Source organism: Chiloscyllium plagiosum, chromosome 2 (assembly GCF_004010195.1).
Source record: "Chiloscyllium plagiosum isolate BGI_BamShark_2017 chromosome 2, ASM401019v2, whole genome shotgun sequence".
Taxonomy (NCBI): Eukaryota; Metazoa; Chordata; class Chondrichthyes; order Orectolobiformes; family Hemiscylliidae; genus Chiloscyllium; species Chiloscyllium plagiosum.
Genome location: NC_057711.1, coordinates 25,912,282 through 26,039,641, shown reverse-complemented (window position 1 = coordinate 26,039,641; position 127,360 = coordinate 25,912,282). Strand labels below are relative to the sequence as shown.

The 127,360-nt window shown below is 40.7% G+C and overlaps 1 protein-coding gene across 1 annotated transcript; it reads left to right on the top strand.

Moving 5' to 3' along the window:
- The first annotated feature begins 25,379 nt into the window (after positions 1-25,379).
- si:ch211-197n1.2 (EF-hand calcium-binding domain-containing protein 6) lies at positions 25,380-114,348 on the top strand. Its single transcript, XM_043705826.1, has 18 exons — positions 25,380-26,273; positions 34,431-34,537; positions 34,908-35,008; positions 35,619-35,696; positions 39,345-39,518; positions 41,122-41,259; positions 48,337-48,479; positions 51,601-51,743; positions 54,231-54,427; positions 58,900-59,007; positions 67,645-67,710; positions 90,844-90,954; positions 97,657-97,771; positions 98,832-98,956; positions 99,168-99,411; positions 101,432-101,604; positions 111,818-111,974; positions 112,852-114,348. The coding sequence occupies exons 1-18, from the start codon at positions 25,934-25,936 to the stop codon at positions 113,107-113,109; spliced, it is 2,778 nt and encodes a 925-aa protein (XP_043561761.1). The 5' UTR covers positions 25,380-25,933; the 3' UTR covers positions 113,110-114,348.
- The last annotated feature ends 13,012 nt before the right edge of the window (positions 114,349-127,360 follow it).

Genomic DNA, 127,360 nt, shown 5'->3' with positions numbered 1-127,360 from the left:
TCAAAAAACTCAATCAAGTTTGTGAGACATGATTTCCCACGCACAAAGCCATGTCGACTATCCCTAATCAGTCCTTGCCTTTCCAAATACATGTACATCCTGTCCCTCAGGATTCCCTCCAACAACTTGCCCACCACCGAGGTCAGGCTCACTGGTCTATAGTTGCCTGGCTTGTCTTTACCACCCTTCTTAAATAGTGGCACCACGTTTGCCAACCTCCAGTTTTATGGCACCTCACCTGTGACTATCGATGATACAAATATCTCAACAAGAGGCCCATCTGTAATCAATGACTAAAATATCTTTGACGATTGTGGGTAGAATTAGTCAAGTTTCACAGGGAATTGTTAGTTGTTGTAATTGTTTAAACTCGGAACTTCATTTGAAGATATAATGATTTGAGGATCTAAAGATTACTAATGAGCATTTCTACCTGTGGCCAAGTGTTTCACATTGCCGTGGTGATTGATTTTGGGAAGGGAGAAATCCATTGTAATATTGGATAAGTAAAAGCAAAATACTACAGATGCTGGAAATCTGAAATAAATGGGGAATGATTAGATTAGATTAGATTCCTTATAGTATGGAAACAGGCCCTTCGGCCCAACAAGTCCACAATGACCCTCTGAAGAGTAACCCACCCAGACCCATTTCCCTCTGACTAATGCACCTAACACTATTAGCAATTTAGCATGGCTAATTCACCTGAACTGCACATCTTTGGACTGTGGGAGGAAACCCAAGAAGATACAGGGAGAATGTGCAAACTTTACACAGACAGGCACCCGAGGCTGGTTCGAACCTGGGACCCTGGTGCTGTGAGGCAGCAGTGCTAACCACTGAGCTACCATGCTGCAAAAATTCCTCTGTGGAGAGAGAAGCAATTAATATTTCAAGTGTGGTATGACTGCTTTTCATTTGTTCACTGTTTGTTTGTAAAATTGGGTTGCAGGTTTCCAACGAGCTTTCTGAATGCCAGAGACATGGTAAATCTATAAGAATCAGAGAGAGAGAGAGATAGGATAGAACCAACCAGTCTCAATTGATTTCCATGTAAAAGACAAGTTTGTGTTCAGGTTGAAGAGACCACATTCATCAGGATTAAATGCAGTTAGAAGATTTGTGTAGTTTTGTCTAGAGGCAGGAATCTCTCGGCTAACTTTCATTGTGAAAGTCAACTCAGGGATTAGAATTTATTTGGCTGTAAAAGTGAAAAAAAGAGGCAGACCATTAAGAGCTTTGGTTTGGTTCTTGGAGAATGAGCATTCACTTAGGGATGCAGAGTAAACTAATGGATGGAGAAAGTGACAAAAGTATAACATTTTCTTTTTCAGGTGCATGAATATTTTTAAATTACACAGCTGGAGGATTAAATGTCACCAAAACAATGATAAGTTCAAGCCCCAAACTTTTAAAAAATTATCAAAGGTTAGTGGTCCGTATGAGTAATTGTTTCTTCCATATTGTTGATAATGTCTATTTCACAATAATATGGAGCTAACGCCAGACTCAAAATCTCCATGAATATTCCTGTTGACATGTGATCAGTATCTTCCTAGAATCACTGACCTGCAATTGGATCCCCATCTTGTTCTCTTATAGTAAAATGGCACCGACAACAATGATGTTAGCATTAACATCCATTTGAATGGCTTCTCATAATTCAGCAGTACTAAAACTGTGCAGTTGTCAGCACAGTTTTCAAGCTGTCAAAGACCCTCTGATATTCTTGTTTCAATTCAAATATTCTGCATTTCTTGAACAAATTTATCAAAGGGAGACTCGCCAGTGCTGAAATTTAGATCAAGCTTCTGATGAAATCCACTCTTGCCAAGATATTGCAAACTTCTGCATGAAAGTATCCAAAATAGCCCTTTTTTCACTTATATAGTTTCTGCTTTGCCTTGCCATACATAGAACATCGAACATTTCAGCGCAGTACAGGCCCTTCGACCCTCGATGTCCAATGCCCATTTAAACACCCTTCATGTTACTGTTGCAGGCAGGCTGTCCAACGCCCCTACTATTGTCTGAGTGAAGAAACTACCCCTGATTCTGTCCTAAATCTATCACCCCTCAATTTAAAGCTATGTCTCCTTGTGTTAGCCTGCACCATCTGAGGAAAAAGGCTCTCACTCCCTACCCTATCTAACCCTCTGATTATCTTATGCATCTCGATTAAGTCACCTCTCAACATTCTTCTCTCCAACAAAAACAGCCTTAGTTCCCTCAGCCTTTTCTCATAAGACCTTCCTTCCATATCAGGCAACATCTCAGTAAATCTCCTCTGAACCCTTTTCAAAGTTTCCACATCTTTCCTCTAATGCAGTGACCTGAACTGTACGCAATACACCTGGTGTGGCCTTACCAATGCCTTTTACAGCTGAAGCATAACCTCGTGGCTCTGCAACTCAATCTCCCTACCAATAAATGCCAACACACCATTTGCCTTCTTAACAACCCTATCAAACAGGCTGGCAACTTTCAGGGATTTATGCACCAGACACCGAGATCTCTCTGTTCATCTACACTGCCAAGAATGTTACTATTATTCTGCATTCCTGTTACTTCTTCTGAACTGAACTACCTCACACTTTTCTGCATTAAACTCCATTTGCCACTTCTCAGCTCAGCTCTGCTTCTTATCTATGTCCCTCTGTAACCCACAGCATTCTTCAGCACTATCCACAAACCTGCCTACCTTAGTGTCATCCACAAATTTATTAACCCATCCTTCCATGCCCACATCCAGATCATTTATAAAATGGCAAACAGCAGTGGCCCCAAAACAAATCTTTGCAGGCACCACTGGTAACTGAGCTCCAGGATGACCATTTCACATCACCACCACCCTCTGTCTTCTTTCATCTAGCCAATTTCTGATCTAAATCCCTAAATCACCTTCAATCCCAAAACTCTGTATCTTGTGCAATAGCCCACTGTGTGGAACCATGTCAATGTAGCTCAAGTAAGTCACCTTTGTTTCGGCAAATTCACCGTTCGCCAGTTTTTTAAATGTTCATGTATCTTTCCTCATCATATGTTATTACATACCTATGGAGAAGATGGGACTTGAATCAGGGCCTCCTGGTCTAGAGGTAGGGATGCTACCATCTCCCTCACCCTTTAGAACCAAACTGACCCTTTGTTGCCAATCAAACTGTTCATTCAAAGAGATGTAAGTGTTCTTTCCAGGTTTCACTGAAAGCAACAAAATATTGATGCAAACCATAGATTTACATAGTTACTTGATGAATTTTCTGGTTGACCATTGGTGCATTTTTCATTCCAAATGCCATGACTTTGCATTGGTAAAGTTAATCTGGTATTATGAAAAACTGACGCTTATTTTGCTCTAACTGCCAATGCAACTTGCTAATATTCTTTTAGAATGTTAATTTTAGTGATGAAGCATACAAGCTAAGTTCTGCCAAGCTGGAAACAGGATACTGATGGAATTCACTGTTTCTGAATTCTTTCAAAATCATAATTTCCTTTACAATTTTAGAACTTTACTCTCATTTTGGCAGTCAAAACTACTGATCCCATAGCAGTTCTTTTTCCCTCGCAAATTCTTCAAATATCTTACTAGATTTCTTTCTTATACTCCTAAATGTTAATTGATAAGCTTCAGGGGCAAGCTCTTATACATAGAATGTTGTCTTTTTGATAGTTTCATAAACGTCAGATTGTTCTGACAAGCTGACATTTGCAGCCCTATAGCTGTACATGTTTCTGCTTTCTCTCCACAGATGTTGCCAGACTTGCTGTGGTTCTCCAAACATTTCTATTCTTGGATCTGTTAAAACACTTTTTAACATTAAGATCCAAGTATCTCTTGGTCACTTCATCTGTCCAGCTACCTTGTCAATGAGGTAATTTTATATCATCATCTACAGTTTCTCCAATGCAACCTCACATTGTCTCATCAGCAAATATATGATATGGATATATAACGTTCGATGCCACCATCCAAGTCATTTATAAATAATGTGAATAATTGAGACCACCTGTGGGACACCTCCAGTCACACTCTGCCAATTTGAGTACTTACTCAATATCCTACTTTCTGTCACCTTGCACACAACCAATTTCCCAGCCAAGTCACTAATGTGCTTTCAATTACATGGGTTTCTACCTTAATTAACAATCTCTTTTAAGGACTTTATCAAATGTCTTCGGGAAGTCCATATGAACAACATCCACAGACTTTCCCCTATCCAATACCTTAGTCACCTCTTCAAAAAAATTCAATGAGATTTGTCAGGCATGACCTACCTATCATGAATCCATGCTAGTTCTCCCTAATTAACTGAAAATTTACAAGGTATTCAGTTACCCCATGTTTAGTTATAGGTTCCAACAATTTCCCCACACAGATGTTAAGCTAACAGGTCTGCAATTTCCTGGTTTTCTTGTTTTGCCCTTCTTAACAAGCAGAATTATATGCGCAATTCTCCAACCCAGACGGACAACTCCTATATCCCGGGAACTCTGTAAGATTAAACACACAGGATAACACGCAAGACACAAAAGCTTAAACGCATGTACCGACAGGTTCAAAAACATCTTCTTCCCCACTGTTATTAGACTTCTGAATGGACCTCTCAAATTTCAAATCTAATGTTGATCTTGCTTTTATGAACCTTCTTTGCAGCTATAACCTCGCTTTGTTCACACCCTATTATCCTTCTATGTTATGATCTGTATGCAAAACAAAACTTTTCACTATACATAGTAGGTGTGATAATAATAAATCAAGTCAAATCAGATTATAGTTAGGGCATCTATAATGTCCTCCCCAACTTCCTTAACATCCTTGGATGGAAACCATCAGGTCCTGGCATTTGCCACATTTGAATTCTATACATTTCCTCATTATTAATGTTTTACTTATATTAATTTTATTCAGCCCCTGTTCCCAATCATTTTTCATTTCCTTGGGACGTCTAACTAGCTATCCTCCATTTCCTGTAGATGTTGAGGTAAAGTAATTATTCAACATATCTGTTATTTTCCCATTATCATTGACAATATTCCCACTTTCAGTCTTCAGTAGGTCACCATTACTCCTGACAATGCACTCCCCCTTTATTTAACAATAAACTTCTGATTGATTTTATGTACCTTGCAAGTTTTCTTTCATAATTTCTTTCAGTAGCTTTGTGGCCCTTTGCTCTTTAGCAATCTTTCTTATTTCACCTTCTTGTGACCTGCATTGTATTTTCTATAGATTTGAGCATTTATATTTACAACACCTGTATCTATTATATTAAAACATGTTAAACACAAGGTTCCTGTCTCCCAAAGCTAGTAAAGTTCAAATATATGTAGAAGGTTCCATTTTGTTATTTGAAGAAGAGATCTTATCATTATTTTCTAAATGCTCTGTTATTATTATAGAATCTAGCATTTCCCTTATTTCTGATGTCAGGTTAGCACATCTGAAGTTCCCAGTTTTCTCTATCTTTTCTTAAATAATAGAGCTGCATTTGCCATCTTCCAATCTGCAGGAATTATTCTAGATTCTATAGAATTTTGAAAGAAAAACATCAATGCATCTGCTATCTCTGCAGCCTCCTTTTTCCAATGAGCTGGGATAATCAGATCTTTTACATCAAGTGTAACTATGTTCCCTAGTAACTTAAAAAGATACAATGTTAATATATTGCAGATCCTCATTTATACTAAGCCTGTAATTTTCCAGTATTTATGGCAGTTTCTTTAGTGTTTTTCTCCTTGAATACAGACATAAAGTACTTGTGTACTTTCTCTGCCATTTCCTCATTCTGTGTTCAAAAATTCTTCCGCGTATACTTGCAATGGGCATGCATATGTTTTTGAGAATATTTTCTTCTTTATATACCTATAGAAGTCTTTGCAGTTAATTTTACATTTTTTCATCAATTTACTCTTACATTTCATTTCCCATTTCATAATCATTTTCATTGTTCTGCTTTGCAGAATCCTAAAATGCTTCCAATCCTCAGAGCTACATTTTCTTCTGGCAACTTTATATGCTTCTTATTTTGATCTTGATAAATCCTTGATTTTGTTCATTAGCCCCAGCTGAAACGCTTCCTTTGCTAGGTTTTTGTTTGTTAAATGAATGTGTTTTTGTTGTTAACTATGTTATAGTTCTTTATATACTGGTTAGACACTGTAAATCTACCTTTTAACCCAACTTTCAAATTTCCATAGCTAGTTTGCTCCAAGATACTCATAGTTTCGTTGGTTAAAACCTAAGACCTTTTTTTTGATTGAGATACGTTCTTTTCAAAATTAATCTAAAGTTCTATCTTATGGTTACTCTTCTTTAGCAATTCCTTTACAACAAGATTATTATCGAGCCTCTGTCTTTTGCACAATACTAGATCTAAAATAGTTCAGTTCTTAGCTGGCTCCTCAATACATTGCTGTGAAAACGTATCTCACACATATTCCAAGAATTAGTCCTCAACAACAATAATGCTGACAGAAACAAAACTATTTATTCAGTTTTTTTTTACTGTTTTTGTGAACTCTGGTCCTATTCAGCCACTGTCAAGCTTAAAACCACTGTCCTTTCTGACATAGTCTGATTATTATTCCCTTTGTTGCTACATAGATGTAATGACTTATCATTTCCTGTTAATTCACTCAATCTTCCCTCCATGATTCCTGGCTTCCTGCTTAGTTTAAAGACCTCTTTACTTCCCTTGTTGTGTGACTCATGGGAAAAGTGACCCCAGCAGGGTCAGGTCAAGTCTGCCCCAATCATACGGCTCTCATTAGTGGCAATACTTGTGCCACCAACCAAGAACTAAAACACACTTCACCCAAACCAGTTTTGAGCCACAAAATAATCTTTCTAATGTTATTTACCCTTTGCTAATTTGAATGTGTCTCTGGTCATTATCCAGAATTCTTCACTTTGAGGCTCTGCTTTCGAATTTATTTCCTAGCCTGTTTATGCAGAAACTCTTACCTGGTTTCAGATATATCTTTAAAAGGAAAGGAAAGATGTTGTTAAACCCGAAAGGGTGCAGAAAAGATTTAAAAGGATATTGCTGGGATTGGAGGAGAGGCTGGAGCATTTGTTTTCCCTGGAGCATCAGAGGCTGACAAATGACCTTACAGAGGATTATAAAATCATGAAAGGCATAGAAAGGGTGAATAGCCATTTTCCCAGAGTAGGGGAATCCAAAACTAGAGGGCACACGTTTAAGGTGAGAGGGAAAAGATTTAAAAGGCACCTGAGGGGCAACTTCTTCACAGAGAGGATGGTACGTAGATGGAATAAGCTGCCAGATGAAGTGGTGGAGGTGGGTACAATTACAACATTTATAAGGAATCTGGATGGATATATGAATAGGAAGAGTTTAGAGGGATATGGTTCAAAAGCTGGCGAATGGGACTAGATCAGATTGGGATATCTGATCAGTGTGGATGAGTTGGACCGAAGGGTATGTTTCCATGCTGTATGACTCTACAAAAGTACAATTAGTTTTACTTCTAGTTGTAGCTTTCTGATGGCATCGCATTTCAGTGCAGTTACTTAGCTACAGTATACTAGGTTCAGAAGCATTCACTCATCATTTGACCCAATCCAAAGTTTACACAAGCTTCAGAAACTGGAAGGACAGATCATAGAAATGATGCAGGGTTTTTGAAATGTAGTCTATTAAGCTAATCTGTGCACCCCATATTTTCTCTTGATGCTTTATATTCCAATTTACCTTTTATGTATTATAATTTAACAACTGAAGCATTTTATGGGAGTCAGGTTTTCCAGAGGACATCAATAAATATTATTTGTTTGCATTATGGACAGAATCACAATGTTACGAGGCTGCTTTGTAGCAGGTAGAAACCATGGTTTCAGCTCTCATGCAGAGGAGAATGTAATGAGGCATTAAAGTGTGGTGAAACTGCTACTGCAGAAGCACAGAGTACTAAAGGTTAGGATAAACCCAATTAATCAAAAGAAAATATTAGCATGAGACTACAGAATATCACTGCGTAAAACAATGTCACTATTTCAATTTAGATCCACTGTGAGCAGTTCGAATGAAAGCATGTGATATGGTTCTAGTCTGAGTAGTCACAGAAACAATGTATTCAAGTTCCTTTCTAAATTGTGTTACTGAGTACTAACATATATGCAACCACGGGATTTTCTGTGACCAAGTACTGACAAAGGGCATCTCTGCATGAGGTGCAGTTCAATAACAGCTCAAATATTATCTATTATCTTCCGTTTTAAGCAATTATTTATTTCATCAAACTTTGTGTCTATTATACTAAATGTAAGATAATTTTTTTATATATAATTGTGCTCATTCAAAGTTGGAGAGACTGACAGCAAAAAGCATTAAATACGTACAGAAGACTTGAATTTATCCACTTGCTTCCCACTATTCGAAACTTCCAACATAGAAAACAGCACCATGATAAAGCAGAGAACAGAGCCTTTGGCTCTCCAGCCAAATGGAGTACAATGATGGCAGTTTTGGAGAGGAGACAAGACTTACTTAGAAGTTGCATCATATGATGTCATTCTTGTGCTCTGGTTATTTTTGATATTGATCTCAAAACCAAAGCCCTCTGAGATGGGAAATATCTTGAATGAGTATAGTGCCCTGCAGATATAGTTTCTAATTGCTAAATTTTCTGCCAGAAGCAGGCTTTTCAAGGTCTCCACTGGAAAGGTGTTTAAGTTAGATAATTAATGAATACACCCGAAACCAGTTCTTTGTAAGTGGGGCGAGCAAGCTCTTGTGTTTCAAAAACATATAAAACCAAGCATCTCTGTGAACTTAGCACCAAATACAGCTTTGAACAGAATGCTGGACATCTGGTAGTCTAGCTCTGTTCTATCCCCAAGATTTAGCATACTTTAGAAATTGGTGACAAGGTCACTAAAATATATTTTAAAAAAGGAAAATAAATCAAGGTTCCTCATGGTAGACTGGTTAGCAAAGTTCGATCACATGGAATAGAGGGAGAACTAGGTATTTGGATACATCATTGACTCGAAGGTAGAAGACAGAGGGTGGTGGTGGACGGTTGCTTTTCAGACTGGAGGCCCGTGACCAGTGGTGTGCCACAGGGATTGGTGCTGGGTCCACTGCTTTTCATCATTTATATAAGTGATATGAATGTGAACATAGGCAATATGGTTAGTCAGTTTGCAGATGACACCAAAATTGGAAGTGTATTGGACAGCGAAGATGGTTACTTCATAGTACAATAGAAACTTGATCAGATGGGCCAATGGGCTCAGGAGTGGCAAATGGAGTTTAGTTTAGATACAGTCATAGAGTCCTACAGTAGGGAGACAAGCCCTTAGGCCTATACTGGGCCATGCCGACCATAAATGTGAGTGCTGCATTTTGGAAAGGCAAATCAGGGCAGGACTTCTACACTTAATGGTAAAGTCCTGGGGATTGTTGCTGAAGAAAGAGATCTTGGAGTGCAGGTTCATTGCTCCTTGAAAGTGGAATCACAGGTAGATAGGATAGTGAAGAAGGTGTTTGGGATGCTTCCCTTTATTGGTCAATACATTGAGTATAGGAGTTCTGAGGTCACGTTATGGCTGTACAGGACATTGGTTCGCCCACTATTGGAATTCTGCATGCAGTTCTGGTCTCCTTCCTATCGGAAGGATGTTGCGAAACATGGAAGGGTCCAGAAAAGATTCACAAGGAAGTTGCCAGGATTGGAAAGTTTGAGCTACAGGGAAAGGCTGAATAGACTGGGGCTATTTTCCCCGGAATGTCCGAGGTTGAGGGGTGACTTTGTAGAGGTTTATAAAATCATGAGGGGCATGGATAGGGTAAATAGACAAGGTCTTTTCCCTGGGGTGGGGGTGTCCAAAACTGGATGGCATAGGTTTAAGGTGAAAGGGGAAAGATTTAAAAGTGATCTAAGGGGCAACCTTTTTATGCAGAGGGTGGTACGTGTATGGAATGAGCTGCCAGAGTAAGTGGTGGAGGCTGATACAATTACAACATTTAAAAGGCATCTGGATGGGTATATGAATAGGAAAGGTTGAGAAGGATATGGGCCAAATGCTGGGAAATGGGACTAGATTTATTTAGGATATCTGGTCAGTATGAACGAGTTGGACTGAAGGGTCTGTTTCTGTGCTGTATATCGCAATGACTCTAAATAATTCAATATAGCAGAAGAAGTGATGTTTCACGGCTGCAGCGTATGGGAGCTCCTGGATATCAGTGTGATCCGTATCACATACATCTGCATTACGTGTCTGAGGATAGATGAGTTTTGTCTTAGAATTTATGAACTGGAGGCCAAACTGCAGACATTAATGCACATCAAGGTGGGGGCAAGTTACCTAGACACTTTATTATAGAAGGCTACATCACTGAAAATAGGGTCTTCTGATTTGGTTTGTGGTCAGGGACATCACAGTAGAGTGGAAGTGAGGCATGTAAGGAAATCCAAAGCGTACAAGTGTAGAAGAACTTAACTCATTGTAAATATCCAACAGATTTGAGGCCCTTTAAGCTTATTTGGATGAATGCGGGGCCTGAAGGATGGATGACCTAACTGACCATGGTACTGTTGTATGGAAAGCAAGTGGTGCTGAGAGCAAAAAGAAATGTCACAAAAGTAGGGTCTGGCACAGTGAAGAGAATTGACGCTGTTTTCACAAGAAAGCAGAGGAATACAGAAGGCTGTGGTGCCTTCCCAATGCCAGAGACTGAGACATCTGCTTCAGGCAGGAAAGGAACTTGATGTGGGACTAAATAAAAAAGCAGAACTTCAAAGATTCAAAGGCATGTGCAAGTTGGCATGAGGTAAGTAAGATCAGAGAAATTAGTGCATGCCTCAAAGGCTGGTGTCGGGGAAGAGGGTCCCAGTTATAAGATACCAATAACAGAGCTGGGAAAAACAACCTCTGTATTGTTGACATGGTCTAGACCTGAACTATGCTGAGACTGGTGGTCTAGTGAATCATATAACTAGGGAAGTATTGAGAATATTAAATTAAATAATGGGCCTTGGGATCAAATTTGGGAAGATGTGATAAATCAACGAATAGAGTCAAGACAAGAAAGAAAGGTAATTAGATTACTTATAGTGTGGAAACAGGCCCTTCAGCCAAACAAGTCCATACTGGCCCTCCAAAGACCAACCCACCCCCCTACATTTACCCCTTCACCTAATGCCATGTGCAATTTAGCATGGCCAATTCACCTAACCTGCAGGTTTTTGGACTGTGGGAGGAAACCAGAGCACCCAGAAGAAACCCACGCAGACACGGGGAGAATGTGTAAACTCCACACAGACAGTTGCCTGAGATGGGAATTGAACCTGGGTCTCTGGCGCTGTGAGGCAGCAGTGCTAACCACTGTGCCACCCAATAATATGGGAAATGAAAAAAAGACCATGAAATGAAGGAATAAAAAATACAAATGTCAATCAACAGATAAGGCAAGAGGATACAAAAATATTAAGAAGAGAAAACTCAGGGAATCTAAGATGGCAGCAGTCTAGGAGGATCGTGTTGCAGAGCTTCGCACCCCAGCTCAAGCGGAATCCAAACCGAACCATTGCAATATCCTAGGACTCTGGAACAGTCGTGGAGTCCCAGAAAATTGTGGAAAATTAACTTACCTGCGTTTTTGCCATCCAGGGATGCCTAAGAAGGGAGGAGGAGCGTCTGAGGCCAGGCCTGCGCCCAGCCTGCCGGATCCTTGGACCCGATTACCTATCAGGTCCTGGTGAAGGAGCTCGCAAAATCTCACGAGATGTTGGGCAAGCAGATAGAGGAGAAGCTGACCCCGATCTCTATCATGCTGCAGAAGTATGAACAGCAGCTGGGAGTGCAGGAAAAAAGGACAGATGAGGTTGAGCACAGAGACACAGGTCCATAATTTGCATGACCAAGTGGATGATCTCGGGAACAGGGGCATGAGAAAAAATATTCGGATCGTCGGTCTGCCGGAGGGTAAGGAAGCTAAGTGGCCAGCAGAATTTATTGAGGATTGGTTGCTGAAATTCCTTAACCTGGAGGCTGGAATGAGAGGCTTGAAGATTGAGAGGGCTCACCGGGTCACGGTGCGGAGGTCAGGTCTGGACCACGTCCTCGTCCTCTCTTGGTGTGGTTTCATCATTATAGAGATAAGGAGAGAACCGTGATCCTTCCAGAATCCAAGGGAAGGATCTAAAAGCCCTAAGATCACATTCTTTCAGGACTTCTCAACGGTGTGATCCAGAAAAGAAACTCCTATGACGGTGTCAAGAGAAGACCGAGGGAGCTCGGGATCCAATACTCTCTGAGGTATCCGGCAGTGCTTCAGATCACCTTAGATGGCTCGGTACATCTCATTGACATGTCGAAGAAGGCAATAGACTTTGTGAACAAATTAACTTAATGTGACCAATTTAGTATGTACAAATAGTAGTGTTGTTTGGGAATGTCTTTGTTTTTTCTTTAAAAAGAACAGGAAGTCCAGTTGGGGCTTTCTTCTCCTACATTTTTATTGGTAATAATTGGGTTTAAACTATGTTTGGTGGCAGTTGAGATGTGTACTTTCAATTTCTAAGTTGTTATACCAAAGGATGGTTGGGGTACTTACCCCCTTTTTAAATTTTCTTTATTCACGTTGCTATTCCATGGTGTATTTTCTTTCTTTTCTGCTTGTGTTTGTACTGCAGCTCTCTCTAGGAGGAGGGAAAATGGTTGGGATGGCTAGATGCCAACTTACGGGAGTTTATACCTGGTTCGGGTATTTAAATGCCCAGGCTGCTGTATTGGTACCGGGACGGGAAGTTGGGTTTTGGGATGGGTAGTTTCCCCTTTGGGCGGGAGGTGAGTTTCCCTGTTCAGCACCATTGGCATTTCATATGTTGGTTTGGTTTTTGGTTTCTGTTGTGCATAATCTTTGGTAGCTTTGTAGGTTTGTTAACTGTAGTGGTTTTAGTTTATGTAGTTTTTGTGTTCAATGGATCTTGTGACACTAAGGCTCAGCAATTTGTGGTTCGAGTTCCTCCTCTCTGGAATTTAAAGGTTACTGCAGAAGGTTATGGCTAATGACTTGATTAAATGGTGTACCTGGAACAGCAAGGGGAGTCACTCACCAATTAAGAGGAAGAAGGTGGATATTGCTTTGTTACAGGAGATACACTTGGATGATAGGGAGCATTTGAAACTACAGCAGAATGGCTTTGATCGGGTTTACTTTTTATCTTTTAATATCAGAAGTAGGGGAGTGGTTAGGAGGAATCTGCCATTTAAGTTACTAGAGTGTGTTAAAAATACTAAGTGGATATCTGATAAGCTTGCTTTTATCCTGAGTGAGTGATTGGGGACCCTCCTGTGGGGACCCTCTTTCAATATGGTTGGATATCGAAACCTCTCAGGCCCCCTTACTAGTTTGCTGTTTTTGGACAAAATGAGGACAGTTCAGGAATATTGCCATAATCCAATAGTTATCAATACTGTTAAAGCATGGAGGGCAATTTGGCAGAGGGAAAGTAATATTGGCAAAACATCTTCTACTACACCTATAGAGGGTATGCCGGATTTTCAATTGGGGATGATAGATTCAGGATTCAAACATTGGGACGTTCAGGATGTGTCTTGCATGGGTGATTTATTTGAGGGAGATGCAATTATGTCCTTTGATCAGTTAGTTCGGAAATACAAGCTATCTAACTGGGACCTCTTTCATATTTTTCAAGTTAGGGATTTTATTAAAAAAGAGATTACACTTTTGACTGACCCTGACAAATGTGACACAGAGAGGAGAGTGCTAAGAGTATACTTTCTGTTAGCACTTTGTATCATCATTTGGGGGGCAGCCCCTCAGATGAGTTCGATCAGCTCTGCAGGGTATGGGAGAGAGAGCTAGGCGTTGAGGTCTCCTCAGAGGCATGGGAAAATATTTGGGAAAATGCAAGAAAGATATCAATTTGCAATAGGACCCATGCTTTACAGTTGAAGATTCTCCACAGGGTCCACTTGGCTTTGGAACGTTTGTCAAAATTTAAACCAGGTGTATCTTCAACATGTCCCAAGTGCAAGGTTGGTACGGGCACTCTTACCCATTGTCTCTGGTCCTGTGGTAGGCTTCAAACATACTGAGGCGCTGTGGCAGGTGCAATGGAGGAGAGTTTGGGTGTAAGGCTGGAGAAGGACCTGACCTCTCTTCTTCTTGGCCTGCCCACTGTATTCCCTGTAGATGTGCATAAGAAAAGTCTTTTCAACGTCCTCACTTTCTGTGCAAGAAAGCATATCTTGTTAGGTCGGGTATCTGAAAATCCCCCAGTCTGTCGGATTGATGGAAGATTGTCATGGACCATATCGCCTTGGATTTTCTCACAAGTATGATACACCACAAAACTGAGAATTTGTAGAAGACATACCAGCCCTTTTTGGACTACTGGACACGAATTTGTATGCCACACTAATAAGGGCTTTTATTGGGCTGTAACAATTGTGCTTTACGAATCCAATATCCAGGGAGGAGGAACTATGAATGTATGAGTGTTTTGTTTGGCTGAGTTGACTGTTTTACTATTTATTAGTTGTTGGTTATTATTTATTTAGTTAAATAGTTAGTTGGGGTTTTTTGTGATATATATATATTTGGGTTGGGTTCTTTTACTCTTTTTTTGTGTTCTTTCTTTGTATTGTTTTGAATTGTATTGTATTTGTTGTAATATTTTTTAAATCTATTTTTCAATAAAAATATATTTTAAAAAAGAAAAGAAAATTCTGTATTTGAATGCAAGTACTCTGCAAAACAAACAGATGAATTGCTAATGCAAGAAAGAAAAAAAGTATGATCTGTTAACCAATGCAGTCATGACTGCAGAATGACTGACTGGGGCCTGAATATAAGAACACAGAAATAAGCATTCAATAGGATCATGCCTGATCCAACATTCCTCATGTCCACTTTTCTGTCTTTTCCACATAACCCTTCGTTCTTCTGATCAAGAATCGATCTCTCTCAGCCTTAAAAAGACAGAAGGACTCTGCCCCCATAGCTCTCTGGGCAAGGAGTTCCAAATATTCACAAAGCTCTGAGAGAAGAAATTCCTTCTTATCTCAAACTTAACTTAGTGCCCCTTTATTCTGAGACAATGGCCTCTGGTCCTAAACTCTCCATGTGGGGAAACATCCTCTCAACATTTAAGAACCCACATGTTGCAATGAGATCACCTCTCGTTCTTCCAATCTCCAAACTCTAACGTGTTTAGCCTCTGCTGATAAGACAATCCATCCATACCAGGAGTCATCCTTGTGAACCTTCTCTGAACAGCCTCCAATGAAACGATGCCTTTCCTTAGGTAAGGGGATCAAAACTGCCCACAATACTCCAGATGTTGTCTTATCAGCATCTTACACAGTTTCAGTAAGACATCCCTACTTTTATACTCCAACCCCCTTGAAATAAGAGCCAACATTCCATTAGCCTTCCTGGTTACCTGCTGTACCTGTCTGCTAGCTTTTTGCCTTTTGTGCACAAGTGCCCCCAAGTCCTTTTGTGTTGCAACTTTCTGTCATTTTTCTCCACTTAAATCATCTTCTGGTTTTTTTGTTCTCTTTTCCAAAATGAGCAATTTCACATTTTCCTCATTTTAGTTCATTTACCAACTTTTTGCCCATTTACTTGACCTATTAATACCTCTCTGAAAGGCAAGAGGACACAAAAATAATAAGAGAAAATTGTGTTTGAATACAAGTACCGCTCAAAACAAACACATGAATTGTTAATGCAAATAGAAATAAATAAATATGATCTGTTAACCAATGCAGTCATCCTTCCTCTGTAAATTGTTTGTTTTCTTCTTGCAATTTGCCTTTTCACATCTTTTTATATTGAAGGATACAGGACATTTATGAAGGAAAGACAGCTAGGAAAAGGCTCTGTAATTAATGATTTTATTAGCACAATAGAGAGGGATAACCTGAGATCGGGAAACTTGGATATATTATTTATAGTAATTGTACAATACAGTGACCAAAGTTGCAGAAACAACGACGTAGGAGTGGTTTTGATATAGATGAGAAATGATAAATGCAAGAAGTCTATTATGGGAGTGGTATGCACACTCTCTAAAAACAACCACATGGCAGGGTAGCATATAAAGGAAAAGATAACAGGAACTTTTCGGTAAGGTACAGGGTTAATCATGGGGTTTCATCTACACAGAGACTGGAAACATCAGACAGGTAAATGTAACCTTGATGATGAATTTACAGAAATGTTTGGAGCAATTTTTAGTTTCTGCATGTGTTAGAGGCAACTGGGGAGCAAGCTATATTGTGCAATGAGGTAGAATTAATTAATGATCTGAGGAAGGGTCACCAAATCCAAATGGTTAACTCTGATTTCTCTTCACAGATGCTGCAACACCTGCTGAGCTTTTCCAGCAACTTCTCTTTTGTTTCTGTTTTATAGCATCTGCAGTTCTTTTGTTTTTTATTTAAGTAATGACCTCAAATTTAAGTAACTCTAGGTATCAAAGATCATAATATAATTGCATTTTATATTTAGTTTGAAGGAGGGAAGAGCGGGTCTAAGACTAGTATTTAAATATAAATCAGGTCCAACAAGGGACAGCACAATCCTGGATCTAGTTCTGGGGAACCAAACTGGACAAATTGTCGAGTTGGCAGTGGGAAAGGCATTTTAGTGACAGCAACTACAACAGTGTACGATTTATGACATACTGTGCAAAAACAGGGTTTCGGACTGGGGAAGGCAGATTTTATTAAAATAGGACAGGATCTGGTCAAGGTAGATTGGGAGCAGCTTTTTGCGGGAAGATCTATGGCAGAACAGTTCAAAAAGGAAATGGGAATTGTCCAGATCCAACATGTACCCTTTCAAATGAAATGTAGAAGCAACCAGTCCAGAGAAACCTGGATGACCATGAATATTCAGGGTTGGATAACAAGGAAAAGAAAGACTTTTGGCAGATGTAAAGGGAACAACTCAGCAGAAGCCCTCATAGAGTTGGAAAGCAATTAGGAGAGCAAAGAGGGGACGTAAAAATCACTGGAGGGTAAATTTAGGAGAATCCCCAAGATATTCCCAATATATCATGGGGAAGAAGATAAGCAGGGAAAGAGCAAGGCCTATTAGGGACAAGTGGGCAATCTGTGTGTGTGTGTAACTGGAGGATATTGGTAGGGTGTTAAACAAACACTTTGGTCTTCACTTTTGAGAAGGAGGATGTAAGTACAGAATTTGTTGAAGAGCACTGTGAGGTGCTTAAGCAGTTTGACATGGAGAGTGAAGAGATATTGGAAGATTTAGCAGGTTTAATAGTAGGCTGCTGTGGGAGGCCTTAGTTATTTATTCTTCTTTGGCTGCAGGGGAGGTGCCTGAGGACTGGTGATAGCTAACCTGGTTTCAAGTTTCAGGAAGAGTGGCAGATGTAAATTAGAGAAGTACAGACCAGTGAGTTTCACATCCATGGTCGGGAAACTATTTGAGAAAATTGTGAACGAGAGGATTAATGTTGATTCAGAGAGTCAAAGTTTGATTGGAGGTAATAACATGGCTTTGCCAAAGGGAGATCATGCCTATCAAATTTGATTGATTTTTTTAAGGACGTCATCAGCTGCATAGATGAGGGTAGTGCAGTTAATATAATTTATATGGATTTTACTGGGTCCCACATGGGAGCCGGATAAAGAAAGCAAAAGTACATGGTAACTTGGCAAGATAGTTCAAAATTTGGCTTAGCGACAGGAGACATAGGAGGTGGTAGAAGGCAGTTTGTGTGACTGGAGGTAATGATCCAGGGGTGGACCACAGGGATCAGTGCTGGGTGCTTTATTGTTCCTAATATATCTAAATAATGCAAGAGAGAATGTAAGAGGTATAATAGCTATGTTTGCAGATGATATGAAGATTGGCCATGTGGTTAATACTGAGGAAGGGTTGTCAGGTGACAGGAATAACGTGGAGGTGCCAGTGTTGGACTGTGGTTGACAAAGTTAAAAAATCACATGACACCAGATTATAGTCCAATAGGTTTATTTGGAAATACAAGCTTTTGGAGTGCTGCTCCTTCATCAGGTAGCTAGTGGAGTAGGATCATAGGACACATAATTTATAGCAAAAGATCATAGTGTCATATACTGGTACAATATAATGAAAAAACTTAGATTGCTGTTAAATCTTTCATCTTTTAGAATGGGTACAGGTTTCGATTCCTTAATATGTAAATCCCAGAACTTCTTTCAAGTCACGAGATAACTTAAGGTTTTATTAAAAAAGGTAACACCTTAGCTTAGACTGGGTTGGTCAGATGGTCAGCTCAGTAGCAAATGGAATTTAACCCTTAAAAGTGTGAACTGATACACTTTGGAAGAAGTAATAAGAGAGTACTTGGTGATTGGCAGGATACTAGGAAGCACAGAGGAACAGAAGGGTTTTGGGGTACTATCGAAGGTGGTACAATGAGGTTATATGATGCTACGAAAGCATATGGGATACTTGCCTTTGTTAGTTGTGGCATAAAAGAGCAGGGAGTTATGTTGAAGCTGTATTGATGTTTGATTAGGTCATGGCTTGAGTACTGTGTGCAGTTCTGGTCACCATGCTATAGGAAGGATGTGATTGCAGTGCAGGGGTTGCAGAGGAGATTCACCAGGATGATGCCTGGGTTGGAATGTTTTAGCTATGATAAGTTCAGGTTATTTTCTTTAGAGCAGACAAAGCTAAGGGAGGAATTGGATTGAGGTGTACAAAATTATGAGGGGCATAGACAGGATGGACAAAAGACAGCTGTTCCTCTTGGTTGAAGGATAAATAATGAGGGGTCCAAGGCAGAAGACCCTCAAACCACATGGGATCAATGTGGATTTCACCTGTTTCCTTATTTCCCCTCCCCACACCTTATCCCAGATCCAACCTTCCAATTTGGCACCGCCCTCTTGACATGTCTTAGCTGTCCATCTTCCTTCCCACCCAACCGCTCCACCCCTCCATCTGACCTATCAGCTTCATCCCCATCTTCATCTCCCTATTGCATTCTCAGCTACCTTACCCCCAGCCCCACCTCCACCCATTTATCTCTCAGCTTCCTTGGGCTACCCCCTCATTCCTGATGAAGAGCTTATGCACAAAACATCCACTCTCCTGCTCCTTGGATGCTGTCTGACCTGCTGTGCTTTTCCAGCACCACACCCTTCGACTCTGATCTCCAGCATCTGCAGTGCTCACTTTCTCCACATTCAAACAATGAGCCAAGTACTGGAAAGTGGGATTAGTGTAGATGATCGATGCAGACTGATAAACTAAAAGGCCTCTTGTGTGCTATATGACACACCAGTTAGATGCTTTCCATTGGGAAATAAAATGTATCCAATTTGCAAGCTCACCCAGAACCCCATGTTCAGTTTTTTATTCATCAAGGATCTGGGTGTCACTGGCTGGGCCAACATTTATACCACTTGATCTGAGTGGCTTTTGGGGCCATTCAGAGGGAAGTTAAGGGTCAACCATATTGCTGGCTGGAGTCACAAATAGGCCAGACTTGTAAAGACATTAGTGAACTAGATGGGCTTTTACAACAATCGACAGAGATTGCATGGTTGTCATTTGACCAGCTGTTAATTCCAGATTTTTTATGAATTAAAATTTACCATCTTGTGGGATTTGAATCCAAGTCCTGAGCATGAGTGTGGGTTTTGATTTGCTAGTGACATTACAGCAATGCTACTGTCTCCCAAAGGTGCATCCAAAATGCCTGTCAGGAGGGAGTTTGAGGATTTTGACCCAGCACCACTGAAGGAATAACAATATGTTTCCAAGTCAGGATGGTGAGTGGCTTGGAGGGGAAATTGCTAGTTGTGGTCATAGAGTCATAGAGTCATAGAGAAATAGAGATGTACAGCATGGAAACAGACCCTTCGGTCCAACCCGTCCATGCCGACCAGATATCCCAACCCAATCTAGTCCCATCTGCCAGCATCCGGCCCATATCCCTCCAAACCCTTCCTATTCATATACCCATCCAACTGCCTCTTAAATGTTGCAATTGTACCAGCCTCCACCATCTTCAGGTGCCACCAAAGTGTGGATCTTTTGCAACAATACTTTGAGAGGAATGGCTGTTAAGAGTGACACCTTCAACAGTCCTGACAGCAACAAACTCAAGATATGTCAGTCTTTCATATTTCCAGCTAATGAAGGAGCGAATGCAATTTAAGAAAAATGTATTTTTGATGGAATTGAAAAGCAAAACCTGTTGATGCTATAAACTTGGAAAAAAAGACAAAAACGGCAGTAACACTGAATAAGTCAGGCAAATCTCTGTAGAGATGAGATGAATTAATGTTTTAGTGTACTTCTAACAAAGAAAGACCAATACTTGAAACATTAATTCATAGATCCATGCCCAAACCTTTAGCAAAGCAAATATTGAAAGTAGAGATATTTTTAAAAATGAGTAAAAGTAGGAGAGAAATTATTGAACAGATTAATGGCCAGCGTAAAAGAGAACAAAAGAGTCTTTCATTAACACATAAACAATGAAAGAGTAGTTAAAGGATGGCTTGAAATAATAGAATCCAAAGTATTTCATTTTGGAGGCCAAGGCATGGTTGAGAAGCTAAAAGTATCTTGCACCTGTTTTCCCGGAGCATGAAGTGGTATCAATAGTAGCAGTAAAGGAAGAGGCAGTAGCAGTATTGGACAGGATAAAAATAAAGAGGCTATACTTAAAACATCAGCAGTTCTCAAACCAGAAAATTCATCCAATCCAATGAAATATAATATAGGGTTGATATGGGAAGGTAAGTTCAGAAGTAGTGTTCCCATGAATCTCCCACTTTTGTCCTCGAGGTGGTATTGGTCATGGGTTTGGAATATGCTATCTCAGGACCCTTGGTGAATTTCTGCATTGGATCTTGTGGATTTTACACACTGCTCCAGAGTATTGGTGGTGGAGTTACTACATGTTTGTAAATGTAACCTCAATCAAACAGCCTACTTTGTCCTGGGTGGTATCAAACTTCTTGAGTGTTGTTAGAGCTGAACTCAACCAGGCAAGTCAGAGTGAAGTCATGGAGTCATTGAATCATACAGCATGGAAACAGACCCTTCGGTCCAACCAGTCCATGCCCACCATAATCCCAAACTAACTAGTCCCACCTTCCTGCTCCTGGCCCATATCCCTCCAAATCTTTCCTATTCATGTATCTATTCAAATATCATTTAAACATTGTAATTGTACCTGCATCTACCACTTTCTCAGGAAATTCATTCCACAAGCAAACCACCCTCTGTGTAAAACATTTGCCTCTTATGTATTTTTGAAATCTCTCTCCTCTCACCTTGAAAATGTGTCCCCTACTCTTGAAATCCCCCATCCTAGGGAAAATACAACTAATTAACTCTATCTATACCCCTTATTATTTTATAAACTTCTGTAAGGGCGTCTCTAAACCTCCTGCACTCCAGCGAAAGATGTCCCAGCTTATCCAGCCTTTCTTCATTACTCAAACATTTCATACCCGGCAACATCCTGGTAAATCGCTTCTGAATCCTCTCCAGCTTAATAATATCCTTCCTCGAGTCATAGAGCTATTCAGCATGGAACTAGATTCTTCGGTCCAACTCATCCATGCCGACCACATATCTTAAATTAATCTAGTCACATTTGGCAGCATTCAGCCTATATCCCTCTAAACCCTTCCTATTTATATACCCATTCAGGTGCCTTTTAAATTTTGTAATTATACCAGCCTGCACCACTTCCTCTGGCAGCTGTTTCTATACAAACACCACGCTCTGTGTGAAAAAGTTGACCCCTAAGTCCCTTTTAAATCTTTCTCCTCTCACCTTAAATTTATGCCATATAGTTTTGGACTCCCCCACCCCAGGGAAAAGAGCTTGCCTATTCACCCTATCCATTCCCCTCATGATTTTATAAACCTCTATAAGGTCACTCTCAGTCCCATCCTGTTCAGTCTCTCCCTATAGCTCAAACTCTCCAACCCTGGCAACATCCTTGTAAATCTTTTCTGAACCCTTTCAAGTTTCACAACATCCTTTCTGTAGCAGGGAGACCAGAAGTGAACACAATATTCGAAAAGTGGCCTAACCCATGTCCTGTACAGCTGCAACATGACCTCTGACCAATAAAAGCAAGCTTACCAACTACATTCCTCCTGCACCTCACTCCAAGGTTCCTTTATTCAACAACGCTCCCTAGCACCTTACAATTATAAGTATAATGTATGTACTTACAATGTATAAGTCCTGACCTGATTTGGGTTTCCAAAATGCAGCAACTCACATTTATTTAAATTAAACTCCATCTGCCACTCCTTGGTCCATTGGCCCATCTGTTCAAGATCCCGTTGTACTCTGAGGTAAAATAGTCCATCAAACCTGTAGCCTATGCCTTGAAGGTGGTAAATAGACTTCAGGGAGTCAAGAAGTGAGTTACTTGCTGTAGGATTCCTCGCCTCTGACACTTTCTTGCAGCCACAGTGCTTGTGTATGGTGAGTCCACTTCAGTTTCTGGCCAATGGGAACTCCCAAAACGTGGATTTATACTTCACTATAGTCAATGTATTTCATCTACTGTAGATAGAATCAGTCTCTTAAGCCTGTAGGCTTTTATTCCCACTTTCTCAGGTCTGTTGGGTTTACCCTGGAGCTTCTCCAGCAATTTCAGATTTCCAGCATCTGCGCTTCTTTGTCTTATTAATTACCTTGCTTTGCCCACCTATGCTCACACTTCCATTTATACAGAAAACAAGGCACAAAACAGCTTGAGAGAGAAGAACAATGGTATACAGCAAGAAGCTACTCATAGTGCACAATTTTAATTGTCAAAACTCCCTGTGTCTGTGTGGGTTTCCCCTGGGTGCTCCGGTTTCCTCCCACAGTCCAAAGATGTGCAGGTCAGGTGAATTGGCCATGCTAAGTTGCCCATAGTGTTAGGTGCATTAGTCAGAAGGAAATGGGTCTGGGTGGGTTACTCTTCGGAGTGTTGGTGTGGACTGATTGGGTCGAAGGGCCTGTTTCTATACTGTAGGGAATCTAATCTAATCTAAAAAAAAATTTCTTCATGACTTAAAGTTATAATCAAATCAAACAGGTTCCTGCCAACACTGCTGCTGAATAGAAAAATGATATTGTTTTGGTGTAAAGTGATACAAGGATTAGGTACAATTAGTGCCCATGTATCTGGCATGTTTACTGATGAATTCAAGGGAAATCTGGAGCCATGGAATCAATATCCAAACAACAAACACAACTGTGTAGGAGCGCTTTAATGACATGTAACCTCTGTTGCATTTTTATCAATCATATCTGAATATGCAAGTTAAGTAAACAATTGTACTTCTAATTTTTGCAGAGTGAGCTGGTATGACATAAGAATATACATATGACTTATTAGCCTCTTTAAGTCTAAACTGCGATACAGTAAGATCATTGCTGGTCTGGTCTCAACTCTACTTTCTCCTCCCCATATAATTCTTGACTCTCTTGTTTGTGAAAAATCTTCACCTTGAATAAATTCCATGCCCCAGCTTTCACTGATTTCTGGGGAAAAATTCTGCAGACTAATGACAATTTGAGAGAGAAAGGATTCTTATTGCTATTTTAAATGAGTGACAGTATTAGACCCTTAACTGTCAATAAATTGTTTTCTCATTTTCATCTGTCTAAATAATTTAAAAATCATCAAGGAAGTGATGAAACCAAAACAGAAATTGCAGGAGAAACTCAGCGAGTCTGGCAACATCTGTGGAGAGAAATTGAGTTTGAGCTGTGAACCACAGTCTCCTCTACCAAAGGAAACATTGTGCTGTTATTCTCCCAATCCAGTCTCTTCCAGATCTTATCATTCTAGTTATACCTCCTCTTTTGGAAGTGACTTAATTCTTTGCAATAACTCATGTCAGAAGGATCTATTTCACTTCTTATTTTTTTGAGACATCATGTTCTGTTGAGAAACACTGTGAGTCAGCCTTCTGATTTTTGGACACTGATTTTCAGAGTCCTGCTTTTAAAATGAATACAGGATGATCACTACATTCACATTGATGTAGAGAATCTGGGACAGATTGCATGGGTCATCCACAGTGCCAATCCGTGAGAAGATGCTATAGAGATACTACATGGAGCAGACCATTAGCTTCAACCAGTCTCTCAGTGTTTACCCTGCACAGAAGCAAATAGCTTGCATTACATTCACCAAACCTGTTCTAATATCCCTTCCACTCCATTTCCTGATCTTCCTAACCAATTCAACCTTGCATATTGATATAGATTCTGTATTACCTGTGTCTCCTGACAATGAAAGTCTCTGTGTGAGGAAGTTTCTCATGCTTTCCATTTCAAAACAGTTACATTTGATTTTGTACCCATGAGTCTTTTTTTCTTGGTCCCTTAATTATAAGGAACAGGGTACTTAAATGGCACAGCACTGAAAGGAACCATTCAACCCATCTTGTCCATGCTGACCTCAAGTGGTTCTATCCAAATGGTTCCATTCTTCCATAGCTAAAATTATTATATTACCACTAACCTGCAATTCTCTAACACGAAGTTCACAATGATAAGCACTATTCTTCTTAGTTCTCTTTCCTCATATCATTCACCATTCTAATGAACCTTTTCCCAGCATTGTGCTAGTTTGAGTACATTATGCCACAGAATTATCAGTCTCATTACAGCCCTCTGTCCAGTCAAAGGTCTTCACCTTAAATAGAAGCAAAATACATTAAATGCTTAAATCTAAATAAAATATATTAAATCAAAATACATTAAATTCTTAAAGCTAAATAAAAATATGAAATGCTTAGAAGCTCAACAGGTCTGGTAACTTCTGCAAAGAGAATGGATGTTTTGAGCCCAATATGACTCTTACTCCGAACTGAAAGGGAATGTCTTTTGCTGTGGGCACTTTCACTGCCTGTTCCATTTGCTCTTTCTCCCCTGCTGTCAACAGCATTAAAAAAACAGCATTTTCCAGCCCCTTTCAGTTCTGAAGTCATATTGGGTTTGAATTATTAACTGTTTCTCTCTCCACAGATGCTGCCAGACCTGCTGAGTTTCTCCAGCATCCTTTGTTTATACTCAAGGCCCTGAGGTCTGTAGGATGCAGCTTGGGGATATCACCTGGAGGTTCACACTGATAAAATCTGGTCTGCCCTCCAACTGTATGGGAGTTCACAGATCCTGTAGCTGTTACAGATCAAATATCTGCCTCATGTGTTCGTTCTGTTGGCTGCTCGTGTTGCCTCTCTTGCATCAGAGTCAACAGTCGTGAGATACCAGCCACCATTATCCCCTGAAAATGCCACAGTGTGTGCAGCTAATCAGTACGAGGGACGGTGGTCTGTCATTTGCGTGAGGATGGGTTTAAGAACAACTTCAATTTCTCCCAAGTTCCCTTCAAATTCCTAGTGTTTATACCTGCGAAACAGTTTCTTCCATCTGCAGATTTTGGAGACAGTATTATTAATATGCCGATAACACTATGGTAGATACTCCTACCCTAGTTGCATCTGTGGTGCTTGCATCAGCCACCTGCTGAGAGATTTTGTTTACAAAACTTTGAACCGAAGATAGATTATTTGTTTGGTTGACATACCAAGCCTGTCAACTCTCCAATGAAAAGGCCCAAACTGTTAAGGGCTGCTGCAAGTTACAATGCTGCCTGTGTTCAAGTGCAGTTGTTGAGAGTTCATTTTCAGCGATTCTGTTTGTGTGGAACTGCCTGAAACCTACTTCCTTCTGCTTTGTGAATGCAAAAGCAATTTAATGAAAAGGATTTGGGCTTACTGTGTTGCCTATAGCAACGTCTGCTTGTTGATTCAGGGACACGCAGTCACCAACTCGTGAGAAGTTGCTCCACGCCGGTTACATTTCTCTGTGTTTTAAAGGGAATATTTTCGATTGGATTTATTTCCCCCCCACTTTTCCTAAGGATGGCAGCTTTAGGCGGAGTGTCCCGGCCTCCCAGCCACCTTACTCCCCGGCTGCAGTATGTCCAGCATCCGCTGTCCCGCCTCGGGGACCCAGAGACCATCAGTGTCCGGGGCTTCTCCCGCTCCGGAGACAAGACATCGGCCGATCCGTTCCCGGGACCGGACAGGCCGGCGCCCAATGACCGTAACCGGCGCAGGGAGCCTGTGGACTCGCCTCACTGCGGCCGCAGCAAGGAACTGGAGCCGGGAGGAGGACCGCGGGTGTCGCTGGCCTGCATTCCCGAGGGAGTGCAGGTGACATTCGGGACTGACCCTGACAAACCCCGGCTCCCCATCTTCGGTGAGTCAATTGACGGGACAGTAATGTCGAGTCGGGAGCACAACTGGTTGAGAGACAGCAACAGTCACAGGGAGATAGAGACTGACACAGAGCGACACAAGGATAGACAGACACAGAGAGACAGAGAAGCACGCAGAAGTACAGTGAAAAACTGCACACAGAAAGACAGGGGGATACTGCACACCGAGAGACACGGGGATAATGTGTACACTGGCTGATATACTGACAGAGGGATACTGCACACGGAGAGACAAGGGGATAATGTATACAATGGCAGATATACTGACACAGACTAACAGCACATACTGCACACCGCGAGACAGGGAGATATTGCACACATAGGCAGACATACTGACAGAGATACAGAGAGATCCTGCGCGCAGAAAGACAGAGAGAAACTGCACACAGAGAGACGGGGGATACTGCATAGACTGGCAGATATGCTGACACATTGAGACTGAGAGACAGGGGGATACTGCACACAGAGAGACAGGGAGATACTGCAGAGTCAGGCAGATATACTGACAGAAAGAGACAGAGATACTGCACACAGAGAGACTGGGAGATACTGCATAGACTGGCAGATATGCTGACACATAGAGACTGAGAGACAGGGGGATACTGCACACACAGAGAGACAGGGGGATACTGCACACACAGAGAGACAGGGGGATACTGCGCGCGCACAGAGACAGGGGGATACTGCGCACACAGAGAGACAGTGGGATACTGCGCACACAGAGAGACAGTGGGATACTGCGCGCACACAGAGACAGGGGGATACTGCACACACAGAGAGACAGGGGGATACTGCACACACAGAGAGAGTGTGAGATACTGCACACACAGAGACAGTGAGATACTGCAGAGTCAGGCAGATATACTGACAGAGAGACTGGGGATACTACACACAGAGAGACAGGGGGATACTGCACACAGAGAGACAGGGGGATAATGCGCACACAGAGAGACAGGGGGATAATGCGCACACAGAGAGACAGTGGGATACTGCGCGCACACAGAGACAGGGGGATACTGCACACTCAGAGAGACAGGGGGGATACTGCACACTCAGAGAGACAGGGGGGATACTGCACACACAGAGAGACAGGGGGATACTGCACACACAGAGAGACAGGGGGATACTGCACACACAGAGAGACAGGGGGATACTGCACACACAGAGAGAGGTGATACTGCACGCAGAGAGACAGGGTGATACTGCACGCAGAGAGACAGGGTGATACTGCACGCAGAGAGACAGGGTGATACTGCACGCAGAGAGACAGGGTGATACTGCACGCAGAGAGACAGGGTGATACTGCACGCAGAGAGACAGGGTGATACTGCACGCAGAGAGACAGGGTGATACTGCACGCAGAGAGACAGGGTGATACTGCACGCAGAGAGACAGGGTGATACTGCACGCAGAGAGACAGGGTGATACTGCACGCAGAGAGACAGGGTGATACTGCACGCAGAGAGACAGGGTGATACTGCACGCAGAGAGACAGGGTGATACTGCACGCAGAGAGACAGGGTGATACTGCACGCAGAGAGACAGGGTGATACTGCACGCAGAGAGACAGGGTGATACTGCACGCAGAGAGACAGGGTGATACTGCACGCAGAGAGACAGGGTGATACTGCACGCAGAGAGACAGGGTGATACTGCACGCAGAGAGACAGGGTGATACTGCACGCAGAGAGACAGGGAGATACTGCACGCAGAGAGACAGGGAGATACTGCACGCAGAGATAGGGGTACGCTCCACACAGAGATAGGGGTACGCTCCACAGAGAGACACTGCACACAGAGAGACAGGGAATTACTCTACACAGAGATACTGTGCATAGAGAGATAGAGAGGTACTGCACAGAGAATCGGCGATACTGCACACACAGGTAGATATACTGACACAGAGAGAAAGGGATACTGCGCACAGAGAGACAGGGAGATATTGTACACAGAGAGACAGAGATCCTGCACACAGAGAGATAGGGGTACGCTCCACACAGAGACACAGAGAGACACTGCACTCAGAGAGACAGGGGTATGCTGCACACAGAGAGCCAGGGAGATACTCTACACAGAGATACTGCGCACAGAGAGACAGGGAGATACTGTACACAGAGATACTGTGCATAGAGAGATAGAGAGGTACTGCACAGAGAATCGGCGATACTGCACACACAGGTAGATATACTGACACAGAGAGACAGTGGGATATTGCACACAGAGACAGTGAGATACTGCACACTGAGACTGGGAGATACTGCACACAGAGAGACGGGGATACCACACACAGAAACAGATAAAGAACACAGAAACACAGAGAGATACTGTACACAGACAGAAGGCAATACTTGCACATAGAGACAGAGAGATACTGCACACTGAGAGACAGTAATACTGCACACATATATACAGAGAGATACTGCACACAGAAAGACAGATTCTGCACGGAGAGACAGGGGGATATTCCAAACAGAATGATACTGCACATGCAGGCAGATATACTGACACAGAGACCGAGAGATCCTGCATTCAGAAAGACAGGGAAACACTAGACATAGAGAGACAGGGAGATATTGCACACAAAGGCAAATATACTGCACACAGAGACAGAGAGATACTGCACACAGAGAGACAGAAAGATACTGCACATAGGGAGACAGGAGGATACTGCACACAGAAAGACAGGGGATACTGCATACAGAGAGACAGGGGGATACTGCATAGAGAGAGACAGGGAGATATTGCACACACATAGGTAGATATACTGACATAGAGAGACAGAGACAGCTGCACAATGAGAGACCAGGAGATACTGTGCACAGAAAGACAGGGAGATACTGCACACAGAAATACTGCGCACAGAGAGACAGTGAGGTACTGCACACGGAGAGACAAGACCAGGAGATACTGCGCACAGTAAGACAGGGAGATACTGCACACAGAAATACTGCGCACAGAGAGACAGGGATACTGCACACAGAGAGACAGGGGGATACTGTACACAGAGTGATAGGGGAATATTGCATACAGAGAGACAGAGAAGTACTGCACAGAGAGAGACAGGGAGATAATGCACGCAGAGACACAGAGATACTGCACACACAAGCAGGTATACTGACACTGACAGACAGAAGAGACTGCACACTGAGAAGAGCAGGGAGATACTTCACACACAGGCAGTTATACTGACAGAGAGAGACAGACAGATGCTGCATACAGAGTGACAGAGAAATAATGCACACTGAAAGACAGGGTGAAACTGCACACAGAGAGACAGAGAGAGGCAGGGAGATACTGCACACACAGGCAGATATACTGACAGGGAGACCGAGAGCGACAGCACACAGAGATACTGCACACGGAGACAGGGAGATACTGTGCACAGAGAGACAGAGAAATAATGCACACCGAGAGACAGGGACATATTACACAAAGAGAAACAGGCAGATATTGCACATCGGGTGGCAGACAAATACTACACACTGAGAGACAGTGAGAAACTGCAGACAGAGAGACAGGGAGATACTGCATACAGAGAGACAGAGAAGTACTGCATTCAGAGAGAGACAGTGAAGTACTGCACACGGAGAGACAGTGAGATACTGCACACGGAGAGACAGTGAGATACTGCACACGGAGAGACAGTGAGATACTGCACACGGCGAGACAGTGAGATACTGCACACGGCGAGACAGTGAGATACTGCACACGGCGAGACAGGGAGATACTGCACACGGCGAGACAGGGAGATACTGCACACGGAGAGACAGGGAGATACTGCACACGGAGAGACAGGGAGATACTGCACACGGAGAGACAGGGAGATACTGCACACGGAGAGACAGGGAGATACTGCACACGGAGACACAGGGAGGCAGTGGGACACTGCACACGGAGAGGCAGTGGGACACTGCACACAGAGAGGCAGTGGGACACTGCACACAGAGAGGCAGTGGGACACTGCACACAGAGAGGCAGTGGGACACTGCACACAGAGAGAGATATACTGACACAGAGAAACAGAGAGAGACAGCACATCGAAATACTGCTCACAGAGAGACAGGGAGATACTGCACACGGGCGTGGAGATACTGCACAGGCAAGCAAATATACTGACACTGAGAGACAGAAGAGACTGCACACTGAGAGACAGGGAGATAATGCACACAGACTGATTGCGAGATACTGCATGCACAGGCATGTATCCTAACACAGAGAGACAGAAATACTGCACGCAGAGAGATGGTGGATTCTGCACAAAGAGGGTGATATACTGAAACAGAAAGGTGGAGACATACTGCATACAGAGAGACAGGGAGATATTGTACACAGAGAGATAGGGAGATACTGCACACAAAAAGAACGGGGGATGCTGCACACAGAGAGAGAGGGAGATACTGCACACAGAGAGACAGGGGTTTGCCGCGCGCGGAGAGACAGGGAGATACTGGACGCAGAGAGATGGAGGATTCTGCACAAAGAGGGTCATACACTGACACAGAAAGATAGAGAGATACTGCATACAGAGAGACAGGGGGTGCTACACAAAGAGCGACTGGGGGTATGCTGCACGCAGAGAGACAGAACCTGCACACAGAAAGACAGGGAGATACTGCACACAGAGATATGTGGAGATACTGCACATAGACAGTTAGAGTGACACAGAGAGATAGGGCGATACTGCCCACAGATGGACAGGGCGATACTGCACACAGAGAGACAGGGAGGTACTGCACACACAGGCAGAGATACTGAAAGAGAGATGGATGGCACAGTGTCTCAAAGGCAGCATGGTGGCTCAGTGGTTAGCACTGCTATTTCACAGCACCAATGACCCAGGTTCAAATCCAGCCTTGGGTGACTGTCTGTGTGGATTTTGCACATTCTCCCCGTGTCTGCATGGGTTTCCTCCGTGTGCTCCGGTTTCGTCCCACAGTGCAGGTTAGGTGAACTGGCCATGCTAAGTTGCGCATAGTGTTCAAGGATGTGTAGGTTAGATGCATTAGTCAGGGACAAATATACGGTAAGGGAATGGGTCTGGGTGGGTGACTCTTCAGTGGGTCGACTGGACCTGATGGGCCAAAGAGCCTATTTCCACACTGTAGGAATTCTAATTAAGACACCAAGAGAGACTGCACATAGAAAGATGAGGGAACACTGAACACGCAGGCAGATAGCCTGACAGAGAGAGACTGCACACAGAGAGACAGGAGGATACTGTACACAGAGAGAGAAGTGGATAATGACGTGGACATGGGGGATACTGCACGCAGAGAGACTGGTGAATAGGCTGTATGCAGAGAGACCAGGGGATACTGCACAGACAGGCAGACATACTGACGCAGAGAGATACTGCTCACAGAAAGATGGGGGATACTGTAGACAGAGAGACAGAAGGATAATGCACACAGAGAGACAGGAGGATACCATACATACAGAGACAGGGAGATACTGCACACAATGAGACAGGGATACAGATGGAGGAATGTTTGTGGTGGAATTCCCCAGGGGTTGACATTGGGATCTTTGCTTATCCTGATGTTCTAAATCCTGCTTGATGATATAAAACTTGGATGCATTGTAAACAGTAAGGAGAATGTCATCGAACCCCAAGAGGACATTGACACGTTGGTGGTGATGTTTCTAAATCTCCTTAAGTAACACTTTTGGACTGTTTTAATTTCAAAGAATTATTATACTTAATTAGTTAGTTTTGAATGCCACATTGGAAAATTTAAAATCCTTTCTTTTTTTATTCATTCACTTATGCAACATGGGTATCACTGGCTAGGCCAAAATTTATTGCCTGTCCCCAGTTACTTTTGAAAAGGTGTTGGTGAACTACCTTCTTGAACTGCTGCAGTCCATGTGCTGTAGATAGACCCACAATGTCCTTAGGGAGAAAATTTCAGATTTTGACCCAGCAACAATGATGGAATGGTAAACTCTTTCCAAGTCAGGATGGTGAATGGCTTGGTGTGGAATTTGCAGGAATTTACATGGTTTTCCCATGTATCTGCTACCCTTAGCCTTCTAGATAGAAGTAGTCATGGCTTTGGAAGGTGCTGCCTGAGGATCTTTGGTGAATTTCTGCAGTGCATTTTGTTATGACACGGGGTAAACCCTTCTGCTAATTTAAACCTGACACACAGAAAAGCTCACCTCGCCTTGTAATCTATTAAAGTATGAGTGACAAAGAACTACCCAAATCCCACTATTTAAAGAAAAAAATTAACAATTTATTCTTTAACTCTAAGAAAAGAGAACATTACACAACAACTATCTACACTGTAAGCTTCCTTTGTCTGATCGAGTTATCTATCTCCTACTCATACAGTAATAGAGATGTACAGCACGGAAACAGACCCTTCAGTCCAACTCATCCATGCCGACCAATCTAGTCCCACCTGTCAACACCCGGCCCATCTCCCTCCAAACTCTTCCAATTCATGTACCCATCCAAATGCATTTTAAATGTTGCAATTGTACCAGCCTCCACTACTTCCTCTGGCAGCCCATTCCACACACACACCACCCTCTGCATGAAAATGTTGTCCCTTAGATCTTTTTTATATCTTTCCCCCTGACCCTAATCCTATGCCCTCTAGTTCTGGACCCCCGATAAAACTCCTGATTAAGATTTACAAAAAAAATCAAGTTTCAAAACCAGCCAGCTGCTGATCTTCCCTTTGTATCTTCCTGGGTCTTCTTTTCTTTGGTCTTCTGCCGCAAAGGTCTTTCATAGATAAAGGTACCATTCAGAAAGCAAGTCTACGGGCAGTCTGTATTGGTGCTCTTTGCCTCTCTGGTTAACTGTTCAAAATGCCTTCTTTTTATACCCCAAAATATAGGATCGTCTCATTAGTTTGATGCTGTCAAAACAGTAAAATTCAAATTGATTGGGTTTTTGTATCTTGGGTATAATTTAAATTGATTGGCTAAATTTGAATTGTGGTGGGGCATAGCAACTCAGCTTAGCTATTTGTTTTGCAGCCAAATGTTACATTTTTAAATTTTTAAACACATGCTGAGCTTGCAGTCAGTCACATCACAGGTTTGCCAGCTTTACAACTCTTTTAAAGGTACAGTACCCGTCTACAGCTTCATAAAAATCTTCTGGATAGTACACACTGCTGTTACTGAGCATTGGAAGTGGAGGGAGTGGGTGTTTATGGATGTGGTGCCAATCAAGTGTTTTGTCCTGGATGGTGTCAAGCTTCTTGAGTGTTGTTGAAGCTGCATCGATTCAGGCAAGTGGGCAGTAGCTGAACTCAAAGGCCTAACTGCATTAAATGGGAAACTTGGCATGTATTTGAGACAAAGGGCAATGGAGGCTAACTATGATAGAACTTAGTTGAGGAAATATGGAATGGAGAATAGGAACCCAGCATTAAACAGTTAGGTCAAATGGCCTGTTTCTGTGTAGCAAGTTGCATGTAGACCTCTATAAAACAAATATCTGGAAGAATAGCAAAACCCATTCTCAGTACCTTCATTGCCTCACCCTTTGTTGTTGTTCTGCCAGACAGTTTGCAGCAGGTTGCTTTCTCTGTAGCTTCAGTAGATTTTCATTTGCAAGTTTATGGACATGCTTTGCTCAGGTTCAATCAAAGCATTGTCTCTCTGTTCAACTCAGTTTTACTGAAACTTAGAAATGAAAATGGATGTGTAATATTGGAAGAATGAAATAAGAGATGTAGTAAAATGTTAATTTTCAGCTGTGAACAACCCTCTATGCTACTACTCATTCCAGAGTCAGGGGTTTTGATATTTTATAAAAGCAGCTGAATGACTCTCCTACTAAATGTCTTAATGGCTGCAAGATGTAATTTAATTTCTTGAATTATTCTTGCATCAATCCTTTTTTACATGTAGTCACTAAGTTCAAATCAGTTTGCAATATACTTGTCAGTTTGCAGCTGAGGAACTCCCAACATATCTAACAAAATGATGTATGCTTGCACTCGACATAACATTTTTACATATTGATGGATTATTAGATAATATCATGTGTATCAAGAGATAGACAAAGCTAAAGGACATATAGAGTCTTTCTCTATTTTAAAAAATGGTGTTCAGTGATTGATGTCATATAATATAAACGGGCCTATATATTTGCTTACATCTTACTATTACAGGTCAGCGAGCAGATCTGGAAAATCGTACAGACAGCAGAATGAGCCAGAGCAGCAGGATAAGCAATAGATCCCGCCCTGGGACCCAGCTCAGGATTGAGATCGATGAGGTATTTGTTAGGATACGGCAGACTTTTCTAATGTCATTTTCACCTCCTATCCCTTCGTACCTGTAGTGATTGGGACCATGACCATCGACTATGAGGGCCTTGCTCGGGGTTGTTAACTAAGGCCAATCGCTGAGCTCTGGCTGGAAGATATAAACAGGAGATTCAGAAGGTCTCCTCAGTCTAGGGACTGACTCTGAGCTGGCTGGTCAAAGCCCATGTACAGTGCACATGTAGATAAGGGGTGAGTTGGTGATGGGATACTGGCCTATGTGCAGTTATTTAAATATCCTTTTCTAATTAAAGGTCATTTGTATTATTCACCAACTACGGAAGCTATTCAAAGCTGTTCTTCAATTCTCCTGTTTTACAGCTGGAGCATCAACTGCGTGAGAAAATAATATCTAGCGGCTACTTTGCAGTAAAACAGCTCTTTAAAGCAAATGATCCTGAAGGAAAAGGACAGCTTAACAGGTAAATTGAAGGAAAGATTTACTGACATTGGAGGCAGTCCAGAGGTAACTCACTTGGTTCATTTCGGCCATGGAGGGATATTCGTACAAGTTGAGGTTGAGTAGGTTGGGCCTGTACTCATTGGAGTTTAGAAGAATGAGCGGAGACCCTATTGAAGCATGTATGATTCTTTGGCAGCTGGACAGGAAACTTGCTTCCTCTTGTGGGAGAGTTTAGCTCATTATTTCAGAATGAGTGGTCATCCATTTAAGACAGGGGTGAGGAAGAATTTTTTCCCTCAGAAGGTAGACAATGTGAAGAATTCTTTACCACAGATGTTAGGTTGTTAAGTTTATTCAAGACTGAGACAGACCGATTTTTAATCAGTAAAGAAATCAAGGATTATGGGGAAAAAGTGGAGAGTGGAGTTGAGAATTTTCAGATCAGCCATAGTCTTATTGAATGGTAGAGCGGACTTAATGGGCTGAATGGTCCACTTCTGAACCAACATCTTATTGTCTTATGGTCTAAATTGATTGTCATGATCACAATGAAAACAAGCTGTGAAGGGTAAAAAGCCATTAACAAGAAGATGTGAAGAGATTGATTAATAAATTATTCATTCTCCTAGGGATGTTCTCCTTATGGTTCTGACAAAATTCTTGGGACGATTTATCACACCAAGACAATACCAGCAACTTCTTTTGAGGTGGGTAATTTGAAGCAGGTTTTATTGCAGAGCAGAAGTAGCAATGTGATATTTGATCTTCAGTTTTAAGCAAAATAATATTTTCAGCCAATCAATTCTTTCCAAAGCTGGGCTGTGTCTGGGGTGCCCGGTTTCAAGTGGAAAGGATTCACTTTGAAAGAAATATAAGACTTGTACACCTTGAGGTGTAATGTGCTTTTCCATAATCATTTGTTTAACTTAAGCTTATAATTGGATCCAGCCAAAGAGTGAATTACAGTTCGGAATAAAGCCAATTGTCTAATTTTGTTAGAGAGGCAGGAGAAACTGTAAATGAAAATGTAAATGATGCTCTGCGAGAGTACCCCACAGAAATTCAACCCACAGATCAATAATCTTAGCTCGGCTATTCACAACCCTCAACAGAATGTACCGTGCATTGATTTTGCTGATGTCTGTAAATAAAAGACTTGGTAAAGATTTCAGATTTCCCTGTTAGTTAAGACACTTAATATACATGAAATCAAGGCAGGCATTAATGTCATGAACAATACTAATATTCTATTATAATAGAAATCAGAATGGAATGGACCATAGTTTTCACTCATTCATGTGATTTGGCTTGACAACAATTGTTGCCCATCCCAAGCCAAAACAGAGGTAGTCAAGAGTCAACCACAATGTTGTGGCTCCGATGTTATAAGTTAAGGATAACAGATTTGGGGTATCACAGTAATTGATGATAGTTGTCATGATAGGTTTCTGAGACTAGGTTTGAATTCCATAATATATAATTGAATTCAAATTCCACCAACTGCCATGATAGGATTTAAATTAACATCTCCACAGCATTACTCTAGGCCTTATTTTAACACAGTCTGCTCCCCCCACCCCTGCATGCACAACTACAAAAGCTGTCTAGGAAATCATATATTAGTGTTCTACAGATATCAAACACCAATATTGCACACCAGTACAGTATGGATTTCATTGATCCAGATATCATATTGTAAATATGTGCAGTGGTACATATAGTACTAATGTGGTACACTGTGGATGTCTTATCTTAGAGGTATTCTATATCAGTACTTTGCAGGTTTCAATTTTGTACAGTGTGGAAGGTATACAGCATAACTACAATATCCAAATACAGAGTAAATCAGTAGAGTGCAGAGATTGTATATTGTTAAATCAAATCTGGAGAGTTGAATAAATTCCTCTCTCTTCATTCCTAAGGATGATCATAACAGTTTGAATTTTTAAAAACAATTTCTTTTCACTTCAATGTGTGCTTGACTATGTGTAAAACTATAAAGAAACAAATCAACCAGATCTCACTTTCTAAAAAAAATCATTCAGTTGAAAGTATAAACATTATTAAACCATAAAAGTTGCACATTGGGAGGAAGTGGAATTGAAAAAGGTTAATGTCCATTAGTAAAATGAATGATATTCTGCAGTTTCTTTGGGAACTCATGAGGTTATGGCCAGTGTAAGCTGATTATCCTCTGCCAGCAGCCTCTGTTAAATTACACTCAATGCTTTTCTAAGATGGGTGTTATGATACTTGAAGTGCATCATGTTTTTAACTTTTCCATCTCTGTGATTTAACAAACTGTAACAGAGTCAGAGCCAATTTTGAAATAATTGTTGAGAGAGATGCTGCAGATTTACTCAAACCTGCAGGTCTTCTTGATGTTACTGCCTTCTGTAGCCACCGAACAAACTTATAATCAAAGCTTTTCACAAGAGGGAATTTCAATCATGTAATTGTTGATCATGGTACGTGATGGGATGAAGGAATTTAGGTCTCCCATTGTCAAAACTATCAAGTTGCTATTGAAACAGACTGGAAGGTCCTCAGCATCTTTTCCTGTTGCCTAATGGGTTTCGGTAAGTTTCCTTTTTTTAAATGTCTGTTACTTGTTGTTGTTTCAATTATCTTAATGCCAATCAGTTGCTTAAAAATGTTGTTTTTGCATTCATTTTTTATTCCCTCTGGAGGTTAGCCAACCTGCAGGTCAAGTAGTCTCTGCAGCAGCTTAAAAACAAAAGGTGCTCACTCATTTAAAGGTGAAATTAAAGTCCTAAATATTGAATCAGTTGATATAATTAAATATTGATAGTCAATATATTGCAATATTCATGATAACATCAGTACAGTGTTGATATAGTATAGATGTGCTGATCTGTAAGGGCTTCATGTGGCCTGTTCTTGAATTCTAATTTTGTTTTAAATCTCAATTTATCCATCATCTCCACCTGAAAATCAAAATAGTCTATTTTTATCAATGGCATGTTAAAATTAAGCAATTTTTAAACATCTCATTGTTGCTAATTTGTATCTCATCTCAGCTAGCTCATTCTTCACCTTTCTAAAATCTGCCTGAGTTCAACCTGATGTGTTACTTTCTGTATCAGTGGTGCTGGAAGAGCACAGCAATTCAGGCAGCATCCGAGGACAGGCAAAATCGACGTTTCGGGCAAAAGCCCTCCTTTATTCCTGATGAAGGGCTTTTGCCCAAAACGTCGATTTTGTCTGTCCTCGGATGCTGCCTGAATTGCTGTGCTCTTCCAGCACCACTGATCCAGAATCTGGTTTCCAGCATCTGCAGTCATTGTTTTTACCGTGTTACTTTCTGTACCAGCCTATATCCTCTCCATTTGGGACTTGATTCTTATTGTATCCTTTAACTGAGATGCTCACCCCATTTAACTCATTTGTGGTATCACTATGCAACAAAATATGCCCATCATGGTAGGACCAGTTCTTTGAAAGATTTCTTCAATCAATCCTACTCCCCTACTCTTTTCCCAGAGTCTAGACAAGTTTGCTCCTCAAGTCTATAGCCAATTCCCCTTTGAAAGATTTTGCTTCTTCCACTCTTTTACGCAGCGCATAACCAGATCACAATTCACAAGGTAAAAATGATATTTCCTCAGGCCATGCACCCTGAACAAGATCAATGAGGTTATGATGGAGCTATGTGTAGTGCTAGTTAGGCCACAGCTGGAGTCATGTGTTGCAGCTCTGGTCATCACACTATAAGAAGGATGAGATTGCACTTGAGAGGGTGTAGAAGAGATTCACCAGGACGTTGCCTGGGTCTGGAGTCATTCAGCTATGACGAGACACTAGGTTGGTTGGGGCTATTTTCCTTAGAGCAGAGAAAGCTGAGGGGGAATCTGATTGAGGTGCACAAAGTTCTGAGGGACATCAGCAGGCTCGATAGGGAGAATATTTTCCCCTTAGTAGAGGGATTATTAACTAGGGGGCACAGTTTTAAGATAGGGTGCAGGAGGCTTCGAAGGAAAGATTTTTTCACACTGAGGATTGGGTATCTGGAACCCACTGCCTGAAAGGTTAGTATAGGCAGGAACACTCTGACATTTAAGAGCTTCTTAGATGACCTCTTGAAACACCATAGCATCCAAAGGCAATGGCTTGGATAGTGGGATGAGAATAGATATAGATTGTTGATGACCAGCATGGTCAGGATGAGCCAACGGACTTCTTTCAGTGCTGTAAACATTTTATGACTCTATCTGAAACCAGCAATATTGTAACAGCATCAGCTGCAATGTAGCAAAAAGCTGAAATGAAACATCATACCAGAGATGCAAATAAATACTAATGTTATGTGTATTTTTAACAATCACTCTATTCAGGTTCAAGCTAAACGAAAAGACACTCATTAAATGTGAAGACTTTTATGCGGCTGCTCGAGACCCTATCTCAATGAGAGCAGCCTCTTGGCTCGATCCTGTGACCCGACACAGTGACAAGATTCTGGCAACTGCCTCCCAGGTGCACTCGCAGCTGAAGGATAAAGTAAAGCAGAGGTAGGAATCATGGCAGAGATCATTCATCTGCCTAAATAAAGCAAAATATTGCAAATGCTTGTCATATGAGATAAAAACAGAAAATGCTGGAGAAACTCAGCAAGTCTGGCAGCATTCAAGAATGGATACAATCTTAACTGCAGAATTGAAGGAGTCATTTTAGTTTCAAAGTGTTAACTCTCTTTCTCTCTCCACAGATGCTGCCAGACCTACTGAATTTCTCTAGCACTTTCCAAATCTATTTTCATCCATATGCTTGTCTGATTCATAAGCAGCGCTCAGAAAATAAGGCATCAAGTATTTAAACTCTGTTTTATTTATTTACAAATCAAAAAGAGGGAAAGTACATTTCTCTAGCACCCTTTGCAAACTTTGTGGGACATCCCAAAAGTGCTTTTGCAACATGATCACTGCTTTATTTCAGGAAATACTGGAGCCAATGTGTTCACAGTAAACTTGCACAAAAAGCAGTGAGATACTGGCCACATCATGTATTTTAGTAATGTTGGCCAGTGATTAAATATTGGCAGAACACTAGGAAAAATCCTTTGTGAATTAAGCAAAAACGCTGCAGTGTTACTCACTTAATAATTATTAAAATTGATTGCCTTAGTATATATAGTCATTGTTATAACATGATTGTACTCAAGGCACTTTCTGATGAATCACTTTTAATTCTTCAGTGTATCTTTTTAAGACCAGATAATGTGTCCAGTTTCTATTTTGAACAAAGAATGTGTTTTAATTGACTACAAAGTGCATTTATTTCCAAATCCATATTTGCTGCACATACAAATATATAGGAGAAAGTGAGGACTACAGATATTGGAGATCAGGGTTGAGAATGTGGTGCTGGAAAAGCACAGCAGGACAGGCAGCATCCGAGGAGCAGGAGAATCGATGTTTCGGACATAAGCCCTTCAATGTTCCTAATTCCAGGTTCCTGATGAAGGGCTTATGTCCGAAACATCGATTCACCTGTTCCTCAGATGCTTCCTGACCTGCTGTGCTTTTCCAGCACCACACTTTCGACCTACAAATCTATAGTCATATTCAGTTATTCACAATGCATATAACCATTTAGCTCTGGGTTTCATCCTTGTAAATGTTTTTCACACCTTTTCCCATGCCGCCTTTACACAAAGTAGAAAACATAACCATGCAGAGAATGTGTGCGTGTGTGAGTACTCCAAAGTTAAGATGGTATAACAAAGAATGAAGAAAACCTAGTGTCTGTCATCATGAATCTTGCAACTTAAAAAGCAGTTATCAGAAAGGTTTATTTTGCAACAAATACAGAGATTGCTGGAGAAACTCAGCAGGTCTGGCAATGAATCCAGTGCCACTGTTTTTCAGAACCACAGATGCTTGAGTTTCTCCAGCATTCTTTGAGTTTGTTTCCAGCATCTGCACTATTGTGCCTTAATTTGAGATTTATTTTCCAGACTGATTAGATTAGATTAGATTACAGTGTGGAAACAGGCCCTTCGGCCCAACAAGTCCACACCGACCGCCCATGTGATGTAGGTATGATATGAAATTCTGTTCTGTTCTGTTGGATATTTTCTCCTGATTCTATCTGTATTTCTCTCTCCAACATTAGGCTTTTGGACCTGACTGAAATTCTGCCTCAGAAGAACATTGAAGGGCCTGTTCGGATCCTGCTTCCTGAGTTCAGGGACATGCTGAAGCAACTGGGGTACCACATGGATGATGACGAGTTTGAAAAATTGTGGAGAAAGTAAGTGTGGATCATTCATCTGATTCTTTTTCCTCATTTAATGTTCATTTAGAAGGTAGAATATATATATATGTTCAATATAGAAGGTACATGTTTGTAAATAAATGCTTAATTAATTGGGCACTATATTAATTTGAATTCCACTAGTACAGTGAAAATATTAAACTATAGATTCTGAGCAAATAATAAGCAAAGACATTTTGCATAAATCAAGTGTTTGTTTGTTCACCAGTATTGCAATATTTAATTTCAAGTATTGAATCAATATTTTGAAAATAGTTTTGTCACCAAAAATGTCTACCGCAAACAATTTTAAAAGAAATTTTCTGTGGTTTTTTGAATTACTTAATGCTGATGTTTGTGTTTTTCTTCTGACTAGTGAAGGCTTTGAAGAGCTGCTAGGTCAAATTGTATAAAATTACTGCCCCCCCACACCATCACCTACCAAACGTTCAGATCTTCAGTCTCCAAAAATTGATAGATAGAAAATGATGTGCAGCAAGCATTAATATTTCTAACATGTGCTCCATTAAGTGACACTCAAAAGTTTGACTTGAATCCATTCAAAATGTGAGCAAGATGAATGACAAGTTCAGTGGAGTTTTGGAAATAATGAATTTAATTCTGAAAACCCATAGATGAGTTGCACTCTGGCAGAAATGCATTGACCTCTGGCACTGACTCTATCAGAGTTCATAGGGTCACAGGGATATGCTTTAGTTTGTATGGTAGTGACAAACACCGGCAGCATCTCAGTTGCCTTTGCAGAATCCATGCCTGAAGGAGAGAAGAAGCCCAGATGTGGGGTGAAGGAATGCTGGATCCTTCATCTCCCAATTGGAAACATTCTCAAACTGCTCCACATGGTGCCCATTTGAAGTGAGAAACTGGCTTCTCTTCATCAGCCAAATCCACACTGTCAGCTTGGGCTCCGAGATAGCACCCTTTCTATTGCTGAAAGGATTGCTATTCTGAATCTTAACATCAACTCTATACCATATCACCGAAGTGTCTAAAAAGCAACAGCTGCCAACCTTGGGAGATTCCCAAACCTTTCCAATGCTGCTTCTTGTGCAGGGTCTTGTGTGCAGTGGGTGGAGGCTCCACCCCCACCGGGCATCCTGTAAATCCCAGTCAATGGTGAGATTCTGTGTATCTAGATCATTTTCAAATTTGCAGTCCTCTCATTGTGTTCCAAAATACTGTATTATACAGTACACCAAAAGGATTTTCAAAGTCTTGAGTCTCCTGTCTCTCGCATTAATATTCTAGAATCATACAACCACTACAGTGCAGAAAGATGCCTTTCAGCCTATTGAGTTAGCACCAACCTTGAGAGCGTCAAACCCAGACCCAGCCTCCTACCCTTTCCCCATAACCCTGCATTTACAAAGCTTAGATTGAGTTGAACCCTTTAGATAAGCTAATGTTCAGTATTTGGAATGAATATTTCAAAAATGAGCTTAGATTTGCACTCTTTCTGAAATATTGATTGCTTCTATGACTATAGGGAACAAAATTCAATTGATGTAAACATTAACTACAAATTGTAGTTTTTGCTTAGAAACCTTATCCTTTCTAACACAAATGCATCTTGCCTATATTTAAAGAATGTGGTAATCCAAAAAGCAAACATTAAAGTGTTATCCCGAAGTGAGGTCTTCCCTCTTGTGTGCAATGTTGGCAAAGCACAAGTTCATAGCCGGAGTATCAGAGGTATAACAGCATTGAAACAGGCCCTTCATCCCAACCCATCCATGCCGAACAGGTTTCCTAAACTGAACTCATCCCATTTCCCTGCATTTGCCATATCCCTCTAAACCTTTCCTATCCATGTACCTGTCCAAATTTCTTTTCAATGCTATAACTGAATTTGCCTCTACCACTTCCTGTGGCAGTTTGTTCTATATGTGCTTCCACCCTATGTGTGAAAAGTTGCTCCTTAGGTCTGTTTTAGTTCTCTCCCCTCTCACCTTAAACCTACGCCCTCTAGATTTGGATTTCCCTACCCGTGGAAAATGACATTAGTTACTCACCCTTCCTATGCCCCTTATGATTTTATAAACCTCGATAAGATTATCCCTCAACCTCTTATGCTCCATTGAAAAAAGGACCCAGCCTATCCACCCTCTCCTTCTAACTCAAACCTTTCAGTCTCAGTAACATCCCTGTAAATCCTTTTTTGCACCTTTCCTTCCTATACCACGATGACCAGAGTTGTATGCTGTACTCCAAATGTGGCCTTCCCAATATCTTAACCACCCCTACCATTAACTGCGTAAATCCTGCCCTGGTGGGTGTTATGCAACACCTCACAATTATCTGTGGCCGGGTGGCGAAGAATGCATTTGGCACACTTGCCTTCATTGGTCAGAGTACTGAGCACAGTAGGTGGGACGTTGTGTTATAGTTGTTAAGATATTGGGAAGGTCACATTTGGAGTACAGCATACAATTCCTCAGTGCACTAGCCCAGTTGTCTTGTATGTTTTGTTTTCATGACTATAATTACTCTGATCTGATTCATGGTTGATTTAAACTTAAATGCAGAGGAGGGTAGGTAAGAGGATCCAAAATGTTGGATGTTGCAAGTATATAATAGATTCAATTTTCTTTTTATTTATTGTTTCTTGGGATGTGGGCATTACTGGCTGGTCAGCATTTATTGCTCGTCCCTAATTGCTGCAATATTCGTAGCCTCTGACCTCCTATTGCAGCCATTGTGTTTATTTGTTGAGTCCATTTGTGTTTCTTGTCATTGGTAATCCAAAGGATATTGATAGTAGGGGATTCCATGATGGTTAACACCATTGAATGGCAAGGGGTGGTCTGTATAGATGAGTACACAGACTGCAAGATAAACGAGTGTACTGATTCTGAAATTGAACTATGGGTATTGAGTTATAGTGTTGCCACTAATCCTTCTTTCTAAGTTGGGCCTTTCTCAGTATCAGTGGCATAGGATAGACCACAGGTGAGTCTTAACAAGAGAGGGCACTTGCTTTACACAGTACAAAGTAGTTTATTGCATGATAACAAAAATACAACTAGTTAAACATGATTACTTAAGACTATCAAGAGCCAGGACTGTCTCTTCTGACCTCATTGGGATCTCTTACAAGGATGTTTGCCTGATTTTAATCCCAAAGCCTGTGTGATGCCAGAAGAATAGATGGAGCCAAATGCAACTTTAACAAGATTAAAATATCTACCGAAGGCATTTTTTCCCATAACATTGCTATCATTCATGCATTAATGAATATAACTACATTTATATTTACCACTACCCATCACACCTAAAACTCTGATTTCACAAATGGAGTGATCTGAAGATTGCACAATTCTTCCAAAATGCAGTCCCTTCTAATTTGGAGGATTGATATGTCTTTGGCTTGAGAAGTGTTGACTTTGATTCGAATATTTTTTGTAATCATTTGTCCACTGGAGGATCTTTAATCACTTGCATGTCCTTCATGGAGAATATTAGTGTTGATAAACTTGGCAGCTCATTCATCATCCATCATCCATGTTAAAGGGCATTTCAACTCCTGGATTTCCTTTATAGAAGACCTTTTACCTGCTAATTGATGTAGTCATCCTATAATCTCATCAAGATGACTTTAATCTGGTGAATGTTCATCATGGAAGATAGCTGCCCAGTAGAAGCTTAGATAGAACATTGCCTCAGACATGTTACTCTCCCAGAGTCACATTGGCACTGACAATTCTGTGTGAGAGAAAGCGTCTTGGTGATCATAGGAATGGAATGCATTTCTTCTGGTTGTGATAAGTACGTGGCTTCCTTTCAGTTGACATTAACTCTCTTCAGTTTGGTTTTAACCCTGGGGCTATGAATATCAATTAAGCCCCTACTGGTTACCCCTTGAATAGTTGGTCAACAAGACTTTGTTTCTGGACCAGTTGTTCTTGTGGAACTAAAGAAACCCCTTCCTAATGAAACAGTGTCCTACTTCTGCATGTCTTCCTGAAATGTCATACAGTTTTACTGATGTAGCATTCTTTTGACATGACTAGATATTGTCTGTACTGTGCTTGTTCCAAATTGACTTTTAATATTAACTATTTGGTTTAATCTCAGTGTTGGCTTGTCAGATACCTCTTTATATAAAGCAGGGCTTATAAAACAAAAAAGCTTCTGTTGCTGTCCTGAGGTAGGATATATTTGTGAGTCTTTCTGCTTCCATCACAGTATTAAGAGATTTTTCCAAAGTTAGCCTGTAAGAAATCCATCAAAGACTCATCAATAATCCCAACAATATTTGTTTCTTTTGGATTCTGATTGCAAAGCTCCATTTGTAAAGGAATCTGTACATTGTTAGTTATCTATGGACTCCACTGGATGCTGAACCCTCATATTAAGTCTTGCCCTGTCAAGAAATGTGGTTGCTCTCACCTTGGTGATTATCAAAGGCTTTTAAAAATTTGTCAAAAGTATCTGCCTTCTATTCTAATTTGATGACTTATCGGACCTACTTATGCTGTCAGACCTATTTCTGAGGCTGCAGCCTTAATAACTCGCCCTGAAATTGTGTTTTGAATTATATGTTCTGATCTTCTGAAAGTCTTATGATTCTTTTAATATTCTTCTTCTGTTGGACTATTTCTTCAAATCTTTCAAATTTTCCATTTTGACCACTTTGAGTTTTCTGACGTTGTAACCTTGATATAAATGAACTTCCTTGCTCTTTCTCTATTTACTGTACCTCATGGAGGTTACTCATGATGATGGTGACACTCAATTTGAAAGCTAAGTACTCTGTTTGCCTTCCATCCATCCTTTTTACTGTTATTGTAAAATTTGCCCTCTGGGATCTCCAGCTTTACTCCCAGACCTCCCATTAACTCCCACAGAGCCTTGTTCTCTCAGGACTCAGTGCTTCCCAGTGTCTTTACTGTCTTTCTAGCCTATGTTCCTTTATGCACCTCTTACCAGCACTGAGGTGAAGGTTTACTTTTCGATTGCAGTTTTCTCCCTGCTGTTGTTCCCACAGCTGCTAATTAGACAGAATTAAAAGCTCTTTATTTGAACATGCACAATATTTATAATGAGCGGGGTCAATTGTTTGGGCTAGCTTTGTTAAGAAGGAGGAAGTTGGTACAGTAGAGAAAATGATCTTAATTTGGAGGATCAAGATGTGGAATCATTTTAAATGGTCCTAAGAAATAGCAAAGGAAAGGCATTAATGACAATAGTTTATAGTGCCCACCCCTGGACAGTAGTTACAGTGTAGGACAAAATATACATCATAAAGTAATGGGACTCTGTAAGAAAGGGACTGCAATAATTATGAGTGATTTTAGTCTTAGAATCGAGAGACGTGCAGCATAGCAATAGATCCTTTACCCCACCCAGGTTTGTGCCAACCTACAAACATCAAACTACACTAATCCTATTTACTTTTGATTGGTCCATAGCCTACTGTGCCCTGAACATTTGAAGTGCTCAATTAGATGCTTCTTAAAAATTGTGAAAGTACCTGCCTCCACCATACTCTCAGGCAGCACATTCCATATTGCTACCGCTGTCTAGGTGAAAATATATTTCCTCAGACCTCCTGTAAATCACTTACTGCTCACCTTAAACATATGCCCTGTGCTCTGAGACACATCTGCCATGGGAAAATGATCTAATCTGTCTGTAACACTTATAATTTTGTATACTTCAATCAGATCCGCCTCCTCAGCCTCCTCTGCTCTAAAGAAAACAAACCCAGCCTATCCAGTCATAACTGAGATTTTTCATCCCCGGCAACATCCTGGTGACTCTCCTCTGTATCTCTTCAGTGTAATGTCCTTTTGATAGTGTGGAGACCAGAACTGCACACAGTATTCCCTCTATGGCCTTATATCTTTATCTTAAACTTGATTGAATGAAGCAAGATGATAAAGGTAGTCTACTGGATGAGTTCATAAAATGTTTTTGGGGCAGTTATTTAGAGCAATTTGTTCTGGAACTAATGAGGGAGCAGGATTTTTTAGATCTAGTAATGTATAATCAGGAGGGGTTACTTAATGATTTCATTGTAAATGATCTTCTTGATAATAGCATGATGGAATTTCACATTCAATCTGATTGTGAGAAATGCAGATCTGAAACTAGAGTCTTAAACAAAAACAATAATAAGAGCATGAAGACAGAGTTGGGTAAAGTGCAGTCAGAAACCAGTTTGGTAGAGAATGATGGCTGATGGTAAAGGCGTTATTCCATAACTGTCAACAAAAATATATTCCTTTGAGAATTAACGATTCTCCAAGGACGCACTATCTGTGGCCAACTAAGGACTTTGAGGACAATATCAATTTGAAAGAGGGAGTGTACAATGTTGTAAAGACTCGTAAGCTTGGGGATTGAGAACACTTAACCAGAAAAAAAGATGATTAAAAGGATAATAAAGAGGGAAAAAGTGAAGAGAGAAAACTAGCAGAAGTATAAAATCTGACAGTCATAGCTTTTGCAAGCATATAAAAAGGAAAAGAGTAGCTAAGGTGAGTATCAGTTGCTTTGGAAGGTGAGATCAGAGATTTGATAATGAGTAATGTGGAAGTGCCAGACACTTTGCATCTGACTTCACAGTAGACTAGAAGCATCCCAAGATTAGTAGAAAATCAAGAGGGAATGAGGGTGGGAGGAAATTTAAACAATCATGAATTCTAGAGAAAACATCCTAGGAAAGGTAATGGGACTAAAGACTGGCAAGTCCTCTGGTTCTGATGGCCTGCACCACTCAGTCTTTTACAACAGGGTCTTATGTTTGAGTTGAAAATGAGGAACAACCTCTTCTCTCAAAGTGTCATTGATCTTTGGAATTCTCTTCCACTAAGAGCAGTGGAGAATATATTCCAGTCCGAATTTAATATGAAAGTCAATGGAGTGGCAGGAAAGTGAAGTTCCAAGCCACAATCAGATCAGCCATAATTTTATTGGATGGAGGAGCAGGAACAATGGGCCAAATGGCCTGCTGTTGCACCTATTTTTAAAAATTCTATGAAATAAGTATATGATTTGATTCCAGACTGTTCTCTAATTCCTTTACCATGTCGCTTGCCATTCCAACAGATATGATCCTGACGGTATTGGTATTATTAAAGGAGATGTACTAATGAGAAAGCTTGGAGCTGAATTCAGGAATGGAACAGCACATAACCATGAAGGTTCTGCTGGAAAGTTATCTGATCAAATGAGTTTGGAAGGCTCAGCAAGTAAGTGCCGGATCTATCATGTGAGGGGTTGGGCCAGAGTGTCGAGTAATTAGCACATTGTAGCTCCAAGGCAGTTATGAAATATTTTCTGCCCATTCGGAAACTGACAGGATTGGATTGGAGTAAATACAGAAATACATCAGGTCTGGCAGCATTTGCAGAGAGAGAAACAGAGATAGCATTTTGAATCTGTTTGACTTCTTCAGAGCTGTCAGGGTTGGATTGCATGCTTGGTTTAAGTCCCACCCAACTTCAAATCATCTGGTTCACCTATGTCCTGTAGGGAACAAAATCTGCTGCCCTATTTTGATCTGACCTACATGTAACTCCAGACCCACGTAATTATGATTGACTCTTAACAACCCCCTGAGATGGTCTAGCAAGCCACTCAGTCATATCAAAAAGCTCAAAAATGTCAAAGGAATGGAACTGGATGGAACATTTGGCTTAACCTGGGCACTGAAACCAAAGCAAACACAGCCTTGTTGACCCTACAAAGTTCTGCTTATTAGTGCCAAAAAGGCCTGACATGATTACACTCATGGACTGATAGCTTGCAATGTTCAAGATGCCACCATCACTTTGCTGGGTCTGTCTTGCAGGCAGCATGCCAAGAGCAACACCCAGAATACCTTAAAAATCAGATCTCAACCTGATAAAGGTATAGCACAGGTGTACAAGCATCTTAGAAAATGGCATAAGCAGAGATGAGCAATCCTACAATGGATGGACAAATCAGATCTAATCTGTGCACCCCTGCCACACCCAGTTGTGAATAGTGGTATTAAACAAACCACTGGAGGAGGAGTCTGCACAAATACCCTAATTTTCAATGATAGGGGAGCCCTGTACATCAGTAAAAATGATAAGGTTTAAGTATTTACAACAATCTTCAGCCAGATGTCCAGTACGTGATCCATCTTGACAATCTCCAAAGATCCCCAGCAACACAGATGCCAGTCTTCAACCAAATCAAGTCACGCCGTGTGATATCAAGAAATGGTTAGAGGCACTGAATACTGCAAAGGCTTTGGGCTCTGATAATATTCTGGCAATAGAACTGAAGACTTGGACTCCAGAACATGCTGTACTCCTCAGCCTAGCTGTTCAAGTACAGCTACAACATCAGCAAATACCCAGCAATGTGGAAAATTCCCAGATGTGTTCTTCATATGAAAGGAGAACAAAGATAACCATGCAAAATACTACATAAAATCATCAGGAAAGTGGGGTAGAGGACCATCAACAAAGTGATCAAACAGGATTTGCTTAGTTACACTCTGCTGACAATACTCAATTTGGACTCGAGCAGGGCTAATCAGCTCCTGACCACATTACAGTTTTGATTCAACTTGGAAAAATGAGCTGAACTCCAGAGGCTCCTTAAAAAGCATCTTCCAAACCCATCACCACTTCTGTCTAGAAGGACAAGGGCAGCAGATGCTTGGGAGCACCATCTACTGTAAGTTCCCCTGCAAGCCACTCACCATTCTGAGTCAGAAATATGTTGTGGCTCCTTCAATACTTGGATCAAAATCCTGGAACTCCATCCCTAACAACATTGTGTATCTACCTATGCCAAATGGACCAGAGTGGTTCAGAAAGATAGTTCACCATGACCTTCTCTTGGGAAACTAGGGATAGGAAATGAATGCTAGCCCAGCCAACAATGAATTAAAAACCTGCTAAAAATAGTGTCCAACCTGAGCCCGTCAGTTTCATTAACATGACCCCCAAAATGTGTCACAATATAGAAGAACAAAGTTTTTTATTCTGCCTTTTTTTTGGATTTGATGGATATAATGCAGATTGAAAGGATCATGTTATTAACATAATATGTTGAATTCAAAACCACAACATGCAATAGTACATTATTGATTATGATATGACTTGTGACTCAGTAATGCTGAATCTGCATAAATCTCTCGCTAGGCTACAACTAGAATATTGCATCCACTTCTGGTCACCACACTTTCATAAGACTGTGAGAATCCTTGGGAGAATGCAAAGGGGATTTACCAGAATAATCCCAGGGATGAAGGATTTTAGCTCCAAGGTTAGGCTGGAGAAGCCGGGGTTGTTGTCGTCCATGGAACAAAGGAGATTGAGGGAAAATTTTATTGAAGTCTCCAAGGTTATGGTGGCATTAGATAATGTAGACAGAAAAATGCTGCCTCCCTTAGTTGATGGTGCACATACTAGGGGACACAGAGTTAACATTTTTGTCATTGCGGGAATGTGAAAACAAATTATTATTATGCAGTAAGCTCACTGCCTTTGAGATAGTGAAACAGAGATGATGAATGCTTTTAAAAGGAAATAGGATGGGTACTGGTGGGAAATAAACTTACTGGCTCTTCGGATACAGCAGGGCCTGGGATGGCTGTTGCAATGCTCGATGAAAAGCTGGCATGGACTTAATGGGCCAAAAGATATCCTTCAATGTCTTTGTCACACAATGACTGCAATGACTGATTCTTAGAGATGGATGATATTTTATTGATTTAGTCTAATTGACGAGACAAAGTGGAAGACTAAACATACGACTCTAGGGTAAAATTGATGATCTGTGTAGAATTGTTTGGAATAGCATAGTCTTCCATTGAACTGTTCTAATGCCTGTATTTTCTCCAGCCAAATAAAGTGATAAGCTGCTTTTGTAAAGTTTGCAAAGGAGAGGTAGTAAGGGATATGTATGAGGTTATGTGTCATCATAAATGTTTGCCATCCAAGATCTAACACATCCATTTTTATGATATGTTAGAGATCCGGTAATCACGAAATAAGAAGGTATCTTAAATTATTTCAATAAATCAATGCAATTGTTGAAAAGGTCTAATGTATATTTCTGGCATTATTTTTGCCAACGATAGATTCACATGAATGGTAAAAAAAAAATTCAAATGGTAACAATCAGAAAGCCCAGAACCTGATTTTTTTTTTTTTTGCTAACATTTCTAAAAGATTCCTCAAGGCCTTTGCTGAAATAAAGCTGTGATTATAAAGTGTGAGTAATACAAAACCCAGAAAATCAATTGAATTTCTTCATGAAGCCTTTTTGGGGAGAAGCCACAATTAGATTATGCCACTATCCCAAAGTGTACATTACTGTTCTTTCCAGGACTGACCAGGACCCTGACTAAAGTAGAGCATGAACGGAACGCTTCTCTTCATATTGAAAAATGGCTAAGAGACAAGTTCAGGGAAGGTTATAACCTTATGAAAGAAGAATTTGAAAAATATGATCCAGAGGGAACCGGCAAGGTAAGACAGGATTTTCAGATATTTCTTCAAGGTTTGCTGGCTGGTAGGATAATGTGTGTATGATACCTCTCCTCAGCCCCCACCCCTCCACCCACACCACCAGACCATGTCCTTTCAGGCAAGTAAATGGTTTCTTCCTACAACAGTGGCCAGTAGCAACAGTACCGCACCAGATGGTGAAACTGCTCACAACACAGCAACACTGCAGACTAGGAGCAATAATAAGATATGTGTCTTTTCAGAGTGGGGGGGGGGGGGGGAGTTCTGGGATGGAGGGTCAAAGGGAGAGAAGGATAAGGATGATCAGAGGCAAGGGTGGAGTAATTGTAATTTAAAGTGAGCTGGATATTGAATTGTGTCGAAATTTAGCATAGAGTCAGGCTTGGACATTACTATTGTGTCATTTGAATCTTCTGGCTACTTTTCACATCTATTTGTAACAGCAACAACTTGTGAGTTTACATTGTACCTTTAATGGAATGGAACACCCCAAAGCACTTTACACCTATCACTGTCAAATTTTGTTTGACAATAACATTAGAAGACATTAAGCCAAAAGTTGGTTTTAAGGGGTGACCCAGAGGAGGAGAGGCGAAAAAAGAAGGATATTGTGTAGCTCAGGGTTTTGACAATTGAAAGCAGAGCTGTCAATGGCGGAATAGTTAAAATCTGGAATTCTCACAAGGATAGAGTTTGTTGAGCACAGAGATCTCAGGGATGGGTGGTGTTGCAGGGTGGAGGTGATCGCATAGAAAGGAAAAGAGTTATAAACAAGGATGAAACTTTTAAAATCAGCGCATTGCTAACCCACAAAAGCTGCGGGCACAGTGGAAACATTGAGTGGAATCAAAAAGTGTGGCGCTGGAAAAGGAAGGGCTTGTGCCCGAAACATCGATTCTCCTATTTCTCGGATGCTGCCTAACCTGCTATGCTTTTTCAGCGCCACACTTTTCAACTCTGATCTCCAGCATCTGCAGTCCTCATTTTCTCCTAGTAGATGTAGAAGCGGACCTTGGTGTAGAGTTAGGGTAGAAGGAATGGTGGTTTGAATGAACTCAGGTTTGCAGGTGGTAGGATGTGAAAGGCTGGCCAAGATTGCATTGTTGTAGTCAAGACATTGAAAAGAGCTTTTCTGGAGCAGATATGTCGAGAGAAGAAGCTGGATATGTATTTGTAGGTCCCAATACCATTGTTGGTATGGAAATATGAATCGGGGAAAAATACAAGCTGATGCCAGAACCCAGAAGGTGATTGTTAAGGGTGCTGCTGATTGGCCAATTCAGGGACCCCTGTCCAACAAATGCAGGGTTGGCTGCCAACTCTAGAGGTCCATGAGGAGACCTTCAGCCCTGAGAGATCAATGACCAACCATCTAAGGTGGAAACTTCCATTGTCGGTAGGAGAAAGAAAAGTCACCAAAAAGTCACTCAAAGTCACATGTGAGTAGTTACTACAAAATTTTGAAACCAAAATTGGCCACGGCTGCCAAGGTCCTCAATGTGAAGGGGAAGCTCTTCCCATGGACAGTCAGTGGCTGAAGATGTGGCTCTATGTGGGAGTGTGGATAGGGGATAGAACACTTTCTCCACCGTGCACCTTTAAATCTTCCCCTGTCACCTCCCTGTACCCCATGCCCCCTAGCCTGGAAAATTCCAGAAGCGCAGAGTGGTCTCAGAAAACTCTTCAGTTGATTTTTTTAGCTACCTGAATTGATCATTCTTCCATGAAAATCACTTGGATGTTGTATCCATGGCAGGTGACCAGCACCCCGGCTGGTGATGGGAAATTGGGTGTCCAACACTTCTGTCCTTATTTTTGTAGACATAGGCATATTTAGCCCAAGGGCAGAATGATGATACTGGGCTGGAACTATGCAGTCTTAGTAATTGTCTGACTATGCGATAGAAATCAGTGTCAGATATTACATGAAGGTTGTGAATCATTTGGTTAAGCAGTTGCTAGGAAGAAAGATAGACTCAAGGGCAAGGGAACAGAGTTTGTCGAAGGGAATGAAGATATTGGTTTCTATCATCCCAATATTTTGTTGCACTCAATTGCAAGGCAGATCTTGTCCTTTGCGCTATCCAACAGTAAAATCATATCTGCTGGATGAAGAGTTACGTTTTTGTATCAGCAAACTTGCACAGAACTTCTTCTATGTAACAGACATGTTGGGTAATTTTCTTGCAGTTGGGATGCATATGTCTGACTGAAGTTATTTGTCTCAAGCTGGCAATTGCGTTATAAATGAACTCTCTGCCAGCACTGCAATTATTACAGGACTACAAACTATAGGTATCCATAGGCAGAACTTTTCTTAAAAGCAGGGTACCATCATATTAAAACTGAGTACTATCACCAACTAGTAAGTACCGTCCAACCAGTTTATATACGTAAAGCACTTTGTACCAAATGTTAACATCTATTTTAAGCCAGGTTTTTTTCTATATAAATTTACAGTATGCTTTTCTCCATCTGCAATACCAGGTATTACACAGAGACTTTCTGGCAGTCCTGGCAATCTTTGGCCTCCACCTGAAAGATGAACATTTTAACCTGTTTTTGGCAAGATGCAATCTTGAAAACAGCAAATCTGGGATCAAGTACATTGACTTCCTCAGAAACTTTCAAGATCGAAGTGAAAAGGGAATTCCACATAAAATCTTGAACAACCCAAAGCACAAGTTAGTGGTTCCTCTCTCCTGACAATGTGCTTTACTCTATTGCACTACCATTCTGATGCACCTCCATATTTCTAAAGCTAGAGAACCAAAGAAAGTCAACTTTGAAAGAAGCTGACTCATCCTCAAAATTACTGTCAACTCGACAACAGAATTGTGAGAACAATCCTGAGACGTAAGCTGTGGCTGTACAAACCATGGCTTTGCCTATTTTGAGACAGATAGTGAACATATATTGCAATGCAATATATGATTAATGCAATGCAATGCAATATCTTGATGAAGGGCTCTGGCCCGAAACGTCGATTTCCCTGCTCCTCGGATGCTGCCTGACTTCCTGAGCTTTTCCAACAACACACTCTCAACTCTGATCTCCAGCATCTGCAGACCTCACTGTCTCCTATATTGCAATGCAGTTTTATCATGTCAGTAAAAATGGAGAGAAGGGTCTGGTCTGTAGATTAGATTCCCTACAGTGTGGAAACAGGCCCTTCGGTCCAACCATCCACACCTACCCTCCAAAGAGTAACCCGCTCAGACCCATTTCCCTCTGACTAATGCAACTAACACTATGGACAATTTAGCCTGGCCAATTCACCTGACCTCCACATCTTTGGACTGTGGGAGGAAACTGAAGCACCCAGAGGAAACCCACGCAGACACAGGGAAAATGTGCAAACTCCACATGGTCGCCCAAGGCTGGAATCAAACCTGTGACCCAGGTTCTGTGTTGAATTTTATCAAAAGATACTAACCTGCTGACTACTGATGGGTACCATAGCATCAATTAGTTACATTTGTATTTATGTAACATCTTTTCAAATACTAAAGACTTCCCAGAACATTTAAAAATGAGTATTAAGAAATGGATTCCATTTGAATTCATCACTGATGTTGTCCAGGAACTGGCAGTTAGCATTTTCCACAAAGCAAGATGTCCCAAACAGAAAAATGAATGACCATATAATCACGTTTTTAAAATTATGTTATTGGTCAGAATATGCGGGGAGTCCCTATTCTTCTTTGAGGCATATACCTGGGTCTTTAATATCTGCACAAACAGGTAGACAAGAACTCAGTCACAGTTAAGAAAAATCATCTCCGACAATGAACCTCTGGGAGGCACCTCTGCATTAACAATGATGCATTCTTGGCTGAGAGTTCAGACATCCATTAGAGTGTTGAAATAGCTGTGCCTCAGAGAAAACATTTCTTGATTGACAACTTTGGATTTCTAATCTATCAATAGTACGATATTTATTTACATAAGATCCCACACGCGCCCTCGTTTGCGATTTACTCGTTCATATAGTGGTTAGTATCCCTGTCTGTCACGCGGGAGACCGGGTTCAATTCCCTGATGAGGAGGATCTTAAGGGGTGGAACAGTGGCTCAGTGGGTAGCACTGCTGCCTCACGGTACTGAGGACCCAGGTTCAATTCTAGCCTCAGGCAACTGTCTGTTTGGAATTTGCACACCCTCCCTGTGTCTGCCTGGGTTTCCTCCGGGTGCTCCGGGTTCCTCTCACAGTCCAGAGATGTGCAGCTTAGTTGAATTGGCCATGTTAAATTGCCCATAGTGTTCAGGGATGTATAGGTTAGGTGCATTAGTCTGGGGAAATGTTGTGTAGTAGGGTAGGGGAATGGGTCTGGGTGGGATACTCTTCGTAGGGTCATTGTGGACTTGTTGGACCAAATGGCCTGTTTCCACACTGTAGGGATTCTATGATAATGGGATTTCAAGTACTTGCAGTTATTGCTATTGACACTTTAAAAGACCTGGCTGATTGACACCATTATTGACCTGAATGGAAGTAGCATTTTTTTTCAAAAAAATTACAAGTTATGAAAGATTGACTTTTTAGCAGTTTTTGACACAATCTACTGTCAACGATAGCATTTATTAATTATATGCAGAATGTATAATGGGTGAATTAGCATGGAAGTGCCATACCTTTTTATGGAGGGCATGAGAGCCCATGGAAATGAGTAGAGCAGCATACATTAGTACAGAGACAATGAGAGGCTTTATGGTTTGGGTGGAGAGTGGGTGAGAGCTAGAGAGCTGGGATGAATTTTCAGAGCACCGAGCTGGACCATTAGGCTGCTTCCCCTCAAGGCTGGCAGCATCTGTGACAGCCTCCAAATTCTTTATGGGGTCAATGTGTTCAATTCCTGTTAACACCTACCCTCCTGGACTGTGGGCAGTTGCATTGAACCAGGACATTTCCTAACTCCTGCTGCAATCTTTGAAGATGGAAATCCAGGCCATTATCTTTAACCTTGCACACCTCTCCCTGTCTAGTTCATTTGTGGCTTGCATTTTTGCTTGAGAGGGGGGATTGCTTAAATAGTGCCACGGGAGCTGTTCAGACAGTTTAGCTGTTAAATTGAGTTTTTGTTTAGTATCTCTGACATCTTTTATTATAATGCCTTTTAGTAATACATTCTTGTCCATTTAGATAATGCCCATTTAGATTCAGACTCAAGTGGGATTTGAACTCACAACATGAAAATAGCCATCTCACAATGGAGGTAACAGCCTCCTTTTCAGTTCCCACTGCAACATATAGATCCTCAGAGCATTGTTTGGCATCCAAATGCATTTCATATTGATTCTTACAGGTAACAGTGAAATTGCCGCAGTGAGGGAGGCTCTGTCATTAGCAAGAGATGGCTGGTACTGAGTTTAACCTGCAGGTCACGTCTCCTCAGGCAAGGGGTGACATTGAGAAGGCAGGACCTTTGTGGTGATTTCAGCCATTACAGGAACTGGATCTGCTGCTGTTAGCATCACTTGCTAGCCACCCAGATAACTGGGTTAACCAACCCCACAGCACATGCAAGTAACTTTCTCTCAGTTATCACACTCTTGCCTTTGAATCAGAAGTTTCAAGTCTCGCTTCAGAAGCTTTAGAACATACTGTAGACTGACACTTCAGGACTGAGGCAGCTGCACATTCTGTGATGCCACCTTTTAATGAGATATAAAATTGATGTTCCGCTTTCAACCTCAAGTACATGTAAAAGATACCATGGCACCCATTTGAGGAAAAATAGAGAGTTCTTCCCAGAGTTTAGTCAATACTTGTTCCCATATCAACTTCACTTAAGAAAACATTTCATAGGATATGGATTGTTAATTGCATTTGAGAAAGAGGGGCTTGCTCAGCCACTTTAGTTACAAGTGAACCACAATGGGTCTGGAGTTACATTTCAGCCAGGGTGGTAAAGACGGAGATCGCCTTCCCTAAAGGGCTTTGCTGAATGGGATTGGGTTTGTGACAATTGATGGCAGCTTTGTATTCATCATTACTGAGGCTAGCACTTAATTTCAGATTTATTCATTACAATTATTACAGGAATTTGCCTCTATATTTACTTGTGGTGTGATTTGAACCCAGAGTATTAACAAGGGCTTCTACTACCCTAGTGAGATTACCACTGTGCCACTATCTGCCCCAGTTGTACCTAATTTGACTGCCCCATTTTGTACATTACAATGGTGCTTACATTTAAACTGCATGTCATTGATTGTAAAGTGCTTTGAGATGTCCTAAGGTTGTTTAAATGCATTTTTTTTTCTTCAGGCAGAAAGGTCATCCCAAAACACTTCACAATCATTCAACATATCTTTTTGAATTAACGACTCTTATATCATTACTTCAATCATAATTTAGTATCAGAACAACAGACCAACTCCAGGATATTATCAATAGTCAGACTGGGTATGGAGTGGATCACTCATTAAGTAAATTGATATCAATGACTAACAACTGTTCTAAACCTAAGAGCAAGCGATGCCTCCCAATATTTTCCTTATTCATTTATGGGATGTCGGGACCACTGACTAGACCAGCATTTATTATCCATCCCTAATTACCCAGTTAAGAGACAACCATATTGCTGTGGGTCTGGAGTCAACAGATTTTTTTTACAACAATGGACAGTGGTTGCACATTCACCATTCGGCTGTTTCACTTTAATTTAGACTTTTATTGAATTCAGATTTCACCATCTGCCAATGTGAAATTCAAGCCTATATCCCCAGAATATTAGTCAGGGTTCTGGATTACTAGCCCAGTGATATTACCTCTACACCATCACATCTTCTGAAATAGTACTGTAGTATTCCAACATTAATTCTGCAGGAATATTTTCAGATAGTGGCCCCAGTGAAAAATTGAAGCATTTCCTACATTTGTCTTTCTTACATTTGTGCAAAAAATCATATTTCTAGAAACTGTGAAAATATCTGTACACTTGATATGTGGATCAGAATTGCAGTTATGATTGGTTGTCAATCCATATGAGGAATTCCATCCAGGAATTCCATCCATACTAGGAATATGGTGAAAGATGAATTTCTACTTTTCAAGAAGCTGCACATCTGCTCAATATTTTAATGGAATAAATGAACAGTTTTACTACTTTACTGATTTTGTTTGATTTATAAAATATATACTTTATTTCTAGGTTCAACTGTGAAGGGAGTGTCAGTCTGTGCTCCACAGTAACTGCAATTGAAGCAAAACTGACAAGGCTCTTTCAGTCAGACTTCCTGGCCCTATTAGCCACCTTTCAGTAAGTGCATAATTTCTCTTCATTGCTTTGAAAACTCATTTAACCCTTTTGCCAGTTCAAGTGTATCTGCACATGTTAAAGAATATGTAGCTCAGTGCATCCACATATTAGGTAAATGCATTAAGTGTTTTATAAAATGAGGCTGAAGGTAATGCATTTTTTATAATTTCCAGGAAGCAATTTCACAAATTCTCAGAATTTTCACAGCACTAGCTTAACGTTATAAGGTATAGGAGCTGAGTTAAGGCTTCGGCCCATTGAGTCTGTTTTGATCTGTTAATTCTCTACTGCACTTTCCTGCCTTGTCCCCATAATCATCGATTCTCGTTATGATTACAAATCTGTCTATCTCAGCCTTGAATATACTTAATGACCCAGCTTCTCCAGCCCTCTGCAGTTAATAATTCCATAGATTCACAACCCTCTGAGAAAATAAATTCTTCTTCATCCCTTAATTCAGATTTCCAGCATCCACTATTTTGCTTTTATCCTCCTCATCATCTTTGTCTTAAGTGGGTGACTCCTTATTTTGAGATTATGCCCTCTGGTCCTAAATTCTCCCACAAGAGAAAACAAGCTCTCGGCATGTATTCTGTTAAGCTGAAGAATCTGATATATTTCAATGAGATTACCTTTCATCTAAAGGTTCATTCTTCTAAATTCCAATGAGGATAGGCCAAACCTCTCCTCATAACAAAATCCCAGGATCAATATAGCGAACCTTCTCTGGACTATCTGCAAAGGCAGTATATCTTTCCTTAAGTAAGGGGGCCAAAATTGTTCTCAGTATTCCAAGTGTGGTCTAACTATGGATTTTGAGCAAGTTCCCTATTTTGGTACTCTATTCCCTTTGAGATTAAGGCCAACAATCCACTATTACCTGCTGAACTTGTTGCAGGCTTTGATTGATGCATGAGAACCTTAAATCCCTCAGTGCGGCAGCTTTTTGCAATTTTTCTCCATTTAAATAATACTCAGCTCCTCTATTCTTCCTGCCAAAGTGTAATATCTCACGTTTCAGTTTTGCCAACTCACTTAACCTGTCTGGATCTCTCTATAAACTGTGTGTCATCCATCATTACTTCCTATCTAATTTTTGTCATCTGCAAATTTGACAGTAGTACAACCACTTGTATCATCTAAGTCATTAAATATTGCAAATAATTGTGGCCCCAGCAGTGAGCCCAAATGGCAATCCAATTGTTACAGGTTGCCATCCTGAAAATGCCTCTCTTGTCCATGGTTAAAGAATTGGTTAAGAAGATGGAGAGTTAAGATGAGGTGGGCATTCTCAGGATGGTAACCTGGGACCAATGGTGTGCCGCAGGAATCGTGCTGGGGCCACAATTATTCATGAAATGTATTATTAACACGGACAAGGAAAGTGAATGTACTGCAAAGAATTTGACAAATGACAAAAACAAGTGGGAAGGCAAATGGTGAGGATGACACAGAGACTGCAGAATGATATAGACAAGGTAAGCAACTAGGAGAAAACTTGGCAGATGGAAAAATATGAGGTCATGCACTTTGGCAGGAACAGTAGAGGAGCTACTAATTTAGATATTATTTAAATTGAGAATGATGGCAGAAAGCAACAGAAGAGGGATTTGAGAGTTGATGTCCACGCATCACAAAAAGAAAACTAGCATCCAAGTTCAATTGGTAATAGGGAAGGCAAATGCAATGTTGGATTTTATTTCAAAAGGAATGGAATATAAAAGTAGGGAAGCTTTCCTGAAACTGTACAGGGCACTAATCAGACCACAGATGGAATGCTGTAAATAGTTTTGGGTCCCCTTAGCTAAGGAAACAGACACTGGCATTAGTGGCATCCAGGAAAGGTTCAGTTGAATATGGTGAAGGAATTAAGTACCATCACCATTACTAGAGAGGTTGTATTAGACAATTAGTATTAAACCAATGGGACGAAAGGCAAATAGCTCCCCTGGCCCTGATGGCTTACATCCTAGGGTTCTCAAAGAAGTAGCTACATGCACTAGATGTAATTTTCCAAAATCCGTGGATTCTGGAAAAGTACCAGAGATTGGAAAACTGCAAATGTGGCAGCCCTATTCAAAAAGGCAGGGAGGCAAAAGGTGCATAACTAGGCGGATTAGCCTGATATCAATTGTTGGAAAAATGTTGGAATCAATTATTGAGAAAGCACACTTGATTGGAATATGATTTTCCAAATGTTCTAATCAAGCAGAGTCAGCATGGCTTCACGAGAGGGAAATTGTGTCTGAGTAATTTATTAGAATTTTTTGAGGAAGTCTCAACCACAGTACTTAGAGGGGAACCAGTAGTTGTGTTGTATTTGAACTTTCAGAAGACATTCAACAAATTATATTACAAATGGTTAAGTCATAAGATGAGAACCCATGGTCTTGGCATGGATAGAGAATTGGCTAATGGCAAGAACAGCAAGTGAATTGAATTGAATGATTTATTGTCACTTGCATTTTAAAATGAATAATACAATAAAATACAATGGAAAAACTTCAACTGTCGCCACAATTTGGCACTATTTTAAACAGTTTAAGAATAAAAAGATATAGCTGAAAGAGACTCTGTCTTTATTCCATACTCTGTCTTTATTCCAGCTCACCAATGACACGTGTGCCTTTACCCCTCCTCCACCACCTTGCTGCTGCAGCGGACTCACCAATGTAGGAGGTGTCACTCTTTAGGCACTATTTCTTCACCACTGGGCCCACCTTGGTATTATAGACAAAATAAAAATAAAAGAAAAAATTTGGCTTAATTATAGCTATCAAATTGCTTAACAAAATGATATAAATACATTAACTAAAACTAATTAACTGTTCCAATATAGTAACACCCCAAAACACATCCTTGGCAAAGGTAAATTCAGCAAAATAGATTGTCTCGCATGCAATTCTAGAGGAAGAGAATCCCAGCTTTTAGCTGTAACAGAGAGAGGAATAAGAGTTTGCACATCCAGCTTCAACATTCCAGCAACTGCAGAAAGCTAAAACCTAAAATTCCTGGTTCCGTGTGGGCGTGACCCTACCCATTCAGGCTGCTTCTATTGTTCCATCTTTACTTTATTGGCTTTGAGTAGATTGCTTGGTGCCTCTGTACCAATCTTGCTTCATAAAACACATCTCATAACTGTCTCAACACATTGTGCTGGAGTACAATTCTGCTGCTGTTGATTGCCCACAGTGCCTTATGGTTGCCCAGTCTTGAGTTGGTAGCTGTATCCCACTTCAATCTACACCATGGAGGTTATTCTCAATGTGAAGGCAGGATTTCATCTCCATGAAGATTCTTACTGATACTGTCATGGACAGATGCATCTGCAGTATATGTTTCCCTCTTATTGGTTCCCTCACCACCTGCCACAGACCCAGTCTAGCAGTTATGTCTTTTTGGACCCGGTCAGCTCAATAAGTAGTGCTGCCACCGAGCATATTCTTGCTGGACATTGAAAGTCCCCACCCAGAGTGTATTTTGCACCCTTGCCACCCTCCGTGCTTCATCCAAGTGTTGTTAAACTTGGAGGAGTACCGATTCATCAGCCATGGGAGGACAGTATATGATAATTAGCAGGAGGTTTCCTTGTCCATGTTTAACCTGAAGCCTTATTTTAAGAAAGATATCTATTAATTGGAAGTAGTTTGGAAAAGCTTCACCAGGATGATCCCTGGTATGGAGAGATTGTCTTATGAGGAAAGGCTAAACAGGTACTTACTTACAATTAAGAGGTGATTTCATTGAAACATATAGGATTCTTAAGATGTTTGACAGGGTAAATGCTGAGAGAATGTTTCCCTCATGGGAGGGTCTGGACCAGGGGGCATAGTCTCAGAATAAAGGGGTTCCAATTTAAGACAGAGATGAGGAGGAAATTGTTCTCTCAAAGAGTTGTGACTCTTTGGAACGCCTTGTCACGGAGAGCTATGGGGGAAGAGTCCTTGTGTCTGTTTAAGGTTGAGACAGACGGATTCTTGATCAATAAGGGAATCAAGGATTACAAGGAAAAGGTGAAATGCAGGAAAATAGACGTGAGGAATGTGGGATCCTATTGAAAGGCAGAGCATGGTTGAGAGGCTGAACAGCTTACTCCTGTTCCTATTTCCTATAGTCGAGGCTGATTTCAGGTATGTGGTACCATCTTATGAGGAGGGTTTGAGTAGGTTTGAGAGACTACTTTGTTGAAAAGTATAAGATTCTCTGGGTGGATTGACAGTGTAGATGGGGGAAGGTTGTTTTTCCTTGTGGGTGAGTCTAGGACCAGAGAGACTAATCTCTGAGTAAGGTGTTCCATATTTATGACAGAAGTGACCAAGAATGTCTTCTTTCAGAGGATAGTGAATCTATGGAATTCTATACCATAAAGGACAGTTGAGGCTGGTTGTTTAGCATTTGAAGGCTGAGATAGACAGATTATTTAACCAGTAAGGGAATCAAAGATAGTGGGGAAAAGGCAGGTAAGTAGAGTTGAGGATTATCAGATCAGCATGGTCTCATTGAATGGCACAGAAGACTAGATGGGTTGAATGGCCTACTTCTGTTCCTACTTGTGGCCTATCCCAATTCTCTATCTGTTATTAGTTTGCCAATCTTCTATCCATGCTAATATACTATCTCTAAAACAATGGGCTCTGTTCTTATTAAGTAGCCTTACATATGGTATCATATCGAATGTCTTTTAGAAATCTAAATATATTGCTTTTACTAGTTGCCATTTTTTTATCCTGCTTGTTACCACCTCAAAAAATGCATATCAACTTTGGCAGTAATGAAGCCCTACTGAGTCCACTTGATTGTATAATATATTATTAAGTGCTGTGCTGTTATATCCTTTATAATTGACTCTAGAAAATTTCCAAATAACATGCTAAGCTAATTGGCCTATAAGTTTCTTACCTTTCTTCCTGTTTCAACAACGGTGTTACTTTAGTACTTTTCCAATTCTCTGGGACTTTACAAATCTAGCGATTCTCAAAAGATTACTACCAGTGTATCCACTATCGCTGTAACTACTTTCCTTTAATATCCTAGGATGCAGCCTATCAGGACCAGAGGCTAATTGGCCTTTAGCCCCATTCATTTTTCTGGTACTTTTTCTCTAGTGATACTTGCTGTATTTGCTTCTTACTCACCTGAACTAATTTTTAAAAAATTTTTGAAATGATATTAGTGTCTTCTACCACAACAACTGATGCAAATATTTATTCAACTCCTTTGCCATTTCCTGGTTCTCCCAGGTTAGGGCTAGCTGGTCAGGTCCCAAAGGACATAATACTAGACTGGGTCTGAAGCAAGTGGTGAGGGAACCAGCAAGAGGGAAAAACATACTTGACCTCATCCTTACTAATCTGTCTGCTGTAGATACATCTATCCATGATAGTATCAGTAACTGTGGCGAAGATTTGTGATCAACTAGAGGAGAAAAAAAACCCACCTTCACATTGAGAATAACCTCCACAGTGTTGCATTATGTTGGACACATCTTGCTACTCAAGACTGGGCATCCATGAGATGCTATGGGAAATCAACAGCAGCAGAATTTTACTTATTATTTCCCCAGCTCATTCTCTAAGGGAGAATATTCATTTAGACCTCTCTTTTTTATATATTTAAGAAGCTCTTAGAGTCTATTTTTACATTACTCGCTAGTTTAACATCAAGTTTACTTTTTTCCATCTTTGTTATTTTTGTCATCTTTTGGTGCTTTTTTAACTTTCTCAATCCTCTTGCTTATCACAAATCTTTGCCACAGTATGTTTTTTGTTTCAACTTCATATTATCATTAACTTCCTTTGTTAACCCTGGTTGGTTTTGAGTATCCTTCTTCCTATATCCTGGAATATGTCATTGTTGTGAGACATTACCCATTTTCATAAAGGTAGGCCATTGTTTATCAATTGTATTTTCTGTCAAACACATTTTCTAGTCTGTTCCAGCTAACTCTGCCCTCAGACCCTTGCAATCACCTTTATTTAAACTTTGCACAATTTTTTAAAACCCAAATTTCTCATTCTCAAAGTGAATGCTAAATTGCACCACACTTTCATCACTGTGTTGTGGGGGATCTTTTATTCTGACGTCATTTATTAAGCTTGCTTCATTACACATTATTGAATGTAAAGTAACCCGATCTCTGATTGGAGGGACAACATCGTATTTGAGGAAACTGTCCTGAATACACTCTATGAATTCTTCTTTGTAGTATCTTTGCCAATTTGGTTATCTCAGTTTACATGAATATTAAAGTCACCATGATTAATATATTGCTTATTTATATGCCCTTATCATCTCCTGATTTATTCTCTGTGCAATAATACAGTTACTGTTATGGGCCTATCGACTACTCTCACCAGTGTCTGTTATTTGTTATTAACACCCCTTATTTCTTATCTCGTTCCCCTATGGATTCTACATCTTCTGATCTAAAATAATTCCTTGCTATCTTACTTATTTCACTTCAAACCCACAAGCCACCCCACCACCTTTTCCTCCCTGCCTGTCCTTTTGAAAAGTTACATACCCTGAATATTTCATTCCAGCTTTAATCTCCTTTAAACCATGTTTCCATAATACTATAAGTTCATACACATTAACCTTTATTTGTGCTGGTAATTCACTTATTCTATTCTGAATATATGTGCATTTAAATAAAGCACTATTGATTTTGCATTTATTGTCATTTTTCCCTTTTGACCCTATTTGCTGTTTTTTAAAAAAATGTTTGTATGCTATTTCCCTTCCTGTCCGAGGATTTAACAAAACAGCTAATATAGTATATGCTGTCTAAGCTTCACACTTCAGCAGTTGGAGTAATATTTTGCAGCCTTCCCAAAGTTTCATCTGATATTCATATCTGTAAAGTACCATAACTTGGAAATTATTTTAGAAATTTGCTTGTCTTACACTAGAGTACTCAGCCACATTGAAATTACAGCAAAGTAAAATCCAAGCTAGAGACCAAGTTGGTAAAGTGTATCAAGATGACATTTGGATCCATTTATAGCTCTAATTCATGATGTGTTTCTACTGAAATAAATTCAAATAGCTTTGCTAATTTGAGACTGATGTGGATTTTAATTTTATTTTCTTTTAGTTTATTTTTATTATTGACTTCTAATTGTGATTAGAAACAAAAATCTTTCACATCATTTCTTTTAACCTGAAATTGTTTCCTTATCCCTCATTTTTAACTTGCATTACTGATTCCTCTCTCTGCCCTTGGAATGGGAAACAGGGGGCCAGATTCAGCTGTTTTGGTTTTCTTCAAGAAGTAACCTACTTGTACCTTTAAAATATTCAAAACCCTGCCACAGTGGCTCTTTGGGGAATAAAGTTCCAAAACCTCATGGCCCTCTGAGACAGAGAATTTCTCCTCATTTTCTCTCATGGGAAAAACTAGATTTAGAAACTGTGTCCCCTCATTCTAGTCTCTTCTACAATGGGAAATATCCCTTCCGCATCCATCCCATCAACAACTCACATTAGAATCATATTTCAACAAGGTCTTGAATGTTATGCCCCAGTGAACCAGACTTTACACAGCTGTGTAACCTTTCATTACTTGAAATATACATTGGGATTGAGTTGGCATCTGGGCACAATTTGGAAATCTTAATACAGGTTAAATTTAAGATTGTGCTAGTTTTATAAAATGTAAAATAGTACAAATTTCTGTTCAAATTCATTTACATATTGCCAAACAGAAAATCTTCTATCAATCAGTGCAATATAGCATCTGATCAGACTAGATTAGATTACCTACAACATGGAAACAGGCCCTTCGGCCCAGCAAGTCCACACCGACCCACCCAGACCCATTCCCCTACACTTACCCCTGACTAATACACCTAACACTATGGGCAATCTGTTTCTTTTTAGAAAAATTATTTTGATTTGATATATTGTTTTCATGTGTACGGAGGTTCAGTGAGAAGTGTTGTCTTACATGCTTTACAGGCAGATCATATTATTCAAGCGCATCAGGGTAACAGAACAGAGTGCAGGATATAATGTTACAGCTGCCGAGAAGGTGCAGAGAGAGGTCCATTCAAAAGTCTGATAACAGCAGGGAAGAAGCTGTACTTGAATCTGTTTGTACATGTATACAAACTTTTATATCTTCTGCCTGAAAGAAGAGGGTGGAAGAGAGTATAACTGGGGTGGCAGGTATCTTTGAGTATGTTGGTTGCTTTCCCAATGCAGCAGGAAATGTAGATGAAGTCAATGGATGGGAGACTAGCCTGTGTGATGGACTGGGCTGTGTTCACATCTCTGTGGTTTCTATCATTCTTGGGAACAGCAGTTGCCATACCACACTGTGATGTATCCAGATGGGATGCTTTCTATGGTGCATCTATAAAGAATTGTCAGTCTTTATGGGCACGCCAAATCTCCTTAGCACTCTAAGGAAGTAGAGGCATGGCTGTGCTTTCTTGACCGTAGTGTAGGTGGACCAGGACAGATTGTTGGTGATCATTATTCCCGGGAACTTCACGCTCTCCCTACTTCCTCCTCAGCACCATTCATGCAGCTTTATTTTGATACATTCAAGAGTTTTAACATTGTACAGTTTCAAAAGGTAATTTAAAAATATACCTTTGCAATCTCACTTAATTTGCTCTTTCTAAATTACAGCAAAATTGACAAACTAGGAAGGAATATCATCAGTCAACAGGAATTCCGAGCTGCCATTGAGAGCAGGTACACTTTGATGATCATGTTTAACAAAAACTGAAGCATATTCAATATTTTTGAAAAGAGATGGAAAGAATTATACAATTTCAGTGAGTGACAGTAATATTTTTCCCACTGTGACACTTACATGGATCTGCTGAAATGTGAACAGGGAGAAGTCTACTCATGTACGATGCCCATAAACCTCTAAAGTTGCAGTCTTCTGGCAGCTACCTGTAAAGAAAATGATCAGTGATATGGAGGCAAGGAGCTGTGACAATTGAAAAAGGAGAGGAAACCTTGTATTTATACCATATCTTTTACAATATCGGAGTCTCTCAAAGCAACTGACAGCCATTGAAGTCATTTGAACTGTCACCTCTGTTACAATCTAGGAAACGTACCATCCAATTTGCACACTGGAAGCACCCACGAACAGCGATATGATAATGACCAAATAATCTGTTTTGATGTCATTGTTGAGTGATAAATACTGGTCAGCACCTCAGGGATAAGACCACCACACTGCTTCAAAGAATGCCATGTGATCTTGGCTATCTGCCTGAGAGAACAGACAGGGCCTTGTTTCAGTGTCTCATCCAAGGGTGCAGCAGTCCTTCAGTGCCGCACTAGAATGTCAGCTAGATTACATGTTCAAATCTCTGGATGAATTCATTGTCATAGGAGTCATTTATGAGTATCTTTAATGCTAATCCTTATCTGCTTTCCTTCAGAATGCAAACTGCAGTGTTCCAATCCTCCAACTTCTCTGGAACATTTCAAAATATTATTAAATGTGTGTATTTCATATTTCACATTATACTGTTCATTAGAGGGGTGTAAATAGCAGAGTCAGAAAAATGCTTTGAGAATTTTGTATTGTATGGTTTTGAGGAATTAATTTCCATGAGCTAATAGATTCATTACCATTTTATATTTACATCCATTAAAAAAATTCAATGCAGCATGCACAACAGATATGTGAGAAAAGCTATAGATCGAGGATTAAAAGGGGCAGGAGCAACATGGGTATAAAATTGTCCGAGGAATAAGAAGCAGTGAATAATGTTCAGTAGGTATTTTCAGGCTGCAAGAAAGTTTTGTGATGGAGTTCCCCAGGGATCGATATTGAGACCCTTGCTTTTTCTTATACTTATAAATGATCAAGATCTTAGTGTGCAGTGAGCAATTTCAAAGTTTGCGGATGACATGAAACTGGGAGAATTATATATTGTGAGGAGGACAGTGTACAACTTCAAAAGGACATTGCCACATGAGTGGACTGGGGAGGTAAGTGGCAGATGATGTTCAATGCAGTGAGGTGATACACTTACGTACAAAGAGCATAGAGAGGTGACATAACATAAAGGGTTTATTCTCTTATAAAAGGTGTCAGGTACAGAGCAATCTAGCTTCATTAATGGAGGCATTGAATGCAAGAGCGGACAAGTTACGATCCACTTATATAAGGCACAGGTTCGATCTCAACTGGAGTACTATGTACAGTCTGGGCACCATACAATGGATATGAACACATTGGAGAGAATTCAGAAGCTGTTTCCAAGAATGGTTCCAAAGATGAGAACTTCTATGATGAGGAAAGATTGAAGAAATTGGAACTATTTCCCTTGGAATGAAGTTAGGAAGAGATTTGATAGAAGCTTTCAAAATTACGAGGGGTTTAGACAGAGTAGATAGGCAGAAACTATTCACACTTGCAAATAAAGTGAGAACCAAGTAAATTAAAGGGAGCATCCAGTTGGATGGAAAAAAAGATACAACGTGGCAAAGACTGCCAAAAAGCCAGATTTTATTTTAATTCATTTGTGGGATTTGGGCATCACTGGCTGGCCAGAATTTATTGCGTATCCCTAGAGGCCCTTGTTTCGGTGATGGTGAGCTGCTTTCTCGAACTGCTGTGTCCACCTGTTTTGGGTTGTCCCACAATACCCTTTGAGAGAGAATTTTGACCCAGCGACAGTGAAGGAAAGGTGGTATATTTCCAAGTCAGAATGGTGAGTGACTTGGAGGGAAACTTGAAGGTGGTGGTGTTCCCATGTATGTGCTGCCCTTGTACTTCCAGATGGAAGTGGTCATGGTCACAGTGCTGTCTGAGGATCTTTGATGAATTTCTGCTGCTACTGAGTGTCGGTGGTGGAAGGAGTGGATACCTGTGGACGTGGTACCAATTTGCCCTGGATGGTGTCATGCTTCTTGAATGTTGTTGAGGCTGCACTCATCCAGGCAGTTAGGAATATTCCATCCCACTCCTGACTTGTATCTTGTGGATGATGGATAGGCTTTACGGAGTCAGGAGCCATAGTATTCTGACCTGTTCCTATAGCCACTGTGTTTATGTGGTGAGCTCAGGATGTTAATAGTATGGAATTCAGTGATGTAACGCCATTGCATGTCAAGGGGCATTGCTTAGATTGTCTCTTATTGATGATGGTCGTAGCCTGGCACTTGTGTGATGTGAGTGTTACTTGGCACTTGTCAGCCCAAACCTTGATATTGTCCAGATCTTGTCACAGTTGAACATGGACTGCTTCAGTATCTGAGGAGTTGCAATTGGTGTTGAACATTGTGCAGTCATCAGCAAACATTCCCACTTGACCTTATGATCGATGAAAGGTCATTGATGAAGCATTGAGAAAGTTTTAAAAACCAGTAAAAGATGACCAAAATAAATGAGGTGAGTAAACTAGCAAGTAACGTAAGAGCTTCTTGATATATAATTTTAAAAAGAGAGTTCAAAGTGAACACAGGCTCCTTAGAAAATGAGGCTGGAAAAGTAATAATGAGGAACCAGAGAATGGCAGAGGAACTGAATAAATCCATTGCATCAGTCTTTGTGGTGGAGGCCATTATTTAATATTGTTGGAATGCTATTAACCAATGAGCTAAAGAGGGACAATAAATATCATTAGAGAAAAGATACAAAGGAAACTATGGCCTTGATGGATTACAGCCTAAGATTTTAAAGAAAACGGCTACAGATATAATGGATGCCACAGTAGTAATCTTCCAGGAACCCTTAGATTCTGGAAAATTCCTAGAGGATTGGAAGTGGCAATTGTAACACCCTTATTTAAAAAGGGGAGATAAAAAGCAAGTAGCTATATGCTAATTAGCTTAATATCTGTCATTGGGAAGATGTTAGAATTTATTATAAGTGATATAATAGCAGAGCATTTAGAAATACATAATATGAAGTGGAATCAACCTGCCTTTATACAGGAAAATGGAGTTGAGGATTGTTAGAGCAGCCATGACCTCATTGAATGGCAAAGCAGACTCAATGGGGCTGAATGGCCTGCCTCTCCTCCCACATGTTGTGGTCTTAACCAGAAGACACACTTTTAAAGTGCTTTGCAGAAGAAGTATGAGAATTAAATCTTTTCACACAGTGAGGGGTCTGCCTGAAATTGTGGAGGAGAAAAGTTCAACTGGGGCATTCAAGAAAAAATTGGATGATTATTTCAGGAGAAACTATGTGGAGGGTATGGGGAAGAGGTGAAAGATTGTCAATGTTAAAATGCTCAGAGAGCTGGTGAAGACAGTGATGGACTGAGTGGCCTCCTCCTGCACTGGAAAACTCTGATTCTGTGCTCTACTCTGTTATACTGTGCAGTTTACATCATTCACATTAGACACTTTCAGTTGTCTAATGATTTTCTTTATTTCAAGGCAACCACTAGATGGCAGGTTAGCACTTTCTCATAGAATGGGTGGTTCTCAAAATGAGGCCCAGATAGTCAGAGACTGCATATACCCCCTTAAGGGTCTGAAGCACTGACTTTGCAGAGCTGCCTCTGAATTTTCAGTTTCAATGGGAAATCCCCATCTCCCCAGTACTTTGCCTGAATATTTCCAATTCGGGGTGAGAATGTGGATAGTTCCCCAGGAAATGTTAGACAATTTAAAGTCATGTATAACTCCTGGGTAACCATTCAATTGACCTTTCACCCCACCCTTTACTCACCACAAACTTTTATCCTCACCCACTCACCCTCCCCACTCCTTACTAACCCTGTGCTTCCCACCACTAACAATTCAACACAATCTGAGATTGTCTGATCTCCCCCAATTACCTGACCTTCACTGACCATCTGATTCCCCATCCCCAACCTCTGGCAACTCGCCCTTCCTCAACCCTCAGCTCTTTCCCTCTGACACCCCTGACCACTTCACCACCCTGGATCCTCCAACCCCTGCGACCGCCCTGACCTTCTGACGCCTTTCCCCTCAGACATCCTCTGACCGACATCATCCCCTCATCCTCCAACTCTTCTGAACCGCTGACCCAACCTCATGACTCCAGAAATCTGTCTCGTTACCGCCATGCCATCTTACCCAGCTGGCACTCTACACACCTCCGGTACCCTGCCACTCTACCACCCTATTCACCCTACCCAAAGCTTTTCCATGTGTGAGTAAATAAAGACTAGGACAGCTGGTGTCGAAGAAAGGTGAGTGTGATTTGTCTTCCTCTGAAGATTCCGCAGCAAGAGCAAGGACTCCAAAAGAAGGTCATTCTCCATTTCTGAAGAGGCTAGATTCTAAAGTCCTGGTCTGAAAAATGGAGCTTCACCTTTAGTTAAGTAAGTAGGGATGGAGTGGCAATCCGATGGCAGTTGTATCTCATTGGATAATACAGTTCCTAGTGGTTTTCTCTTTAGAGAAACAATGCCATTGAGAAGGGATTCATAGAATGCGTACGAGATGGTTTTCTGGATTAATATGGTAAGAAACAATTAGAGATCCATCTGAGATTGGATATTGTGTGATGAGGAAGGGATTTTGAGAAGATTTGTAGATCAGGTCGAGGTTCAGGTTGTACATTTGCTCGCTGAGCTGGCAGGTTTGTGTTCAGACGTTTCATCACCATGTTAGGTAAAGTGGTGTCTTTCTTCATCTGTATGTAGGGATACTAGTGATAAAGGGTCATGTTTTTCGGTGGCTAGTTGATGTTCATGATTCCTATCATTACCTTTGTCATCACAAAACGGAACAAATTAGAGGAAACCTACAATATCATCAACAACATCCTTACTGGCATAATTTTCACAAAAGAGGAGGAGCACAACAACAGACTTCCCTTCCATGATGTCACAGTGGAACAAACAGTTAATGGAGAACTGCAGACCAGAATCTACAGGAAAGCAACACACACAGACCAGATACTTAACTACAACAACAATCATCCCAACACCCACAAACAGAGCTGCATTAGGACATTGTTTACATGGGCTACAACACACTGCAGCACCCAGGAACTACAAGCAGCAGAAGAAAAATACCTATACAACATATTCAAGAAGAAACAGATAACTGATAAACACAGTCCACTGATTCTTAACAAACCCAAACAAGTAGATGCAACATGCCCAGAGACTCTGGTCACACTACTATGCATCAAAGACATCGTGGAGATGCCTACCAGACTACTCCGACCTCTTTGCATCATGGTAGCTCACAAATCTACTAACACACTGAAACAGCTCCTGATGAACCTAAAGGACCAACAACCAGCAAAATGAATGTCATTTACAATATACCATGCAAGGACCGTAACAAACACTACATCGGATAGATAGGCAGAAAACTAGCCACCAGGATACACGAACATCAACTAGTCACCAAAAGACATGAGCTGATAATGTGTTGCTGGAAAAGCGCAGCAGGTCAGGCAGCATCCAAGGAGCAGGAGAATTGACGTTTCGGGCATGAGCCCTTTTTCAGGATTCCTGAAGAAGGGCTCATGCCCGAAACGTCGATTCTCCTTCTCCTTGGATGCTGCCTGACCTGCTGCGCTTTTCCAGCAACACATTTTCAGCTCTGATCTCCAGCATCTGAAGTCCTCACTTTCTACAAAAAGACATGACCCAGTATCACTAGTATCCTTACATACAGATGAAGAAAGACACCACTTTGACTGGGGCAACACATCCATTCTAGGAGAGGCTAAACAGAGACATGCGCGGGAATTCCTAGAGGCCTGACATTCAAACTGGAACTCCATCAATAAGCCCATCGATTTGGACCCATTTACCAATCTCTGAGAAAAAGAATTAGAAATGATATCACCCATCGTAAGAGACCAAGACACACAAACAGAAAGTGGGACAGAATGCTAACACTTCACCGGAGGCTCACTGATGATGTTACCTAGCATGGTGACAAAACGTCTGAAAACAAACCTGCCAGCTCAATGAGCAAACTGACAACCCATAAGGAAGGGATAATTGGCAGTCTAGTTGTGCAAGGCCCCTTGGGGAAAAGTGACCATAATATGATAGAATTCTTCACGAAGACATTGTTGATTCTGATGCTAGGGTCCTGAATTTAAATAAAGGAAACTGCAATGGTATGGTTGCAAATTGACTGTGATAAATTAGGGTATGTTAAAGCGATGATGGTGGTAAGCATTTAAAGAGTGAATGGAGGAACTGCAGCAATTGTACCTTTCTGTTTGGCACTAAAATAAATTAGACTAACAAGGAAAATTGGGGGCATTGTTATTTCCAAGGAAGCAGCATTAAATTGACCATAAAAAAGCAGCAGACCTGGGGATTGGCTGCAGTTTAGATTTCCGCGAAGGAGGGATTGATTAAGAAAAGGAAAATAAAGAGCCAGAGTAAGCTTACGGGAACATACAAGCTAATTGTAAAAAGCTTCTATATGTGCGTGAAGAAATTAATTAAAGACTAATATAGGCTCTTTACAGTAAGAAGTAGAGAAAGTTCTTCACCCAGCCTGTGGAATTCTCCACCACAAAAAAAGATCGAAGGCAAAACATTGAGTGTTTTCGTGGAGGACTTAGAAAGGTTCTTAGGGCTAAAGAGATCAAAGGGTGTGGAGAGTAAGCAGAAACAAGGTAGTGAGTTGGATGATCAGCCATGGTTGTATTGAATGGCGGAGCAGGCCTGAACTGCCTATTTCTACTATTTTCTGAGGGAAAAATGAAATATCAAAGTAAGAAAACTTGGTGTCAGTTAAACAGGACAATACTTTATAATGGACTCCAGCACCTTCCCTACTACCAATGTCAGCTTAACTAGTCTAATTCCCAGTTTTCACTCTACCTGCTGTTTTAGATAGTGGGATTACATTAGCTACTCTCTAATCCATATAAACTGTTCCAGAGATTATAGAACCGCGAAAAATAACAATCAATGCATCCATTATTTCTAGGGTCACTTCCTCAAGTACTCTGGGATGTAGATTATCAGGCCTGGAGAGTTTTCAGCTGATAATCCTATCAATTTCCCCAACACAGTCATTTTCCTAAAAATACTGATTTCCTTCACTTCTTCCTTTTCTCTAGACCATGTGGTCCTCAACCTTTTTGGGATGTAATATGTTCTCCTTCATGAAGAAAGAACCAAAATATGTATTTAATTGGTCTGCCATCCCTTTGTTCACCATTATAATTTTCAGAAAGAATGGAAGGAGAGGATGAGGCCAGGCAGAATAGCACCAGCTGCTCCATGAGAGAGAAACAGTAGGATGAGTTTGACTCCTTTTACCTTGAGGATAAGGACATCCTACTCCACTGGGGTTTCTCTTTCAGGATCTGTGGGTCGTCTTACTCATTCGCTGAACCATCCTGAAACTGGTCCATCAGCCATTACCCCCCTCAGCTATAATGGAGGTGGATGTGATGAGTCCACATACACAGCATGAAAAATATTGTATCTAATTGCCACTTGAATTGCCACTAGTCCACAGTGTGGTAAACAAACAGGTCCAAAATTGCGTCTTCAAACCACCTTTCAGTCAACATCTTTTGAGCATATCTATTGACTGGTTTGACATTTCTTCAAAGTAAACCATATATATCTATTCAATCATACCATTTCATTGGTACTGTGCTGAGGATTTGAAGGATCAAGAATTAAAGGACCTTAAGGAATATTTTCCACCATTAGAACCATTTACTGGTCCATCACAGTCGCTGACTTCCAGAAGGTGATCAATAAGCAGGTCATCTCCAGTTTCCCCATCCAGTTAGGGAGGGTGGGCAGGTTAAATTGGTCAGAGGGTCAATCCACTGATTGACAATTCAGGTGCTGTGAAGGCAGTCAATGTGCAGCTGAGGAGAAAGCCTCAACTTAGAGCTTCCAAAACTGACCACGAGGAAAGGCAGAGGGAACTGAAAAACATTTCAATTCCCTGCGCACTAACTGTGAAAGCAGCCTCCAGGAGCTGCTGTTTGGACACCAGTACTTTCCAGATGTTTCACCATTGAAAAAATACTCTATTCCTCCTACATTATGATCAATCCGCCGTGTTTTTGCTCACTCACTCAGCCTGTCCAAATCCCTGTGAAGCATCATTGCATCTTCCTCTTGGCTAATATTTCTGCCTGATTTTGTGCCATTTGCAAACTTGAAAATATTGCATTTAGTCCCCACATCCCAGTCATTGTAAGAAATTGTAAACAGCTAGGGTCCCACCACTGATCTTTATGGTACCCCACTAGTCACAGCCTGCCACCCTGAGAATTTATTGATTCCTACTTATTGGTTTCTTTCTATTAACCAATATTGATCCATGCATATTGTCTCAATCCCTCAAACACTAAATTTGAGAGACATTATCAAAGCCCATTTCATAAATTCATGTACTCTACCCAATCAAATAATTGTTTTCTAAGTGTCAAGTCATTTCATCCTTTATACAATTCTAGTATTTTCCCTACTACTGACATCAAGCAGATCTCTGGTTTATCATTTTCTTTCTCTCTTGTCTTAAATAGAAATATTATATTTGCAACCTTCCATTCTGCAGGCACCATTCCAGAATATATAACTTTTGACTACCAATACATCCACTATCTCTCTAACACCTCTTTCAGGTCTTTAACCATTTCACAACTAACTGAGGGAGAGGTTGACGAAAGAAGGGAAGCTAGTTCATCCCTTCTCACCCCAAGCTTGAAGATTTGAGGTTATCCTGTCTGCAAACTCACCTGAGATCTAAACATAACAAATGTTTCGGGGCAAATTTTTAAAAATTGGGCAGATTTCCAGTGGCATGATTTACTCATTGCTCTTAATGAAAAATTACAGAAATGACAGGCTGTGGTACTAGCTCTTGGAATGATAGAAATCAGACATCGGTGAATCCAAAATAGGACAGAAAGCAACTTGGTTGTTATGGACATTGCTGGCAGCTGCACACAGTTCTTGTGTGGAACTAGGAGAAGCAGGAATGCATCACATTATCTGATAGAAGGCAATGGTAACATTCCTACTTTGAGCTCAGAAGCCATAGATAATGTGAATGACAAGGGTCTCTTCCCTAGAGTGACAAAATTCAAAACTAGGGGACATATCTTTAACAAGAGAGTGTTTTAAAAAGGACATGAAGGACAATGTTTTTACAGAGAGGTTTATGTGTGGAATGAATTTCCAGAGGAAATGGTGGATGGGGTGTCATTACAATGTTTAAAAGACATTTCGATAAGCACATGAATAAGAAATGTTTGGAGTGATTTGGCCAAGTGCAGACAGGTGGGATTAGTTTAGGTTGGGACTATGGTCAGAATAGACTATTTCTGCGCTGTATAATTATGACTCTATGATTCTGGATTCAAAATTTACCTTAAGACCTGAGGGCCATGGCAGGCAAGTCAGAATATGGATAAGTTGACTATTGATATGTCAATCTTCTGATAACCTTATGATACATTGTAAGACTGGGAGAGTTTCCTGGTCATTCAGAACCATGTGTTAGCTGCGTTGTAGCAGTGTCCCTATGTTAAAAGACAACAATATGCAGGAATTTGCTGTGAATAAGTATCATCCTTGATCTGAGGGATTGTTGCACTCAGTTGTTGATTTTAAATGATAAGAAGTTGAATTAATCAATCTGAATAGAACAGGACCCAGATCCATCTTTTAAAGAGTTCTGTATTTGTTTAAATCCATTCCTGTCTATGTTAATTAGTGGAAAAGTTCAATTGAAATTCAACACTGTTACTATGGAGTGCTAAGATAAAAATTATAATCATAGTGCTCCTGCAAGTTCCTTATATTATTAAGCTAACTTACTACAGAGACTAATAAGAAAAATAAATAATTAATTTGAATTTAGTTTGCTTCTTTCATATGCTTAAGACATTCAAAACATTACAGCCAATTAAACTGTTGTAATATAGGAATTGTTTCAGCATTTCTGCCCACAGCAAGGTCCCAGACTTAGTACTAAGGTTGTGACCAGATCCCCTGTTTGAAAGATAATGTTTGAGAGGTAGGTGTTGGCCAGGGCTCAGTGCAGAACCCCTCTGCTCTTCATTGAATATATTTGCATCAAGCTGCTACTTCTTTAAGGACCTCACCAAAGTCATATGTATTAGATTCCAACTCCAGTTTCATTATTAACTGAGAAGATTGATCACTTTTCCTTCACCTTCATAGGTTAATCTGAAACTGTTCTATGACAATAAGCAGCTTTGAGCTTGGAGATTATTTGACTGTACCAGATTCTTATATTTGCTACAGGTCTGCACATAATGAGAAAAGCTTCTCTGTGGCATGTAACTAAGTTCATATGCATCAGAATGAAATGTCTGCATATTAACTCCCAGCAGATCACAATCAATGGCCTTCAATGTTTCCAATGGACATCTAAAATTATTAGATTAGATTAGATTAGATTACAGGACAGTGTGGAAACAGGCCCTTCGGCCCAACAAGTCCACACCGACCCGCCGAAGCACAACCCACCCATACCCCTACATTTACCCCTTACCTAACACTACGGGCAATTTAGCATGGCCAATTGCACATCTTTGGACTATGGGAGGAAACCGGAGCACCCGGAGGAAACCCACGCATACACGGGGAGAACGTGCAAACTCCACACAGTCAGTCGCCTGAGGTGGGAATTGAACCCGGGTTTCTGGTGCTGTGCCACCGTGCCGCCCACTTTTGTAGTGCCCAGGTTAAATATGTGCTTTCCCTGTTTGGTTTTAAGACTGTTGTCAACTGCTGTTAAAGCTTCTCATTACTACAACTGTTCATAAGGTGATCTTCAGGGAGAGGTTAAGGAGTAGGCCATTCAGCCCATCAAACCTGTTCTGCCAGTCAGTAAGAGCATGGCTGGTATGATTGCCTCTTTAACTGAACTTTGCTGCCTCCACTCACCAATAAATTTTGACTCCGTTATAGATCAAAAATTTACTTAATGCAACTTTGAATATATTCAATGACCTAGGTTCTGCAACTCTCTGTGGAAGAAAATTCTATAGACTACTGTCCACCGAGTGAAGAAATTCCTCCTCATTTAAATGGGAAATGATTCCTTTTGAACTGTGTCCCCCTACCTCTAGACACTCTATAAGGGAAAAACGCCTCTCAGCATCTCAGTTTTCAAGCTTCCTAAAGTCACTTCTCATTCCTTTAACTTCAAAACAGTGTGTTCCCAAATACTTAACCTTTGCTCAGAAGACAGCCCTGTCTTCCCAGGAATCAGCCAGGTGAACCTTCTCTGAAGTACAGGCGTATTTCCCCTTAAGAAGGTAAAACTGTACGTAGGACTTCAGATGCAACCTCAGTGATGTCCTTTACATTTATGGTAAGACTTTTCTATTGTTAGACTCCACGCCTCCCACCCCAATGTTGCAATAAACATTCCATTTGCCTTTTTAATTACTTGCTGTCCCTGGAAGCTAATGTTTTTGTATTTAATGCACTTAGACACTCACAGCCCTCATCAGTGCAGCAATCTGTAGTCTTGCTCTATTTATATATTATTTTGCTTTTCTATTATTCTTGATAAAATAGACAAGCCTCACCTTTTCCCATTTTATATTTCATCTTCCAATGTTTTGTCCACTCTTTATTAATCTACAAGCCTTTGTATCCTCTTCACAAATTACATTGTAACTTGATGTTCCCAATGAACAGGGAGTCCACAACCAGGGATCACAGTTTAAAGACAGGGGGTAGACAATTTACAACTGAAATGAGGAGATGTTTCTTCACCCAGAGTGTGGCAAGCCATGGAATTCTCTGCCGCAGAAAGTGGTTGAGATCAAAACATTGAATGTTTTCAAAAATGAGTTTGGTATTGTTCTTAGGACTGAGAGATCTAAGGGTATGAGGAGGAAGTGGGTACTCATTTGGATATCAACCATGGTCATATTGAATAATGGAGCAGTCTCAAGGGGCCAAATGGCCTCCTCTTACTCTTTTCAATATTTCTACCTGTTATTGTATCATCAAATTTCATTGGATATGTTTTATTCATGCTGACCACCAGGAGAAGAAATTCTTCCTCATTTAAATGGGAAATGCTTCATTTTGAACTGTGTCCCCCCTAATTCTAGACACTCTATAAGGGGAACAGATGAACAGTGACAATCTACAGTGCACTGTGCTGCTTACCATCCAGTTCATGACACTTTCTGAGTATCAATTGCCCACCAAATGAAGGCTCTCTTGGCCATGATTGTCAGCTATGTGATGACCAGATATTTCACATGGGAGGGAGGAAAGGTAAAGTAAACATGGTCTCTTTAGATTGGCATTGTTGCAGCATGTCACACATGATGATGGAAGGTAAAAACAGATGCAGACTGTAATTTGATAAGAAAAGTAAATAGTATTCCAGGACATTGAACAGTTAACCTACATCATTAATGTAACATAGAAGAGTAGGCTCATTGCTAAGATTTGGGATCCATGATGGTGAATTTCTCATGCTCTATACACCAGTGCCTGAATGGGTACAATGGATTTGACGAGAGAAATATAGAGAGACTTGCCCATTGCCATAGAGTCACAGCAATCTTCAGCACAGAAAAATGCCCTTCAACCCATTGTGTCCATGCTAGTCAAAAACAATCCCCTAACTATTGTAACCTCATTGTAGCTACACATGTAGCCTCAACTGCCTTGGCATCGCAAGTGTACATCTGAAAACTTCTTAATATTGTGAGGGTTTCTCCCTCTATCATCCTTATAGGCAGTGATTTCCAGACTCCCACCACACTTCGGGTGAAAATGGTTTTCCTCAAATCTCCTCTAAATCTTCTGCCCCTTACTCTATGCCCCCTGATCACTGATCCCTCCATCAAGGGGAAAAAGATCGTCTCCCTATCTATGCCCCACATAATTTTATACACCTCAATCATGCTCCCTCTCAATTTCCTCTGCTCTCAGGAAAACAATCCCAGTCTGTCCAATCTCTTTTCATACCTAAAACTCTTGAGCCCAAGCAACGTCCTGGTAAATCTCCTCTGCATTCTTGCCAGTGCTATCACACCCCTCCTATAATGAGAATTCTGAACTACATACAATACTCTGGTTTATCCCTTTGTGCTGGGCTCCTGTCATGCTCTATCTATCCTCTTTGGACTTAGAGTAAGAAAATTGGAAAATTAAGAACAAGAGTAAACTTTTCCACCAATTGAGTCGGCCCCACTATTGTAGATCATAGCTGATTGTCTTCTCAGTGTAATTTGTTTTGCACTGTTTCCATAAGCCTCAATGGTTGATTGGCTCCAGAAACCTAGCAATTTTAGCCTTGAATCTGCTCAATAATTGAGCCATATGGGGCAGGGAATTCCAAAGATTCACCACCCCCTGAGTAAAGAAATTCCTACTCTTCCCAGACTTAAATGGCCTGCTGAGATTATGTCCCCAGGTTCTGGAGTCACCATCCAGGGAGAACATCCTGTCTATATCCAGCATGCCAGCTCTAATAAGTTTCAATGACATCATCTCTCATTCTTTTGAGACTCAAGAGAATATAGACCTACTTCCTCAATATCTCATCATTCCAGGGATTAGTATGGTGAATCTCCATTGCATTCCTTTGAATGTAAAGAATATTCTTCCTTCGGTAGGGAGACCAAAACTATACACATTATTCCAGGTGAGGTCTCACAAAGGTTCTAAACTGCAGCAACTGCGCCTTTGTTTCAAATTCCCTTGAAATGAATGTCAGCATCCTGTTTGCCTTTCTATTTGCTTGCTCTCCCTGCAGTCATGCATCTAGTTACTCATGGATAATGATCCCTTTGCACACTGACATTTAAGAAATATCCTGCCCCTTTGGTTATTCCATATCAAAGTGAGAAACTTCACACTTATTCATATTGTATTCCATCTGGCATGTTCAAGCCTGCTCACTTAGTTTGTACATGCAGTCTTGAAGCCTCCTTGCATCACCTTCATAACTTATATTCCCATCCAGTTTGGTGTCACCAGCAGATTTGGCAATATTGCAATTGGTCCCCACATCCAAATCATTCATTGTAAGATTGATACAAAGATTATAAACAGGCGTGGACCTTGTGATACCCCACCAGTAATAACCTTGTGATGAGCAAGTAGTTAGGGGGTTAGTTAGCTCAGTTGGCTGGATGGCTGGTTTGTAATATAGAATGATGCCATCAGTATGTGTGTAATTCCCTCAGTGCTGAGTTTATCATGAAGGACCTGCCTTCTCAACCTCACTCCTTACCTGAGATTAGACAAATCATTCTAATGAGAGAGTGAGACTATGGTAGTTTTCCCTTTAGCTAGTGTATGAAATGCACTGCCTGGATATGTGGTAGAGGCAGGTTCAACTGAGGCATTCAAGATGGTATTTGGTGATTATTTGGATAGAGGTACTGTGCATTGATAATGGGAGAGGCAGGAGATTAGCATTAGGTAATTGAAGCAATGCAGGCACGATGGGCTGAATAGCCTCCTTCTATGCTGTAACAATTCTGTGATTCTGAGATTGATGTATTTATTCCAACTCCCAGCTTTCTTTTGATTAACCAATTTTCAATCCATACAAATACATTCCACTCAATCTCATGTGCTTTAATTTTATTGGCTAACTTTCTACAAGCATTTACCAATAGCCACATTCCCATTCTTCTCTCACATTTAGAACCTGCCTCTAAGCTGCCCAGCATTCTTGGGTACACCTGGACCTATGCTTATCCACCTTTGATGATAGTTTGAAATCTCGCCTATTATGTTCACTGCAACCTCATCTCCTATAAAATATCCATTTCTGATCCACCTGTACGGCTTCAGAAGGTATCTGAAAACTCTTAATAAACATGCCAGCTTTCAGATGACTAATATGTACAAATTGCCCACTTAATACAATTGAAAAATCTGCAAAGATAAAGCTTTGATTTACATGAAAAGGAGTATACATTCTGTCCTTGTTTTTTTAAAGTTTTTATAATATGTACATGCCACTGACAAGGAATTTGTCCTTGAACTGAGGCACTCTATCTGGAGATGGGCAATATTGCAATGAAAGGGGATGGGCTGCATCTGTGGGATTCCTAACACTATTCCAGCAGGGGGGTGGAAAGATTTCATGGACCTCATGCTATTTAGAACAGGTCAGTGTATTTCTTTCAAGTTTATGTGGCTCAGTTTAGAAGCAGGGTTTCAGACAGCATAGTACATGTGAGAAAACATGGGGTCAAGTAATTTTAGTTGGAAGAAAAAAATCTTAGATGACTTGACATGAGGGTAGAAAATGCTGACAAAAGGAGGTTGGCTTTATGTTCATGGTAAAAGATTGCTGAACTTACTCTAGGAAGTTTGGTCCCAGCATGACTAAGGCCCTTAAGAAATTTTCAGCTCTATTTGTTTACTTTTTCAACTTGATACTTTTTCGACTTGTAAAGTTTAACTTTGTTCCTTCTTTTCTACTTTGCTCTTAAGTTTTGTACCTGGGTACTTGTACCTAACATGGCGCCGTGTGTGGTGACATTGAAAACTTTTCACCGTACTCCTTTACTTTGTTACTTGAGTACACGTGACAATAAAGTCTAAATCTAAAATCTACTCCTGTGACCACTTTTGAGGATAAAAAGGACTTCAATCCATTTAGCAGAGGGACTGGATGTTGGCAGGGAACTAAATTCTGTATTGTCTGTTGGGATCTTTTTTCAGAGTGAGTGGTATCTATGAGGGGCATGTTAAACCATTTTATCTGTACAGATATTTATAATCCTTTGTGAGGTTGAAAACCAACCACCATAAACAGATTTGAGAACACATTGTTGTCTGGCTATAGAACTAATTTCAGGCTGACATTTTAATAGGAGACTGTACAGAGCCATTGGCTGTTGTGTCTGAAAACAATGTCACTAATTGTTGAATGCTGTGACTGACAATTTCAATTGGAACTACAATTCCCAGATAACCAAAATAACACAATGTTGCCTACTATTAACGTGGAAATATTAATCTATGTCAGGATGTGAGAAATTAATTAATTTTGTTATGAAGTTGAAGGCATGGACTGTACCCTTAAGAGAGAGTGAATGTTGTTCTGAATTGAGAGATTACAAGCACCTGTGTATATGACTAGATGGCTGTCTGAGTGTACTGGAAAATTGAAAATATGTAACATTTGGCAGTGAAGCAGATACCTGAGTTGGTTGCGATTTGACAACAATTTGAATTTAACTAATCAGTTTTAAATTATGCCCCAGGATACTAAAACCCAATCATTTTGCATTTATTGTTTTGCCAATATTGAACCAATGAGACTATCTGATGTTGGAGGGATAAAAGAGGGAGGCAGTTTAAAAGTTAGGCAGAGAGTAACTGCCATTTTAAAAAAAACTCTCCATCAAAGGTACCTTTTTCATATGAAACATCTTTGCAGTAAAAGACAGAAGACGACCCAGGGAGATCCTCAGCTGAAAGAAAGAGGACATAGCTGCTGTGTGGTTTTTAAATTAAGTTGATGTAATTTTAATATGGGTTTTTAATTGGAACAGTGTATTGTTATAGAGTTAGAGGCAGATAACAAACATTTGAGAGAAAGGAGGCTTAGAGTTGTAAATAGTTCTTGTTTAATGTTTACCTTAAAGAATAAATTGATATTTTTTATTTAAATAGTGAAATTTGGGTAGTTCTCCGTCACTCACACTTTAATAGGTTATGAGGCAAGTTTGGGTGTTTAGTTTAGTTAGCAGACGGGTTCACCACCGTGTCAGAACAATTTGCAGTCATCTCACATTTTATATTGATTGTAATTACAATATTTACAATCATACCCAGTGTAATTCTGGCTAACTATAAAACTGATTCACTGCTTCATCACTGGACTGCCCTCGATCAAGCCCATTGACCCCTGACCTGCAGCACAGAGGGATTTAGGGGTCCTTGTGCATGAGCCACAAGAAGTGGACATAGTTTTTCCAATGACCCGGATTTTGCATCCATATGATGCTGCTTGTGCAGTTTGATGGACTGCATATATGTACAAAAGCCCACATCAAAAGTTCGACCAGAAAATGCCTGGAAAGGTAAGTGAGTAACTTTTTATTTGATTGGGATCTGGTGACCCAGGCAACTGAAGGTATGGCCACCAGAAATTAAAATTGAAATTATACAAGAAACCAGAATTAGAGGATATCTTAGATTCTAAACGATAGGAAAGGTTAGATTCAGGAAGGAGAGTCCTCATGGTAATATTCTAAGTATAAGAGGTGAACCCTCAGGACTGAGTTGAGAGTTTTTTCACCCAGAGATTGAGTCCTAAGGAACTCACTACCACAGAAAGAGATCAAAATATTGTGTTTTCAATGAGGTAGATCCAGTTCCTGTGGCAAAAGGGATTAAGGAATATAGGGGGAGGGCCAGGTTTAGTGTATTGAACTCCCTGATCAGCCATGACCATATTGAATGGCAGAGCAGGCTCGAGGGGTCGAAAGGCCTACTCCTGCTCCTATCTTCTATGTTTATATCTGTTCCTCTGCTTCTGTGTTTAATTAGAATGTTTTTTAAATGTGGTAATGTCTGATTTCTGAAATAGTGTTGCAAAATTGCAAGTCCAAAGATGTGCAGGTTATATGGATTGGCCATACTAAAAAAATACCCAGTAATGTCCTGCAGCTCAGGAAGCTAGCTATGGTAAAAACCCCATGTGGTATTGTGGGGACAGAGTGAAGGGATGGATTTACATGGGATGCTGTTTAGAGGGTCAGTGCAGACTCAATGGGCTGAGTGGCCTCTTACTGCACTGTAAGAATTCTATGATTCGATCTTTTTTTTTGTTGTAGTGAATGCTGGGGAATAGCCACAAAGTCTGCCGACATCTAGCTAAAATAGACAGGCAAGAGGCTGGAAGAACACTGCAAGCCGGCAGCATCAGGAGGTGGAGAAGTCGACGTTTCAGGTGTAACCCTTCTTCAGGACTGGGGGTGGGTGTAGGGGGAGCTGCAGATAAAGGGGATGGCGGGGGCAGGGTGGTGAAGTGGGGATAGTTGAGGAAAGCAGAGGGTACAACCTGATTGGTCAACGGGAGAAACAAATCTGGTTGGTCGCAGGCAGGAGTGGAAGGGACGGGGAGGGGCTGGAAAGGAAATTAAGGGATGGGAAGTAAGGTTTTTGAAATTGGACAACTCAATGTTCAGTCCTCCAGGCTGTAGGCTGCCCAGGCGGAAGATAAGATGTTGTTCCTCCAACTTGGGGTTTGGTTTGTTGTGACAATGGAGGAGGCCAAAGATGGTCATGTTGGAAAGGGAGTGGTTAGGGGAATTGAAATGGACAATGACTGGGAGGTCTAGTTGGCCCCTGCGGGCCCGGCTGCGATGCTCGGTGAACCATTCCCTAAGTTTAGGTTTGGTCTCTTCGATGTAGAGAAGACCACATCGGGAGCACCTGATGCAGTAAACTGGATTGGAAGAGAGGGAGGTGAATCTCTGACTCACCTGAAAGGACTGTTTGGGGCCCTGGATGGAGGTGAAGGGGGTGGTGTACCAGCAGGTTTTGCATCTTTTCCAGTTGCAGGGGAAGGTACCTGGGGGTTTGGGTGTTCGGCGGGGAGAGTGATGCAAGTCAAGCACTGTTGAAGGGAATGGTCCTTGTTGAAGGCAGAGAAGGGTGGGGAGGGGAAGATGTTCTTGATGGTGGGTCTAGTTGGAGTTGGTGAAAGTGTTTAAAGATAATGCACATTGTTCCCAATAGGTGGACATCTGGGATGCTCGCAAGTGGAATATCTCCATCCGAGGAGATACGGCTGAGCCGGATGAACTGGGAGAATGGGATGGAGTTTGTGCAGGATACTGGGTGGACCAAGCATCTAGCTAAGGCAGGTTCCAGCTGAGCACCGAGCTTCCCAATGGCCTTGACTGGGGAGGAATATGCTCTGGGTTGAGGTTACAAATGAAGGGCAACACTTGTTGCTGGGTAGAAGGCGACTTTGGCACTCCCCTGAACAAGCCTTCTCCTATATCCAGAGCTTCAGCAGGGTGGAATACACCATTTGTGATTCCCCTATCAGGGTCCCCTTGCTGGAATCTTCTTCAATTGACTCTATAATTAAGTTCTGTATTTTTAAGATACTTTTGTGGGAATGCCACTAGCAGGAACTAACAGGATCACTGGCCAATCACTAATTGCCTTTGGACAGGTAGTAGTGCTAGAGCTTCCTTCTTGAAGCCAGCGTGATATAACCACGAGGTAAACTAGGCAGTTTTATGGGCAGCAAAAAAATCCAAATGAATTATTCGTGAAACTGAATAAGTAAACAAACCGGCTTCAGTGGTCCAGATCCACTGATATGCAGGCACATAATCTGACAGACATATAGATTTCCATGTATTTGCTTTGAAGTCTGGCTGAAAATTTCATACTCTATTCCTTAGTTTATGCAGCAGTTTTAAAAGTTTGCACATTTACATGGCTATTTCAAAACTGTGAATCAGTAAATAACATCAAATAACATAATATAATCTCCTTTATTTTAATGATTAGTAATTATGCATAAATCATTCAGTAATTCTTGTAGAAACAAATGGTATTACATTATGTGAATCATATTATACATTATAATGTACATTTCTTTTAGCCATATTCTGCAAAAAGTGTAGAACAATGGGAATGTATATTCAGTATAAAAAATACCTCCTTTCTCATGTAACGTAACTCTGTGATTACAAATGCAGAATTTCTCTTCATATCAATGCACAATGTTGATTTTGGAACGTTAATTGTGGGGGAAGGGTGGTGGTGTAAGTCTTAAGGTTTGTCCAGTTTTCTCATCTAATACTCTTTCACCAGCCCTGCCTGAACTGCTAAAGTCCATGTGGTTCAAAAACACCCAGAGTGCTGTTAGGAAAGGAGTTCCAGAATATTGATCCAGTAATTGCCAGGAAAGAAGGGCGATGTGGTTCTAAATCACGGTGGTGTGTGGCTTGGAGGGGAACTTGTGCGTGGTCATTTTCCAATGCACCTCCTGCTTCTGACCTTCTAGGTAGTAGAAGTCATATGTTGCTGTTGAAGGACACTTGGTGAATTTTTGCAGTGTATTTTGTACATTATACACACAGCCATCTGTATGTGCCGGCAATGGAGGGAGTGAAAGTTTAAACTGGTGGATGGGGCCAATTACATTGGTGCTGGCATCGCATGTAATCTTTGCACAGTTGCTAAGAATTGTACTTCTGCAGGATTTAGGGGCCAATATTTTGTCACATTACCATTTTCGAAATTGATCCAGCATGAGTTTCTTGTGTGCCAATCATAGCACATTGTTCCAAAGTCACATTAATTTCCTTAATCTATGTACACTTAAGCCACAAATACTGACACATTTGTCTAACTTTTGAAGATATATGCAACTACACAGGTTTTTGAATGTCATCTTCAACACCATTTAGATGAGAAATGAAATTGAAACCTGTAAATGCCATATCTGCCATAAGATGGACCATGTATTCTTAAATAATGGAAATTGCCATTAGCCTTGCCAAAGTTTTGACAGAAGTGATTAACCTATTACTTTACAGAAGGCCTCTTTTCAAATGAGTGCCAAAAGAATTCTGAAACCATAGGAATCCTATGTCACCATTACACATTCCCAAGTCAGATGTAGCAAAGTTAAATGCAGAGTAAAGTTCTCCCTCCCAGAGAAAGCGAGTGTTCAATGTATTCTTCCAGGCACCAGTTTCAACTCCTATCAATTCCTTACTAAGGTGTAATCAGTGGCACACCATTGCTTTGTGGGTTTTGAGTTTTATAGACATGATGGACTATTACAAAGACCACAGGAGACCCGAGAAGTAAACAGATATGCAGTAAGTGCAGTTTAATAAGGATGCATAGGCTTCCTTTATGAAGAAATGACCAGAGAATAGAATTATAATCGATATGGAGAAAAAAGACAATAGAATGGAGAAATACAGATTTGCGGATATATGGATTTTCAAGTAAAGTTCAGTGAGTCAAGCTATGAAAAGGCCAAATGCGATTCTGTATTTGTAATTAAACCATTGAATAAAAGTAAGGAAATGGTGTTGAATTTACAGATCGCATTGACTCAGGCATGTGGAATACTATTTCTCAACCATTCTAAAAGAGCATTGGAATCACAGAAAATATATGACATTATTTCACTAGGAATATGAGTTGGGACGATAAATTGAAAAACTTAATTTTCAGAGAAGCTGACAAAGTTAAGCAAGAAGCTAATAGAAGAATGTAAGACAGAGCTTCTCAAATACTGTCTGCAACCCAAGCAGAGACATGGGCTAAGATTTTGAGATTGTGAGCTCAAAGATAGCAATGGCAATCAGTGCTGTCTTAGAACTCTATCTGTCTCCCTTTTAGTGGCACAGGTCTTACCTTTCCTGGTTTCACAGGTCTTCTGTCCCACAGATCGTACCCTCACTCCCCGCAATAGCTCTCAATCTTGGTACTGAGGGATTGTGAAATAGTGGGAAAAGAACTGAGAAGCACTGACTTAAGATAATGAAAGAATTGAGAGGGTAAATATTATTTCCATTAATGATTCAGACAGACATCAGAAATCCTAGAAAATTTAGATGAATATTAGAAAAATATGAAATTAATAGTACAATACTTGCTTCAATCACAATATTAGGACACAGTTAACCATATGAAGTAGAAAATATCAAAATGGAATAATAGTCTAGCCTAAAGAGCTGAATTGGGGAACTAACAGCAATATACGTAATTTGGGTAAGTTTAACATTTGACTATACTATGTACAGTTTATTTTCAGTTAGCTTGTCTTATTTTATCATTCTCTCCAAAATGTTAATATTGTTTCTTTTGGGTTGAGTAGGGTGAATAATACTTAAATAAGAGGGTAAAAATAAGACAAATCTCTCAGTCCTATTAGTCCAATTTCCGTGTAGTTGGTTTAATTCATTTTCACACACTTTAGAGAAAAATTGAAAGTCAAGCTTATTGAGTTTTTAGGAGATGTCTTTGTGTACTGCTGGATACTTTTAAAATGCAGTCACACAAGGCTGGAGCTATAGTTCCTCAGTGTTATGTTACTAAATGAAATGGTCTTAGTACCTTTGGGAATAAGATTCCATTGGAACTTTGGGAGGGAAAAGGCCTTTTGTAAAAGCATGCTGTTAATGGTTTGCATAGTATACACTTAAGTGATGTCACTATGTAGTAATTTTGTTTCAGTATTAAAGGAACAATGCTTATTTGAGCTATTTATGTCTGATAATGAAATGTCTGGTGTTTTATCAAAATTTTGAGAACATATTTTAAAATGATGTGATTTGCTGGGTTTTTGTATCTGGTCTTTCCATGGAATGCAACAATAAGATATTCTGGCTGTATTGCTTTGTCTTAATATAGGTTTGTTAGTCTAGGTTATGATGTTCTGTTCTTGTTCAACAATTGTAGAATAGGAAGGCTGCAACTGATTTTCTACTTTAATAAGAATATTTTATTGTGGTAAAACTCTGTTGAAGTTATCCCCACAGGTAAATGTCTTATGTATTCAAACTGTTTCTGTTACTTTTCCTAAGTTTTAACATGCTGACAAAATCCTTTTGGAAGCCTTTTCATAGTTCACTTGTTTAAGTTAGTATGAGTGGTTAACTGCGATGAATAACCTCATAAGCTACAAACCCATCTGATTTGTTCGGCTGCATAAAATGGATCTCCAGCCATCAAATGTGCTATACTTACGGATGGATTGCCTAGTAGAATTTCTTTCTTTTTGAGATCTGGAGCCATCAAAACCCTGATTAACCTCTGATATTCATGTGGTGCTCTTGATCTTGAAGACAGATTCTGTAACAAAAAGTTAACGGCTGCCATATGCCGACTGTTTTGTGGGTAGTGCTGACCTGAAAGTGAACTTGCTCTTTGACTGCTGTTTTCTTTTTTTTTGCAGGTTTGGTGTGGAGATTACTGATGAAGAGTTTGAGCTGCTCATTGATAGAATCCCTCTTGATGAAGATGGAAATGTCTGGTACCCCCAATTCATGGCCATGTTTGACTCTAGGTATGGCTTTATTTTTTACTCTTTCAGGGAAGATTCTGAAAGCATTTTAAACTCTAAGTCAGCATCAAAATAACCTTTTAATTAACACAACATGTTTATCTCAAATGCTGCTTTGACAGCTTTACATATCTGAAATCTGTTCAACTTTTTTTGCGAAGAATCAGTGAATCTTTGTCTTGAGTGTTACAATACTGTCCAAAGTGCATCAAATTCTTTTCTGTTTCTCCACACTGACTTTTAAAGCAGTGAGAATGTGCTTGTTTATATTCATTTGAAAATTTCTTTCAGGCATAACATTTATATTCACAAGTCCTTGGCTAATTATTTCACTTTACTCAGTGTGGATGGCCCCAATTGAATAAATCTGCTGTAACCACATTAGTCCAGAGTAAAGAATACAATATCTGCTGTTAACGTAACAGGTATATCAGGAAAAAAAGTGTGCCAGATAGCAGTAGTTAAAGAACAGCTCCTCCAAATAAAATGTCAACGTCCCTTGCCTTTGATAGAACTTTAAAACAAATAGACTCACTCCTGTCAGGATTCTGAATATTTAGAATCTACATCCCCATCAATGAATTAAAATCGAATTGAGTTTACTTTACATAATTGCTATTAAATGTAAAATGCATTATTTTATTCGTGAAATATATGCAACCCTTCAGAAATAACTTTCATGATTAAAAAAATCACCATGTCAAGCCTCCTTATAAATAGTCTGCTTGTTAATTCATATTGAGCAGAGGATTTAATTCAAAGTCAATTGGCAATGACTGCTATAAAACAAGAGAGATACAGAAATGCTCAAATCGTCTTCCACCGTTAAGTTATCTTCCCAGAGGTCTGAAACGTTGCCTTTGTGTGGTCTTATTTTTAACATGTAAAAGTATCCAGTAAACAGCTGGTGAACTGCACACTAAGTAGATATTAAACGTGTGTGGGAACTGCGACCACAAAATCCAACCTGATTTAGATTCAGTGCACTGGTTTTCCATTTTTTTATTAAAAGAGGGGAAAAGTGACTGTTAAAAACGCTAGAAAAAAAAAGTTAGTACTGGTCAGGCTGGGTGTAAACAATAGCACAGTGTTGTCGCGGGCTGCTTCCAGGACTTAGATATTCTTCCCATGTCAGTATAACCACTACTGGGAGGTAGCTCGATTAAGGATTACCATATCATTAATAGTATCCATGACTTTTGTTCAAAGGCTACTTGTGTGATGTTGCCTTGTGGATGAATCTGCTTAATCCTCTGAGCCACAGCTGTAGAGAGAGGCTTCTTCAGAGCCGCCCACACTGACTTCCCTGTCCCCCTAGATCGATTCAAGAAAAAAAAACAGACAGAAACAACAATCAACTCAAACAGAGTAAAAAGAAACATAAATTCTACACTTCCACATTCATCCATACACACAGCCCCTTCCCCCTCCCCTGCCAATGTTTTCCATTCATTCCCATCTCCAACATCCCCATCACTACTCGGACGGTGGCCGGCTTATCTCTGCATAAAGATTTTTAAAATCTCACCCTTTCCACACACACACACACACACACACACACTCGCTTTCCATCTCTCTGTCTCCCTTCAACTCTGTTACATTTGTTTTTTCAGCTATTGGTCTCTCTGAGCCACACTGGTCTATGTTTTACTGTTTCCCTCACTCCCTGAGGGTCGTGTATTACACGGAGTCCCCACTGTGGCTGGGAGTTTCGGGTCAGCAATCCTTCAGAGGGAATCATAGACTGAGATTTTCCACCACTTATTATTTCTTCAGTACCGACCGGGGTCCTCCGGTTCTGGACCGGCTTAATCGGTTTCCCCCTCCCTGGTCATTTGCACACCACATGTGAATCATGTCAAATGATCCCCTTTACACTGCAGTAGGAGACAGAAATGGTCTGAAATGAATGCTAATGGCTCTATGTGAACAATGTACATCGTTAGGCTGCCTGATTTCACAAACAACACATGTAGTTTTGTCTCGAAACAAGCCCTGCAGAAAACTCTATAAACATAGAGTCCACACCAGCTTTGTTTAGCTTCGGCAACTCTAAACAAGAAAGGGCAAAGCGCTTAAAAATGGACTGTTGTTACAGCAACAACTCTTCGCTCTACGCTGCTGTTCCAAACAGAACTTTATTCCAATTTATTCCGGATTGACCACATTTTACTATTAGCGTTCATTTGCTAACTTGTCACATCTCAAGTAGTCTCTCCTTATAGTCCTCCCTCAATGCTAAAACGCGACTTGCCGGGGTATTCTTGCCAGGTTTCTGTGGTTGGTTAACAGTAAAGCATGCATTTCTTTTACTTCGGTTTTTCCTCTCTCGAGCAGGATCTAAGCTTGATTCACAAAGCATGAAGCAAATGGACTCAACAGTTCAGTTTTTCCCTCCGAAAATGTGTCCTTTTTCTCCCCCGCAACACCTGCATCTTTGCATGGAGACCGAGTTGCTAATCGCGGAAAAAAACATATATTAATAAATTAACAATGAACGAATCATTTAATCGTGACCACCCTGTGCCCTTGCAATTGTGATTTGGTATTCTGAAGCAATTTTGCAATTGGTAATTATTTCGATAAAGTCTTCAGTTACTTGCTAAGTGTCAGGCTAATTTTCATATTGTTTTCGCTTGGTTAATTCCGCCTGACCCCGGGTCGCCCAGTAACCGTGTCTCTCGTGGAGACTCCGAGTGGTCCTCCTGTTCAAATAGATGGAAAGTGTCTGTCATTACTTGTGGACAAAAGCCTCCACGTTAACAGCTAACAGCCTCCTAAAAGCAGCCACACCGTTCACCCAAGCGCAAGAAAAACTCATTTAGTGAAGTCTTTTGTTTTTTCCATTCATAAGAACTTGTAGGGTTGACTGGTGTCAAGTTTGTCAGGTGTTGGGTGTGTTGAACTGCCAGTCCTTTTCAAACACCATGATATGGCGACTCTATCAGCAACCAGGCTTCCATTGCCTTATGCCTCGCCTTTCTGATAACCTTTATGTGCAGACCCTTTCAATGCCATGTTAATGAGTAGATTCCCCTGTTACTATGGACCAGACTACTTTTAATGCACATGCTTACTGAGGTCACTTTCCTCTGAGCATCAACATTGTCCTTAGTTGAACCTGAGAGATGAACGGATCAGGGGCTGTTTGTATTGTAGGTGCTGCCCATTCCCATTAAATGGACGGTTCTCAATGGCAGACAATGATGGTAGAACAGTGCTGTGTTGTTGAGAAAGGCTTCTTTTATTAAATCACATGACAATTAATTAAGAAAGGCTGAACTTGATGAGTAGAAATTCAGTGATGGTCAAAAGTTTGGTTCAGGTTGAAAAATGGAGGATGAAATGCACTTCAAATTAATTCGCTCCATCCTCTGTTCTTTTTATTTAGGGCTCCTGTTAACTAGTTTTTGTTTTAACCATTTCTCACCCATAACAGATGCAATAATTTCTCTGTAAATTCACATCTGTTTTGAGATGAAATAAGTTCATCAAACTAAAACCAAATAAGAAATGGCCATTAGTTGTGTATCTCTGAGTGGCAGGATGACATGTTACCAATTGCTTTTGCTATTTATAGGTAAGTATACCATATTAATGGTGTCCCTGCTATTGTTCTGTTGCTGCCAACTGATAACGCAATTCAGAGTCAGACTTTAACCCCTCTCCAACATCAATGGTCCAAGAATTTTCACAGCAGATTGTTTCATATCATTTTAGCTTGATGCTAATTTTAGTATCAATCCAAGCCCAACCTTGTTTAAATATGATCAGTGGGACAAGATCGCTTGACATACATGCAAACTTACACCAAGGTATTTTACTGTTGAAAGAGCTGATAATTCTCCAATGGCTCCCCAAATTTTTAGAAATTACGGTTGAGAGCAAAGTTCTGCTCAGATATATTAGCTTGCTTCGGTAACATGACGTAGCCCTGTGACAGCAACGACTGCATTTATGTAGCGCCTTTAACATAGTACAACATCCCAAAACTGTTACTTTTGTTATTGAACAAAAATTAATACTAAGTCACTAGGGGATATTAAAGCAAGTAAAGGGGAGGTCATAAAGATGAAAGAGAAGTAGAGAAGTGGGAGCAGTTTAAGGAGAGAGTTCCAGAACTTATGACTTTGATAGATAAATGCACTGCTACTGATCATGGAGTAACTGAAATCAGAGGCCAAGAAGAGTCCAGAATTAATAAATTGCTGATACCTTGGAGGGTTGCACTGCTGAAGGAGGTGACAATGTTAGGAAATGGTGAAGCTGTGGAGGAATTCAAAAATAAAGTTGAGAATTGAGGCATTGGAGGTCAGTAAGTGCAGGGTTGGTGAGTTAACAGGACTTGGAAAAGTTAGGACAGGGGTAACAGCGTTTTGTGTGGGCACATGTTTCTGGATGGTTATGATTTTTGAGGAGGCAAAAATCAGCATTATTGAGGGAACTTCATCACATAACTGTTCTTGAAATAATGTACATTCTGACTTCACATGTATCACCATTCCTTTATTATTGTTGGGTGAAGTCTATCACCAACATTGGAGGGCTGTAAGAATGGGGCTACAATGATTTAATGAAAGACGCAACACCTTTTAAGGAAATTAGAAGTAGTCAGCAAATGTGAGCTTGATACTGTAATTCAGTCCAAGATCGGTAAACAAATTATATTTAAAAACATAAATGCTTACAGCTCGCTCATTCAACATCTCAGTTATGTAATTTCCCTCTATGACAATTTATTGCTTTAGAGTCCTTGACAACTTTTGTGGATGTCCATGAGGTGGTGTTCAATCATTACATTTGCCTCTTTTGTGAGTGACACATTATCTAATCAATCATTTCAGGGGCTATAGTGATAGTGTCACTCGGTTACCAATCCAGAACGCCCGGCTGATGTTCTTGAGGGAATAGGTTGAAATAATCCCACAGTGGCAGATGATGTCATTTGAATTCAGCAAAATATGGAATTAAAAAGCTGGATCAGTAGCAACCTGGTAACCAATGTGGTTAACTCTTAACTGCCTTCTGGGTAATTAGAGACAGGCAATAAATGCGGCTCAGTGAGTGACACTCATTTCCTATGAACCAATAAGAAGAAAACAAATCTGTTCACTTTTGTTATTTAACCATCCACTTCATCACTATTTAAGTTCTTTCTAAATCCTGAAGGGTCAATATTCTTCTTACTTAGTTCTTTTACTATTAAACAGAACTATATCAAAATTACAGTATGAAAATGGAAATAGACTATTTCACCAAACTGATATGTTCTCATAAAAAGCCCGTGATAGTTGTTTGCAGTCCATTTAATTTTGGAGGCCATATTTTTATTTAATATGATTTTCTGGGCTTGCTGCTGTTTTCCCTCTCTCCACTTGACTTTTCTGTTCAGTACAGTTGGCAACTCTTAGATTTTCTTGGAAATTCAAGGAACTAGTCACTGTTGTGAGCAACTTGAAGAAAAAAGAAGGCAATCATAGCTGGTTGAAATTACTTCTTGTATATGGTAAAATACAACATTTGTTTTACAGTCAAGAATCGACTAGTTGAGTAACAGTAACTAATTTCCAGTTGGTGCTGTCGAACGGCAAGCTGCATGAATAGATGTATCGGATGTCATACAATCAAAATTGACAATACCAGGCTCCATCTCCTCTCTCCACGTTGCTTCTCCATAGCCCATGCATCCCATTCCCAGTACTGATTACATGCTCCTATTCCTTTCTTTCCTTAACTGACTTCTGCTCCTCCGCTGCCTTCTTCACAGTTTCCTCCAATTCTCTCATCTTTCTCGTCCCATTAATCCTACCCTTGTTCACCTCTCTGCTTCCTCTTATTGCTTGCTCCATCCGCCTCAACTCACCTGCCCCTTCTTTCTCCCCAGGTCTGAGGGACATTCCCTTCTGGTTCTGGCTAGTTGCAGTAGTGGAGTTGCTTTGAACAGGAATGGGAAAACTGACTGCTAACCATCTACAATGGCTAATCCCACCCCAGTCTACCAAGATGTGATCTCCCTTAAACCTTCCTGAACCTCTCCCTCATCCACTGCTACTTTGTCGTTCCTTCTGCACCTTAACTTCTAATCCAGCTCTAACTTCAGCACCCATGCACCAAACTTTCTCTGCTGTCCCCCTTTAAGTGTGCCTACTTCCTGTATTTCTTATCTTCCACCTTGCCCCATCCCTCTGCACACTCTAGCTTCACTCTGTAAGCCTTGTACCCTCAGCATAAGTCCAAGTATCCTCATCTATCTGAAGGCAAAATCACCATGATCCTATCACACTGTATGGCTGCTCTGTTATTAGACAGAAAGATGGGTGATGGCAGGTTTAACAACAGGGTCACCTCAGGTAAGGGAAGACGTTGCGAAGGAAAGGCCTTCATGGCAACCTCAGCTAGTATGGGAATTGAACCTGCAGCGTCTGTGTAACTCTACATTGCAAACTAGTTGTACACCCAACTGAGCTGATTATGTCCCTTCATCTCTCTGACCTTGTTCTATCTATGAAGTCTACTCATTTTTAACCTTTCCTAATATCATGTGAAAACTATTTGTGTTCTATACTAAGTAATACATGTTACATTTATGATTAGGGAAGTTCCCAATCCAGGTCCCTGAATACCACTAGCCAGAGACGATGGAAGATTCTGCTGTTGTATTTTGTTGCAGTTGTCAATAATAGTTAATATATCCACTTTGGACAGGAAAGGTGTTTCTAGCATTTTTGATGAGAAGATATCAAGGCCTAAAGGGTTTCACGAGAATGAGTTATCCAACCAGCTGGATGAAGACCGAAGAAATGGTAGAACTCCAGATCAGGTATATTTTTAATATCATTTCATATGGGGGATGAATTTAAAGGGTGGAATCTTGGCAGCCACATCCATGCAGCTTTAGAGACAGGGTTGTGGGAGCAGTTTCAGAAAGATGCTGCTAGATCATCTCAAAACCACTATGTTGCCTCTGGGCATCCTTAGTAGTACTGGGATGGCATTGGCGCTAGATGTGTCTAGCAGTGGAGCTTGTTGATTATTAGAAATGCAATGTACGGAGGGCAATTTGATCACAGTGCTGGGGCAAACAGATTGCGCATTGAGACCACAGCCTGGTAGATGGCTGAAGGCAGCCTTGGCAGATGGTCAGAGGACTAGAAGACCATCCCCACCTTTAAATTTCTTTATACCAGAGACATTACACTGATGACTGCAGTGGTGGCTGCTGGACATCCAGTGAAAATGTCCATCCTCCTTCATGATGGTCTTGTAGCTATCCACAGTCATGTTCAGAGGACACCTTGAGGTGTTCTTGCAGTCATTCACCTACAGCAGCAAGCCCACCTCTCCTGTTGTACAGGCAGTCTCCCCTGAATGCTTCCATTGCTTCCCGCAGTCCCATTCAAATTAAGGATGGTCAACTGTCCATTGGCCAGTTCCAAGAGCAGATGGCACCTCACCATGGCATTGGGATTGGGAAATGGTCCCAGACCTCTGAAGATAAGATCCTGCTCAAAAGGTTGGACTATTATTTGTAAATCAATCGTCGTTAAGATTTTCTCACCTGTTTTAGAAGTGATAGCATATGAATGCTTTGAGTGCTAACTAATTAACTGCGATCACTATCCCTGTTCAAATATCAATTAGGTAACTAGAATGCATTATGTGGCCTCAAATTATTATTAGGTTATTACTTGACAGCTACTAAAGTGATAAATATTGACAGGTTTAAGAATTATTTGAGAATAAAACCCCAAATATAGTAACTAAACTTTGTGTATCCTGTTTACAAATGCAGGACTGGACCACATTTACCCAGGAACTTTTACAAGTTTGCTGTTAACCTGATGACTTAGCTCTCTTATTTTTCTCTTTGCTTTCCACAGCTCTTCCAGATTATTAAAACACTGTTATGTAATCAGTACCAAGAGGTTGAGAGAGAATTTGAAGAGTTGGATGAAATTAATTCAAGGCGATTGAACCATGAAACTATGTACCGACTTCTGAAACGGTAACTTGGTGTGCCATGTGAATTGGGATTAGAGCTGGTGAAATGGAGATATTACTCCTCACAATATTATTAGGGTGATATTCAAAAGGCATGCAGTGCATTTTAGAGATCTTTGCTGGCCACATATCTGCATTGTTTAAAATAGCATTGCTGCTTTATTTCTAAAGGTGTCAACCTGCCTCAGTTTATTTTCATTCCTATTCCCTACCAGGTTTGATATTTGCCCAGAAGTAACTCGTGGTGAGATTCGGAAGCTTTGGCAAACGCTGATCACCAACCAGGATAAGACGTTGGACTTCCTGGAGTTTGTGAGGCATTTTGGTCACTCTCCTAAATCTGCTTGTTTTCCCAATGCCAAAATCAGCCCTCCAAGAAAAGGAGACTGCGACTTTCGAATGCGTTCAAAAAACCTCAACTGTGCATCTGATATCCTGGTGGACAGTGTTCGTGCCAAAGTGAGAATCTGTTTTTAATTCAGATGGGCATCCTCCCCTTTTTAAAATCTAGATCAATAGGATGCTTAAAGCCCCTGTGCATCTACCTCTACTTTTCGTCATTTACATAAATGATTTGGATGTGAGCATAAGAGGTACAGTTAGTAAGTTTGCAGATTGGAGGTGTAGTGGACAGCGAAGAGGGTTACCTCAGATTTCAACAGGATCTGGACCAGATGGGCCAATGGGCTGAGAAGTGGCAGATGGAGTTTAATTCAGATAAATGCGAGATGTTGCATTTTGGGAAAGCAAATCTTAGCAGGACTTATACACTTCATGGTAAGGTCCTAGGGAGTGTTGCTGAACAAAGAGACGTTGGAGTGCAGGTTCATAGCTCCTTGAAAGTGGAGTCGCAGGTAGATAGGACAATGAAGAAGGCGTTTGATATGCTTTCCTTTGTTGGTCAGAGTATTGAGTACAGGAGTTGGGAGGTCATGTTGTGGCTGTACAGGACATTGGTTATTGCTGTTGGAGTATTGCGTGCAATTCTGGTCTCCTTCCTATCGGAAAGATGTTGTGAACCTTGAAAGGGTTCAGAAAACATTTACAAGGATCTTGCCAGGGTTGGAGGATTTGAGCTATAGGGAGAGGCTGAACAGTCTGGGGCTGTTTTCCCTGGAGCGTCAGAGGCTGAGGGGTGACCTTATAGAGGTTTACAAAATTATGAGAGGCATGGATAGGATAAATAGACAAAGTCTTTTCCCTAGGGTGGGGGAGTCCAGAACTAGAGTGCATAGGTTTAGGGTGAGAGGGGAAAGATATAAAACAGACCTAAGGGGCAACTTTTTCACGCAGAGGGTGGTACGTGTAAGGAATGAGCTGCCCGAGGATGTGGTGGAAGCTGGTACAATTGCAACATTTAAGAGGCATTTGGATGGGTGTATGAATAGTAAGGGTTTGGAGGGATATGGGCCGGGTGCTGGCAGGTTGGATTAATGGGGTTGGGATATCTGGTCGGCATGGACAGGTTGGACCGAAGGGTCTGTTTCCATGCTGTACATCGCTATGAGTCTATGACTCTATGACTAACTTACTGTCATCTGCACATCTAATCTGTAAATGACATATGACAGCATAATTCACTAAGGACTTTGAATGTTGGTGCTATGATGTTTAACTGATTGAAACTTATAAGACTGGGAGCAAAGGTGAACTGGTAGAATTGCTGTTCCAAAGATAGAACTCATTGCTTGCCTTCATTGCTCAGTCCTTTGAATTTATGAGGTGGAAGTCATGTTGAGGTGTTACAGGGCATTGGTGAGGCCTCTTCTGAAATACTGTGTCCATCCTGTTTGCCCAGTGATAGGAAGGATATTATTAAGCTGGAAAGGGTTCAGAAGAGATTTACCAGGATGTCGCAGGTTTGACTTATAAAGAAAGGCTGGATAAGCTGCGATTGTTTTCAATGGAGCGTAGGAGGTTGAGAGGTGACCTTACAGAAGTTTATGAAATAATGAGGAGTATCGAGAGAGTAAAAAGCAGTTGTCTTTTCCCTAGGATGCGGTATTTCAAGACTAGAGGGCACATTCTTAAGGTGAGAGGAGAGAGATTTGAAAAAGACATGAGGGGCAAATATTTTACACAGAGGGTGGTTTGCATGTGGAATGAACCTCCTGAGGAAGTGATGGATGTAGATATAATTACAATGTTTAAAATGCACTTAGATAAGAATATGAATAGGAAAGGTTTGGAGGGATATGGGCCAACAGCAGGCAGGTGGGGCTAGTTTACGTTCAGCATGGACTGATTGCACTGAAGGGTCTGATTTTGTGCTGTATGACTCTATGACTCCATGTTGAAATCTTGAAATTTGGGCTGTATTACATCAAAACTTATCTTGCTTTCGCATGCTGCTTACAGTTTGTTTCTAACATGTGAACATCCAAAGGTTAAATTTGCACAAGGATTTATAAATACTGGTACATAATGCAATGTTGCTAAGCCGAGTTGACATTGTTGATTTAACTTTTGCAACTTGCAGGTGGACTACTTGTGGGATGATCTTAGAAAAGAATTTCAGGAGCTTGACCCTTACAGCACTGGCTTTGTCAGCAAAGAAGAGTTTAAAGATATCTTGACTGAATTGTGTATGAATTTGAATGAATACGAGTGTGAGATGCTGGCAAAGAAATTCGAAATCAATGGAGATGGCCGGTAAGGTCAACTGTGTTCACTCTCTGAATTGAGACTCAGAGAGAGGGGGATGCATAGAGACACATTAAAATCTCCTTTAACATATTTCAGAGCTGAGACACCCGGGTTTGAGAATGGATTGTTAATTGCCCAGAAAGTTAAACATTACATTGAAACAGCTGACAAGGTTAAGCAAAGTTGGCCTTATAAGAGCCCTGCAGACTGGCAGTGATGCGAACAGTGCAGCCCAGTTCCCAAGAGTGAAAAAGGACCAGACAAATAAATCCAAAATAATAAGTCCAAAATAATTGGACTGCATAAAATTTAACAGCATAAAAACAGGCCTTTTGGCCTAATGTGTAGATGGTCTACAGCAACCTCCTAGCATTCAGTTTACTTTATCTGTTCCTCTTGATGTAATTTTCTACTCCTTTCTCCTTAATCTAGCTTCTCCTTAAGTCCATCTGTGATATCCACTTCAAGTACTCAGTGTTCAGTTAGTACCACACCGCTGAACTATAGTAGATGGGAATTCAACGACAGGACTTAATTGCATGAATGCTTTCCAGATTGAAGTGTGCATATTTTATTCATATCTGTGCATTTGTGTAGTATTTTAAACTGCTTTGCTGCCAATAAAGTGTAGTAAATGTTGTAATGTAGAAGACATGGCAGCTCGTTTGCACTTTAAACTCTCACAAGTAGCACTGTGACAATAACTAAATAATTTGTTCCTTCTAAGATGTAGGTTGAGGACTAAATATTGGTGAACACTGGGGATAACTTCCCCATCCTTAGGTGAACTAGTGTAATTGGATCTTGTACAGATTCATACAAATGTACAAGTAAAGAGCATAAATAGGTTGTACAATCCTTCAATTCTGCTCTATCATTCAGTATGAACATGGCTGACCTGTTTGTGTTCCAAATTCCATAATTTCATCTACTCTTGACAGCTATTGATTCCATTTCCTAACAAAAATCCATCTACCTTCTCATTAAAAACATATAAAGACCTCATCTCCACTGCCTTCTGAGACAGCAAGTTCCAAAATTGCACAGCCCTCTGAGCAAAAAGAATTTCCATCTCTGTCTTTAAAAGGCAACTCATTATTTTTCAACATTGCCTTTTAATTCTGGACTCACCCCCAAGAGGGAACATAATTTCCATGTCCACCTTGTTAAGACCATTCAGGATCTTAGCCACTTCAGTCAAGTCATCCCTCAATCTTCTAAACTCTAGTGAAAATAAATTTGTTCTGTTCAACTTTTCCTAATAAGGCAACCTACTTAGCTCAGTATCAACCTAGGAAACATCCTTTGAACTGCCTCCAACGCATTTACATCTCTCCTTAAGAAAAGGTGAGTATGGGCCTTAGTGTAATGTCACCCAAGCCACAGCACAATGCTTCCTCAACATAGAGTGTCAGCTTTGGTTTCTGTTCTCAAACCCAGGAATGGGAACTGGAACCTTATTATTCCAAAGGCAAGTGTGATACTAGAGTCATAGAGTCATACAGCATGGAAACAGACCCTTCGGTCCAATAAGTCCATGTGAACTATGTTCCCACTAAACTAGTCCCACTTGCCTACATTTGCCCAAATTTCCTATTCATGTACTTATCCAAATGCTCTTTAAACGTTGCAACTGTACCTGCATCACTCACTTCCTCTGGCAGTTCATTCCACATATTAACCAGTCCCTGGGCAAAAAACTTGCTGCCATTAAATCTTTCTCCCCTCATTTTAAAAATATACCCCTAGTTTTGAAACCCACTTCCACACCCCACCTTCCACCCCACCTTAGGGAAAAGATAGTTGCCAATCACCTTATCTATGCCCCTTATGATTTTATAAGCTTCTGTAAGGTCACCCCTCAACCTCCTCTGCTCAAGTGAAGAAAGTCCTAACCTATCCAACCTATTTTTATAACTCAAGCCCTCTATTTCCGCCAACATTCTGGTAAATATTTTCTGAACCCTATCCAGTTTATTAATATCTTTTCTGTAACAGGGTGACCTGAACTGCACACAGTAAGCAGAAGAGGTCACACCATCATCCTGTATGAGCTCAACTTGATGCTCCAACTATTAACCGAGCCACAGCTAATATTCCAAGGGGCAATGCTTATTTAATTGATCTTACCAATGTGTTGATGATTTATGGACATAATACATGTGTCCGTGCTTGTTTCTTTGTGAGTGAAGATGTGCCACTAGTTAGGCAGAGGTTGCCGAGAAGCTAAGATGTTCCTGGGTTTGCAAGTCAATTTCTGTCAATTTCAATTGTTTGTCAATCCCATTCAAATTCTTTGGGATTGTCTATCACAATGATTGTAGATGCTACATTGTTGAGTATGTCAAAGACTGAGACCAAGGAATAGTTTTGATCTCTCAGGGAATCAAGGGATATGGGAGCAGACAAGAAAGTTTGGATCAGCCATTATTTGTGTGGAATTGTAGCGCAGCGTGGAGGAACAGAATTCCCTAATCCATCTCTGATTACTTACCTTCATTTATTATCATTCACACTTCAAGCTTCAGTTTAAGGTTTTCGGAGCAATATTCATTGCATCTTTACATCTGTGGAGTGACTGAAGTTTAGGTCACAGACACAACAACTATCGAAGGATGAACCACTTGAGATATTAACTTCTTTTATTTCCACAGATGTTGGCTGACTTGCTGAGTGCTTCAAATATCCTCTGCTGTGTTTCGGATTTCCAGCATCTACTGAATTGCTATTTTTTATAATCCTTGTGGCCTTGTCTGTATCTTACCATTGATGAATGCAAATTATTTTAAGTCATCTTGTGATCTTATTTGAAAAGGATATGTTTAATGAGCAAACCCAGTGGAATTTTAAATGCACAACAGAAGAAAACAATAAATACAGGACATAAAAAGTAAAAAGTTAATGTTTTTGAAATATTTGAATTGAAACATTGGAGGCTCTAAGCATCAAGAATGCTTTGGGAAAGGGGCTGTACAGTCCTTTGTCCCCACAAACAATGAAAACATAAATGTACATGAAAACATTGACAGGGTAGATGCTAAGAGTTTTTTTTTCCCACTGACTGTAGAATCTACAACTAGGGGCATGATGGCAGGATAAGAACTTGATAATTTAGGACCGAGATAATGAGGAGAAGGTTTTGAATTTTTGGAATTCTCTACCTCAAAGGTCCGCAGATCCTTTGTCATTGAGTGTATTAAAGGCTAAAATGGATAATTGGACTTTCAAGGGATATGATCCAGATAGGAAACTGAGGTCAAAAATCAGTGAAGGAATTTTGAAAGCCCAAATGGCCCACACTATCTTATTTCATGTATTTATAAAGAAATTCACCCATTAAATGCTTAAATGCTATATTAAAAATAATGAAAATTGATTCACAATCTAATAGGCATTCCTGAAATGGCTGTAGCCATTGTATGCAGCTTTTCTGCATTATTGTGACTCTTTGTTTGGGATTGGCTTTCAGCTCAGAACCCAAAATGGATGCACACAAGAGGTCAATAAAAGTCTGTCACAAATTAGGTTTATAGTTTTAGTAGCCCCTTAAGGTCTATATGTAAATCCTTTAAGGTGCTGACTTTCGATGTATGTTTCCAATATGTTGGATTCTTTATTGAATGTCTAAGATTGTGAGATTCCCAAGATTGTGGATAAGGCTGGAAAATGGACGTGAGGAGTAGCCATGATCCTGTTGAATGGCAGAACAGGCTTGAGGGGCCAAATGGCCTATTCAGGTTCCTGTTTTTATGGTCTTATGGTATTATGTCAAACCACCTCTTCAAATGTTTCAGCCAACACCCTTTCCTTGGGAAGTCCTTTGAAATCGTGCATGACATGCTCCTTCTCGAGTTTGAGTTCCAAGGTGGTTGAAAACTCCAATTGCGATCTGCACATTCTGTCACATGTGGGTTGTGTGCTTGAAGGGTTGGATGGATGGGTTCTTTGGAGGTTTGTGCATTCCTTCTGTTGCCTTGACTTTGCCTCTGCATATTCTCAACAATATCTTTTGATGCTGCCATCTTGAATGAGCCTTCTGCATTTGAGTTGGTCAAAAGCCAGGATCTCCCATGAATCAGCAGAGTATTTGTCTACTTCAGGGATTCTTTAAGGATGTTTCTAAAGCATCCTTGTTGTCTTCATGGTATCTCCCATCACAATTGAGTTCCAAGTAGTGCAATTACTACAGGAGTCTGGTGTCAGGAATACAAATAACATGTCTGACTCAGCAGAGCTGGTTTTGAGTAATTAGCACCTTGATGCTGGATATGTTGATTCTGAGGATCTTATAAGGAACTGGTGATGGTTCTTTATTGTTTTGAGGTGCTTGCTGCAGATTGCTTAGGTCGCTGCAGCATAGAGGAGCATGAGGATCCCTGCTGCCTGGTAAACCATGACCTTAGTCTTAGGTTTGATATGCTGGTCCTCAAATACTCTTTTCCTCAGTTGGTTGAAGGCTGAGCTGGCACATTTGAGGCAATGATAAATTTTGTAAACTATGTATGCTTTAGTTGAGAGGGACTCCCAAGGTATAGTAATTGGTCCACATTTCCCAGGATAAAAATTGTTAACCTTAGTCAGCAGGGAGATTTTGGAACTGCTTACAAAAGGGCTTTAGTTTTCTGGGATGTTTCTGTATGGCACATTTTCGGACATACTTTAGAGAAACCATCAATCATGTCCTGGAGTTCAGTCTCTGAGTGAGAATACATGCATGTCATCTGACAACTTCAACTCAATGGCTGAAGTTGGAGTGTGTTTGGTTTTGGATTAAAGGCACCATGGGTTAACTAGGTTCCGCCTGCACTGTAAATTACCTCCATACTTGCGGATAATTAATTGGAGATGAGGTCCAGGATTGCAGCAAGGGAAATGGAGAAGAGATTTAGTGCAATGATGCCATGAAGATTAATTCCAGTTTTCACTGAGTGGTGGTTACTTTGGTGAGAATCACAGTTTGTATGCCATTGTAAAGTATGTAGAGGCATAGAATCCCAACAGTGTGGAAGTAGGTCATTTGGCCCATCAAGTCTACGCTGCCCTCCAAAGAGCATCCCATCCAAACCTCTCCCCCAACCTTATGCCTATATGCATTTCCCATGTCTAACCCACCTAGTTTGTTAATCCCTGGCCACCAGCTGGACCAATTTAGCATGGTCAATCCACCTAACCCACACATCTTTGGACTATGTTTTATCTTTGGACAAAACCAGAGCATCTGAAGGAAACCCATGCAGCATGGGGTGAATGTGCAAACTCCACATGGACAGCCGCCTGAAGGCTGGACTTGAACCTGGGTCCCTGATGCTGTGAGGCAGCAGTGCTAATCACTGAGCCACCGTGCCATTCACAGTGAAGATGGTCACACACATTTCTGAGGCAGACCAAATCTGAGGAGAATACACCTTAGACCGGAGCCAAGGCCTTTTGAGTGGTCACAAAGTCTATGTGCAGTAATTTATGCCATTACCTACAATTTGCCATGAGGTGAAAGTCTGCCTCTTGATGGGTGGAAATTGCATTGAGTCTCAAAGGGGTTCCTCACCTCCTGGGAGGAAGTAGTTGAGGGGAATGAGCTTCCCTATGGCAGGGAGCAGGATGAGTCCTCAGTAGTTACTGTTTCCTTTTTTGACTGTAGTTACAATCACCACATCCCTGATTCCTCTAATATCTTCCTTCCTTCTAATTGAGGTAAATGTCAGGATGATCAGGAATACGTGTCTACATGATGAAAGCTCTGGGGTGTAGAAAGGAAGGACAAAAGGAAACGTAGGACTGAATTTTTATTTTTGGCCAAGTGTCGGTTTCATTGAGTTTTGTGGTGGTTCTCTCTGTGAGCAAATTATTTCAATGCACCTTACTGAACATGACTCATTAACTATCTACTCCATCCCCATGCCACCCTCTTGTCTGATTCTAGCTCCATTTTACCTCTTGCTGTACCCAGAGCAACTTGGTACTGCTGGGATACCTCACCAGTATTCCTAGAACTGGTGCCACCTATGAAAGGTCACTGTGCACCAAATAAACACTGTCAATGCAGAGCTGCTAGGCATGCTACCTGACATATGCACATGATATAAGATATAGACAATAAGCTTTAGGAGCAGAAGTAGGCCATTTGGCCCATCATGTCTTCCACCATTTGATTTTGGCTTTATGTTTCTCAACCACATTCTCCAGCCTTCTCCCCATAACCCTTGGTAACTTTGCTAATCAAGAACCTAATTATCTCTGTCTTAAGTACACTCAATGGCTCAATGACATGGGAAAGAAGGAAAAATTGGCACCCTGTCATGATGATGCTTTAACAAGGTTATGTTGTCCTTATCATTTTTCAGAGAGGTCATAAAAGCACAGAGGCCAAGATGTCTGGGCTTGAAGGGTTTTAGGCCAGTTTGACTATAGCTAACAGATACTGCCTCAGTCACAAGGCTTTCAAGTTTTTAAAAAAACTTGTGCAATGAAAGGGGAAAGCTCAGCTTTTCTCTGGTTTGGTTTGGTTTTAGTGGTCTGGCTATTCACTGAAAGCAGTCAGGTGTTTTGAGGCTGCTGATCTAAGAAACGGCTACATGAAAGAAGCAGAACCATGCTGAACCTCTCTCTGAAAATCTCCTGTAAGACTCTGTGTTTGATTGTACCTTTTGCACCAAGGGGTGTTTATGGGGAATGTTGCAGGTATTTGGAACAGCATCATTAAGTTAGGCTGCTCTGTTGGGTTTTCAGATTGGTTAAGTTATTTTGAATTCCGTTCTCTTTTGTTTGTGTTTCATTTGGTAATCTTGTAAATAAATTCAGTTTTGTTTAAAACTAAGTGGTTTGACCAGTGGCATCTCTCCTAGAATATCTGCTTTACACCTGCTTAAAACAACTAGCAAAGTTAGGGTCTGGGCTAATTTCTTGAAATGTTTTGAGGATGTCTGGCCTGGTCCATAAACTGTTTTGCAGATGTTTATACAAAGATCCTGCTGGATGGGGCGGTGCAGAGGTGGGAAATGTTCTCACCAGGACTGGCAGTGGAGTCCATGACACCAGACCATGCTGCCCTGGTCTAAGATTGTCTCCTGGGTCAATGCAGTCGCAGCTGTCTCTGGAGGAACACACAGCAATGTAGGGAGAAGGTCAATAAGCTTCTCAACTCTGCCAGTTTAAGAAACACATCTTCTCATACTCACTATGTCATTGTGACTGCACTCACCTCTCACCAAGGCTCAAACTCTACCAATCTCACTAATGCCTTTCTTCATTTGCTGTCACCGAGCCCACCCTCGACACGACTAACATGCCCTCTGTGCTAACCACCTTGGCTAATCACCCCCAACCGCACAATACAGCTGTGCCATCCACCACTTTCATCTCCCTTAATGCATGTCTCTTTCTCTCTCTCTCTCTCTCTCTCTCTCTCTCTCTCTCTCTCTCACACACACACACTCACACTCTCACACACACACACACACACTCTCTCTCTCTCTCTCTCACACACACACACACACACTTCAGGAGGAAAATAGCTTGCAATAGTGCACCAAGAGTCAGGATGTATAGTGAACTGCCTGTTAATTGGCTCCTCACTCTTTATGAGAAAAGAATCCTGACACTAATTGCCCTGAGAGGCTTACTAACCATTTCCAAACTCCTGGAGGCTGCCCTTGACTTATTGCGCTGGGACACCCCCTTTAACAAAATTCTTCTACCCCCTTTGACTTGACAGAGAAATGCTGACAACCATGTCAAGCTTCCTGGCTTTGTGACTGAGCTAAATGGCCAAGTCGTGCTGCAATATTGTGAGCCTGATATCTTGGCTGAGAGGCAAGATGATAACAAGGCAGGGGTTCTGTGGGCATCCAGCTAAGCCCAATGTGAGTGACTGAGTGCCAAGAGAGCAAAGTGAGCAGCCCCAAGGTTCAGCCTGGTCTGTGGCCCTGAACACAAAGTGTGCTTGCTGTGGCATTACAACGATAGTTTCTGCCACAGTATTGAAGTGCAGAATCATGCTGTACGTGGATCAGAGATGTCTCATGAGGATTCTTAGAGGTTGACACATGTTGAATGCCAGTGTCAGAGGCATAGATTATTTTCTAAATGTGAAAGGTTTTGGAAATGTGAAGCACAAAAGGACTTGGGAGTCTTAGTTCAGGATTCTTTTGTGGTTAACATGGAGGTTCGGTTGGCAATTAGGAAGGCAAATGAAATGTTAGCATTCATTTCAAGAGGGCTAGAGTACAAGAGCAAAGATGTACTGCTGAGGGTGTATAAGGCTCTGGTCAGACTGTGTTTGGAATATTCTGAGCAGTTTTAGGTCCATGTCTAAGGAAGGAAGGATGTGCTGGCATTGGAGGGGATCCAGAGGAGGTTCACAAGAATGATCCTGGGAATGAAGGATTGGTTGAGGACTGTGGGTCTGTGCTCATTGGAGTTTCGAAGAATGCGGGGGGATCTCATTGAAACTGACAATATTGAGAGGCCTGGAGGCAATGGGCATGAAGTAGGTGTTTTCACTAGTAGGAGAGACTAGAAGCTGGAGGCACAGCCTCGGAGTGAAGGGACAACCCTTTGGAACTGAGATGAGAAAGACTTCAGCCAGAGCGTGATGAATTGCAGCAGTAAGAGGCCAAGTCATTAAGACAGAGAAGATAGCTTCTTGATTAGTAAGGGGATCCAGGATTATGGGGAGAAGGCAGGAAGCTGGGGTTTAGAAACAAGCTAGCCATGGTGGAGTAGACTCGATGGGCTGAATGTCTTAATTCTGCTCCCATATCTTCTGGTCTTATTGTTGTTGGGTTGAAATGGGAATCAGTGGTGAACTGTACCTGATTGGCATAATGGCACTATTATGTAAAAATATCAGTCTGAAACAAATACACAGTGAGATAGGCAAATCCAAGTTAAACCATTGGCTGTCCTTAGTTCTTTAGTATGGAAAAGGAGTAGTCACTGCATATGTCCAGAACTGAACTCCATAGTAGAGAAATGCCAAATTACTTATCACATTAAAAAAGAACAGCAGTGTGTATCATTGCAGCAACTCACCTCACCTTCTTCAACAGCACCTTCCAAACCCATGAACTCTGCCACCTAAGAGGACATAGGATCACCACTACCAGTTGGTTTTCCTCCAAGCTACATGTCCTTGGAACTATCCTTCACTATAATTGGATTAAAATCCTAGACCTTTCTCCCTAACAGTGCCATTGATGTTCTTACTGCTATTATAACCAGATCCCAGGCAAGGAGGAATGAACAGGTTTTTCAGGGTTTTTTTCAGTTCACTCAGTTAGTCCCAACAAGTTTGATTGAGAAAAGATCATCTCCCCAGGGATATCTTTGTCCCTGGCCAAATGATTCTTTTGTTTTAAAAGGCAGCAGTTTAACCAGGCTTTCTTGAGTTAACAACAGAGTGAGTTTTAGTTACTAAATGCAAAAACAAGCAATTACTGTCATACTCACAGATTAGAAATGAACAGTGAGCACAAAAGAAAAGTTAAAAGATATATGGATAGTCTTTCTGGGTGCTTTGTGAGTAGAGATTGGAGTGCTGGTAGTTGCAGTCAATTTTGGGATTCCTTGTTTGGCAACCAGTGAAATCCTTTTGTCCTGTTTTGCTTTGACAGTGGTTGGCTGTCAGCACTTAGAGCAGGAGTATTCTTCTTCTGACCTGTAATTGGGGCTAGCTGATTTCTAATGTTCAGAGCAAGAGAGTCCTTTACCTGAAATACAGGGAAGACTAGAGGGTGGCTCTTCGACCTCGACATTCACAGCACATTAGCACTCAACCCAGGGTAGCTAATATGATCACCTGAATCTACTGGCACACAGGAGCAACTCAGCACAGTGTTGCATCTTCTTCTGGTACACACAGATCAGGGTACTTCAGGGTATCTGCATCATTATGACACAATTTTCCAAATCCTTATTTTACTCACTTCAGTACTTTCAAATCCAATCACTGACTGAAGTGATTGAACTAAAATCCCCCATCTTTAGGGACAACTATTATGGGAGGCAAAGAAACACCTTTAGGTTCAGATGTACCATTAGTGAATAGTACAGGTTTTCAGTGCATTTTTATCCAGTCACAGCTGGGTTGTTGCTTCCATCATTTTTAAATCAACTAAAGGAAGTAAAATAATTTATTTGGGATTTTAAAATGTAAGATTAGCTTTGCTGTAAATGTAAAATGTCTCTCAACTGCTGATTCATTTCTTAACTTGGCCACCAGGGTTTATTACCTGGACTTCTTGAAGCCATTTGCAATGCGCAGGCAACAATGGCGGGAGGGAAGCAACATGCTGGCAGTCCTGCAGCATCCTAATACTCACCTTACTGATCATCAAGGGACAGGGCTGGACAGCATCACAACCAGGCTCCGAAAAAAGGTAATGACACAAGTTACAGAAAGTTACAGTCTCATCCTTGCTTTCAGATCCTTCCATGTCATCATCACTTCTGTAGTCCTCTCCTGCCCGATAACCCTTCGAGAGATTTGAATTTATCTTATTCTGGTTTCTCAAGCATCTTCAGCTGCTTCATTCCAAAGTAAGGTCAGAAGTAAGGATGTTTGTTGATGATTGCACAATGTTCAGCACCCTGTGTGACTCCTCAGATACTGTAGTAATGTGTCCATATGGATCTGGAGCTGGACAATATCCAGACTTGAGCTGAAAAGTGGCATTAACATTTGTGCCACACAAGCAGAAGCCAAGAATTATCTCCAATAAATGGTTTCAGCTCATTCCAACCTTCGAGAGGACAAAAAGGGATGAGCAATAAATGCTGGCTTAGTCAGCAATGCCCACATCCTGCGAATGAATATAAAAAAGCAAGAGAGAATCTAACCATCTCCCATTGTTATTCAATGCATTACTATTGCTGAATCTCCCTCTATCAATAGCCTGGGGTATAATTGACTAAAAACTGAACTGGAACAATCATATAAATACTGTGGCTACAGGAAAAGGTGAGAAGCTAGGAATTCTGTTGTGAGTAACTCCCCAAAGCCCATCCCATGGTCTATAAAACACAAGTCAGGAGTGCACTGAAGAGCTTTCAACATAGGGCGGCATGGTGGCTCAGGGATGTGAGCACTGTTGGCCTGCTCAGCATTAATTGTCCATTGCTAAGTGCTCTTGAGAATTGGACCCCCTATACCAGGGATGTGGTCATGTCTGTTAGAAACTATTATTGTAATACAGCAACATAGACATCTTTGTGAGTAATGAAATTTAAATATTTATCTTCACCTAAACTCCACAGTTAAAAGGAGAGTGGAAATCCTTACGCAGAGCGTTTAAGAAGTTGGACAACACCAGCAGTGGTTACTTATCTCTGCCAGAGTTTCGTGCTGTGCTCAAACTCTGTGACCTGCTCCTGAATGAGGATGAAGTATATCACATCATGTCAAAATTTGATGAAAATCTGGAAGGCAAAATCAACTACAAAAAGTTCCTGGAGGAGACCTACAAAAAAGAGAAAATCTGTGCAGGAAACAAAGATTCCAACAGCAATGAGTAAATGTGAAGACTTAGCTGAGAGATGACAAGAACAATAAGTCTTGGCTCATTCTGTATTGAATGAATGCCTCCATAGAGCAGCCTCTGTTTTTGCTCCATGTTCTATCAGTCTATGAAGTGCCACTGATTTCATCTTCATAATTGCTCAAAACCTTACAATGATAAATAGTTCAAAGTTTCTGAAATTTCCTAAGCCTATTTTTTTCGTAATCCAATTGTAATAATTTTGCTTTGGGGTGAGACATTGATGTGGGAAAGAGTATATTCAGATCACTAATCTCAGTGACTAAGATGATAAAAGGCAAGAAAGAACTTGCATCTTTCGCAACCTCAAGATGTCTCACAGCTAATGAAGTACTTTAGAAATTTAATCGCAGTTGGAATCTAGGAACACCCATCTGATTTGCACACAGTAAGATCCAAAATTTGCATACAAACAGATAATCTAAATTAACTTTGTTGTGATCTCCTCAAATCACAAATGCAATTTTACAAAATATTGCTTTGATTTTTCTGGAATGAAGAAAGTTAACATTCCCATCTGGATTATCATAAAATACATCTTTAGAGATACAGTGTGAGTATTTAATGACCAAGCAAATTGGTTTACATCACTAGGACTATTTATATTTGCATTTTAATATAGGACAGAGGGTTCAAACTATATCAACGATACATCCACTCCAGGTCCAAGGTGATGGTTCATAAATCATATATAGGAAACAAAAAATGGTCAGAAGATCCATTGATGTATGTTACTGTTATAGGAATTCCATATCAATATCTTTGCTAATTGAATATGCAATATTTTAGATTTTAAATAAAGTAGCATTTATATAAGTGTTTGCATTTACTTCTGTAACAGCAATAACATCTGTCTTAAGGTGCAAATAATTTTCAGTACAGAGCAATAGCAACTGCAAGTTATGTTCATTACAGAAGTATCATTGATGATAATCCCAGGTTATTTTCATCACACAATATTTAGGGGCAGCAACCCTTGGTTCTGTTCATTCGTTTGATCACTCACACAAAAAAAGGCATGGAGTTTTAGTTTGAAGAGAAGTTCCTTATCAATAGATTCTTCAAATGACAAAGCACAGGTTTGAAATTGCCACTGACTGGGAGCATTACACACAATATCTTTGCAGTGCCTTTTGTCCACTGATGGCTTTTGTCTCTTCCACATTTTCTAAGTTTTTTTTTAATGAGAAGCATTTTGGTTGTGTAGATAAGTAAAAATGTAAGAATTTTGGAAATAAAAGTAGGGCATTCCTCTTTAGAAGCCAATCTAATCGTTTCAGGGTTTCTTATTCATTAAAGGATGTGGGTGTACTGACTGGACCAGTACTTATTGCCCCTCACTAATTGTCCAGAGTGCAGGTAAACGTCAACCACATTGCTCGGGAGTCACATGTCGGCCAGCCCAGGTAAGGGCAGCAGACCTCCTTCCTTGAAGGACATTAGTGAACCAGGTGTGTTTTTCCAAAAATTAACAATGGTTTCATGGTCATCATTAGACTCTTAATTCCAAACTTTTAATTGAATCCAGATACCACCACCTGCCATGGTGGAGTTCAAAGCTGGGTCTCTAGATCATTAATAGTCTAGCAATAGTGCCTCCCCTGCAATAATCAATGTGTTGATCTTTTGCCTCAATGATTTCTTCCTGCAATAGGCCAATATTCCTTGCTCCTCTGTGTACTGAATATATACAGTTCTGAACATCAAAAAAAATCAAAGATTCAATCCATGAGTGAAGAAATTCCTTCTTGTCTCAGTCCTCAACAGCTAACCCTTTTTTGAAAATGTGACCTCTAGTTTTAGATTCCCTAGCCACATAAAACATCATCCAATATCAATTCCATCAGTACCCATAAGAACTTTGTGTTTCAATGAAATTGTGTTTATTCTTCTACATTCTCAAATGTGGGACTTCTCTACTCAATTATTGGGTTAACCTCTCATCCCAGAAAACACTCTAGGACAAATACATCCATACTTAGGTAAGTCGTCTAAAACTGTACACAGTTCTCCAGATGTAGTCTTACCAAGGTTTCTTTGTAATTGTAGTTAAAATGTTGACTTTTATACTCTGATCCCTTTGTAACAAAAGCTAACACACCATTTGCTGATCATGTACAAGGGCACACAAATCCCTTTGAAAGTCAACACTTCCCAGGCTCTCACCAATTAAAAAATATTCTTCCTTTCTATTTTTCCTTACAAAATAATAACTTCATGCTTCTCCACATTGTATTACATCTACAACAAGCAATGTTCTGGCTCACTTATTTAACCTATCTGTATACCTTTGTGGCCTCCACTTTCTCCAAACTGCTTACTTTTCTATGTAACTTTGTATTGCTAACAAACTTAGATATCTTACACTCGATCCCCTTCTCGAAGTAATTGATGTATAGCATTAATAGCTGAAGCTCAGACACTGATTCTTAAGATAACCCAGCTTTACAGCCTGACAACCAAAAAATGCCACATTTGTCCTACTCTGTTTTCTGTTTGTTTACTGATCCTAAATCCCTAATAACCCAGGGAACCCTAATGTTGTGTAACAACCACTTGCATTGCACCTTATTGAATGCTGCTTGAAAAACAAACTACGCATATCCGCTTATTGACTATTTTCTAGGCTGCTAGTCAAAAAAGGATAAATACAATTTTTCTTTAAAATAAATTCATGTTGACTTTGCCAAATCGTATTATGATTTTCTAAGTGTCCTGTTACCATAACCCTAATAATAGGTTCTAACACTTTGCTTGCCACTCCTGTCAGACGATCTGACCTGTAGTTCAATGTTTTTGTTTCTTTCTCCTTTCTTGAATTTAATAGTTTTGCTCACGATGGGGTCTGTTCTAGAGTCTAGGGAATTCTGAAAGATCAAAACTACACATCCATTATCTCTAAAACTACCAATTATAAAGCCATAAGATACAAACTATAAGGGTCAATCATTAATCTCACTGAGGAAAATCATGTGAGACCACAGGTACTGCAGGGTGGGTGCAGATTGTAATATGCAGTGCTGTAATTTTCAGCAGTGGAATATCCAGCACTGCGAATATTGCAGCATCCTGCAATATTCAATATTCTGATATCCAGCACTGTAATATCGATATCACTTTATTCAATGTCATAATATTTCACCTTATAGTATTCAATGTTGTAATATCACGTATTCTGACATCCAACGCAATTAACACCGTTGTAGCCGCCTTTGTAATATCCAGGACAGGGGCATAATAATAACCAGAAATTGAATCCAGAACACAAATATTCCACAACATGATATCCAACAGAATAATCTGCAATGCTGCAACATCCAAAATTCATATGGTACTATGCTATCCAGCATTATCATAGCAACACCACAATTTCCAGCATTGTTGATATCTGCGGCTGATATCCAGCAGCGTAACTTTTGACACTGTAACATCTCACACTTTCATGTTGGGCAATCTATTACCCAACACTACAATTTGAACCACTTTACTACCCTGTACTGTGATATCAACACTGATGTCTAACGCTGTAAAAATCCAACATTAATATCCAGCAGTGTAAAATTTAGCACAAATATTCCGCGTTGCAGCGTCCAGCATTATATCTCCAGTACGTTAATACTGAATACTGCAGTGTCTTGTATTGTGATATCCCCCACTGGAATGTTCAACAATCTGATACCTTGCTCAATGATATCGAACAACCTAACGCTGCAATACCCTACACTGTGACATTCACCATTGAATATCCAGCGCGATAATATTGAACTTGTTTTTTTAATGCGAAATCTAATTTCCATCAGTTATATTCAGTTTTACATGAAATTGGGGCAAACTGCTGATTACTGTAAACAAGAATTCCCAATTTGTGGCAGCAAAAACATTCTCAACCTTTGCCAAACCCGAAAGGAAAGAAACTGGTTTTGTCTCCATTTCAGTATAAGTGGCCTTTGCAGGAATAATTAAATAGACTTGGACGTAGAATCATCCCCTTGCTCATTTCCCCCGGAGGAATTCTCTTGATATTGCAGTCTTTTCATTACACCTGCACCCAATACTTCCCCACCCAGGATAAATGGCGCTTCAAATGATGGCTGTTCTACATTTCGTTTCCAATCACCTTTTCGTTAACTGTAGGAGTGAATCTGAAATCAGTGTGTTCCTTTTGCTTTTACATATTCTAAGTGTGAGCATCTGTTCATTGGGTGAAATTTGAATTTCCTCTGGGTACGTGTAGGCCGGTTTTGTTTGGTCCAATAGCCCTTGCTCCTGCACATCTCTATTGCCTTTTATTCCCATTTCACGGGACTTGTCGCAAAGTTTAGTAAGCCCGTGAAAGTCAGACCTTGTTTAATATCAGAATGGCAGCCACAGCGTTCAGAGCGCCTTGATCGCACAATCTTTCTTTTCTGTAGCTGCTGACCTCAATGGGAGAAAGTTATCTTTCCCAGGATTTCCCGTGAGTTTGCGCTGTCGTGTGTTGTCACCTGGGGAACAAAGGGGCTGTTGGGTCTCCTCTGAGGGTACATTTGCTCTTCGTTTCATCCCGATCTTAACCAATTTTAGGGAAATCTGCTGAACAGAAATCTTGAAACAGCAAGGGAGTGAAACAATAGCTTGCATTTATGTAGCGCCTTTTAAAAAGGGTGAGTTGGTTGCAGGTAGCCCTCAGAGGGACACTGATCTCTCTGCGCAACAGGATATAGGACAGATATCCAGCGATACATCATTTGGAAGTCATGATTTGGAGGTGCCGGGGTTGGACTGGGGTGTACAAAGTTAAAAATCACACAACACCAGGTTATAGTCCAACAGGTTTATTTGGAAGCACTAGCTTTCGGAGCACTGCTCCTTCATCAGGTGGTTGTGGAATCATTTGGAAGAGTTTATTCAGCGATGTGCGATGTTCAAAGGAAGACCATCAGCGGAACCCACGATTAAAATTTTGGCTCCTCGCATCATAAGAGAACCCAGCTGAGTACGGGAGAGGCGACCTTTGGAAATGGGACCGTCCCAAGGCCCAATACCATAAGCAGAGTCACCTCCTTCTGCCTCGTCAACTCTCACAAGCAGTGTCTGGGTTTAGATTCCCGCAGCAACCCGGTTGCTTTTTAAAGCCAACCGTTGATTTTCTTTTTTGACGTGGGGGAGGAGGCTTGAAATTCGGGCTGAAGGTTAAATGAACTTTGCAGCAAGTGAGGGAACGTTCAGTGTTTATTGCAAATGAAAGGGGCGAGCGCCTCGTCAGTTGTTGCATTATCCCCTCAAACACACAGGCGCGCAAATCATACATCCCTTACATACTGCATGCCCGCGACAAGAAGGGGAGTGAAGCCCGATTGGATTGTTTTTGAAGCAGTGGGGAAGTTTCCTTGTGATTCCTGCACTCCCCTCCCCTCCCCGCGCACTCACCTCAATCGCGGAACCGATCTGATAGCATCTCTATAGAGAACGCGGACCTTAAACCAAGCCCAAGCCAAGTGAACGGGAACCTTGAGTCAATCCGGGAGAATGACATTTGTCTGTAAATCCGACATATACTGAATGACAAAGAGGTCACTGGCTCTTTGTGGCTGCACAAAAAAGAGAGAAGCCAAATAAAGAAGGAGACTGTCTTTTTCTGAAAGCATTGTTTGCAGGACACGTAAACCTCTAGATAGCTGCAGTCTGCACCAACTCTGCTCCTTATGTGGTGCACTGGAGCTGCTCAGCAGATTAACGTGTCCGTCCATTAGTTTGCAGCTGACACCTGCATGGTCGTCTGCAATAGCTGCTAGAATGCCTGTTTATGTCTGTGGGTGTTTATTTTTAAACAATATTTGTGTGTGTGTGGCTGGAACACGCCGACCTGTTTGCTCAGTGTACGCCTGGACGCACAAGTGAGCTCTGTATTAAGGAAGGGAGCCGAGGATTGAGAGCTCATCCTCCCGGCCAGCGTGCATGCGGGACGCAGGGCTGAAGCGGCCGAACCCAGCTCAATGTCTCTTTCCTTTTGTTTCTCCAGGACACAGAGGGAGCCTTTGATTTAATGGAGACGATTATATTTATTCTCGCCCACTCAAGGGTAAAGCGCAAGGAAGCGGGGAATGTCCCTTTTCACAGATTTCACAATGGAGCACCTCCCAGTCAAAATAAAAGAGATAGAGAGAGATCGGAGAGAGAATGAAAACAGCAGAAACGTTCTGTGTTCTGGTGCGGCTCTCTTGGACACCGGAGCTATACAACTTAGTTTTTTTTTAAGAAAGTGTAGAGAGGAAGCAGAAATGAATTCGTACTTTGTGTGAGAGGAGAGAAACCCGTTTAGTCAGAATCTGGCCTGTCCCCTCCTGGGTAGAGCAAGCTCATTCTTTTGGGCAAAGCACAAATTTAACCACCACCTCGACTTTGGCACATTGGTGCTTTGGGTCAGGCTATTAACCAGCCTCTTTTAAAATCCTGGTTGTGTTTTTATTAATTGCAGCGCTTCTGATAGGAGAGCAGACACTGTGTGGTACCCTCCCGTCAAGAGGGGAGTTTGGAATCAACTTTCATTAAAGCAACATTAACCATGGCGTGACGTAACCCTGTCTACGTGATAATAGTGGCGATCTTTGAAAATAACCCTTTATTAATTGCCGTCAGACTGGGCTTTTGGTCTTTGGTTGCAATGGGGTATAGTCTGGTCGTGGAGAAAAAAACTTGGAATCAGAAAGACAACAAAGATCCATTTCTTACTGTTTAACAGTCACGTAGAGAAAGGACTTGCCTTGGAAAATTCTTGGTAACAGAAGGCGGCACAGTGGCACAGTGGCACAGTGGTTTAGCACTGCTGCCTCACAGTGCCAGAGACCCGCGTTCAGTTCCCGCCTCGGGCAACTGTTTGCCCGTCCTCCCACCGTCCAAAAGATGTGCAGGTCAGGTGAATTGGCCAAGCTAAATTGCCCATAGTGTTAGTTGCGTTAGTCAGAGGGAAATGGGTCTGAGTGGGTTACTCTTCGGAGCGTAGGTGTGGACTTGTTGAGCCAAATGAGGAAACCTCATCTAATGTGAAGCAGAATCAGCACCAAGAGTTAAGGTTCACCCCTCCTACTGAATGAGGTGGCTCCTGGCTTTCTCACCTTGTGCCATTATGATATCACGGCCGAAGCCATGGTTAGCAACCTTTGGTAAATGGTAACAAAATGAAAAAAAGTAGAAGAATCAACCATCAATGGCAATTCACTGTGGCTTAAAATTTGTCCAGAGGTCTGGGCTCCTCCTTGCCACTAAGATCATGTGAAAGCAGTGAGTGGGCTATCTCCTCCACTATAAGCAAATTGCTCAAATAACGTGTGAAAAAGGTGTGACCTTTGAATTTATTTACAAATTGGACATAAACAATTAAGAATATTACAGAAGAACTTCATTGGTTGCAATGTGTCCAGTGATTAGGAGATATTCTATAAATGCAAATCTTTACATTCTTTGTTTCCTCAGTGCATTATCTTTTGATTCAGTCATGGGCCAGCATTTATTGCTCATCCCTAGTTGCCATTGCGAAGGTGATAGTGAACTGTCATCTTGAACTGCTGCAGTTCGCGTGGTGTGGGTACACTCACAATATCATAAAAGAAAGGAATATTCTATTTGGCTTTGAGGAAAATGCAAAGGAATGGAATAGCAATTTGAAAGAGTTAGCAGAAGAAAGATGGGCAAAGTGAAACCCTTCTATGATGTATGCAATAGTGATTACAGTACTGATATCACTTACCTTCCCATCCTGTAGCACATCAGAAGGAAGATGATAAGCAAAATAATTTTTAGAAGGTATTTTTAAAATTTGATTTCATTATTCTTCCAAAAAGCACATTCCAGATCATAAGAACTACTTGTGTCAACACAAATCTCTTAATCTCTCATCCCAATGTTCTTTTTGCCAATTATTGTAATGTGAGTCACCTCAATGCAGTCTCCTAAAATTGAAACCTTTTGCCTCTAACAAAATCCTCATAATTATGGCATTGTGTTTTTATCCTCATGTGGTTAGGAAGTTGCATGCACTGCCTGAGGGTGTAGTGGAGGTAGATTCAATCATGATTTTCAAAAGGGAATTGAATAATTGTGTAATTAAAGCATTTTGCAGAGTCACAGGGAAGCATGTGCAAATGTGCCGAGCTGAGTTACTTGCACAGTTATCCACAGAAAACTAGTGCAGACATGAAGGGCAGAATGGCCCACATTTTTTATTCGTGGAATTTTGGGCATTTCTGGCTGGCATTTATTGTCTATCTCTAGATGCTGTTGAGAAGGTGATGGTGAGCTGCCTCTTGGCCCACTGCACCCATTTGGCTGAGGTAGTCCAACAATACCGCTGAGGAGGGAGTTCCAGGATATTTACTGCATGACACTGAAGGAACGGAGATATATTTTCAAGTCATGATGATGAGTGGCTTGGAGGAGATTTTGCAGGTAGTGGTGTTCCCTTGATAGTGAGTGTCATAGACTTAGAAGATACTGTCCAAGGAGCATTGGTGAATTTCTGCCTTGCATCTTGTAGATGGTATTCAATGCTGCTAATGAGTATTGGTGGAGGAGGGACTAAACATTTGTGAATGGTATGCCAATCAAGCAGACTGTTTTATCCTGGATTGTGTTAAGCTTGGGTGTTATTGGAGCTGCACTCATCCAGGCAAGTTGGGAGTATTCTATTTCATGTCTGACTTGTGCCTTGTAGAAGGTGGCTAAGTTTGTCCTGTGCTGAATCAGTCGATGATTCAATACTTAAATGATTATATTTTCTTAACCCATTCATTGAAGACATTTCTATAAGTCTAATATAAAAATATGAAATCAATCTGTTTAAATATTGTTCCTGTGATACAACAGGTTAATGCATTCTGTGACCTAGCACTGAGTAGACCAAGGTACCACCTATTACTAAAATGACTGAAGCTTGCAAAAAAAGGGCAACTATGACATTGCATTTCACAATAGTACTTCCAGAATATAGTCTGGAAAATAAATTACATTTTCTACTTTTACATTATGATGCATTAATCCTTTGAAAATACCATCTGTGAATATGTCTCTGTAATTCCACAACACCATACCATCTCACATCTGCATAGCATGCTTATTTTGTACCAACATATTTGAAATGGTTTCACAAAGTGGGAGTGATAAATAGACATCAGGCAGGAGTTGGGAGATATGTGAGAAGAAGTAATAAAAGTGTTGAAGAGACGTATCCTGGGGACATTGAACAAAATTGAATTGTATAAGGAAGAGGTTTGGAAGAGAATAATACAGGCATCATAAGTACAAAATATCAGAACTTATTTCAGTTTTGATGAAATGTAGGGAAAGGAAAACATAGTAAATTGTAGCATCAAAGAGGAGTTAGATATAGCTCTTAAGGCTAAAGGGATCCAAGGGTATGGAAAGAAAGCAGGAATAGAGTACTGAGTTCAGTGATCAGCCATGATCATATTGAATGGCAGACAGGAGCAAAGGGCTGAATGGCCTACTCCTGCTCCTATTTCCTATGTTTCTATTTTTCTACGTAGTTGGTGCAGCTGATTTACAGAAGTACAGAAGTTGGATATGTTTAGATTTTAACATGATATGCAATAAAAGGTGTAAGTCAAAATTGACATTCTGGGTGTGTGGAGGTAAATTTGGTCAGTGCAGGAAGTGATCAGGATCCAGTTATTTGATAATACAGAATGAGTATTGCTGAAAAAGGACATATTTTGTTGAAACTAGGGCTGTGCACATTGGTTGGACTCTTTGATAGGCATGTTGCCATGGAGCATGCACTCATTAATTTTCATTGATAGAGTTCTTGAGAAGATTTATTGCTCGGGTTGTGGATGATGAAGTCGTGAATACCAGCTAGGCAAACAAATCCACAATTTCATTCTCATTGTTAGTTAACAACCAAACTTTGTTTAAATATTAAACCAGGCACATTGACTCTGATTCGTCAGGGCTTGTTCATGCAAAATGAACAAGCTGATGCCGTCGTTATGTGTTTTAGCAGTGGTGGAAGTAGTGCAAGAACAGAGCCCAGTGATGTTATATCACTGTGTGCTTGTGGTCTTTTTGATGGGAAGGGGGAACCAGTTACTTCAATTGATTGGACCTCTGGTTTGCGATGCAAAGGGACACCATCAGTGAAGGTTAATTTCTTACATTGGCTGAGGTCACAATGAAGGCCCTACCCCTTGTCTGATGTATGGTGACCCTCAGGTTATACTCACAACCAAATGTCTATTTATATCTCTCTTTAATACACTCTTGTCCTCTGGGACTATGGTGACTACTACAATGTACTAATGGATAAAATGAGAATATCTTGTCCACAGATCCTTAAAGGCAGCAGGACAGATTAATAGCGTAGTTAAGAAGGCATGTGGGACACGCCTTTATCAGTCATAGCATAGACTGTAACAGCAAGGGTGTCATGATGAAGCTCTACAGTAACTTAACCCACAGCTGGAGTACTGTGCACAGTTCTGGTCACCACACTATAGAATGTGATTGCAATAGAAGGGGTGTAAAGGAGATTCACTCTTAATGATGCCTGAGATGGAGTAGTTTAGCCATGAAGGGAGACTGAATAAGCTTGTGTTGTTTTCTTTGGAGCAGAAAAGGCTGAGAGGGGACCAGATTGAGGTGTACAATATTGCGAAGGGCATGGACAGGATGAATAGAAAGCAGCTCATCACCTTAGTTGAAGGTTCAATAACAAAGAGTAACAAATCAGTAATTTAAAACATAATTGAAAGTTGACAGGGAGGCTGTTTAGTGGGAATTTGAGGAAATAGTTTTGCACCCAAAAGCTGCTGGAATCAAGAATGCCCTGCCTGGGAGGATAGTTGAGATGGGAAACTTTTAAAAAGTTCTTGGATGCACACTTGAAATGTCATAAGATTCTTTGCACCTGGAATTGTTCTACAGATTGTAGGGTAGCTAACGTAACCCCACTATTTAAAAAGGGAGGTAGAGAGAAAACAAGGAATTGTAGATCAGTGAGTCTGATATCGGTAGTGGGGAAGATAGCATTGTCAAGGATTTAATAGTAGAGCACTTAGAAAACAGTGATAGAATCAGACACAGTCAGCATGGATTTACAAAAGGGGAATTGCACTTGACAAATCTACCAGAATTATTTGAGAAGGTAACTGGTGGAGTTGATCAGAGGAGCCAGTAGATGTGACACTAAACACAAAACTGAAAGAACTGCAGATGCTGGAAATCAGAAAAAAAAACAAATACAGAAATTGCTGAAAAAACTCAGCAGGTCTGACAGCATCTGTGGAGAGAAATCAGAGTTAATATTTTGAGTCCAGTGATCCTTCGCCATAGATGTTGTGACGCCCACATCCCACAGATGAGTAAACTTTTTAAAAAACCTGCTGAAGCTTTTCCAGCAATTTTTGTCTTTGGTTTGGAGCCAGCAGATGTGGTTTACTTGGACTTTTGGTTTTTGACAAAGTCCAGCATAAGAGATTAATATGTTAACATAAAAGCTCATGGAATTGGAATGGTATGTTGAGATGGTAGAAAACTGGTTAGCGGGCAGGAAACAAAGAGTACGGATAAATGGGTATTTATCTGAATGGCAGGCAGTGACTAGTGAGGGTCCATAGGGATCAAAACTATTCACAATACCTGTTAATGATTTAATGAGTGAACTAAATGGAACATTGCAAAATTTACAAATGACACAAAGCTGGATGGAAGGATGAAGTGTGAAAAGGATGCAGAGATGTTGCATTGTGATTTGGACAAGCTGAGTGAGTGAGCAAATGCAAGGCAGATGCAGTATAACATGGACAAATATGCAGTTACACACTTTGCTCACAAAAAGAAGAAGGCATATTATTATTTGAATAGCTGTAAGTTGAGAGAAGGGAGCATTTGCTAAGACTTAGTATTCACCAGTCATTGAAAGAAAGCATGCAGATGCAGCAGGCAGTAAAGAAGGCAAACTGTATATTCACCTTCACATATAGAGGGTTCATGTACAGAAATGAAAGTGTCTTGCTGAAATTATACAGAGCACTGGAATATTGTGTGCAGTTTGGTCTTCTTATCTGTTGAAGATATTTTTGCTGTAGAGAAAGTACAAGTGAAAGATTGCCACATTGATTGGTGGGATAGCAGGACTAACATATGAGGAGATATTGAAGCAGTTAGGATTGTATTCAGTCGGGTTTTGGAGAATGAAATCTATGAAATTCTAACAAGACTAGACAGGTTAGATGCAGCAAGCCTGTTCCCAATCATGGAGAATTCCAATACCAGGGTTATAATTGACCGATAAGATCCTTCTTAAGACTGAGGTAAGATGCTGTAGAATTGCAGTTTTACGGAACCTTATAGAATTATGTTGTTGCTTTATGTAATTTTCAAATGGCTGCAAAGAATTCTCACCATATTGGAACATGTTCACAGTCATGAGAACAGACCATCTCCCTAGCTTCTCTCTACACACCTAGAGCCTTAGGTCACAGGAGAATAGAGTCACTTCCTTCTGAGATATCCCAGTTTGTCACAGTCACCCCTTGATGTGGCTTAGGCTACATACTCCAGTTTACTGTGGAACTAATTCATTATTGATCTATATGGACTTCCGTAAGGTGTTCAACAAGGTTCCTCATGGTAGACTGGTTAGCAAGGTTAGATCACATGGAATAGAGGGAGAGCTAGCTGTTTGGATATGAACTGACTTGTAGGTAGAAGACAGAGGGTGGTGGTGGAGGGTTGCTTTTCAGGAGGCCTGTGACCAGGATGTGCCACAAGGATCAAAGCTGGGCCCACTGCTTTTCATCATTTATATTAATGATTTGGATGTGAACATAGGAGAGATGGTTAGTAAGTTTGTAGATGCCACCAAAATTGAATGTGTAGTTGAAGCGAAGAAAGTTACCTCAGAGTGCAATTCGATTTTGATCAGATGAGCCAATGTGCTGAGAATTGGCAGATGGAGTTTAATTTAGATAAATGTGAGGTGCAGCATTTTGAAAAGGCAAATCAGGGCAGGACTTATACACTCAATGGTAATGTCCTGGAGAGCGTTGCTGAACAAAGAGATCTTGAAATGTAGGTTCATAGTTCTTGAAAGTGGACTTGCAAGTAGATAGGATAGTGAAAAAGGTGTTTGGTCTGCTTTCCTTTATTGGTCAGTGCATTGAGTACAGGAGTTGGGAGATCAGTTGCGGCTGTACAGGACTTTGATTAGGCCACTTTTGGAATTCTGGAGTCCCAGCTATAGGAAGGATGTTGTGAAACCTGTATTGGTTCAGAATGGATTTACAAGGATGTTGCCAGGTTTGGAGGGTTTGACCTATAGGAAGAGGCTGATTAGATTGAAGCTATTTTCCTTGGAGTGGTGGATGCTGAGGTTCAACCTTATAGAGTTTTACACAATCATGAGGGGAATGGATGGTGTGAGTAGTCAAGGTCATTTTCCCAGTTTAGGGGAGCCCAGACCTAGAGGGCATAAGTTTAAGATGAGAAGGGAAAGATTTAAAAGGGACTTAATGGACAAATGTTTTCCACAGATGGTGGTGCGTGCATGGAATGAGCTGCCAGAGGAAGTAGTGGACGCAGGTCCAATTACAAAATTTAAAAGTCATCTAGATAGGTAAATGAATAGGAAGGGTTTAGAGGGATGTGGGTCATGTGCTGGCAAATGGGACTAGAATATCTGGCCGGCATGGGCAAGTTGGACCAAAGCATCTGTTTCTGTGCTGTACAACACTATGACTTTATGACACTATCTCCTTCTCCCTCGATCTCTCTGTCTGAAATTGTGGAGACGAAAGTCAGTGCACAATCAGCCTCAGCTGTTTTTGCCTTTGTTTTACGTGTAATCATTTTGTTGGAGAGAATTTAGAACAGACCAGGTAATTCTCTTCACGATCTCACTATGCTTTAAGTTAAATAAATAGTCCCTAAACACCTCATCAAAATCTTATAAAGGCATTGATAACATATGTAAGTAAACTGCTAGGTATGATTTTGAGCCAGACTATTCAGAAGGGTCTTATATTTGATTCCTGGTTGGAGTTAGCTGACTGAACAAAGACCAGACAAAAAGGATTCTGTGTTTATCAATTATCAATTTAACAATTTGTGTTTATAGCAAAGTTAAGAAGGGAAAAGTTTAGCTTCACCAACACATTCCACCCTGACCTTAAATTTACCTGGACCATCTCTGACACCTCCCTCCCCTTCCTGGACCTCTCCATCTCCATCAGTGA

Coding starts and splice junctions, on each gene's coding strand:
- si:ch211-197n1.2 (XM_043705826.1), top strand. CDS start 25,934: ATGGCAGCTTTAGGCGGAGTGTCCCGGCCTCCCAGCCACCTTACTCCC. Junction 39,519..41,121: donor AAGGATAAAGTAAAGCAGAG/GTAGGAATCATG, acceptor CTCCAACATTAG/GCTTTTGGACCTGACTGAAA. Junction 101,605..111,817: donor GAAATCAATGGAGATGGCCG/GTAAGGTCAACT, acceptor CTTGGCCACCAG/GGTTTATTACCTGGACTTCT.